The sequence below is a fragment of the Tripterygium wilfordii genome, chromosome 16, assembly GCF_013401445.1.
Source record: "Tripterygium wilfordii isolate XIE 37 chromosome 16, ASM1340144v1, whole genome shotgun sequence".
Taxonomy (NCBI): Eukaryota; Viridiplantae; Streptophyta; class Magnoliopsida; order Celastrales; family Celastraceae; genus Tripterygium; species Tripterygium wilfordii.
This window is the reverse complement of record NC_052247.1, coordinates 3,967,387-4,093,280: the sequence shown is the minus strand read 5'-3', so window position 1 is coordinate 4,093,280 and position 125,894 is coordinate 3,967,387. Positions and strand designations below refer to the sequence as shown.

At 36.6% G+C, this 125,894-nt stretch overlaps 17 protein-coding genes, 1 long non-coding RNA gene and 1 pseudogene across 26 annotated transcripts; 10 read left to right on the top strand and 9 right to left on the bottom strand.

Moving 5' to 3' along the window:
• Nucleotides 1-1,563: 1,563 nt before the first annotated feature.
• LOC119980900 (tetraspanin-11-like) lies at nt 1,564-3,689 on the top strand. Its single transcript, XM_038823736.1, has 2 exons — nt 1,564-2,218; nt 3,268-3,689. Exons 1-2 carry the CDS (start codon nt 1,703-1,705, stop codon nt 3,577-3,579), a joined length of 828 nt encoding a protein of 275 aa, XP_038679664.1. The 5' UTR covers nt 1,564-1,702; the 3' UTR covers nt 3,580-3,689.
• Nucleotides 3,690-4,562: 873 nt separating this feature from the next.
• Nucleotides 4,563-11,583, bottom strand: LOC119980899 (probable acyl-activating enzyme 17, peroxisomal). Of its 3 annotated transcripts, XM_038823733.1 has the most exons (14): nt 11,268-11,583; nt 10,893-11,022; nt 10,511-10,779; nt 10,188-10,392; nt 9,443-9,483; nt 9,241-9,360; nt 8,504-8,577; nt 7,489-7,709; nt 6,842-6,936; nt 6,477-6,693; nt 5,701-5,826; nt 5,522-5,620; nt 4,913-5,125; nt 4,563-4,814 (listed from the first exon to the last, which is right to left on the bottom strand). In XM_038823733.1, exons 1-14 carry the CDS (start codon nt 11,510-11,512, stop codon nt 4,704-4,706), a joined length of 2,166 nt encoding a protein of 721 aa, XP_038679661.1. In that variant the 5' UTR covers nt 11,513-11,583; the 3' UTR covers nt 4,563-4,703. The 3 variants fall into 3 exon arrangements, with proteins under 3 accessions (XP_038679661.1, XP_038679662.1, XP_038679663.1); XM_038823734.1 differs by lacking the exon at nt 10,893-11,022 and having other exon boundaries at nt 10,511-10,733; nt 11,268-11,464; XM_038823735.1 differs by lacking the exon at nt 11,268-11,583 and having other exon boundaries at nt 10,511-10,733.
• Nucleotides 11,584-15,347: 3,764 nt separating this feature from the next.
• LOC119980902 (ethylene-responsive transcription factor ERN2-like) lies at nt 15,348-16,150 on the top strand. The gene has a single exon (XM_038823737.1). It carries the CDS (start codon nt 15,402-15,404, stop codon nt 16,005-16,007), a length of 606 nt encoding a protein of 201 aa, XP_038679665.1. The 5' UTR covers nt 15,348-15,401; the 3' UTR covers nt 16,008-16,150.
• Nucleotides 16,151-24,679: 8,529 nt separating this feature from the next.
• Nucleotides 24,680-25,100, top strand: LOC119980692. The gene has a single exon (XM_038823487.1). The coding sequence runs from the start codon at nt 24,708-24,710 to the stop codon at nt 25,098-25,100; it is 393 nt and encodes a 130-aa protein (XP_038679415.1). The 5' UTR covers nt 24,680-24,707.
• A 1,103-nt stretch (nt 25,101-26,203) lies between these two features.
• Nucleotides 26,204-26,879, top strand: LOC119980903 (probable calcium-binding protein CML15). The gene has a single exon (XM_038823738.1). The coding sequence runs from the start codon at nt 26,299-26,301 to the stop codon at nt 26,794-26,796; it is 498 nt and encodes a 165-aa protein (XP_038679666.1). The 5' UTR covers nt 26,204-26,298; the 3' UTR covers nt 26,797-26,879.
• A 238-nt stretch (nt 26,880-27,117) lies between these two features.
• Nucleotides 27,118-37,880, bottom strand: LOC119980691 (annotated as a pseudogene).
• On the top strand, nt 37,619-43,796 carry LOC119980509 (protein Dr1 homolog). Of its 4 annotated transcripts, none has more exons than XM_038823227.1 (6): nt 37,619-37,843; nt 38,269-38,330; nt 40,600-40,689; nt 42,055-42,149; nt 43,159-43,227; nt 43,501-43,796. In XM_038823227.1, the coding sequence occupies exons 2-6, from the start codon at nt 38,276-38,278 to the stop codon at nt 43,663-43,665; spliced, it is 474 nt and encodes a 157-aa protein (XP_038679155.1). In that variant the 5' UTR covers nt 37,619-37,843; nt 38,269-38,275; the 3' UTR covers nt 43,666-43,796. The 4 variants fall into 4 exon arrangements, with proteins under 4 accessions (XP_038679155.1, XP_038679157.1, XP_038679154.1 ...); XM_038823229.1 differs by having other exon boundaries at nt 38,266-38,330; nt 43,504-43,796; XM_038823226.1 differs by having other exon boundaries at nt 38,266-38,330.
• A 919-nt stretch (nt 43,797-44,715) lies between these two features.
• On the top strand, nt 44,716-46,173 carry LOC119981401 (protein MIZU-KUSSEI 1-like). The gene has a single exon (XM_038824493.1). It carries the CDS (start codon nt 45,182-45,184, stop codon nt 45,929-45,931), a length of 750 nt encoding a protein of 249 aa, XP_038680421.1. The 5' UTR covers nt 44,716-45,181; the 3' UTR covers nt 45,932-46,173.
• A 5,110-nt stretch (nt 46,174-51,283) lies between these two features.
• Nucleotides 51,284-55,671, bottom strand: LOC119981372 (kinesin-like protein KIN-8A). Its single transcript, XM_038824464.1, has 6 exons — nt 54,688-55,671; nt 53,201-53,474; nt 53,017-53,070; nt 52,829-52,921; nt 52,378-52,743; nt 51,284-52,209 (listed from the first exon to the last, which is right to left on the bottom strand). Exons 1-6 carry the CDS (start codon nt 55,485-55,487, stop codon nt 51,520-51,522), a joined length of 2,277 nt encoding a protein of 758 aa, XP_038680392.1. The 5' UTR covers nt 55,488-55,671; the 3' UTR covers nt 51,284-51,519.
• Nucleotides 55,672-59,175: 3,504 nt separating this feature from the next.
• On the top strand, nt 59,176-59,920 carry LOC119980690 (early nodulin-like protein 1). Its single transcript, XM_038823486.1, has 2 exons — nt 59,176-59,353; nt 59,577-59,920. Exons 1-2 carry the CDS (start codon nt 59,176-59,178, stop codon nt 59,918-59,920), a joined length of 522 nt encoding a protein of 173 aa, XP_038679414.1.
• Nucleotides 59,921-62,796: 2,876 nt separating this feature from the next.
• On the bottom strand, nt 62,797-63,811 carry LOC119980689 (pollen-specific leucine-rich repeat extensin-like protein 3; the record flags this gene model as incomplete). Its single annotated transcript, XM_038823485.1, has 2 exons — nt 62,797-63,477; nt 63,574-63,811. Coding segments are annotated over 2 exons (669 nt in total), but the record flags the coding sequence as incomplete, so codon positions are not given.
• A 3,528-nt stretch (nt 63,812-67,339) lies between these two features.
• Nucleotides 67,340-69,909, top strand: LOC119980593 (single-stranded DNA-binding protein, mitochondrial-like). Its single transcript, XM_038823360.1, has 4 exons — nt 67,340-67,715; nt 67,935-68,161; nt 69,199-69,299; nt 69,590-69,909. The coding sequence occupies exons 1-4, from the start codon at nt 67,443-67,445 to the stop codon at nt 69,670-69,672; spliced, it is 684 nt and encodes a 227-aa protein (XP_038679288.1). The 5' UTR covers nt 67,340-67,442; the 3' UTR covers nt 69,673-69,909.
• Nucleotides 69,910-71,249: 1,340 nt separating this feature from the next.
• Nucleotides 71,250-77,299, top strand: LOC119981145 (zinc finger BED domain-containing protein DAYSLEEPER-like). Of its 2 annotated transcripts, none has more exons than XM_038824185.1 (7): nt 71,250-71,467; nt 71,569-71,656; nt 72,451-72,523; nt 73,449-73,670; nt 74,151-75,028; nt 75,894-76,996; nt 77,077-77,299. In XM_038824185.1, the coding sequence occupies exons 2-6, from the start codon at nt 71,645-71,647 to the stop codon at nt 76,803-76,805; spliced, it is 2,097 nt and encodes a 698-aa protein (XP_038680113.1). In that variant the 5' UTR covers nt 71,250-71,467; nt 71,569-71,644; the 3' UTR covers nt 76,806-76,996; nt 77,077-77,299. The 2 variants fall into 2 exon arrangements, with proteins under 2 accessions (XP_038680113.1, XP_038680112.1); XM_038824184.1 differs by having other exon boundaries at nt 71,250-71,472.
• A 1,157-nt stretch (nt 77,300-78,456) lies between these two features.
• On the bottom strand, nt 78,457-83,675 carry LOC119980990 (probable translation initiation factor eIF-2B subunit delta). Its single transcript, XM_038823914.1, has 7 exons — nt 82,977-83,675; nt 82,276-82,410; nt 81,280-81,638; nt 79,748-80,492; nt 79,557-79,653; nt 79,431-79,485; nt 78,457-78,606 (listed from the first exon to the last, which is right to left on the bottom strand). The coding sequence occupies exons 1-7, from the start codon at nt 83,485-83,487 to the stop codon at nt 78,544-78,546; spliced, it is 1,965 nt and encodes a 654-aa protein (XP_038679842.1). The 5' UTR covers nt 83,488-83,675; the 3' UTR covers nt 78,457-78,543.
• A 1,057-nt stretch (nt 83,676-84,732) lies between these two features.
• On the bottom strand, nt 84,733-88,279 carry LOC119980991. Of its 2 annotated transcripts, none has more exons than XM_038823915.1 (2): nt 87,779-88,279; nt 84,733-84,867 (listed from the first exon to the last, which is right to left on the bottom strand). In XM_038823915.1, exon 1 carries the CDS (start codon nt 88,141-88,143, stop codon nt 87,799-87,801), a length of 345 nt encoding a protein of 114 aa, XP_038679843.1. In that variant the 5' UTR covers nt 88,144-88,279; the 3' UTR covers nt 84,733-84,867; nt 87,779-87,798. The 2 variants fall into 2 exon arrangements, with proteins under 2 accessions (XP_038679843.1, XP_038679844.1); XM_038823916.1 differs by lacking the exon at nt 84,733-84,867 and adding an exon at nt 84,962-84,980.
• Nucleotides 88,280-89,969: 1,690 nt separating this feature from the next.
• Nucleotides 89,970-99,807, bottom strand: LOC119981393. Its single transcript, XM_038824484.1, has 14 exons — nt 99,443-99,807; nt 96,557-96,647; nt 96,291-96,375; nt 95,908-95,992; nt 94,546-94,615; nt 94,352-94,421; nt 94,069-94,114; nt 93,688-93,940; nt 93,406-93,611; nt 93,245-93,319; nt 92,666-92,735; nt 92,384-92,464; nt 91,237-91,316; nt 89,970-90,299 (listed from the first exon to the last, which is right to left on the bottom strand). The coding sequence occupies exons 1-14, from the start codon at nt 99,559-99,561 to the stop codon at nt 90,221-90,223; spliced, it is 1,410 nt and encodes a 469-aa protein (XP_038680412.1). The 5' UTR covers nt 99,562-99,807; the 3' UTR covers nt 89,970-90,220.
• Nucleotides 99,808-101,655: 1,848 nt separating this feature from the next.
• Nucleotides 101,656-108,593, bottom strand: LOC119980271 (DNA mismatch repair protein MSH2). Its single transcript, XM_038822905.1, has 13 exons — nt 108,398-108,593; nt 108,217-108,266; nt 107,847-107,879; nt 106,688-107,761; nt 105,608-106,162; nt 105,428-105,538; nt 105,228-105,317; nt 105,062-105,133; nt 104,722-104,832; nt 103,775-103,901; nt 103,263-103,465; nt 102,721-102,873; nt 101,656-102,062 (listed from the first exon to the last, which is right to left on the bottom strand). The coding sequence occupies exons 1-13, from the start codon at nt 108,441-108,443 to the stop codon at nt 101,862-101,864; spliced, it is 2,826 nt and encodes a 941-aa protein (XP_038678833.1). The 5' UTR covers nt 108,444-108,593; the 3' UTR covers nt 101,656-101,861.
• Nucleotides 108,594-116,078: 7,485 nt separating this feature from the next.
• On the bottom strand, nt 116,079-125,646 carry LOC119980477. The gene is made up of 3 exons (XR_005463889.1): nt 123,248-125,646; nt 122,543-122,544; nt 116,079-116,292 (listed from the first exon to the last, which is right to left on the bottom strand). It is a non-coding gene; the product is annotated as an uncharacterized LOC119980477 (long non-coding RNA).
• Nucleotides 117,565-122,255, top strand: LOC119980475 (transcription factor TCP12-like). Of its 2 annotated transcripts, none has more exons than XM_038823181.1 (2): nt 117,565-121,054; nt 121,207-122,255. In XM_038823181.1, the coding sequence occupies exons 1-2, from the start codon at nt 119,864-119,866 to the stop codon at nt 121,252-121,254; spliced, it is 1,239 nt and encodes a 412-aa protein (XP_038679109.1). In that variant the 5' UTR covers nt 117,565-119,863; the 3' UTR covers nt 121,255-122,255. The 2 variants fall into 2 exon arrangements, with proteins under 2 accessions (XP_038679109.1, XP_038679108.1); XM_038823180.1 differs by having other exon boundaries at nt 117,571-121,054; nt 121,186-121,416.
• Nucleotides 125,647-125,894: the final 248 nt, after the last annotated feature.

Sequence of the window (125,894 nt, the reverse complement as noted above, 5' to 3'; positions counted from 1 at the left end):
GTGTGGTTCTTTAGAAACAAAGTTGTTCATGAACATTGTCCTCTTTTTTTTTTTTTTTGAAACAGAGATTTGGGGAGGGGGTAAGTTTCAAACCCACGACTTAATGGGTGGGTGTTCCCTTTCATGCAATGTGATTGTTGTTCAACCAACGGCTCGTTTGCTGTACATTTTCCTCTTTGTTATGGAGGAAGACAGGAAGTGTTGAATTATATTTTTGATAATTTGATATTGAGAACTTTCTATATCATATGCAATCAAAATCCATAAGAACTCACATAAAAAAAAAAAGAAGAAGAAGAAAATGTCATGGTGGAGTAACCAACTATTTACCATAATTTTTAAACTCGTATTATACTAGAGGTTCAACCGTTGAACTTGAACCGTGAAGTCCCGCGCTATGTACATTCAAAATACCACTTATGTATAGTGGATATATATTGCTATATTATATAATAAATTAATGGATATTAGTTATAAGTATATATTATATAGTACTATTGCTATATTATATATAGCAATAGTACTATATAATATACACTTATAACTAATATCCATTAATTTATTATCTTTATAAACCGATGGTTTAACTTTTATTTTATTCATTGAACCTCAAAAATTTTAAACCTTTATCATATATAGACGGTCCGTTTTTGAAAACTATGCAATTTACACACTTATATGAAGTACAATATTCGATTTTTTTAATTTTTTTTCTTTCTTTCTATAAATCTTATGCATATGCCAAGCCTATGATTGTATCCTTATATATCTAATAACTTTTTTTTAATCAATAAATAAATCATGTAAAAATAAAAGAGATATTTTTCTATTAATTTTGATGGATAAATACATTAATGGTTACCCCAAAATACTAAAAATGTTACAACTACATAATAAAGGCAATTCAAATGCTACATCAATGAATTCATTAATCCTCAATTTCCCTAAAAAAATAAGGAAAAAAAACAAAAATTTAACCTTTCGTGGTAGTCAAACAAAAATAATTAATAGTCCTATCTTAATTCCTATTGCTCCGTTACGTGGCATACGGCCCCACGTACTGCACTATCCGCGTTATTTACCAACCGTTTTAAGGGTATTCTAGTACTTTCATTTCTCACGATCACTTCAATCTCCTCCCAGTCACTGACACCTGTCATATATGCATGGATCCGCACCTCAATCCACCCCGAACCCGTTTCCCACTAGGCACTTTGAATCGGATAACAACACGTGTTTATGAAATGTTTACATATCCAAAATACTAATCCATATTGGAATTTAAACGTACGTAATTGATCAAATCCGAATTGATTTAAATCCGAACAAGTAAATAGAAAAAGATTTTTGTGTGAATTTCGGATATATAACTTATGTTTAAACTTAGTTTAATCTGGGTCAGACAAATTCGATCATTTGAACCGGAGCTAGCCCCAACCCTCGTCAATGGCATTTATGTAATAAAACCCGTAATCCGTGGTCAAAGTAATGATTTTAAAACCGCAAAAACAAACCGTTATCCAGAAGAGCGAATTCCCTTTCTTCGCTGTTTGTTCCGTTTCTCGCTCTTTCTCATTCTAACCAAACAGAGAAACAAATCCACAACATTACACGATTTCACACTCTCTTTCTCTCTGTCTCTCTAAACAAATATCTATAAGAATCAATACAGAGAGAGACTCGATTTGATTAAAAAAAAAAAATGGCTCGGATCAGCAACACTGTGGTCGCAATCGTGAACGGCATAACACTCCTGATCGGCCTCGGGATCGCCGGATTGGGCGTGTACCTACTCGCTACTGGTTCCTCCAATTGCCACAAAGCGATCCAAACTCCGTTGATGGTAACGGGATTGGTACTCTTCGTGGTGTCTTTACTAGGGTTTTTGGGATCATGTTGCAGGAACAATTTTGCGATGGTGGTTTATTTGGCGTTGATGTTTTTGCTGATTGTTGGTCTGATTGTGTTCACGGTGTTCGTGTTTTTGGTGACGAATCAAGGCGCCGGGGAGGTGGTGTCGGAGAAGGGGTTTAAGGAGTATAAGACTGCGGATTTGAAGAATTGGTTGGGGAATTATTTTGTCAGGGATGGGAAGAAGTGGGAGGGGATTAAGAGTTGTTTGACTGAAGGGAAGGTTTGTGGGAGTTTAGGGAGCGGTGGTGGTGGTGTTGATGAAACGGCGTCGGAGTTCTATAAGAAGAATTTATCTCCAATACAGGTATGTATCTATTGATTTGACCATCTTTCAAGTGATTCTTTTTATATAGTGGAAATCTCTCTAAGGCCGGCCATTTTGACCCACCCCGTGAAGTAAATCCCTATCTATGCACAACTTCCTACACGGGATTAGGGTAAGTTATTGGCATTTTACTGAGAGGTGTAGACCCAAAATGTTTACCAGTGATTTCGAACCTAGGACCCATACGTACGTTTACATGTAATATTAGGAACCAACTCTTCCATCCTCTAGGATTCTTTTGAAGTGATTGTTTTTGCATATAAAGTTGAATTGGTGAAATTGGTTAAAATAGTGATGTGAACCTCTCTAAGGCAGGCCCTTTTGACCCACCACTCTAGTGGAGTAAACCCCGATCGATGCACAGTTTCTTACACGGGAGTTGGGATTAGGATAAGTCGTGGCATTTCATCAGGAGATGCGGATCCAAAGTGTTTACGAGAGGTTTCGAACCTAAGACCCATTTACATGTAATACTAGGAATCAACTCTTCCAACCCCTGAGATTCCTTTGAAGTGATTGTTTTTGCATATAAAGTTGGATTGGTGAAAATGGTGATGTGAACCTCTCTAAGGCAAACCCTTTTGACCCACCCAGTGGAGTAAACCCAGACCGGTGCGCAGTGTCTCACATGGGATTAGGATAAACCGTAGATTTACATGTAATACTAGGAACCAACTCTTCCAACCCCTGGGATCCTTTTCATGAAGTGATTGTTTTGGCATGTAAAGTTGAATTGGTGAAAATGGTGATGTGAACCTCTCTAAGGCATATGCCCTTTCGACCCATTCCGGTGAAGCAAACCTCGACCCGGCACAGTTTCTTACATGGGATTAGGGTAAATAGCGAGCATTTTAAAGAAGATGTGGTCCCAAAGTGTTTAGGAGAGGTCTCGAACCAAGAACCATAGGTTTACATGTGATATCCTAGGATTACTTTGAAGTGATTGTTTTTGCATGCAACGTTGAATTGGTGAAAATGTGATGTGAATAGTATAATAATGAATTCTCTTTTGTGATTTTGTCGTGCAGTCGGGTTGCTGCAAGCCACCATCAGACTGTGGATTCGAATTCAAGAACGCAACGTACTGGATACGACCGAAAACCGGGCCTGCGGTGAAGGACAGTGACTGCAAAACATGGAGTAATGAGCAGCAGACGCTATGCTACAACTGCAATTCTTGCAAGGGTGGAGTTCTTACCAACATAAGGAAGGAGTGGAGGCAGTTGCTGATATTCAATGGCATTGCTATTGTGGTCACCATCATCGTATATACAGTTGGTTGCTGTGCTAGAAATAACAACAGGATCCCTAAAAAGTATGGCTACAGAGCTTATCCTTGATTGAGGTAACTAGATGTTTGTTAGAATAGATGTTCCAGTCAGCTGTTTATTGATTTGTTGACATTGGGATTCTTTGGAACAGTGAATGAATGCTCGATATTTATTGTTTTTCTTGTAGAAATTGATTTTATGATTGCATGGGTTATGGGTGCTTGGTTTGTTTGCGTGATTATAGGCCCAGTGGCCAGCCCGTCAGGCTACGTGAATGTGAGGGTTTTGCATGGATCAAGAATTTGGCCCATGTTTTTATTACATGTTTTGTCTACTAGCGGTCAAGATTTTCATTGACCACCGATACATAACACTTGGTAGTTAGAACTATGTTTTAATACTTTTTTGTCAGAACTCAAAATCACTGAAATACAAAAGGTCGGTGGCTCATCGAAGTTTTGGGATTTGGAGGCTACGCAATTCTTTAAAATCTACAATTCAGATTTAATGACAGAGAAAAAGTCGATCAATTTTTAAAAATAGAAAAATAAAAATGTGGTATGATGTACCAATGTAGACGCCTCCTAAACCATTGTATTCAAATTGTAGACTTTATAATTTTAAACGAATTTTGAAGTTCCCATATCCATAAATTTGATCCTGTAGTCAACTTCAACCTGATCACGCAGAAGAGAGACCACACTTAACCCACACAAACAGGCCACTCGAGGACATCTCAAATCTGGAGTAGACGAACAGAATTTCATATGATTCATGTGAGACACATATGGTCCACAATTTCACATCTAACATTTGAGATAATTAGGACAAACACTAAAATCCTTGACGTTTTCGTTTTCATATGAATCTTAACATCTCTAGGTCAATAACTACCTAGTATTTAATACACTCAAATTGAAGTTTGAAGTAATCTGGGATGAGACTGAACTTTCAGTTTTCAGTTTAGTCCATAGTTGTAGCGCTACACAAATATGAACCACATGAGACACAAAACTAAAATTGTGATACATCCCTATTCTCTAGTGAAAATAGAGATTTGGACACCTGCTATTTTATTTCACCTGCAACTGCAAATCACAATGGGGGCATTTTAGTTTTAAGCTACATTTTTCTCTTGAATGTTTTTCACTTCATTCCACACATTAACAGTTTTAAGTACAAAAGTATCTCTTTCATAGTTTGGCATTTTGGTCAAGCTGAGCAAATTTCTGCCTCAAAACCCTTCTCATAACCTTATTTGTTGCCGTTCTCGGAAGAGAGGGAAGGGTCACAATATGAGACACCTGAACATTTAAGCATTATGGTTTTATGTCAAGATCGCGTGCTTAACCTCTAAACAGTACTATTATATCTTTCGCAAACTATAAAGGGGAAAAAGTACCTTGAATAAAGGATTTATTTTCTTCTGCACTGCTGAATTGAAAGATATCCTCAATTGATTCATGTCTGGAGTTGGTTTATCTGAATCCTTGAATACAACGGCAATTACCAATTGCTCAGGTCCACCTTCAGGAGGTGGGACACCAATGGCTGCTGTCTCGAGAACGCTATTATCAACTGTGTTACATACACGTTCAATCTCAATAGAACTAACCTGCCAAACCAGAATTAAGTTAAGAGCATATAAAGCATTCTTTCACATCCTAGGTCGATGATACTTACAGTTACAGTACTATGCTCAACAAAAATGCTACAGAGCTTCCACGCATCTCGGATGCATTCACCAACCAGTGAAATAAAGAAAAGGGTTTAAAGAAGTAAATTTCTATAGATATTGATAACAATAAGAATGACGAAGGAACGAGTTGTTGAACAAGCTGTAAACCCAGCCATTCCTCACAAATCAATCAGTGCTTTAGCAAATTGAGTTGGGGAAAATCACATATACACTTGGTCATTTCATTTTTCTTTCAGGACCAGTTCAGGAATTGACCCCCCTCGGACCTGAGTGGCTATTTAAAGATCTTATTCCAGAAGGAAAATTGAATACCTTGATGCCTCCAAGATTCATGGTATCATCTGCACGGCCATGCGCACGATAGTATCCTCTAGAAGTACGCTCAAAAAGATCCCCATGCCTCCGCAGAATCTGCAAGAATATATTCAAGTGCAAGTGTTAAAAGAGAAATCAACATCCATGTACTGTGAACTGGACAGAAAGTAGACTACCTTTCCATTCCAAAATGGCATTCCCTTGAAGTACACATCATAGTGACTAGCATTTAGCAGGGTACTTGAAGCTCCAAACATTACGGGACCTAGCGCCAATTCACCGATCCCCGGTAAATTGTGTGGCTACGGATAAAAAAGTGAAACCATGGATCATATTGGCGACTAAACGGAAAAAAAATAGAAACTTAACAGAGTAAGGCACTCGCATATAATTGATTTTGTCCATCGAAATTTCTCATGATGCATTGCTTGCGCAGGCATATCTTAATGAAGAGCTTTATTAAGACATGTAACTGGAGATAAGTGGCCACCAAAGTAAAGCTACAGGACCAGGGGTTTTGTGTAGGAATCAGTGAACTTTACATCAGCTAAAACATCAAGCTACCGATGTGTGATTGCATATATTTAGCAAGAAAGTGATCTTACATTTCATGAATTTCAAAATTATAGGATGAATGAAAAATGCATTTAAAACTTGGCTTCGGAAAAATCATTATTTAAACACCAGTGTTTAGTAGATATTATTCTTTTACATTTATATATTAATATAACATTGCTTGGTACCACCTATAGCATTTATTTTACTTACTCTTGATATAATTGTAATCAACTTCTAACATTACAGAATGTTAAATTGAGGTCGAAAGGACTTTTCCCCACTCCACCCAACCTCTCAATCTCTCAATCTCTACCAAACAAGATAAAGAAATAAATGGTCTAAATAGAATGTTGACCACCCAACCATACTTGTATGTAAAGTCGTTGATGCTTACAATGGGATGACCATCTTCTCCAAGAATAAACAAGCTGCATCCCATGACTGGTGTGCTAAAAGCTGCCAATGACTGAATCTGCAGTAATGACCCTGAAACAAATGCTCCACCAATCTCTGTGCCACCACAGTATTCGATTATGGGTTTGTAACAAGCTCTCCCCATCAGCCATAGATATTCGTCTACACTAGATGCTTCACCAGTGGAGCTAAAGCAACTGCGTAGTTTCTACATCGTCAAATACATAAATACATTGACATGGATATGGGCACACAAGTGCGCATGCACAACTCATAGGCACACAGGAACATAGCTTAATGTAGTAAAAAGTAAACTTGAAAGTAACATTTAGAACATATACTTACCGAATGGCAGACCAATCATAGCCAGCTATGCAATCTGTACCTTTCCACGCACGTACAATACTTGGTATTACACCAAGCATTGTTACTTTAGCATCCTGCAGACGTTGCAGGGTCGTATTAACTTTAACGCTATATTTAGCAGGAAGGATGGAAAATTATATGGGTGGAAGATCAAAGGGTGGAGAGATGCCACTTATTTTTTTCAATAGATAAGATAAAATAGAAAAGGGGAATGGATTTTTCATTGATAATACCACCCTTACCAATTTACCAGTGGTTCAAAAAAATTTATGGAATTTTGGGACGTCAGCAAGTCAAAATAATAGGTACACGTAAAGTTATAACTTATATTCTTATTTCACTCACGTTTTCTATCCAGTTTCATTCTGAATCAAAAGGGTAAAAAACAAATGGACAGTGACGGATAACTCCATTCATAAACTTTTCCTATTGAACAGAATACTGCCTCCTGACCAGTGCTTCTTTCCATCCTATGACTTTCTTCCCCCAATAAACAGTGTAGGAAAAAAATTATGCTAGAAGTACCCTACATAAGACGACTTTTAAGAACATAGTAAAAGTTTTTTTGCAAACTATTGGACAAAACAATAAAAAGCACCAAAAATCATAAAGAAAAATTCATATACCTGGACAAACTTGGCAAAGCCAGAACCCAGAGGGCTTCCATTATATAATGCAATTGAAGCCCCATTTAACAATGAAGCATAAACCAGCCAAGGACCCATCATCCACCCGAGGTTAGTGGGCCAAGCAACCACATCACCTTTGCGGATATCCATATGGCACCAAGCATCGGCAGCAGCTTTGAGTGGAGTTATATGCGTCCATGGAATTGCTTTTGGCTCCCCTGCACCAGAAAAGAAGCCCAATCAAACTAATGATCAGACACTTTGCAGGCTTTGAAAAGCGCTTTAGCCTTTAGGTAATACCATTATGTGCTTGTGACATTAAGGAAATGATTGTTCTTAACTATGTTTTGATATTTTGGACTTTGCTTCTTAATCTCTTTTCACATTATGTGAATCATAATTGTCCAGCATAATATATCAGCCTGTCTATTACAGATCCGCTAATAGTCAATATACCCACTCTTTAAAACTTTAAAAAAAGTATTATTGTTTAATTTACAGCATAACACTTGCATATAGAGGTTCAATTGCATTGAAAGCTATAATCCATAAACTGTGAGTTCTTTAAGCCAGACGCAAAGAGGATAGGGCGTTTTGGTACAGATTGCTACTCTTAACAGGCAGGGTTGAGATTGAAAATGTGTGTCCCAACCCTTTGCCAAGGAAAATAGAATTAAGAAACCACCATGTGACACTTGACATGCAGGACCAATTAATCCAACATCTAATGGGCTCAGAACTTAGCCTAAACCTAGGGTGGCAGTGATACAGGTTGATTTTTTTGATGAATAGGTTGAATGTTAACAGCCTTCACAAGTAGTGGCACCATATAATAGTATATAATATCTCTCTAGCTTCCTGTTGGGCAAAGCAGTTTACCCCAACATTATGGATAGGTAACATTTTGCAGTTTGAACATTGTGGAACCAAAAACTGCAATACAGCAACTTCACACTACTCCATGACAAACAGTGAGAAATTGAGGAGAAAACATTGTTGGGTTGATGATTACCTGTAGTTCCCGATGAAAAAAGGATGTTCGTAAATGATTCTACTGGTCGATCTACAGCAACAAATTCAATATCCCTGCAGGAGTAACATGAGACGGGATTGGGAATAGGAATGAAAATAAAATGTCATTTTGATCGAAGCAGGAATGTGAATGGGAATGGAATGGAATGGGAACAGTACTACAAATACCAAAATATTCTCCATTAGATACATGTTTAATTATCATGAGTATTCTAGTCATTTGGCTAGAGTTGACCATTCCAACCAGAATGGGGCCTCCCATTCCTCTCATTAAATCATGATTTTTACATGGGATTGACCCTCATTCCACAGAATGGGCATTCCTTTCCAGGGTCAAAGGTGTAAACAAACATGCCATGCCATGAGAGCTTCACTTATTTTAGAAGAAAAAAAAAATTCGAACTTCGAGAAATTATTAATCATAAAACTTTGAGATAGAATAACCAATTTCAGAATCTTAAAACCCAATGCCTTTAGTTCCTCCAAATCTTCAATCAATTCAAAGATTCCATGCAGCTTTTCAAAGGGAAAAAATAATTACATGTGCCTTATCCAAACCCTTGATGTAAAATAACCTCAAAGACAACAGCTTATGACTGCACAAAACAAGGTGTATAACCTTCACATTCAAAAAGGACAAGAAAGGAAAAAAAGAAATAAGTGGGTAAGCCATTTGGATTAATTATACAGCACATATATGAAACATACAATTGATACCTGAAGTTTTTGACTTTTTCAAGAAAATCATGCCAAAGAATGTCACCATCCCGTAATTTAATGTTGAATCCTTGGGCAGGGATAACGATCGTCATCGGAGCCCCAGCATCCACAATTCTACTGCATAACCAAATTTAAATTGTGAGGCGCACTTACACAGAAAAATAAACAAAGCAAAGAAATGAGAGTATGTGGATATTGCCTATATAAGGGTAGAGATTTGTCACCACGAATAATAACATCCTGATACAAAAGTTAAAAAGAATAAGTTAATAGAGCAACAAAACTAAATGAGAACAGGAATTTAACAGTGGAACAAGGTTAAGCATGTAATTCTCGCTATTTCAACACAGAGAATAACTAACTCAAAGGAACTAAGCAGCATTGAGATATCTTATGAAACAATAACTTTACGAATTGGTCATGCTAGATGGTCAATGGAGGTCCTATGCTAGAAATCTCCATGGATGGTATCCCAAGTGAAGAAATGCTTCATACCTTTTATCATTATTTGGTGAAAGCTAGGAAGCGGAATTTGCTAAATTTTATGTGTTTTTCATCCTTTCATTTCCCTTTTTTCTTTTACCTCTAGAAAACCTAAATCATATACCTATGAGTCAATTTCACTGATGATACTTCTTCAATAGATGGTTGGAGTTGGAGAGTGAGGAAATGAACTTAATTAAACGGGATTCCTTTTTAGGTAGCTCGAATATGTGTTACTTACAATGACAGAAGTAAAAAAAAAAAAAGCACAATAAACGAAAAGACTACGAAAGTGATCTTAATGTTGAGTCCACTATCAAGGACATGCAAGAAACAAAAGAGAGATTCATCAAAAAGAAAAACAACTCCCAAAATGGGCATTAATAATCAAAATATTTTGATAAAAAGCTGAACATCTGATGACATTGTCACAATCCTCCAAGAGGGAATATGATAATAACCTGTGTAAATATAGCTTTTGAATCTGATATTTTAATCCTTGTAGATATTTCAGGTGCAGCAAAACTATCAGCAATAGATACAACTACATGGCCCGAAAGAACGATAGCTAGGTAGATAACCACAGATTTGACATTCATTGGCATATCAATTGCAATTGCAGATCCTCTGTCCAAATCCAGTGCACTGAGTGCATGTGCAACTAACCTACAAATTATAATGCAAACTCAATAAGACAGTGTATACAATAAACTCTGAGGAAGTATGTGATATGTCACATAAAGAACAACCAATTCCTGACATTGTTAATAAGATGAAAACATACCAAACCTCCTTACGCAATCCCTCAAGAGTCATGGTGCTTACAGGTGCATCACCATCACCTTCATCGCGCCATCTTATCACTATATCATTCAAGGCTCTCTTGAAATTCTCACTCAAGCAATGTTTTGCAGGATTCACAGATGCTCCAGGAAGCCATTGACCACCTGGGTTTGACAAGTGGCTTTCCCCAGAAGGATTCTCTCGTAAAATACACTGGGGAGGTGCTGAAAATGATATATTCATTTCATCAAACAAAGTTCTCCAATAGAGCTGAAACAAAAAAATGAAATGAAAACACACATATGTTATACCCTGCAGTTCAATTACACCTAATGTATAAATAGATAAACCAATAAAAACAATTGCACTAGTAAAACTACAACCTCAGGGTTTGAGACTGAAAATTTCTGAAAATCAGAGAAACTTGAAATGGGATCCTTGTAACTCGAACCCAAAAATTCTTTTCCTCTCCTCTCTAACAGCTGGCCAACATTGGTTAAAACTGCAGTTTCCCTAACCACACAATAATTGACATGCTTCAGGAGAATATAAATCTAAAACTGCAGGAGCTACACTTTACACATACTCTCAGAAAATTCACATATAACACTGAGAAATTCAATACATAATGCAAATAATCAACTTTTAATCAAAGGAACCACATAATCAAACTGAAGAGGACACAATTTGGGCTTCTTCATGCACTATCTTAGTGAACAGAGAACGACTGCTAGTGCCAAGAAAAGATAAAACCATACGGGTCGGGTATCCAAGCGGGCGGGTCAGGGCCGAAATCCTTGTAACAGCCATAGTACATCATCTGGTGAAAAGCGAAGGGAAGGTTGGGAATAAGGAGGGTTTTAGAGATTCGATTCCACGCCTCCGGAGTGTCATAACCGTAATTACTGACGATTTGACAGAGATTTTCGTAAATTTCGTAGGATGAAATCCCCAGAGCTTCGATGTCGGATTTGGCTATGGCGTCTAGGCCTTTGCGAGCCATATGCGAGCGAGTAGAGCTGAGCTTAGATTGATCGAGAGAGAGTAGTTAGAATGATTGAGAGACGAGAGTTGCAGAGTAAAATAGTGTTTTTTTTTTTTTAATTGTTGAAAAAGCTAGTGGGCCCAAGACTCTTGGATTTAAGCTATCGTGAATTGCCATACTATATCTATTTGACAATTGACATCATGTTCTCATGTTTCTGGTAAAACTCGGTTGAATCTGGATGATCGAATTTGTTCGACTCGGATTAAATCGAGTTTGAAGACAAATTATATGTTCGAAATTTAGATTAAAATAAAACAAATTTGTTCAGTTTAAAACCGAGTTAAGATCCAAATACACTGGTTTATTTGTCCAGACCATGACCTAGATTAGTTTATTGTCCGGATTTAAATCAATCTGGATTTGATCAATTAGGTACATTCGAAATCCAATTCAGATTGGGGATCCGAACATGTAAATATTTTATAAACACATGACGTTGTCTGACCTGAAACTGATTTTTTTTGCCACCCCAACTTCTGTGATTAGCAGAGGGGTCTCGGGTTTGTGCATACCAATATTCTGCCTTGTGGGTGGCTCTAGTGACTTGTCCAAGTGGCACACATGACACAGTGGCCCAATGAGAATTGTTCTTCTATTTTGGCTCAAAAGTTCCTCATTTTCAATCCATTTATTTCTCATTACACTAACTGCCCAGGAAGCCAAGGCCGTTAGCCTTGCAAAAGACCAAATTACTGTTACTTTGCTTCTTCAAATTCACGGCCCAAGACTTGGCGATCATGTCATCGACATAGACCTCTATTTCCCTTGTCTTTCATATCATGAAAGAGCGCAATCGTGGCTCACTGGTACGTCGTCCCAGCATTCTTTAGACCAAAGGCGCATTCTTTAGATCAAAGGCATCACCTTGTAACAGAATGTGCCCTCGATTATGCAGGTTGGCTAAATATGTTCTGATTTTGCTATTCTCCCTGCTCAAACACTTGATCTGTTATCAACCAAGAATCACCTTATGGTTGATAGTCAACCAGAGATAGAAAAGAGCAAGGCCGGTGTTCCTCGCCTTCCCTCCAATGTGAAAATCAAGATGATTGCTATTCGATCCATAAGTAATTCTCTTCCCTTGTTTCACTCTTTTGGCTATGAAGGACTACTGTATGAGTATGCTTCTGTTGTGCGAAACTAGAAGATTACATGTCTTGCCCGGTCCGCTCCGCCGCGGACTCCATAGGTCATCCTTGCTGACTGCTTGATGATGTTTGTTAAGAATGCATATATAGCAAAGTCACTGGAATCAAGTGTTTGGGACACATTTTTTGTTCTGCTTCTTCCTTTTTTTTTTTATTGTCATCTCTTTAGTTTTGGATACGTGTTATTCAAAGCAGCAGAAAAGATTTTGAGATGAAATTGAGTTCTAGTCGTCTTGCTTTTGACGGAGGGAAATATGCCTGATTCCACCAATGCTTATCCTGGTTATCTTTTCCCATTTAAAGAAAAAGAAAGAGAATCCAACAAAAAGTCGAATCCACTCCAAATGAAAATACTAATGAACCGAATAAAGATAGATATGATTGATTGAGTTCACAGAATTGAAGAAAACAAAGAATCTACCCTAACCCAAGCCAATCGGAGCAAGAATACACAAAAAGCCGAATAAATCTAGTACAAAACATACATAATGGTTCTACTCTAACCCAAGCAAATCGAAGAAAATAATGTTCGATAGACCGATTCCAACAAGATAAACCCTAGGCAAAATGACGAGCTCCCTTTCTACTACTACTTTCTTCAAACCCTAAAACTACATTTACTACTTTCTGGATACCCTAAAACTACATTTTTTGTAGTAACTTAAATTAAACAAATTACATTAAAACTTTTCCCTAAAATTAAGCGACTCTTTGACTAATCTAGATAAAAGGAATGAATGTCCCTAACTAGTTATACATATCATTGAGTTGGGCTGTTGCATTCATGGGCATGCAAGGTTCCTGGATTATATCAAAATTTGGCCGATCTTTGTTTGAATTCCTCAAAGGCCACCTTTTCTATGAACAGAAAAAGATTTAAGAGAGCATTTATAGATTGTTTCTCTAATAAAAGAATGTGGAGTTGCTTGTCTTAAAATTGTACCAAAAGTTGTTTTGGTACAATTTTTGTTCCCTCCAATTCCTCACAACTTGTGAACCATTCATGGGTACGTAGCTAAATTAGTTGGGACGAATTCTTCAAACATGAAATCCGAATTGGACTAATTTCCACATTAACACCTTGCGACTTACTAAACTACTTGCAGAATGCGGGACAATCCAAATAACCGAAGATTTGCGCAGAACGGAAGTCATGCGTTGCAAATGCCACACACTAAAAACTATTGGGTTTGTTTGGTATGATTTTGTTTCTATGTATTTTCTATTTTCATTTTTCAAAAAATAAAAAACAACACCAAAAACATGTTTAGTTGTCCATTTTAGAAAATACGGAAAACAAAAAATAACTAAAATCACATGAAAACAGAAAACGAAAAAAATAGACGTCTGGAAAATACAAAACAATACAGAAAAACAAACCAAATGTACTCTAGCTATATTTCTCACAGAAAGCCAAAAGTAACTGAAACTGCTAATTAACTAAGGGATCCTTGCCTGCTTCAGTCAGAAGAATCCAACAAAAAAAAAAAAGAAAACAGTAACATTAAAAAGAAGAGAATCATGAGCTTAAAGCAAAGAAGCATCAGTGAGTAGAACATGAAGAAACCAACAAGTAATCTAAAAAGGCACTTCTGATGATTACAGTGCACAAGAACATGTAATTTAGCCTTTTGATTCAAATTTGAAGTCAGGCCAAGACCTAGATAAGTCATTAACAAGCAAACTAGCAAAGACAGACATTATGTGACAAAAATCCAACCACTAATTTATAGAAAATATGAAGGGGGTGTGTGTGAGAGAGTGTGTGTCATAAGTTAGACAGAAACATGGGAGGTTTTGTTTGATTTGGCAGTATTGAGGTGTGTGTTTTTGTTTGGAGGCTGTTGGATTTATACAATCAATGGTATTAATTATCAGGCTAATCGGTAGATTTAATATTTGCATTATTCACAACAAATTAGAAAAGCTTATGTCAGCCCATTTCTTGGAGTTTTCTGCAAGTAGCTAGGTATAACTGATTAATTAAAACTCCACCTCATTATGTCATTTAATTACTGATCGATGTGCCCATACTAGTACAAGTACTTTTGTTCAATTTGAACCAGTGTGTTGTTTGTTGTAGAGTTGGTGTAAGTATGGATTTTCTCCATTAGGTTGTTGATAAGCTGTTTTTACTAAAATTATATATAGGTTATATCTGTTATTGTTTTAGGATTCAGTGTTTAGAGAAAGCAATGTTTGATATCGTATGAGATTTTAACCAAACGCCAATTAGTTCTGCCTACAAAATCATTTCTACCTTTTCATTGTTTTCTTTTTGAACCACTTGAATGATAACCTAGTCATCCTAGTCATGAATCTATCTAGAGTCAAACCGTCTAGAGTCAGAAGGTCATGAGTTTGACTCCCACTAGGAGCAATACCCTTGTTTCCACGAGCTGGGTTTTGGCCCAACTTACTTCGTCATCAGGTAAGAAACTTCTATGTGTGTGGACCTGAATGCTCGAGTTTAAATTCATATCGGATGTCCAAATGGTAAGCTTGTCAAAAAAGATAGTGTTTTCTTTTTGAAAAGAATATTAATTTTTGCACAAATGAGACGATCAATATTTCGATTCCCATATCATTCTTATAGCTCAGCCATCATCATTGCATACTATAATAATACAAACATTCTTTTCTTTGCCAACCAAACCAACCTCTCTAGCTCTCTTTGCTCTCTTTCTCCTACTCCCATGGAATCCCACCTGGAGAGCTTAAAAACTCCATCTCCAGATCCTTGTGTAAACAAAACCCTAATCATCCCTAATAATGAAAAAGAAAACAACCTCCATGGAATTGTTGGTGGAAAGAAAAGAAGCAGAAGGTTTCTTGGGGTGAGACAAAGACCATCAGGAAGATGGGTTGCTGAAATCAAAGACTCAAATCAGAAACTGAGGCTTTGGTTAGGAACCTTTGATAGAGCAGAAGAAGCTGCTCTGGCTTATGACAATGCTGCGAGGCTTCTCCGAGGTCGAAACGCGAAAACTAACTTTCCATGTCAATCACAAAACATAAACAAAAACATACATGAAGAGAATTGCAGGACATTGGAGAAGAATCCAAGGTTGTATCAGCTTCTTCATTGCGCCCTCGCGAAGACTCTCGCGAGATCATCTGCATCTCCAATGGTGATCAATAATCAAGATGTGGGGGATAAAGTTCATGATTTTGACAGTAGTACTGTTGAAGAAACTATACTTTGTTCTTCTACAGCCTCAGATGGGCTTTATTCATATGGTAGCAGCTCAAAGGTTTATTCTTCTGTTGTTGTTGCTCCTTCTTTTAGTGCTTCTTTTTAATTGTCTAGGACCAAAGACTAAAATAGTTATCAAGATAACTCTAGAAAACCTACTCTCTTTTTCCCTTTTTTGAGTGAGTTTTTCAGTCTGTAAATTATGTTTTCCATTCCGCGTAACTTGTAGTTCTGGTTCTTGAGATAATCTTCGAATCTTAGATTAACTTAGACTGGCATTTTTTTTCCCTTCAAATGTCAAGTGATTTACAGCTAGAGTGGCATGATCTTGATGAAAAAAAAATGGTGCAAACCCCCCTTTCAGACAACACTATTTTTTAAGGCATGTGTGGCCTAGCTAGTTTATTAGGCAATCAACAGTCATACGAATATGAGTATTTTTTATCTCGACTATCATAAATACTGATATGTATGCACACGATTTCATATGGATCATGCGAGGGAAAAAAAAAAAAAAAAACAGGGACGCACTTCCGTTGGGCAATGGGTTGTAGACAAAAAGGGGATGCATTTTCATTAGGCAATGGGTTCTAGTGGTCCATTGTAAAGTACAAATACAATGTGCCATCACGTCCAAGAAGCTCTTAGAGAAAGTGTGAATAAAACTTTTGGCCTTAGTGAAGGCATTTTAAATCCTCGTGGAACACAAGGAAAAGGAAGTAAAAAAGACGAAGATTCTAATGCGAGCTAAGAACAGAGAAGAATCAACCACTTTTTACCTACCAAGCAAGACCAACTTGCCTGCAACACCATTTTTTCTTTTTCTTTTGGAACATTTTTCACATTCTAACTCGACATCTTCGTTGTAGAGTATTAATGTTGAAAGTCCAACTTGATCTCTGAACTAAAAGGATTCATCCCCAACCAACTCATTCAAACTCGGATGACACATGACTACATAAGGTTGTTAAGTTGCTGCCATTGAAGTTGTAGTCATTTATGGGTTTTACCATCTAGTAGAAATCATTTTTAATGGGTTTGGAGATGATTGGGCTGAATTGGAACTGATTTGACAAACATTGTCTGAATTCGATGAAATTTGACTGGTTGAAGCGAAACGACGTTTGGAATCGAACTAAGCACCTTTGGCCCTTAGGACCACCCTTGTTTAGCCAAATTCAATCGTTTCGAGCCTCAAACGAGCCTTCTTTTTATTTTTAAGGGTATTTTTATAATTTTGTATCTTTCATTTTAGCTCCTATTAGGGTCGTAATCGACCCTAGTGGTCATTATCTATCATTTTATCAAATTCCAATTTGTTTCTCTTTCACCAAACATTGAACATTAGTTTGATTTATTATTGTTTTCCTTTGTTGACCTGCCTGCGTTATCAGAATACAACCATCTAAGGGATTCCAACAAAAGTTGAGTACATGAGAAAGACAAATTTTATACAATTCTAATTTATGGTCCCTCTTTGTTGTCACACATTACAACCATAACCAAGCTGATATCATAGCTTTGATATCATCCATCTACTTAGCTTTCACTACTTGCAGAATTATTGCCCCAAATAAACTGAACACTCTGAATATGACATGGAATAGACCTTTGCAACCAGATAATCATGTGCCTCTGACTCCACTCAAAAATTTCAATTTTCAGACTAAGCTTGTTCTGTCGTTCCCGTGGAGTGAAACTCGAATGCGGTAGGATTTATGCATCAATGGTTAAACTTAACCAACAAAAATGGATATGCATATGCTCCAGCGATTCAGAATTGCATCCATGTCAATATATACCTTGCATGCAACCAAAATCCTGAATTTTGGTGAAATCTCCCACTTGTAATATGGAAACAGCCATTTTCTTTGTTACTCTGCATACAAGCAAGAACCACAGGAAAGATGCATCTTCTTTAATGGAAGGGCCTGAAACTAACACTTCAAAGTTTCCTGTAGAGATCATCATGTCAATTGGATCAGTGAGTACAAAAGGGAAACTCAAAACCAGCAGAACAGAGATTCCAAATCAAAATTCAAATCAACAAGTTCAAAACCATGCAGATTGAGGTAAAAATCTCCATCCATTGATGGAACCAATACAAAAAATTCAAAAACAGGAATATCCCCATCTACTCTAAAAATTTCCAAGATTCCTTCCCTTCCTTTTTTCAGTTGGTACTCAGATTCTAGTGCCATGATTCCACCATCTTAACGGTTCACAGGGTAGAGGATGGAATTCTTTAACTGAGATTTCATTTCAATTCTTGTTTGGTAAAAGGAATTTGATTCAAGATTCCAGGACTACGTATGGAGTATCAAACCTAGCAGATGCTCCAACAAGTTGACAACCCATAAGTATGGTAATTTTATTGCCCATCACTTTCATGCAGCAATCCTGATAGTATGTTTCCCACTTGGAAACTTCTTTCCAAGATACCTTTTTTGAACCTCACTAAATAATCATTCATACCAAGAAAATAATGTAAATGGCCGCGAACTAAATTCATGACTAAAACTGCTGAATATTCCCTCAACAAATTGATGAGTATGATCAATCACAATGCGTCACTTTAAACTAAAGTGTTATTAGGAGTAACTAAACAGATGATTATGCAAACTACTTTTTCTAATGACCACACAAATCACTCTTTTCTTCAACTTACAATGTGCTAGAAGCATAAAGCAGTAAAGGTTTGTGGATCACAAAAGGCTTATGAAAAAAAAATCACTCCTGCAATTACAATTGGGACCACTAGTCAAATCCCCTCAATCAAGAAAATACTTTTAAGAAAAGTAGAGAGAAGAAAAGAGTAGACATGCGAACATGTGACCCAATGATAGAGTTGCAAAGACGCAACCTAGAGGTCATAAGTTCAATTCATGAAAACAATTATATAGCAATTATATAGTTTCGAAGACAGCAAGTTATTTATTAGGAAACAACTTCACACGAGAAACCCTAAAGAACAAATGAGTAAAATTAACTCGTAGAAATGGTGAAAGAAAAAAAAAAAAGAGCTTGAAAAGAGAGAAATATATCATCAAAGTGGAAATTACATAGAAATGATAAGAAAGCACAAAAAATAATCATGTAATATTATGTGTGTGTGTGTGTGTATATGTATGTTTATATGAAAGTATGTAAGTAACAGAAGAGTCGGTTTGTTCATACTATTTGCTCTAAACACAGCCGCATAATAATATAGCTACTCAAACTAAACATAGCGAACAATTTACAGTTTTGCTGATTTAGAAAGAAAAAGTGTTCAACACTTCAACACAAGACAATTGGGCGAGAAGAGCAAAAATATTTCATCGAATTCCATGAGCCATCCAGTTCACTTGACCATTCAATCATATTTGAAAACCAACAACAAATATCAAGACAATCCCTAATTTACTTTATCTAGAAAATATCATATATATTTTTTTGAATGAAGAAAATATCATCTATAGAACAAAGCCTTTGACAAAGTGTCTTTATTTTCACATCATACCCACCTCCTGCCCCCATGATCGTCACCACACTATTAGTTAAGTGCAAATAAAAAAACCAGCTACAATGGAAGGGCATGGTTGCACTTTGACACACCCACACCTGCATAATCTTTTTGAACAAAAATTAACGAAACACACAATTACCCAAGAATTTGCAAAATGAAAAGTTGGTTTCCCAAACAAAAAGATCAGTTTTACAGCAAGCTAAGTGCAGCTCACAAAAAACCAGCGCTTAAGTAGCCTCAAAATGAGAAGAGAGAAATTCAGCAAGAATGAAAAGATCTAAATACTCTTTTCCTGACTACTTCAAGCACTTCTCATATCTTCAAGCAAAGGAGAATTATCAATTATCTTCCCCATGTATTAAAAGTTAAGCCCAATAGAATTAGGAAAGAAGTTAGTTATCTTATATGGCTTTCAAATGGAAATCTTTTATTTCCAGAAGCTTCATAAAACAAAACACACAGGAACTACAATTCGTTTTCAAATCTTGTTAACAAAATTCGCAGAGTTGAAGAGATTTACAAATAAGTTTTCAATTTCACCAATCAAACACACTGTCATGTCCCAAAAATTGAATAAATGAAAACTTTCCCGCATGCATGGAACAAACAAGGCCTAGACTGCCCTTATTTTTCTGAGCAACCAAACAGCCACACATGCTTATACATAAGAGGAAGGAAGAACGGAAGGGGTAAGCGCTGGATGCAGAGGTTTATCGATCGATTCATGTCTTTTCGCGATTTTTCACCAGAAAAATTACCAGGAAGAGATCGATGAACCGCTGCCTCCAGTGACTCCACCCACCCAAATCAAACCAAACCAAACCAAAATCAAAAAAAGAAGAAAAACCCAATTCCATTTCACATCACACAATCCACCAACGCAGAGATCTGAACATGTTCGCTCACAAACCACACAAATCTTATGACACAGATCTGAACACTCACTACGCGATAAAACAAAACAGACGCACCAAAATAACAACAAACGCAGAAGCATAGGCGTACATTCACGTAGGCTGGAGCGCTATGAACATATATATAGACAGAAAGAGAGAGGAGAGATGCAGAGAGAGAAGTGAAACCAGGAATCTTGAATGAGAGGATGAGCCACGAGTCACGACTGTACGTTTCTCTTTCTGGACCTGGATGAGTCGCCCACAAAAATTTTCTTGATATGAATTAAAATATTATTTATTCACAAATTTATAAAATAAAAAAATATCTACCTATAAAACTAACTCATAAAAGAAAAAGATAACTTTACAAAAATAAACCACCTAAATTAAAAAATGAAATAAATAAGAAATATAAATTAAAGAAAATTATCTATTAAAGCAAACTAAACTACAAAAATATAAAAGTAGTAATTGCTAAGAAATTAAAATTACCTCGAATGATCGAAAATAAATGTCTTTTGCGGTTGTGGATGCTTTTATAAAGAGTTGTTGTTTTCCTATAATTCGTTAATACTTAAACAGTTAAATTATGTATTAATTACCGACATGAGTTTCTTTGGATAACAATCGACTGGGTTAGACATATGTGTGCTCAAGATTCAATTCAAATCGCAAGCGTAATTCTTCATAGTATTTTTTTAAACAAAAATTGTATTACAATTAGATTACTTTTGATTTTTAATAATTACATTATTTTAATTTAAAATAATTTAAAAAACAACATTTTAGTATTCAATAATAAAGGGTCACTTGGCGGTGGCGCAGCCACATTACTCAATACGACGTGGTTAATCCGTGCGAATGGACAAGATGATATTAAATATTTTAGTGATCAAATATTCTTGAATAAATATAATATTTTTGCTACTTAAATTTAAATGTTAAGGTTTTTTTTTTTCTAAAAAAAATTCTATTCAATTCGTATACTAAAATAAAATTGAATTTCGAAATTAGACATTACATGAATTCAAAAATGTTAGGGATCCCAATCATCCCAATAATTCATCTTATCTGATTGATGTAACTGTACGAGCCCATCATGTTTTGATGGTGATTGAACCAAAGAGTAACATGTCAAACACTGGGATAACTGTGATTCTATTTATTGAGATCTCTATCACTTCTGATGTGAATTTATTAGGTCATATTTTATCCATCAAAAAAATTGTATTTCGAAATTAGACATTATGGTGAGAATTTCATCCATTACTTTTCGAGTGTGCATTGGATAAACTCATCGGATATGTACAAATGTAATTAATATATGAGTATGTGGCAGTTTAAGGACTACATACGATCAAAGGCGATGTGAAATATGAGTTTAATGGTTAGATATGATTTAGAGTCAGAGAATAGAATGGTCCATGATAGATAAGGTTAATCGGATATTTATGTGGAAAGCAAAAGGATAGTTTAATTTAGGCTTGTGGGTTGGGCCTTGGCAAAATAATGGGCCCATTGTGAATTATGGGACACAAATGTCTTATTATGTGTGATCCCTGGTATCTCGTATTTAATATGAGCCTAAATTCACAACATCATATCCGTGTGCGTCGAAGTTTCCCACCTGACATGGTAAAATAGGTCAAAATCAGGAACGAAGTTACAGAGAACCCAATGCTCCCAAGCTTTTCAAAATATTTTTACTATATATACATATAAGTCTGCAGTTGTTATTCGTTGATTTGATGGTAAGTTGTTTGGGCATGGATAATGCATAGAGATTTGTGTTTTACTGATATGATTGTATTGGGAGCTGCGTACTCTCAGTCTCTGGCTCAATGCTCTCACCGGACAGCTTCCTTCGGATCTCGCTTCGTGTATTGGGCTTCGGAATTTGTATCTCCACGACAACCTCTTTTCCAGCGAAATCTCGGAGTTTTTGTTCGGAATGAAGGATCTCGTGCACATCAATCTTGCTAATAACAATTTTACAGGTGAAATCTCTATAGGATTTGTAAGTTTCCGAGATTGAAGACGCTTTACCTTGAGAACAATCGTTTGTCAGGGTCGATTCCATCTTTGAAAGTCCCAAAAGTGATTCAATTTAATGTTTCAAATAATATGTGAAATGGGTCGATACTGGAGAGGTTTCAGAGGCTCGATTCCATCTCCTTTTTGGGTAATTCATTATGTGGTGAACCACTTGAGGGTTGTATTGGTGTTAAGTTCACACTTTTAATTCACATAAGAGAATTTATATATGTATGTGTGTGTACACACACATACACACGTTGACGAAGGCTTGGTTCGTATACGATTTTGGTAGTTGGGTGGGCCTCAATTGGAATAAGTGGGCAAACAATGAGACATTGATACATCTATTCTTGGAAGATTAGCCCAACAATTTTGGGACAAGAAAACATCACCTTCACCATTGTAACCCATTTTTTTGCTTGACCCAAGAAGAAAGACATTAAATCACACTTTTGGGTTAGTAAAGAAGTCTCATTGTGATTGCTCTAACGGGACATTTGGTTGATATTTTGAGGAAGGAATGAGGCTAGCCGATGGTGAGAATCACTTATTTTCTCGTTTGGTTGAGTTTAAGAGGGTGGAATCCCAAACTCATCCCACCCTCATTCCCTCCTCATGGAGATTAGCCAAGCTTCCTAAAATGATGAAATTTGCTAATCTCCACAAGGGATAATGAGTTTGATAATAAAAAGACTATTATATCCCTTATTAAGAAGTAATCACAACCATTAAATTAATCTATTCTTATTTTTTATGTTCAAAAAATTGGGTAGTATGAAAATTATACAATTAAAATTTTAACACTCATGCTCACTCTTCATTTCATATCAAACATGGTGATATTCATCTCACACTCATCTCATACTCACCTCACACTCGCTTCAAGTTCGCCCTACACTCACACTCACACTCACACTCACACTCATTGAATTAAGAACGAAATGCTCTTTACTATTCTCATGCCCAAGTTTGAAACTTTTGACACTGCAATTTGTGTTTTTTTATAATTATTTTATCTATTTTAAAAAATAAATTTGTGACATCGTAAAACGTGCGATAAAAGGGCTTACAATGTCTTGTTCCTTGTACCTTAGAGTTCTCAATAGCAATTCCCAAAAAAAAAGACGTTCCATTTTTATAAAAATCAAATTCAGCCTTTACGATTGTGGCTTTTTTTTTAAAAAAATATTTTGTGTCGTTTTTACGGTGTCGTTTCAATCTCTATGATTGTGGTTCTTTCCACTCTAAAATTTTAGTTGTTTGCACAATCATTTCAGGGTACAAGATTTTCGTTATTTTAAGTCTAGACCTGGGATGTTTTTCTATTATATATTTGAAGTTCGAGGGTTCTATTTCTAATAATTGTCTATTTATAATATCTTATCGTTAATGGATGACTGAATTAATATTACAATAGCAGGTTCAGCGTCGGCACTTCGTAAAAACTACACAAAACGTTCATAAATAGTATTTTTCGTTGCTTTACGAAATGTTGTACAAGTTATAATTCAATTTAAATGGCTCTAGTCTTGCAAAATCAAGTTATATTTACTAGGCTAGATATTAACAAAAGACATATAAATAGTCCAACAAAAATTTTGGGGCACAAGGTGTCCCAAATCCCAGTGCGTGGCCACAACGGTGCTGCTCCTATAAAAGTGAGACTTTTCAAGTTCATACGTTTTGGTCTCAGAGATTCATCATTAGATTGTCATCCAAATTGTTTAATTAAGCCTCATCTTTATAACTACAAGAGTAATGCTATAAACTCTCAAAATTATGACCCACATTTTACCTCTAAAACTATGTGACATGTTCACGGTCATTGATTATAAACAAACATATATGACTCACTTAACATTAAATATGACTCATTAATTGAGGGTAAAATGAGATCATATTTGGGGGTATTGAGCATTATTCTAACCACAAACTCACTACTTGGAAATTAGAATTTGAAAATACATGATTGTCTTCCAAAAGAAAGAAAAAAAAGCCGTGGTTGGATGGTGTGGAAAGAAGGTAGACAAGAAAAAAGATCAAACTCACATCACAATCACATGATGATGACTCACTTTCATGACACATATGGAATCTCTCTTTCTCCTTTTCAAGTAATATACATGCATCAAGAAACTTCCCCTTCTTTTCTTTACGATCATGTAAAGCTAAAGCATTCATACATACATGCAAACTCTTACCCTTCTAAGTAAAATCAATCAAAACACCCTAAAAGCTTCTTTAGCCCTTTCCACGTTGTGTTCCACCACCCAGACACTGATATATTGACAGACTACATGTAACTATTTGTATATATAATAGGATGAAGAGCTTGTTTTGCTTCTGATTACACAAACAAGCAAAAATGGCAACACCAACATCATTATTGTTGCCAGACCAGCAGCAACAACAGGCAGGAGAAATAGGGAGTAATTCGGAAGCCGTACTACCGGGAAGTTCTTCGGGTTCTTCAGGGTCAATTGGATCGTTCTTTGCAGTTATGTCGGTGTTAGTGGTTCTTGCAATAGTTTCATGTGTTGTTGGAAGAATGTGTAGAGAAGGTAAAATAGAGTATTCCATGTCTCGATTGGATAGTATAAGATATAGAGGGTGTTTTGGGTGGGTGAGGAGGAAATGGAGAAGGTGTGTGGATGGTCATGGTCATGATGTTGAAGTTGGAGCAAAAGTGGTGGATTTTGGTGGAAAAGGGAAGAATGTTCAGGCTAAAGATGATGAGGTTGAGTTTCCTAGAGATTGACATTGCAGCCTGTGCTGTGTGTGTATTTGTGTCAATTAATTTGTGCTCAATTATATATCTATTTGCATCATGTAAATTCTATGATATTTGGATTGTTTTAATTAGTATTCTCCCCAAACTTCTAATTATCTAATTTACATAGTGTCGAAACAAAAAGTTGAATATGAGTCTCCCTGTTAAAAGCATTTGTTCTTAACCAACTCATCGAAATGGTAACGGCCTCCAACTTAGTTGGTAATGCATTCCCACATCTAAATATTAGGTTTGGGGTTCGATCCCCCTCCCCGTCCAATGTATAAAAAGAAAAACCAACTCATCCAAATTCTTTGGTGACTGTTAAGATAAAATGTCGCACACATTGGAAAGTTGAGAGAAAACAAAATTCTTTGTGAATTAAGATCCAACACCTCTCAATTGTAAAACACTCTTTTAAGGACAAAACAACGCGATAATCACTTGGCGGTAGCCTAGTTGGTCATCTCTGGACTTAGGGCCTACGGTGCTCAAGGTCGAGAGTTCGAACCAACCACTTGGGATATTTCCTTGTGGAATCCTGGTTCCATGGGTTACTCTCACTTCTGAACCCTTACCTGCATGACCTTCGGCCCAATCTTACCTGTCGCCAATGTGGTGCGGGTTGTTCTGGCGACCCAAAGTCCGAAGCACATGTCAGGCTTGATAATCGCTTGATTATCAAAAAAAAAGTTAAGAAGACGACAAAACCATGATGCCTAAGCCTAAAGAATGTCGGTGCCACCGGAATTAATCATCTCTATTTGCTCTACTGCCACCATTTATGAGCTGTGACAAATGACTAGTTCACAATGTCCACCAATACAATCATGTCCTCTCTCCATCTGGTTTTTTTGTTTCTTATTCCTATCACATTTCCTTGATCCTTCCATATCTGCTGATATGGCATAGTCCTGAGGTTCCTAGAAACCTACACACACCAAACAAATTGTACCTATTTTTAGGAACCCCAAAATCCAACCACACATTCATAACAAACAAACAAACAAGAAAAAGAGGGAAAAAAAAAACACTCAAATCTTTCCTCATCTTCACCGCCACCACCACCTCCTAATCCCATCACCCACATTCTCTTCATTATCAATCTATCAACACAATCAAGCTTAATTTCCTGTTTTTCCCATCTGGGTTTTGTACAAATATCTTGTTAATCAATTGCAGATCGATGCCGAGCATGAGTATGGAAACATTAGAGGTTGATCAAGTCAATCAATTAAGAGAAGTTTTTGCCCGATTCGACATGGATTCCGACGGGAGCCTGACAATTCTTGAGCTTGCAGCACTGTTAAGATCACTAGGACTAAAGCCATCAGGAGACCAAATCCATGTCTTGTTAGCAAACATGGACTCCAATGGCAATGGAACAGTAGAATTTGATGAATTGGTTAGTCTCATATTGCCTGACATGAAGGCCGACATATTGATGAATCAAGAACAACTCCTGGAGGTATTTCGATCGTTCGATCGAGACGGGAATGGGTACATTAGTGCGGCAGAGCTGGCAGGGTCTATGGCCAAGATGGGTCAGCCATTGACATATAGAGAGCTAAGAGAGATGATCAAAGAGGCTGATACTGATGGGGATGGTGCCATTAGCTTCAATGAATTTGCTTCTGTAATGGCTAAGTCGGCCTCAGAGTTTCTAGGGCTGGCTTTGTGCTGACAAATTGGTATGTAAAAAAGTAAGCTTTACATTGTTAATATGACGAAACTAAAATGCCAAAGATCTCAATGTTTTTACTCCAATTATCCCAAATGCTGAGATGGATACATATGATTTATGAAAAATTGTGGACCCTATGTGATTCATATTAAAATCGTATACATCCATCTTAGCATCGGAGATAGGTGAGACAAAAAAACATGGGATTCGTAAGACTGCTAACCAAATGTGTTGTTCTGGGAGATGACTTGTTTTCAGAAACCTAATTTGTAAAATACAGGGTACTTATCTACCATATATATATGTATGCATGTAAGTATATATACATTCGATGATTCTAGAGTTTTTTCATAGAATATCCCGTACTACAATCCAGCCAAACAGATCAAATATTACTCATCAATTTTGTAAGGATTACTAAAGGTCAAAAAACAAATGGAAAGAAAGAAAGAGAACACCACCACTTATCATGGATTCTTCCATCCATTCATTCAACTGATTAACTCCCGCAGCGTTGTCCAAGAAGAGTTGCTCAAGTTTATACACTCCCATCTCACATAACTGGCGATAGATAAATGCCTAAAGCATGCTCGGCTATAATCAAGAACTCCCACAAGCTAACTCAGATCATCAACACTCCAAACAGCGCCAAATATGATGGGACAACCAACTTAACAGTAATTCTAATATGATGTCATCCTAAGATTTTTAGACACGGTTTTAATTGCAGGGAAAGAAATCAGTTTCAGTTACTGCTTCTCTGTTTCTCTCTTTCCTTCTGCATGTTCTTTCTCCGTGCCATGATGAGAGGGTCTGCTTGGAGAGTCCCCACTTCCATGTTTACGATGTTTCGAGTGTTTTCTGCTGTTTCCTGCTCTTTTCTCGGGAGGATCCTTTCTCCCCTTTTTGATCTAGACTGGTACCGACCTCGATGGTCGCTGGATGAAGAATCACTATAAGTATCCCTGCTTCTAAGCCATTGCCTCCTTGAGTGTTTTCTGCTCCTGTCATCTTCAGAGGACGAGCAGCTAACAAGATCTTGTTGGGGAGAAGAGGGCGACTTACGTCTTCGCCTATCCTCTCGCAATGCGATTTCCATATCAACTTGTTTACTAGATTTTTTTTCAGAAAAAATCACTCTTCGCATATTGCTCTCACTCATAGGAAAATTATCATCAATATGCTTAATTCTCTGGGTTTCAACCTCTTCCGAAACCTCCAAGTCATGCAATGCCTGTTGATTTGCAGGAGTTCTGCCAGGAGCACTGTGATTGGAAGATGACATAAGTTTAGAAGGCACTGTATTAGCACTTCCTCCATTGCCCTTGTTAAGTTCTTTATGAGGACCAGGAGTAGTGTCTTTATTTGTTGATTGAAGTGGATCTGGGGGAACCTCTAGGCCAAGTTCTTTGCCCAGTGATTCCAAAAAGTCACCAGCTATCAAACGGCTTAATGTGTTACTAGCTGCTTCAATCTTCTTCTCTGGATCCTCTGCCTTGTTGACAATGAAGGTTTCTACTTCATCATCAGAATCATCAGAGAATATGGCCCGCAAATAAATGGCGGTCATTACCCATGATGGACCGACTGCAAGGAATCTGTTATATGGACAGAGTGCATCCACAATGCAAACTGATAAATTAGATAGAAAAACTAAAGGCTCTCATGAAGGGAATAGCATATTTTCAATATCTTTTGATCCAAACAGCAAACTAATATGGAGGCAGGTAATGACTAGCAACAATGATGTCATTCTGGTTTTCTTTTTCAACTTGGAATTAACAATCTTTTGAATGGGAACTTGGAAGTTGGAATTAACAATTAAAAGTTGATGCTTTACAATGGACAAACTTAGCAAAGTTACGCTAGTATGAAGATACTCTCAAGAAAGTAGAAATAACAAGTTATTTAGATATGCAAAATCAGAAAACGGTAAAACAGAACTGCAAAAGTAACCCAAGAATAAATATTTCTATTATCTACATTGAGTTGATCTATCATCTGCATTCAATTGACCCATAAAGGGTTAGAGTTTAAGGATTTCAAATGTTATCTGATAAAAATGAAGAAATTAGATTAGCAAATAGAATATCAAGTAGTTGAGAGATTCTAAAGATGGTCATGGCATAGGTTATATGAAATGAGGACTAACTGAAGGAACCCAATAAAGCAGAAAAGCAAAGTTCATGAGGATTTAAGAATAGTAAATGCAGAAGAAAATGTTGATTGGATGGGATGATTGTGTGCAGTGATGACAAAAACCTCAAGAAAGAACCATTAAGGACAAAGAAAGGTGCTCGAAAAGACAAGAATTTTGTATGCACAAATTCTAATGATCAATAATGGTGATCATAAAAGCATTGCATTGTCCCTGAGATATTCAAGGCTTGATTTAGTAGTTACATGTAAAGCTACAAAAAGAAATTTTTAAAAAAGGTGGTCAGGGGGAAGGAAGGAAAAAAGAAAGGGAAATTTGCATTATATCAACTGCTGGGCTAGCAATGAAACAGAAAGAAAGCAGGAGCAATGATACTATAGATGACTGCCATATGTTCATCAACCCTGGGCAGAGCCAGCTTGCAATTATTAAAATTAACAAATATGATTTTATATCACAAAATTACCTTGTAGAGGTCAACTGGCCTCTCTAACATTTTTGGCTTCTACCTCCAGTTCAATTCCCTGTTCAGCAACTTCTTTGCTTTGTTCTTGAGCTTCAGATATAGCCACAGGAAATTGGTCTCTATTTATAACAGTTTCTTCCACTTTTGTGGCTTTCAGAGAATCTGATGTAAATATTAAAGAATCCATCTTGCTTCTTATCCGTGGAGTTGGCGGTCGCTGAAAATGGTATTAAATAAGTCTTAAGTTGTACTGTTAGGAGACGTAACACACAGACACAGTATGGCAGCTTCAGTCATGAACCTACTACGTGATAAGAACAGGAAAATTCACTGGAACAAAGGATAAAACATCATGAATATGATCGAAGCCTTGGTCCCAAACAGTTTAGGGCCGATTACTTGAATCAACAAGAAAAATTAATTTGAACCAACTACATGAATTCTCTTCTACCATTCCTTCTTATCTACAGCCAAACTCTCCACTGATCCTATCGAGCCTGTGTCCTTTCTAATTACTTCCACCCATGTCTTTTTTGGTCACTGTCTTCTCTTTGTACTATCTACCTTACATGAATTTTCACAATTCTCCTCATAGCTGCAACTACTGTTTCTAAGTTTTGCATGCTCATACCATCTAAAACAACTTTCTGAAATCATATCTATAGTCGGTGCTACACCTACCCTTCATTCTTTGGGCATGTCATCTCTTAATCAGCCAACATTCCACCATTCATCATTGCAGGGCATATAATAGATCTACAGGATTTACCATGTAACTTCAACTTCAAGGGAATTCTTCAATTAAACAAGTCCCCAATGCACTATTTCATTTCATCCATCCAGATTAAAATCCCATTAGCTACATCCTTCATTAGTCTCTCCCTCCCTCACTCCGTGTAGAAAACAAGATACGTTATTACTTTTTTCCCAGTTTTTCATTTTCCCCTCCTCCTTTCTGTTTGTCAAAAAGTGAGGGATTCAAGTGAACTATTTAAATGTCAGACCCCCTACAGAGGATTCAATAATAAATTTCAAAAGAATTTCAATTCTAAATGAGGGGGTAGAAAAAATCACAGCAGCTTACTTGCTCTGACAAATAAATTTCTGTGATGATTATTCACTAATAAACAAGTTATAGGCAAAATGTAATCAAAACGTTTGTGACCAGCAGTCAACTAAGAAAGCAAAACATGTACCTTGCCCATATAAGGATCAATGAGATCAAAGCGCTTGCACAGAATAGGTGAAGGGCGCCATTGAAACTCTTCCCTTTTTGGGTACATTTTCTTTGCCATTAAATCCTCAGCTTCAGCATCCTTAAATTTCTGTCGACAAAAAACTAGTAAGAATTTTTGTCTACATATAATACCGTCTACACATAAAAATATATATCTAACACAAACAATAGAATTATCACACCTAAAATATACCTCCAGTCCACCAGAAGTGAACTGCATCCCTCCAGCAGCCGCAAACTCCATGAGCTGCACTGAAGATAGATTGCTTTCTTTGTCCAATTTTGCCTTCTGTAATGCCTCAGCAGCAGCCTCAAAGTCCAATCTCTCACGAGCACGAACTGCTTCTGGCATATTGTTAACACCACCAGAATAGATGGTGCGAAGACCTCCTTTGTACTTCTCTTTGAGAAATAGCTCAAATCTTTCCTGCTTTGCGGGATCATCTTTGAAAGGCTTTGCAAGTTCAAGTAACTCACCCTGTATGATAGAAAATAAAATAACAAATGAAAAATGAGAATGAATCAACTTTACATTTCTGTAGAAGGTAAAACCAAAAGAAGCCTAACTTAGAATATAGAGGAAAGCCCCTAAACATAAAATATTTAACAAACAAAAGAGAGAACAAGGAAAGAAGTAAGCCACTTACAAACGAAGCAGCTTCAGTAAATGTATCTGAAAGATTGAATTGGAGATTCCCAGTATCCACTGGAGTAACTGAGGTACTAGAATCTCTTGGGCTTCTCTCCAAAGGCCTCTCCCCCAAAATTTTGCCACAGCTCTCTGCAGTCATCTTTTGCACAACGGGAATCGATTTCCCATCCAATGCCAACTTTGAATGATTACTATGTTTCTGTTGCTCCTCCCACAATTTCATTGCATAATAGTCATGTCCATTACCATCACTCAGAAAACTAAATAACAGATTCGACTGATTCTTCTCTTTGCAGATATCCTCATATAATTTACCACAACGAGCAACTAAAGTTGCAACTCCATCAATGAGAACCTTAAGACTATTATCCTCGGGAGGGTTAACCTCTTGGGGAGGAGGAGCAGCATACTTTTCATCAGTGACAAGAGGACCAGGAAATACATGGCGAGGCACAAAATCCTTTGGTATTACTGGAGGATTAAACCTAGAGAATAGTTACCAACAAATAAGAACTAATGTAGACTGAAAACAATAAAAGGAAAGTAAAAGCACATAATGCATATGCACTTTGTACACCCACATAGACGATATTTTTTAGAATGTCCCGTCTCACACACCACATAAACCTGCATACTAATACAGATATATAATTTTCACCCATCTCACATTTACACCGACACATACAGGCATGTATTTCTCAAAACTACGCATATTAGAATAATTCTTGGGAAAGAAAAAAGATTGCAGTCAGTTTAATAAGAATCAAGTACATTGTTTCTTTGACTCGAATCAAATCACCCACAATAGTCTATTATATTGGTAATTTTAAGGAATATGCAACTAATGCACAGCATTGAAGATAACATACATGTGCAGCTTCTGATTACCTCTCCAGCTGGTAATCAGAACTTGAAGCAACTCTAAATCCAGGAAGAACACCTGCCTCCTTCCAAACTAATTTCAGTTTATCATCTGTGCTTGGTGAGAGTTCTTCAGGTTTTTAAACATAAACATCATTGAGATCCTCTGACCATAATTAGCATGAAACAAACCCTTTAGATTAGTTATAATAGATATATCAGCAACAAAGCCTTACTTGAAAAATGAATGACAGAAGTATGCGTCACAGGGAGACAGATAATAGTAATTTGCAAATCACACTTTATAATCTAAAGTAATGAGTGAACAGCTGAGTAGTAAATTTTAATGACAATTAAGATCAATCAGAGATAATAGCCAGTTCTGGAAAACCAAACAGAGCTTTTGTTTAGCATAATCATGTAAATACATAAACATGACAACCTAAAGGTTTTATTTAAAAACTACACAAAGATGAATACACAAAAAAAAAAAGCCCGCATGACAATTGAAGGGGGAATCATATAACACGAAGCTGTTTTAGTAAGGCAACAAATATTTTTCAAATAAGAAATGCACTCAGCAACTGACATAATCCATCTTATTTCGAGTTTGGTTATTCCTTGCAGGATCCAACACTACGGTTGGCCATATAGAAATAGAACTTGCCCCCCCTTTTAACCACCAGGACAAGTTAGATTTTTCTAGAGCATGATCACAACCAGATTCATTGAAGGCAAAGTGCAAAAATACAAACCAGCGGCATAGATATCCTCATCCTCGGCATCATATTCTTCAAGGGCTCCTATGCCAAAACCAGAAGCAAGCTTTCCTGCTGATAAATCCTAGCTAATTAGTTTAATAGAAGTATAAAACTAAAAATAAAGTAAATTGTTCATAACTAACATAAATAAATGAAAAAAGAAGGCAATAATGCAACAAAGAAGCATGAAAAGCACGGACTTTCCAGATTATAGATATTACATTTAAAACCAAAGAGACTTTCCCTTATCGACAGGGCTTTTTTATTCTCAGGTTCGCAGTTACCAGATACGAGTGATCTTTTCTTTCCTATAAGAAAGAAAACTGAAAAGTTATTTTTAAAATGATAGCAACCAATGAGTTAGTAAAACCAGGTTCACTTCAAGAAAAAGCATACCCCTGAACTCGGGAGCATTCTTAAATGGATCATATCCTAAACCATGTGAATCGTGCTTTGGATTGAGCACAAAAAGCTGTAGGGAGAAAATGAGTCATACAAACTAGAAATCGATTCCCGTCTCCTATTTTGATAAGGATTAGGATCATTATTGTCTTGAGAGGCACACCTTTGGGGCCCTTCAATAAAGTTTTTTTCCATTCAAAAAAGTTATTCAAAAATTAAAATATATTGAAATGTCTCTTATCTCTCCCCCACTCTCTGCGTGTGTCTATAGTCAGTGATAATTTCTGAAACCTTTGATAAACAGAGTTTCAGTCATGACATAAAGGGCACATTTCCTCATAGTCATACCAAAGCCACAAATATAATCAACAAGAAGAAAACTCCTTACCGCTGTGCTTTGAGAAGCGGCCACATCGTCATTACCAGTATGCTTCATGCAACTTTCTAAATCACCTTCAGCTAGTTCGGAGTCGGCAAGCTGGGCTTTTGCATCATCAGAAGACAATGCCAGAAAAGCTTTTCTGGCTTCTCTGCGAACATCCGTAAGAAAGTTGTTAGAATAACAGAGTGGCTGTTTAAAAAAAATAAAATTCCAAGCAACTACCAAAGCAGAAGAGCCATATCTAGCCAAAGACTCTAAATAAATATGACATGCTATCATTACATGCTGATTCGCTGACAACACAAAAGTGAAAGAAAAGAAGTAATCCAAAAAAATAGCACCAGAAACCAGCATATTTTTTTGGGTGGGGGTGTTACTGGTTATCTAATATTATAGTGTTATTCCATAAATCCAATCTTCGATAAAATCTAAGATTCTCACCGAAACCTCAAGGATGGTGGGAAAGGGAATCATACAAGTGGTGCTATTGTGGTCACCAAGGAAATCAACCCAAATCTAATCATTTACATGGAATGAGAGCTATTCCATCAGGAATAGTATTACCATATACTCGCTTGCTATACTATTATACTGTATCAAAAATAAAGAAAGATAACCATTTATCATTCAAAATATCAAAATGAGATTACAAGCCCGGAAAAGCCCTGTTGTTTCTCTCTTTCCAATTTTCTTTTGAATGAAGAGGGATGGCATAACTACTTACCCCCCTCAGTTAGCTCCCTTGCTGCCTTACGTTCCTCAACTGGACCAGCAACTGCCCAACTCATGCCCATGAGTTGCAAAGCCAATTTTACCAAGGTACTGACCCGATCACAATATAAAGTTATAGGTATTAACAGTAAGCGGTATTGTTGAACACCTTCTCATGAATGATTTTCAGTATCAGATTAATGTCGGAGACCCTTCTTCCAAGTAAATTCAAGTTGCCAACTAACAGCTAACACAATCAAGTAAACATCAAAACAAGAAGTACGAAACCAGATGAAATGCAGAAGTATAAGGTGGACATACTATATAGTGAATTTGCATGTGAATCCTTGATTGAACGACGGCGGCGCCATCCCATCTTCAGCAGCAATTTCTCACCTAATAACCACGAGGTGGAAGTTAGAGTCATAAAATTTGCACCAGTACACATCTAGAAAATAGACTAGTATAAATTAACAGGAACACACCGATAGACTCTGTAACTGGAATAACTAGTTCATCAGGAACGGGTCCAGGAATAGCTGATGGCCTGCAACAACAAAAAAAAAACATCAACAAGCTCAGGAAATGAATATGTAAAATGTAAATGAGTGTTGTGTGTGATAGTGGGTGTTATAACGTGACCATAATTTTTCAAAAAAAAAAAAACATTTTCCTGAAATACTAAACATGCCAAAAAGGAAAAGGCAAACTAATAAAAAAGACCTCTTCTGTTGTTCCTTCACAGCTTCTTTCCGAGCACATTCAGCAGCTGTAAACCCGAATGTTTCAAACCGAGAAGATGTACCCACCTGACCTTTCAGTTCCTAATATGCAGAAGGCAAGAGGAATTATAAAAGTTGAATCAGGCTTTGAAACTTTAATATTTCAGGCAATCATTAAGAATATAGCTTTTTTCCATAGAAAGACTAATATGATACAACAGGATATATGACAAGATCATGAAACATGAACTTCTTTTTTCATGTTTTGGATATGTCAGCAAAACGCTGGAAGCAATCACTTTTTAACAGTCAGGATCTTTATTAGACATATTTTTCAATACCTTAGAGCTATTTTGGAACATAACCCAAAGTCCAAACGTTGAAAAAGTTTCAATTATTAACAAGCTCAACCAAAGCAATTCAATATATTTCCCATATTTGGTCAATGTTGAATCATTTACAACATAAATTTGGCATCAAAATATGGTAAAATTGTGGGATAACATACAGCTCTTTCATCCTCATCCAGAAAATTAAGAATGCTTTGCTGTTTGACTTCAGCTCTGTTTTTCCGAAGACGATGTAAATGACTGAGGAGTCCATCCTGTAAATTTTCTTCAAGGAGTCAATCTATAAGCTGTATCAAAATTAAAAAACATGTGAAATAGTTTTATTGTAATGTAATTAAAGATATACCCTCTTTTGAACCCACTGTATTGGAATAACCAGCAGAGAATCCTCCTGTAAATGCTCCATGAAACCTTCTTCGTCCTTCTTCATCTCTAACCTGAAGGAATACAAATTCCCATCCCCAAAATAAAAACAAAAAGAGAAGAAAACTGAATCGGGGTTGGATCACTGAAGGTATATATCATCATTAAATCCCAATGAAACCAAAGAAAATGTATTGAAAGGCATTAAATCTTCAACTTATGCAAAGTGATATCTCCAAACAGTACGCAACCCTATATATTGGGATCATTTTCCATTACAAATAGAAAATGCATAATTTCATTTGAAATTGCGGCTCAGCCTAAGAAATACGCATGTCCGCATTACTCTAAGCTACTGTTTCTAAATTGGTAACTTCTTCCAAAATCTCCTAATAACAACCTTATTTGTTTGGTTGCTGAGAAAACGCGACTAGGGAAGTTTGTATAGTAAATTCAATCATCCCTTTATCTTACTGTTACTTACTAATCAAACAACCAGAGTAAAAGCTGCTCACAGATTCATAACCAGGAAAAAAAAACACAAAAGAGAGATCAAAACAAAAATTAGGGTAAAGAAACAGAGTGAATGTCATTCAGGGTAAATAAATACCTCTTGCTTCCACGAAGGTAGGGTTCGCAGTTGACCAGAGGCCTCGGCGAGGGCTTCTTCTTGCGGCTGGTGTTCTCATCATCGCGCTCTATCGGTGTACCCACGAAAACGAAATCCTCCTCGTCGGAATCTATTTTAACGTTTCTAGGGGTGAAATACAAGCTACAATGCCGAAATTAGTGGAGAATTGCAGCGACATAATAATAAGAACACTAAATTGCTTCAAGCAACGGAGGCTCTCCTGGTAAAGGCACGGTAGCAGACTCGAGACGGAGAAGAGTCGAAGTTATTGAGATGGGCTTTCGGTTCCCATATCCATCTACATAATTGAGCCCATAGATATTGTTTTGGGCCCAGGCCTTATTACATTTAATAACCTTTTTTTTTAAAAGATCATGACACCGAAATATATTCATTACTCCATATTGAGAAAGAGAAATTGAAAACTTAAGACATTAAATTACCATAAAAATATATTACAATCAAAAAAATTAAAAAAAAAACACACACAAATATAAAATCAGTCGTCCCTGAATGACATTGTATTCCATCGAATATCATCGAAAACTGAACGATATCGTATTACACCGAGACTCTATTAATACTTATTTTTTCTTTACACTGATTAATTTTTAAATATATATAAAAGAAACCATGAATATTTGAGAAATGTAAAGCCCAGGTACTTCTCTACCTATGCAGTACTCATTAAGGTTCCCCTTGTTTCCATCTACAAAAAAGATTTTGCTTGTTCCATGAAACTTTCAAAAAATTCACCAATTTTCGAAGCAAAATTAATTAGTATTTCAACACATGTTTTATGAAAATATATAAGAAAATAGTTAATGAAAACCGAATAGTTAATAGTTAACCGATTGAATAATTGAAATAACCGCAATTAATCTACCAATCGCCAATTAATTTTTTGTCAAAAAAGGGGAAAAAAATGACCAAAACCCACTGTTTACACCCCTAAAAACAAATACTAAAAAATCAAAAATTTCCTTAAACCTAATTTTCCTTAAAATAAAAGGAGCATATATATATATATATATTTTTGTAAAAGGTAATAAAGTTAATTTTTAGATGTATGTCAAATAAAAATATTTTATTACATATATTAGTCTTTATTCGGCCCCTCATTCACGCTTTTGATTCGTCTTCGTCCGACCATATACTCTGTCTCCTCTCTCTCTTTCTTCACCTCCACCCCTGGCTATAAATTCATCGGCAACGATCACCGCCAACGACAGTTCCCTAGCCCCTAATTCTGTTCCCTCTCGTGTTTCTTTGGATCTCGCCTTTAGCTCACCCTCGATCTCCCTGCCAGCCCCGGAGTCGGGTTGTCTCTACCTGTTTCGTTCCCTATCAGGTATTTTTCTGTTTTTACGCTTAAAATGTTCGTGCATGATTATGAGTTGGTTGTTTTTGTGATGGTTTTGTGTCTGCTGGTTGAGGTTGATTGGCTTATTTGTGGGTTCTCTCGTCTCTGGTTTGTGTGTGCGGTGGTTTGGCCAGTGATTCTTGTTTCTGTACTTCCAACTTTGTCAGCAGCTTTGCTCTCTCGCAATTATTTTGAATTTTAAATTCAAGTAATTCTCTTGTGTTATATTTGTTGCTCGGATTAATATACCGGCTCGATCCGCAATCTCTTATTAACAGAAGATAGAAATTTTCTGATAAAATTTTGAAAGAAGCAAATGAAATCGGCTTGCAGATAACTGAGATTGTATAATTTGGTGATCGTTTCTACTTATATGATAAAAGTCTCTTTTTCCCTTGGCTGTCTGATAGAAGGGTGAAGATGGAACCCGTGGATATTGTTGGCAAGTCAAAAGAGGACGCTTCACTTCCTAAAGGTCAGTTTCTTTTCTTTTGCTGTGAGGTTAATTTGAGGAGGTATTTTTTTAAGTATGTTTAGTCTGTCAATTTAAGCAAAAAGGGAAGTAAGATAAAGCCTGCTTGGTTTACTTTTCTTTCAATGTATGTAGGATCGGGAATAGTGATGTCATACCCGAATAAGAAAACATGCTCTAGCCCAATGGAGAATGAAGGGAACTTTGAGTCCCGCTATACAAACAGAGTTTTGAGTTCAAATCCCACCTAATGCGCCATGGGGTTAATTGATACCAGTAGTATGTGGGTGATTGCTTGTATCTCCAACGTGGCTTTGCCTTTGAGGGGTTCCGTGTTTCTAAAACAAGAATATGTATTCTGATTACATGCGCTTGAATGAAATTTCCTCTCAAAAGAAATCTTATCCTCTCAGTAAATCTCCCAATCTACTACAACTGACACACGTTTCATCACCATCCTTGCATCTTACCCTGAACTCTTTCTAATCATGATAATTATGACTACAGTTATGATCTTTCATATTTGTTGATATTATCATGGTTGCACTAGAATATCACTCGTGCTTTGAATCTGCCAGTCACGAATCTGCTTAGTCTATGACAGATCTAGCTGGATTCTTGATCTGTGCCTCCCTTGCATTTATTCCGTACAAATATTTGTGTGTGTGTGAATTGTTCGATGGGGATGAGGATTTGAGCCTTCGCCCTCAAGCACCGCGGGAAGAACTTGACCACTTAACTAGCATGCTCTTCACTCCAGCTTTATAGCTAAAAATTGGTTTTGTGGTTGGGCACACCTCGATGCCCTTAGGTAAAGGTTTATATACCATTATTAAAATATTCTTAAAAGGGGGACATTATATACGTCCGCTGTATATGATACAGAAAGGATGTAAGGCTATGAGGAGACAACAACATGCCTGATGAATGAATAAGAAATTTACTAATGAAAATAAGATTTTTGTTTCAGGGTTTGAGATAACAACATGCCTGATGAATGAATAAGAATTTTATTATTGAAAATAAGATTTTTGTTTCAGGGTTTGCGTCCCCAATACTCATTCATGATATTTTGCACTCACTTGTGGTTGGATTGTCGAAACTGAAAATAAAAGTGGACTTTATGTTCTTTGTTTCTAATGTTTTTAATATTCATATATTGTAGAATTAAATGAAATGATATTTAATTAGTTACCTAGTAAGGGATGAAACATGAATTAAATCCAAGGTGTACAAAGTGAGATTCGAAAGCAAGACCTTAGAGTTTATGACTTGCCTCTGAGATTCATTCCAATTTCCAACCACGCCCACTGCCCTCCTGTCTCCTAAACTCAAAACTTGTAGTTGTTGATTTTTTGTTGTTTTGTGCCTATTAAAAAGAAATTGATACCTTTTTAGCTTAATGGGATATCATGAATTACCTTTATTAGCCTTGAAGCATATAGCTTCTACAATGGATTACTTGTAAGTAATTCTATAGATCATTCCTCGATTTTATACTAATCAGAAAGCAATCAAAAATGTGCTATGTTCAATTTTAAAGCCCTGTAAGTCTGTAACTGTAGTTTTGCTCACTGTTATGTGGAATGGTTTCTGTAAACTTCAATCTATGGGTGCATTTTCAGATAGTATTAGTTATCACTTTTTTATTGTCTTTTTTGGTACTTTGGGATGTTCATGTAATAACTGTCCAGACTTTCCAATTTTCAACAATATCCATAGATATTTGGGTGAACATAAATTTGGACAGGACCAACCTCTCTCCCATTATCTTTCATCTTTTTCTTCAATTGTTCCTCCCTGTTCTCCTATCATTCTCTCTAACTTCCATCGCTTGGACTCTCTTTCATCTGGAAAGAAAGAAATCATAGCACTTTTGACTTCAAGGAGACCCTGTGCGTTAAATATTTATTTTTCCTTTCATTGTATCAATCTGCTTGAGGCAATTATCCCTGGTTCCTTGTAATTCCTTGGGTTGCACTCTCTTCAGTGGTTTGATAGAATTTTAGCCATTCCCAAAAAAAGGATACTAGAGAAGTTCCGTGGGCAACAGCTTGTGGTGGAGACTTTTTATCCTTGCAGTAAATTATGATCTTGTAACAGGATAGGTTTGTCTCTCTGTGTTTGACAAATTTCATTGATTCTATGGAATTGATTTTTAGCGTTTCTATCTGTCTGACTGTATAACCTTTCTCGTGGGTTGCTTCTTCTTTTGTTGCTTTTTTTTTTTTTGCCTTTTGGCTCTGATGTGTTTGTGAATCGTATGTTGCAGCAACTATGACCAAAATTATTAAAGAGATGTTACCCCCAGACGTTCGTGTTGCAAGAGATGCTCAAGACCTTTTGATTGAGTGTTGTGTAGGTAAGATAATCATGGAATTTTATAGCTGTTATTTAAGCTAATCTTTCTTCTATGACCAGCTTAATGATTTTTTACCCCATTTGGATTCCTTGTTCATGGCTTTTTAAAGTAGTTTTGGATGGGTTGCTCAAATTGCCCCTATAGGTGATTATATGCTTGATTGTTTTTCTTTTAGTTAGCATACAGTTAGATATTCTGTTTGCAATCTGTAAAAAACATTTCATTTATGAGAAAGCTTACTGTTTTTTCCCTTTTTTTCCTGTTCTTTTTTTTAGTGTAACAATGCAAAATAGTATGGAGAAAGGCTCAGTCTTTGGTTTTGTTATGCTTGAACAGTTGAACTTATTGTTTCTTTGCTATATTCGTCTAACATATTAGCTTTGAAGGAGGAAGTGTTGTCTTTTCGAGCCATATGTTCATCCAAATGGTTGCAAATAAGAAAAAGTGATAAATTGTTGTTGGGGTTTACTGCATCATTGAAGATAATCATTTGCAGGCTGAAAATAATGCAGGCCTGACAATTTATGAAGATTTATCGATCCCTTAAAAAATTGTCATCTGAAGACTTCTTTTAAGAGTTTGAGTACTTTCCAATAGAAATTTTAAATTTATAATTACTTGTAACTAAGCTAATTAGGACTTAAATAGGATTGTAGGACATATAAAGGCCTAGACATCCCCTAAGATCATAAACTCGACTAGATTACTGGGGTACTCTTGATGGGGAATATTGCTTTTATTTGTTTTTTTATATGTAATTGTTTAAGTGTCTGAGTGCGTATGTCCGTGTTCTTTTAATAATATTTGGGGGTGAACGGAATTTAACCTTGCACCTGGTGCAAGGTGCAAGGTATGATGAGCAGGCCACAATGCTCTGAACAGGCAAATGTTGCTAGGACTGAGAATCTGAGATAGCATATTAGTCATATCAATTTCATGGTAAAAGGGCCGTTGATTTCCAGATTTTGTGGCTGCATCTAAGCTATTCTCTATTCTCGGAAGCTTAGAATGCAAAAGATATGGTAAAAACTCCTATTACTGCTACTTGGTTCTATCTTAATTTCTTATCGAGCTTATGGATTCATAGTCCTTTTATGAAGAATCTGTTTAAAACAACACTATAATATCTTGGAACAATTCTTGGCTTTGGAATTTGGATTAATGCCTCTTTTTTTCCTGGCCTAAAAATACTTAATTGTCTGGTAATCTATTGCCATTTCTAGTAGAAACAGTTGCAGCATAGTTTTGTTTTTGTTTTTGTTGGATATTCTACCAAAATGGTTCTTTTGAAATTCGTAGCTATATTATGCAATTTATGTTTATTGATAACGATTGAAATTGTACTTTTTTAAATGACCCTAACAGAGTTCATAAATCTTGTATCGTCGGAGTCCAACGAAGTTTGTAGCAGAGAGGACAAAAGGACAATCGCACCTGAGCATGTGCTTAAGGCCTTAGAGGTCTGGCCATAACCTTCTTACTTTTTAAATCTCATCAGGGCATTTGTCTATACTTGTGAGCGTCCTCTGATGTGAGATTTGCTCTGCTTAATTATGGTACTCATTCTTGCTGTTGTATGTGCTTCTTCTTCTTTCTCTCCCTGGTATTGTCAGATTGTGTCCATACCTTTCCTCTGAGTAGTCGGAAGAATCACAGGTTCATGCATAACATTTCCATTGTGTGTTTGGAGCGTCCTCTGATGTGAGATTTGCTATGCTTAATTATGATACTCATTCTTGCTATGTGCTTCTTCTTCTTTCTCTCCCTGGTATTGTCAGATTGTGTCCATACCTTTCCTCTGAGGAGTAGGAAGAAACAGATTCATGCATAGCTTTTCTTTTCTGTGTTTGACCAGTGTAGGATGGTTTTGGAGTATGTAACTTTCTTGCCCTAGATGGTTTCATAGTAGTGATCTGAATGGTATTCAGTTGAATCGGTAATGAATTTTCTGTGGGGATGTAAATTCAGACACATCAGGGGATTAAGACTTGCCGCAGTGGCAGGCCCCCCCACCTCTCTCCAACAGGAGAGTGGTTTGAAGCCTCTTCCCCACCCCCATACAACAGATTACATGTCAGAAATTTAGACACATGATATACATATACTTCTTGAATGAAGATGAGATTATTGGTTAATATACCTCATTAGATAAGTGTTGGTAGAGGCATTTTAAGCCTTTAGCACTTGCAGATATGGGAATCTAAGCCACTATACAATTGTGAGGATTATTACTTCCCTAGCAATGGGGCCAAGTGTTCTGCTGCTTTTTCTGATTTGTAATATTACAAGTTTGTGGCTTGCGGCGGTTTGAGATGTTTGTTGCAAAGAAGAGGAAGCCTACTCATACTTTTTTTTTTAAAAGCCAACTTATGCATTTATTAGTCTATGTGGCTGAGAGTTACTAATTCATGGTTCAGTTTTTCTGTACATTACATAAATCTGTTTCAGTCTTTTTCTGATCTCTGTTAGGTTCTCGGGTTTGGCGAGTACATTGAGGAAGTTTATGCTGCTTACGAGCAACACAAGCTTGAGATAATGGTAATTGAGCATTTATTCATCCTTCCATCTACCTTAGATTTAAGGGCAACTTTTTGGTCCGAGTGATTCAATGTTGGCATTAACATTATAATTGAAAGGTTTAATGAAGCATTTTTCTCCCCTTTTCTTTGTTTTACTTTTTGGCTGTTTTACTAGGGTGGTTGAATTGGGATGAAAATCAAGAATCATGGACCTTCCATGCACCATGATTAAACTGAGAAACCTTGCATCTACACTGTTAATCCTGATAGTCTCTTTGGGAATGTCTTCCAGCAGGATTCATTAAGGGGTGGCGGCAAGTGGAGCAATGGAAACGAAATGACGGAGGAAGAAGCCGCGGCTGAGCAGCAAAGGATGTTTGCTGAGGCACGTGCCCGAATGAATGGTGGAGCCACCACTCCCAAGCAACCGGAAACTGACCCAAGTTTAGAGAGCTAAGTTTAGGACCTTTAAGTTCCTTGAACTTTGTGGTCCAGTTGTAGAGGTATATATAACCTAAAGGCCACATGTTCAATTCTTGTAAAAAACATCTCCACATATTATGTGGAATAAGGTCTGCGTACATTTTATTTGTCCCCGACCCCGGTCATTGCAAGAGCTTTATGCACCGGGAGTTGTTTACCTAGTTCCTTACACCATAGGCAAGCATTCCTTGACTATACAAATGCTTCTAACCTTCTGTATCATGTAGAAGTCATTGGGAAGGGCACTGGCCTATGTGGATATGCTCGTTCCTTTGTACTCTATATATGACTCATATTTATACTTAACATAACTAGTGACAGTTTCGCCATTAAAATCTTTTTTCTTTTGATACAATGAATGGGGAGAGGATCGAACTCTAAACCTAATATCTATGTGTGCGAATGTTTTACTAGTTAAGCTGGAGGTCGTTTCCTTTCGCTTTAAAGATCTTAATATATGTAGTTAAGGTTATTATCATCTGCATTCCATCTGATTTCTGGTCAAATTTGTTATTAGGGTTTGTGCTACTAAAGTCTAAAGATGCTCTTCTGATGTGGTGTGTCATCTATCCAGGTGGACCAGGTTTGTGATTGTATGATGTCATCATTTTATGTCGTGGGACCACCACTGAAGGTGGTGTGACCACTGTTCCAGTGATTTGTCAATGTAAACAAAATGGATGGTGCGGTCCCATAGACAATAAGTTGTCAATTCGCAGGTTGGTGTGCCCCCAGTGGGGATGAGAATTTTGAAGCTCGTTTTGGTTCACCATCACATTACCTTATACCCATGATTTTTTTTATAATCGAGAATTCTCTATTTTAAATTCTTTTTGGATAACCGAGCATTCTCTATTTCGATATGTCTATCAGACAATTGAGTCAACTCAAAACTCGGACCGTCAATCCTGTCTGCTCTACGTTGACGACAGAAAATATTGGGCTGAAGTCTCTACAAGAAATAATGTGGAAATTGCTGAAGTGAGAATTAAACTTGCAACCTTCTGCATTTTCAAGGAGTTACACAGTCAACTTTATCGTACGCTCCGAGACATATTACATGTAGACAGATACTGAACAATGTGCCCTGAGCATGTCTTGGTGTGAATGGTGATGGCTTGTTTGGTTGTCCATTCTCATACTGTTTATGGATTCAGGCCAAAAGCATTCGTCAAGCAAATCTCTCTGCCTCCCTTGTCCCACAAGAAAGTGAAATTACACACTTGGTTGTTCCCTTAGATTCCTTTCTTTTCTACCTCTTTCAGCTTGCTAAATCAGTTTGTGGGGCACCCAATGTTTCTTTTGTCAGGATTCTCTTGCACTACAAATAACAAAGGACTACAAACAAGAACTAAAATTGAAGCCCTACTACAATTAAATAGAGTGGAAGAGACCAGAATCTCTCCTCTCTCAAGTCTCAACCAACCCACCATCTATAAGGAGTTGCCTTCCTAGCTACTTCCTAGTGATTTTTGCTTTCAAAGCTTGTCATGGCTACATCCTCTCAGTACTCTTCTTCTTCCTCTAAGAGACACTTCCACTGGACCAACAAGGTTGGCTCTGATGATGAGGTTCCAACCTTCAAGTCCGAGGAGAAAAAGGAGGAGCATCCCAAGAGCAATCTTTCAATGCAAACTCCAAAGAAGAGACTGCCTGCTCTTGCAGTTTCTCGGCTCCGGCTGGCTCTTGCTGCGCTTGGTAGGAATCGGTCACAGTCACTCAGTCTCGGATCTAGAGTCGTTGGTACCCTATTCGGGAACCGCCGCGGCCATGTTCACTTTGCCTTTCAGAAGGAACCCAATTCACCACCAGCTTTTCTTATTGAGCTAGCAACACCAATCAGTGGCTTGGTTAAGGAAATGGCATCAGGGTTAGTGAGAATTGCATTGGAGTGTGACAAAGCAGAGATCAAGGAAGAAGAAAAGAACAACAAGGCAGCAGTGAGATTGCTAGAAGAGCCAATGTGGAGGACTTACTGCAATGGCAAGAAATCTGGGTTTGCTACAAGGAGGGAATGTGGACCAAAGGAGTTGAAGATTTTGAAAGCTGTGGAGCCAATTTCAATGGGAGCAGGTGTTTTGCCTGCCGCTGGGGATCATGAAGCTGATGATGGTGAGGTTATGTACATGAGAGCTAAGTTTGAAAGAATTGTTGGGTCTAGAGATTCTGAAGCTTTTTACATGATGAATCCTGATAGCAATGGAACTCCTGAACTTAGTATCTACTTGCTTAGAGTTTGATCAACCAGGATTTTATGGGTTATATAGATCTTATAGCTAGAAAGTTTAGATCTTGAACTTTGATGTTTTCTTTCTTTTTCTTTCTCACTCTCCTGTTGAGAAAATGGGAGGTGGGTCTTGATAGTAGTAGGTGGAGGGGGCAATACATTACAAAGTGATATGAAACATGAATGGGAGGTGGGGTTATCAAGGAGTACATGTACAGTTTTTTTCCTCAATCTTTTTGTTTTAAATGATGAGAAATGGAGGCAAATGCAATCATCATGCTCATTGAATTTTGGTTTATCTCCATTGATATTTCTTTGATTCTTAATCATAAATTCCTTTACCTTTTATCAAGAAAATAATGACAAAATCACAGTGATTATTTTTTATCCTTAATCGTACATTCTTAATCGCAGTGAATTGATCATTATGTTATGCTAAAACTTAAACAAAAAGAAGAAGGAAAAGGTGGTCTTTCTTGCTATGTTATTATGCTATCATGTCATTCCCCTTGTATTAGAGTAGAGGAAGACACAATAACATAACGGCATCATAACCATCTCCATGTTCTCATTTGCTTTCATTTGTGGCTTTTGTTCTTTTATCTCTCTTTTTAAAGGAAATTGAGTTGTTTTTTGCGACCAAGGAACCATCGGTCCAGCATGCCCTGCGAACAGTTGAGTGGGCATAAATATCGGGCCACTAGAATAGTCCGCACCACGCTGACGACAAATAAGACTGTGCTAAAACCCATGTGGGTGAAATGAAACTCCTAACCCCTCTCTAAAAGTGGGCAGATCCACGAAACCAAGAAAATTCCAAAAAAAAAAATACTCTTAGTTGGTTCGAACTTCTAATCTTGAGCTCATCCATCGGGCCACTAGAATAGTCCGCACCACGCTGACGACAAATAAGACTGTGCTAAAACCCATGTGGGTGAAATGAAACTCCTAACCCCTCTCTGAAAGTGGGCAGATCCACGAAACCAAGAAAACTCTAAAAAAAAATATTCTTAGTTGGTTCGAACTTCTAATCTTGACCTCATCCATTAGAAAAGCTGAGTTGATGAATATGATAATGTATGTTTCTTTTCATTTCACTCCTATTACCTTTTCTTTTTAATTTCCTGTTTAGCTAGGATGCCTTGCTAAATATGTTCTGCAGAAGAAATTTGGTCTAAAAGTGTGAAATGTTCCAATTATTGCTTTTGGTGCTTCAATTTCCTATTTAGCTAGGGATGCTTTGTTATTTATGTTCTACACAATAAATTTGGTCTAAAAACTTAAAAGTATGAGATGTTCCAATTATTGTTTTTGGTGCATAAATCTGTGTGGAGTGATCCCAAGAAATATTTATTGAAGCCCTAATCATAGAAGTCATCAAAGGCAAAAATTATATATTACACATGTGACAGCTGAATTGGGGCTTTCCCAATTCTTTTGACTGCTTTTTTCACGTTTGCTATTTTGATTATTTACTTAAATTTGAACCTCCTAAGTCCTAATATCATGTTATCATGTTCTGCTAATATGACATATCTACTCACAATAGTAACATACAACTACCATTCTCTACATGGGTATTTTGGTCATTTCGTAAGTGTCCTATTTCAAGGCTTTTTATATATACTTTGAAAGAAAAAAAAAAGAAATAAAAGAGGAAAGCTGGTGGCTTGTGGGTTATACCTAGGGGGTGTTATGATTAGGTTTTGGCACAAAACTCGAGGAGGCATTTTTATCATCTATTCATGATCGAGCGGTCGATTTTTTCGGTTCAATTCAATTTTTAATAGAGAAATGTGTAGACTTTTTTAAAAAAAAAATCGACCTATCGGCTTCGATTTTGACGATTTTTTTTAAACATTCCTATTTAACATGAATGTCAAAGGCCAAAGAATTTACTCAAATGACAATCATAACTGATGTCATAATTATTATCTTAACACCAAATAAGAATTCGACCCAATACTTTATTTTTGTATTAGTTAATCCTGATTTCAGTAGGGATATGGACAAACAACCCCTTTTTTGTTGGAAACATTCCTCACAAACATTCCCTGCTCCAAATTATTGCCAAGAAAGAAGCTCAATTTGGGACTAAATTAATTCACAAAGATTTTAATTTTCATAATTGAGGTGTCTTAGTTTGTGGGGAATGGTGGTGTTAGATATCATTTTGTAGTGTTATTGATGATTTTCTTTGTTTTGTCATCCAATTTAGGAACAAGATTCCTATTTTTTATGAACTATAAAGGTTCCATCAACAAAAAGACATCTGAGAATTGAAAACTAGCTAGGGAATCCCTTTCATGTGTTGGTGCAACATTGGAAGTCCAATGTGATATTTAATCCCCACTTAACCACCATACATTTTCCATTCAATTGATGCATATGTTCTTGCTGAACCAAATGGAGTCCAAACAACTAATTTTGGAGATAATGCAATCATTGAAAAAGGTTTATGATTTCTAGTTTTCAGGACCATCAAATGATTGTCAAAATACCACGGTGCATCGTTCAACGTATGTACCAGTGACATCTCGTTGGAAAAGATGAATTCAAATAGATTTGTACCCCCATATTCACTATTTTGAGCGCTTCCCCTTGCCCCCATGCTTACCGTAGCAAGAGACCCACGACTGTTTTGTTTGCAATCCGATGGGAAAGGAGTTTCTCGATGAGATTACACCAACCTGCGTGGAGATTTTCTACAATTTTGGAATAATACAATAAAATGGTCTCTTCCTCAACCGTTGTTAGAGCAAAATTTTTCATAGAATGTAGGATGGAATCCATAATTCTTCCACAGAGGAAGAGCGGCGCTCTCAATATCGGGAGACGAAAACCCTAACAAGCAGCGACTCGTATACGGATGAAAAGAGCTACAAAATTTTGAACTATATTTTTTAAGACCGTTGATTTTTAATTGAAATACAATATAACAATTACATTTAGGGCATGCATGTAGACCACACGTTATGATTAGGTACCATAATTTGGTGGATTTGTTTGATAATGTCATAATCTTAATGATTTTTGTGATTAGGAGACCAAGAGCCAGATTGCAAAGTAGACACTATTGCTGTTTTAATTAAGAAGCATATTATCATAAGTGATATTGCCAAAGGGATTTATATGTACATGTTGCCTAAACAAGGCAATCTTGTTGTCATCGTTAGCTATAATGTAAAGTTGGGTTAGTTATCTTAATAAGTAATATTTATTTCTACATGTCTCATAAAGTAATAATATAAATTCCTCTACAACCCTATATAACAATATTTGTGCGCTCGTTAAAACTCGCGGGCTATTTTAAGAGAATCACCTATGGTTAAGTAAACCGCGGGTACAAGATTTTGGACTTGTGTTCAAACGAAAGTGCAGGTATAGTTTCGCAAGTAGAAGCCCGATTTCTTGTAGTGGCTTTTCCGTTATGATATCTATATATATAAACAATTATAGCCCTAAAAGCTTGGATTTGGCAAGTACCGGAAAGAATGCATTCTTACTATTAACAATCCAAGCTTACAAGAACAACACAATCTCTCTTGCGGGACTTGGTTTCTGCATCCCAAATGGAAAAAACAAATACATGTGGTGGATTTTCGGTGATGTTCTCATAGACTCATGTAACCGACCCCAAACTTTTGGGATAAAGGCTCGATTGATGATGATGATGCAAGTAATGAAAAAACGAATACCTACCAAGTAATGATTTTTTTCTTTGAATTTGAGCAGAAGTAATATTATCTCAGGAAGAAATCTGGGTAGATAACATAATGGAATTGTCTCCTTGCCTTTTACCCTGATCCTCCTCCTCCTAATCTTGCTACTTTAAAGGATCAACACCTTTGACGAGCAAAAACTAATACCGATGGAAATATTTATGATAAAAAATTTATTTTGGTATTTTAATAAGTTTATTGTTTGTGAACTAATGAGCATTATTTTTTAGTAGTTAAGTATTTTTTTTATTAGGAGTAATTTTATTTATTAACTTTTTTAAGTATTTGTTTTCCGTTAAAATTGTGTAGGGTTTGATTAGGGTTTCGTTCCATTTACTGTTGTAACCTCATTGAGGGATTTCAGCTTTGATTTTATAAAAATTAAGAGACGACAATTTTTTTTCAATTCTTTGGTATTCATTCGAATCAACAAAATATTAAAGCCTTAAATCTGGTATTCATGTGTCGAATCAACAAATTTAAGTAGACTTGTTCTTGATATTCGTGTGTCGAATCAATGTTCTTTCCATTACATTGCGCTGCATCAGTTAATATTGGAGCTATGCGCATTCCTAGACATGCTGCCAGAAAGCAAGCAACTTTGGAGAAGGTGTATGCAAGGGAGGATGCATATCTAGATCAACGCTTCGAACAAATGGAACTTAGAAGGTCGCTTTATGAGACAGTTGGAGTTGTTTGCGCAATGGCTAGAGGCCGAGCTGCATCTCCACCAACAAAACCACCACCGAATCTGCAAGAGGCAAATGAGGCCGAGTCTGACGAAGTCTTCACAACCCTTTTTGGGACAAGGGAAAGGAGACAAGTTAGAAATCCTAATCCAAGGCAGTGGGAGGCAGAGTTACCAGTCTATGACAGTTATTTGGAGATTGAGAAAGGATTGGATCCAAGGAAGTGATAGGTTTAACCAAACGCTTCTTGGAGTTTGCGGATAAACAAGGTGAGCCAATTTTTTATATTTATCTAGATGAATAAGATTTTTTGGTACAAGAAGAGCTTAAAGAAAAATTAATGGACGATAAATGTAACATCATTCATGTACCAAATCCCGATGATCATTTGGTGTCTGTTGAATTCGTTGATTTTGTTATTCCAGAAATACTTGAAGAACCACATGGAGAGAACTTTTTGTTAATATTATTTCTAAACTTATTCAAGAATGCAAGGTGGTTTTGTATGTTGGGTACACGGGTGGTGATCAAGAAGTCAAGAGGTTTTCTAAACTCGAGGTCGAGTTTTCTCCAACAAGGGGAGAATGATACATATGTAAATATTTCTGATAAATATTTTATTTTGGTACTTTAGGAAGTCTATTGTTTGTGAACTAACTAGCATTATTTTTTAAATAGTCAAGTATCTTTTTTTAATTAGGAGTAATTTTATTTATTAACTTTTTTAAGTATTTGTTTCCCGTTAAAATTGTGTAGGGTTTGATTACGATTTGTTCCATTTACTGTTGTAACCTGATTTCTATTTTGATTTTATAAAAATTAAGAGACGAGTCTTTTCCCAATTCTTTGAAATTTACTCAAATCAAGTATTGAAGCTTTAAATATGATGTCCAAGTAGGTGTTATTTCCACCACATCGCGCTGCATCAAAACCCCGGCTGAGTGATGTAATATGTAACGTGGGGTCCAAACATGAACATAAACCAGAAACATGGATATGCAAGCTGCATCAGTTGCAGAAGAAAACAAGCTCATATGTAAACAATATAGTAAAAGAGACAAAGAGAGGCCTATGAGTACCCAAGAGGGAAGAGAGATGGGAATCATTAGGAGCTCTTCAGGGCATCTCTTTTATGAGGGACTATACAGGAACCAGCCTTTTCTTTGCTCTGGAACAACGAGTAAATAAAATCACAATACCTGAAGCATGGAGGCAGCTGCAGCAGGTTCTGGATTAACATGACTTCTGGTTTTTCTCCCCTTTAATGTACTAACTGATGGGCTATTGGCAGTTGTTATGTCCCAAAAGCTTCGTTTCTTTGCAGTTGGGTCTGGTGATCGAAACCGGTAACTAGGGCTCTTCAGTTCTCCAGTATCTACTTCCTTCGGGCGCAAGCTAGCCCTTGTTACTATCCCTTTTGCCCCTTCCAATCCACATCCTACTGATGGTTTGTTGCTCTTTCGTGAGAGCTCACGAATAAGTTCATCCTTCTTCTTTAGCTGCAACGCGTGATGTTTCTTCATTCTCGCAATCTCTCCCTCCAATGCTTTCACATTCTGCCTAAGTTCTCTAACTGCTTCCTCCGCTCCCTTTTTCATGGATTCTGGCGTGAAACAGTTAGCAGTTAAGAAAGATGGTCTAGCTCTTCGTTTTTCATTAGGTTGGGCAGTGGGCGGAGGAGTTAAGACAGATGTGACTGAAGAATGGGTTGGAGAGGAATTTGCAGCCAAGCATTGTGCTTGGACAGTCCGCAGCTTTTGTTGTTGGCGTGCCAATAATGCGCGCAATTCGCGATTCTGTTTTTGCAATTCCAGTAAGAGTTTGGCCTGATCAGTTTCAAATTCAGGTAGTCTTTGTATCTCCTCATTTGCCTCACTTGCCTGCAGTTGTGTACAAAAGAAGTCAGAAATGTTCAAAAATGGAACATTTGGAAGTGTAAAGATATATGACAGTAGTGAAGGCACCATGGCAAATTTTTTTGAATCAAACTTGACAAGACAACACAAGTATATTAGAATTTGTGGTAATGAGAAGTTGAGAGACGGAACCTTGGTCCGGATCTCCTTGGCACGATTGGCCCAGTGCAATGTGTTTTGAGTTTCTCCAAATGAGAGATTACTTGGACTGATATTAGCAATCATAACAGTGTTGCAAGCTCCCCCCAATGAGTCCTTGAGAAGTTGAGTAAGCTTTGAGTTTCTGTAGGGTATATGTTTCTTCCCTTCAACAAGAGCATTGATGCAGCTACTTAACGCAAGGAGTGACCGATTTATGCTTGCTCCCTCAAGTGATCTAAGAGTTCTCTGATCAGTGGCCAGCGCTCTTTCTGAACCAGCAAGATCAATCAGTGAAAGCTTTCCCACTCTATTGACAATGTTCATGGACGCGTCCTTGACTCGGTATTCAAGTACCACCTAATTGAACGATATCAAGAATGGAGAAGAAAGTAAACAACAGGAAGAATTTTTATGGGAAGAAAAAGAAAAAACATATAACTACCTGCAGAATAGCATGGGAACGTGAGGATGTCTCGTTGACACGAGTTGGTTCAGTGGTTCGGTTTTGGTTTCCTTGTTGAAGCAGCGCCATTGCCTGCCATTAACAGAACAGAAGTATAATTTCCCCTAAGATTCATTCAAACAACCATGTAGCCTTCCAAATAGTGAATAGAGAAAAAGGAACATTACCTCATCTGTTGAATATGCTCTATACTTTGTAAGACCTGCTGCTGCCATGATCCCCTGTCATACGTATGAACACCATAGAATTACTTATCATTCGTTCAAGATGTCACAATTCCAACATAAAAAATAAATAAAACTAATACAAACTATCAAATCATTCTCCATGGCATTTGAATTTTCAAAAGACCTGTTTATCTTCTCTGAGGAGTAGGGGCCTTCCAGGAGAGAGCAAATCTCTGATAGTTTCATTATAAACCTCAAGATAGGAGAGATGAACGACATGGTTTCCATCGCAACTCCTCTGCCTAATTTTGGTGAAGAGATCCTTCATTGCCAAAACCATGACACCTGGATTCTCAACGGTACCCAACATTGTATAAGTTTTTCCAGCTCCTGTGGCACCGTAGCAGAACACCGACCCATTCCTACCATGCAGAACTGCTTCAACAAGCTCCGCAGTCCTAAATTAAGATGATGAGATATAGTTGCTGTTAGTTCTTCTCTTATTGACTGCTTTCTATTAAATTACAAAACTAAGTGCAGATTTTTGTATTGGAATTTGGAACTCATTAAAAGTAAAACCGAATCGCATAGAATCAGTATTTTCTGTTCTTGGCGAATGTTTGCCAAGAAGCGTCCGAACATTAACATACCAACAAAAAAAAGGCAGAACATATGGGACCAGGAATCTTCAAAGACTCCAATATGTAACTTCTATATTTCAAGCAACATTAACCGCTGCCTATTCTAAGTAAATTTACTGACCCTTTCACTGTCCAAAGAAAGAAACTTCTTCTCAGTTACTAGATTATATCACTATAATTGGATCATTGATATTGATTGTCATTTACTTTCAAGGACTGAACTTTAAGATTTGCGAGAACCGTACTTTTTTAAAAATTTCATTCTCTCATTTTCTCAGTCACTATCATCATCATCATCCGAATCTTTATCCCAAAAGTTTAGAATCGGGTCTATGAGAAAATAAACGGGAACAGACTACGTGTATTCATTTCCGTCATTCATTTTTATCTATGATTATAATTTCATCAACTCCTATTGAATCCATATCCTTTCTTACTACTTCAAGTCATATCTTTTTAGGTTTTCCTAATCGTTGCCTACTTTCTCCTATACAAATTTTCTCGATTCTCCTCACCGTTATCTCTACGTTGTACATACACATACCATCTTAAAAGGTTTTCTCCCAACTTATCTTCAATTCGTGTTACCCCTACCTTACATCTAATAATATGATTTCTTATCTTATATTTCCTCGTATTGCCACACATCCAACGGAGCATTCACGTTTCTGTTACATGCAGTTTTTCAACAAATGCAGCCCTAAAAGGAGTAATTTTCAAGGAAAAAATGCAGTGCACTGAAATAAGAAGAGACCCGAGATTATTTTCAATGTCTACACGCACTCAAGCACATAATATTGGTTTATTTTCGAAACACAAAGCAAGATACATAAAAGTTAACAATAGAGCAGCAAATTTTATAAACTTGTGTTGCAAGGCACATTAAAATTTGAGAAAATCAGTCTTTCTACATATTATATGGGATAAAGTCTGCCGGAGCCTTGTGCATGAGAGTTATTTACCATTTTTAACCATTCAATTACAGTATCTCAACAAAATAGCAAACTGAGGCTTAAGTTCAGACACTCACGTTTTGGAATAAACTTCATGTTGAGGAGTGGAATCTGGAAAGGACGCATCAAATGTGAAGTGCCGCCCACGGAGCCTCTTTAGCCTAAGATAGTCATTCTCATTGGCAAATTCTGTCAAATAAACGTCTCTCCCTTTCACAATCCTGACACAACACCTCGAACCTGCTTCCTTCTCCTTCTTGTCCATTGGCCTAAGCCTCACAAACACAAGAATCCGGCTCTCCCCGGTCCCATTTTTGTTCGAAACAGCCTCTAATTTCTCTGTTTCTTGCACAATCTTAGACCCATTTTGATTGATTCCTCTTGGTTCCGCCTGGTTCCCCAAACCTTCCATTGGTAGCTTTCTTGCCAATGTACTTGAAACATCTGCCCTTTTTGTGCAAGATGGAAAGCCAATAATCCGATCTGAACCCACCACCACGTTCTCCTTAGCATCATCAATAGGAGGCAGAGGCAACACAAAGGTTCTTTTTACTGTAGAATTAGCCATTGAAGGATTTGTGGGCATGTTGTTTTCTTTCAGGGCATATGATTTTGAGTCTTTTAAATCTTTTTCTTCTCTTTTGCAAGAACTGAGTAGATCCACGCTTGGATGTGTTGAGAATCTCTTGTCTTCAGGCTTCGGGGACGGATTCTTGAGACCTGAAGAAGCTTTCTTTTGCTGCTCAGACAGTGAAGACAAAGCTTTCATCTTCTCTTTCAAGCCATGGTGTGGATTTCTCAAGTGAAGACTCCCATGGTCTGCTCTTGGGCCATTTTGTTCATGATTGATAGCTTGAGACCTAGTTGACACTGGCATTCTAAAGTTTTCTCAGCAACCAAACATGCCCATATAGGTTTCCTCTCGAACCCGGATGGGAAAAACGGCTCAGAACGCAAGAAAGATTAAATTTTTCCTGGAAAGTTGAGATTTTTTATTAAGATGAGCACTAAAGACCGGTCGAAGGGCGGGTATGCGAAAGAATTGGAAAGAGAGGGAAGATCGGATTTAGACGAGTTGGGGAGATAATTTGGGAGAGAATGATGCCATTGATATAGAACTGATCTGACGGTTAGTAATGAGTAATCGGAGGAGGTCTTAGAAGCACTTTTTCGAAATGGGGATTTAAAAAATGATTGTTTGTAACGGTCAAAACAGTAATAATCCTAAGTCCACTCAAAATATGATCTAAAAAAAAAATCTTTATATCAATGGTGTATAAAATTGTCATTTTATTTTTTACAGACAGTATAACATAATCATTGATTATAAACATAGATGTATGACTCACTTAATATATAACGCTCCACATTAATTGAACGTCTCTTGGAGGTCACAAGCTATCAGTTAATGAGAAGCTGTAGGGTCCACCTAGAAATCTCACACTGCATTTGCAAGGGAAAAATCCCCTTTTTTAATAATTACATAATCAAATATTTGTTCTTTCTTTTTTCAAAATAAGAAAAGGCTAAAATATAAAAATTTGTCTCTCTTTTTTCATTTGAAAATTGCTTGAGACCCTGTTTATCTAGGGGTGACAAAATTGTGTCCTGTTCGAATAATTGAATTTATCAAACTCAGATTAAATCAAGTTTAACATAAGTGATATGTCCGAAATTCGAGTCAAAATACACAATTTTTGTCCGGTTCAAAAAGGGGTTTGGGGCCAAACATAGAAATCTTGTCTACTTTATTTGTTCGGACCCTAATCTGGATTAGATTATTGTCTGGATTTAAACCGATCCGGATTTTGTCAATTAAGTACGTTCGAAATCCAATCCAGGTTAAGGTCCAGACATGTAAATATTTTGTAAACACGTACTGTTGTCCGACCCGAAACCTACTTGCAATCGATTTTTTGCCACCCACCCCAAAATTCATATGAAGCGTTGGGTGTTAACGGGCCCTACAAGTATGTTTATAATCAATGAATATCTCTTATGTCACATGGATTAGGGGTAAAATGAGAATCATAAATTAAGAATTTGTAGCATTATAGTTTCATTTTTATTCTTTTCAGGTCAAAATTGAAATGGTAGCATACCGACCGAATCCGGGAGAGGCATTCCCCTGATCCCGTCGACCACGGTGCGTTATTCTCTTGTCTCACACGTACTAAGCAATTATATAATATTTGGTACATGCCTTCCTGAGGGTGGCGCCAAAAATTATGACCAATACCAAATCAAGCCTATATAATAACTTTGTGATCCAACTGAAATCATAATTCATTTACTAGGCAATAATATAAGTTCAATAGCCAAACTAAATCTATTATTAGCCCAATCATGATAGACATCAATGTATCCATTAACGTTAAGCATGAATTACCTCTTATGTGGGCCAACCATATTCCAAAATAGTTTTCAAATGCAAATAACAAATAAAAAAAATTAACATTTTTTTTACTTGTCAATTAATTTAATTGAGAGAGGGATCAAATAATCAAACTTTAGAGTTGAGTAAGATATAATTATATGAATTGGTCATAATTACTTAAGTAGGTTCTTATAGACAATTCCTTCTAAGTAATGGAAATAAAAAAGGAACCAAATTATGAAAATTTATTATGCATGATTTTTGTGGTGGAAGATGCTATGATTATGTGGCCTCTTTTTTTTTCCTTGTCTTCAGTTTTACTTTTGTTTTATTTGAAAGGTTGAAAGACCTAATTGCATTGCATTAGTAAAACCTAATACAAAGTACCACATCATGTGGTAATTTTCGCCACCCAATGGGTAGACGAAACTTATCAAGACAATACCCAATAACAAACAAAAAAAACTAAACACCTACCGGTACCAACAAACATCGGAGATACTACACCAAGTATAATATCCGACTCTAAAGAGAAAAAATAAAAATATACAAAATAAATAGAGGACTCTTGTTATTGCACTAAGATTGGATTGAAACAACAACCTTGTATCTAGAAACGAAAGCAGATCCGGGTGTAGATCGAAAGAAATCGACAATCAACATAATTTTATTCAATGTCGCACTGATGTTGTCAATCGACAAAATCACAAGTAGAACAAGAAGAGATATTTGGCAAGCATACTAATACTGTTCCACGACAAAGAAGGAAAACAAAGGGGAGGAGGTGGATTAACGTAAACAATAATTAACGTAATCTTATGCCTAGGTCAAATATACTAAAGTTAAGGCTACGCCCGCCTTAAAATTAAAGCCAACAAGAAAGGCCAGAACCCGAAAAACGTTTTGGGCTTAGAATTATGTTCAGACCCAATCTATGGGCAATAGAATTTTCAAGGCCTGGAAAAAGCAAGCTGGGCTACTAGGCTCTTTTGGACCTATTGGCCCATAATCAGTCACAGAAAATCACGGGCTGGACTTTCTAAGTTTGTGGGCCTAATATATTTGTGTGTCCACCTACGTGGCTACGTCCTTCGAGACCTTAGACCGATAATTTTTTGGACCGTCGGGGTAGATTTGGACCTAATACAAATTTGGTCCATATAATAGTAAAATATTAAAATGTTTTTTTTTTTCTTTTTACCTTCCTAATTTAGAGATAATCTAGCACCAATTTTGGAGCAGCTTTGTGATAGTAGAAGCAACTAACAAAAGGCATTAGCATGCAAAGACCAATGCACCAATTGCGGTACAATAGAGTTGTTATTCACTAGTTATTTCAGATCAGAAGTGATAGGAACCTCAGTCATCCTAGTAATCAATTATGTCCCTTGATTGATGTGCATCATATTTTGTGAGCCCCTACACTTACATCAATCAATGATCAAAATTGATTACTGGGATAATTTAGATCTCATTTACTGAGATCCTTAACTTTTTTTATTATCGATACTCTTCAAATTTAGAAAGAAGAAAAAAAAAAAAACCAAGTGTTGTTTGTGTTCCTCGAAACCCCCGTCCATATCGCCGTCCAATATATTTATGGGCTCACTATTGGCCAAACCACTTTGGATCTGGAACCTACATGCCGATGCTCACGATTTCGATAGCCATACCTTAGATTTCGAGGAGATCTCTCGAAAAATATGAAGTACTCACTTTGGTCAACTCTCCATCCCCTTTCTTTGGTTGAGCGACATGTATTTCACTGTGCTCGTTTTTCCAAATGAACTGTGTATTTTGTATCATGGACTACCCTAACAATTACTCCCTAAAGTCATTGAAAATTGGACAAAATTAATATAATGTTCAATCTCAAAACCAATGCAGTCCTTTTGACATATATATATATATATATGTGTGTGTGTCTGTGTGTGTATATATATATAAAAGCAGTCATTTTTTGAAAAAGGAAAATAAAATTTTGAAAACACCAAGTCAAAGAGGAATAACTTACTTCCCAAAACTCCACTACCTCCTGATTCTTCTCCATTTTTATCTCAACCACATCAACGTTCACTTCAAAACCCTCACTTCCCCTTCCAAGCCAAACTAAGTGGACTCATTTTTGTCCACTAATTCTCACATTGCAAAGCAAACAACTATAAGCTATAGAGCTCCCTCTCTAAAAATGGCTTCTCTGTTCAAATTAGGGTTTTTGATGCTGGTCCTCCATTTTTGTGCTGCAACTGCCACTGAATTCTTAGTTGGTGGAGTTAATGGCACCTGGGGTATTCCCAAATCAAGGAATGAACAAGAGTACAATCAATGGGCATCCAAAAACAGATTCAAAGTCGACGACACTGTCCGTAAGTATACTTATGACCCGATTGGTTACCTTTGTATTGTAATGGTGCATGATTGTATTCACATCACATGACAATACCAGTCAAAACTTGGTATTCCGATCACGCGTAATAGGATTCCTATCACAATATTTGCACTACATTGAAACCAAATGGGTTAGTTAATTCATTGTATACCAAATTGAGTGTCATCGTATAATTCATTGTTTTGGATTATGAATGTTAGATTTCAAATACAAGAAGGATTCAGTACTGGTTGTGACTGAGGAGGAGTATGAAAAGTGTCGATCGTCTCATCCATTGTTCTTCTCCAACAATGATGATACAGTCTTCACATTGGACAGGCCAGGATTGTTCTATTTCATTAGCGGGGTTGATGGGCATTGTGAGAGAGGGCAGAAGATGATCATCAAGGTTTTGCAGATAGAGAGCCCTCCGCCTCAACCGGGGAACGATACTGGCTCTCTCACAACGACTAGCAGTGTTGCTGCATTGGCTGCTATTTCTGTTCCAACTGTGACTGCCATTGCCATTCTTACTGCAGCTCTGTTTGTTCTGATTTTTGCATGATATTTGATTTTATGATGCTTGATGTTTTAGTCCTATTTTCTTCATTTTTGTTAAGTAGGAGACTAGGAAGGATCATAAGAGAACGTTAGGAGATTAATTCTGCTGTCTTTCAGTTATATTTTGTTGTTGTTTTTTTTTTCTTTTTTTTTTTGATGGGTATTTGATTATTATATCATAGAAGAGAGTATCTTTTGGGTTATGATAAAGAATAAGTTTATTTCTTTTGAACATACCCTTTGTTTTCTTTTTTTCCCTTTTAAAATTACTAAATTGCTTAATTCAGAGAAAGCAATATTTTTAAGTGTGGAAATGGGCGACTGAGTATAGCCAACTCTCTCTGGGCGTGACCATGAGAGTACCTATCCATTGCAAAATCTCATGTTTGAGGCATATATAGCTATTGCTTTTAGGGTGAACCCATCACCATAACCCCAACAAAGCATACATACAGTTTGAAAAGATCATTGACACAGTGGCATCTGGTTCACAATGTTCTGCCTCTCATATAAGCAACTATTGAAAATTTCATTTTAATAGTGTGTTTGGATTGAGAGATTTGGAGGGAAGAGAAGAAAAGGGAAAGAGAGTTAATTTCCTTCTAATTCTCTTGTTTTGATAGTTTATAAAAAAATAAAGGAGGGGATTTGAATTTGGGAGGAATATTTCATTAAATTTTTGTCAAAATTATTCTTCTCCAAAATTGAGTCATTTGGAGGGAAGAAATGACTAATTAAGTTGTTTATAATTTAAAAACCCATAATACATAGTACTTTTAAACATAAATGGTAAGGATAAAATAGTAAATTAAATCATTTTACTTTCCTTTCTTTTTTTATCTATCCAAACATGAGAGTGAGAAATGTATTAATCATTCATTTACCTTCCCTCTAAATCTCTCAATCCAAATACACCCTAAAACCTGTATGGATTTGTGAAACTTTGTTTTTTTTGGGTAAAGCCCCGAGTGTTTTGTTGCATTTTAGAATATTAAGTGATGACTGGTAACAAAAAATTGTTAGAGTGTGTCTGGATTGAGGGATTTGGGGGGAAGGGAAAAGAAGGAAAATATAGTTTCCTTCCAATTCATTTGTTTGAATAGTTTATAAAAAAATCAAGGGGAGTGATTTGAAGGGAATTGGAGGGAAGATGTCATTAAATTTTTTTCAAAATTATTCCTCTCCAAAATAGAGTCATTTGGAGGGAATGATGACAAATTAAGTTATTTATATGTTAAAAACTTATTTTACCTTTGTACATAACACTTTTAACATAAAAATAAGGATAAATTAATAAATTAAACTAAATTTCTTTCTTTTCTTTTTTATCTATCCAACCATGAAAAAAGATTATTCATTCCCTTCTCTCCCCTTCTCTTCCCTTCCCCCCAAATCCCTCAATCCAAGCACACTATAAGAGTGTGTTTGGATTGAGGGATTTGGGGGAAGGAAGAGAAGGGAAGAGAATGGAAGGGAGAATACATTTCCCTCTTTCATGCCTGGATCATAGTTTTTAAACCTAACCCGCGCATCGAACCGTCAAGATTGAACAGTCAAGGGTTTTGAGGTTCAACCGTTATAATAGAGGTTGAGCAAGGGGTTTTTAATAAATAATAAAATAATAAATATTTAGTTATATATTATATAATATATAAGTATAGTATATATATAGTTATATTTTCAAGCTATATTTTTTATAATGCATTTCGTTTAACATTTCTACATATATAATACACATTATATAATATATAGTATATTATATGATTATATGATATAGTATATAATTATATAGTTAGTGGAGTCTTCTAGAGGCTCCATTGTCCAATATATAATTATATATTATAATGGAGATGTCCTATTGAGTACATGATATATTATAAAATATCTTAAATATTACAATGGAGTCTTCTAGACTCTAGATAGTAGAGAATCAAAGACCGAGAGACGAGTCAATCTTTCAGATCAAGTTGAAAGACAAAAATCAACAACTAGATCAATGGGAGAGTGTTTCAAATCCTCTCTACTAATTGAGTTAGTGCCCGGATCTATGGCTTCTCTATTGCTTTCAATAGAAGAGGGTCCATTACTCTTCTTCTTCTCCACCTTTCTACATGCCCGGATCTGTGGCTTCTCCATTGCCGATCTAGGGCTTCGGTTCGCCTCGCCTACCCACACGCTTATGCTTGCTCACCATCACTGAGCTGCATCCACCTCCACCTTCGCCTACGCAGGTCGTTGCCTTGCAGGTTAGTGGTTGCCGCTGTGAGAAGTGGAGAGAGATCGTGAGAGGCACTGAGACGGCTTAGGACAAATTTGGGGTTGGAATTGAAGATAAAATTACACATGGGGGCTTATAATTTCTTAACAAAAATAAAACGTCTTGTGTTTTTAAGTAATTTTACTGTCAAGCGGTTTTCATTAAAATCGTCGGGTCACAGATTACACAGTTTCACGGGTTAATTTATGGTTCATCATGGGTCAATGCAAAAACTGTCCTTTTCATACAAAAAAAACCGTTAAGGCAGTCGGTTCACAGGTTTCACGGTGGAACCGGTGGGTTGGTCCGGATTTAAAAACTATGGTTTGGATAGATAAAAAAAGAAAAGAAAAAAAATGATTTAATTTACTAATTTATCCTTACTTTTAATGTTTAAGTATTACGTACAAGGGTAAAATAAGTTTTTAACTTTTAAATAACTTAATTAGTATCACTTCCTTCCAAATGACTCCATTTTGAAAGGAAAGAATTTGAAAAAAAATTTAAAGAAATTTTCCTCTCAAATCCCTTACTTCAATTTTTTTTATAAACTATTCAAACAAAGAAATTAGAAGGAAACCTCATTTTTCTTCCCCAAATCTCTCAATCCAAATACACTTAAGTGACGTCGTAACAAGTCATATATTACGAGAAAGGACAAGACTCACAAGAGTAGTACACATCACATTTTATTATTGCATTGGGACAATACTTGCACGAGTAGTACACATCACATAGTAGAAATGATAATTATTAAGGAATGTTTACAATAGCTAGCTAGACACCAACAAACACTCCTAATGAACAATTGGACAAGGTCTTGATCCTACAAAAAATAGCAGGATCAAGCAAACTCTCTGAGCGATTCCTTGTTTATGCAGGGCATTGGAAGCCAGAGGGAAGACTCTTTCCACAGTCATTGAGAACCAAGCTCAAATCAATGGGGACATTAAGGTGGATTAAACCGAGATCAACTTTAATGGCTGTGCAAAGGCAAAGAGCAGCTTCAAGATCAACTAAACCCTCAATGAGGCTGCAACAAGGTTCAACTGGTGGTGTTCCAATCACAATCCCTAGCAACCCTTTCAAAACATTAGCACATGCACCCAACTTTAGGGTATCTGTTGGGCATGTTGCCTTTGGTGGTGGTGGTGGGCTGCTGTAGTGAGGTGGTGGTGGTGGGCTGTGTGGTGGAGGTGGTGGTGGGCTGCTGTAGTGAGGTGGAGGTGGAGGTGGGCTGCTGTAGTGAGGTGGAGGTGGTGGTGGTGGGCTGTGTGGTGGAGGTGGTGGTGGGCTGCTGTAGTGAGGTGAAGGTGGTGGTGGGCTGCTGTAGTGAGGTGGAGGTGGTGGTGGGCTGTGTGGTGGAGGTGGTGGTGGGCTGTGTGGTGGAGGTGGTGGGCTATGTGGTGGAGGAGGTGGTGGGCTGCTGTAGTGAGGTGGTGGTGGTGGGCTGTGTGGTGGAGGTGGTGGTGGGCTGCTGTAGTGAGGTGGAGGTGGTGGTGGGCTGTGTGGTGGAGGAGGTGGTGGGCTGCTGTAGTGAGGTGGAGGTGGTGGTGGGCTGTGTGGTGGAGGTGGTGGGCTGTGTGGTGGAGGAGGTGGTGGGCTGCTGTAGTGAGGTGGAGGTGGTGGTGGGCTGTGTGGTGGAGGTGGTGGGCTGTGTGGTGGAGGAGGTGGTGGGCTGCTGTAGTGAGGTGGTGGTGGTGGTGGGCTGCTGTAGTGAGGTGGTGGTGGTGGGCTGCTGTAGTGTGGTGGAGGTGGTGGTGGGCTGCTGTAGTGAGGTGGTGGACTGCTGTAGTGTTTTGGAGGCGGTGGTGGGCTTTTGTGGTGTTTCTTTGGCGGTGGTGGACTTTTGTGGTGTTTTTTTGGCGGTGGTGGGCTTTTCTCGTATTTGTTTGATGGTTGTGGAGGTGGACAATCAGTGGAGTTGGCAAAAGTGAAGAAAAATAGGTTAAGGAAGAGGAGAAGAGCGGTTGAGGCTACAGCCTTTGAAGCCATTTCTCAAAGATCACACACTCACACTCAATTCTTGTATGGTGTTTATTGTGTGTGTGTGAGTGATGTAAATGAACAAGTTTGGTTAGGGTTTTAATTTATAGAAGGAGATCGAGTACCACTTGGTTTTTTCTATAACTTTAGAAGAAGAAGATCACATGAGCTTATTGGATCTACACAACTTGGCTTGTATTTTATTTGTATATCAAAGTCAAAGAATGCTAGAGAATCGAAAAAAAAATAAAAATAGTAATCACCTGCTAGGGTGTATCTAGTTGGGGTGAAGCTATATTCTTGCTAGTGGGGGTGATTTAAGTGCACCACATAAGACCCACGTGCTTTAAAATTTACATAAGAGTGAAAAATACACGATTATCTTGTTGAAGAGAAGAAAAAAAAGTTAGTAAACAAGAATTTGGGAGTTACGCAATTCATCTAAAAGTTGCATATTTGTCTCAAGTATGCATACTTCGAGCATGTGAAATATACAATCGAGGTTTTTATTAGAAAGACATTTAGATCAAGTCGGTTTGGTTACAATTTTTTTTTTGGATATTCAAGGGAACCCCTTTGCTCAGGGGCCACTTTGTGACAACTTTGGCAATAGGTATGAGTGGGCTTACCCCCTGTTATCGTGGTAGTCCAACGAAAATATATCGCTGAGGAAGTTTTTGATGGGGAGTAGATTTGTGACCTTTACCTTTAATAGAGTTACACACCTTGTCAATCAACCAACCAAGCTATAACTCTCTAGTTACATTCTTATTGCAATGGAAATGAGATTCCCATTCCTATCAAGGTTTGTTACGCTAATAGAGCCTTGGTGTTATGGTAATCTAATTTTTTTTTTGGTGTTATAGTAATCTAATTACGCATACTAGAATACTACTAAGAAACTTGATAATATAATCAAAATACTTGTTTAAAGTACGTATTACGATTACAAAACTTAAAATATTCCAAAGGGACAAAAAATACCGACAACACCCTCTCACAACATCGAGCTAATTATCTCCTCTACGATTACTTATTTCTTAATCCATACAAATTTGTCATCCAAACAAAATGCATACGATTACTTAATTTGTAATCGTAATACCATAAAATGATTTAATTAGTAATTAGATTCCCATTACCATTTGCATAACAATGTGATGTGGACCATTTGCACCACAAAGTTAACTAAATACACTCCAAAATCACAAAAAAAACCTCAATCTAATAACACCCGAGCTGACTCTACCACATATCATTTCCCTCCATCCCTTCTTTCTCCTTCTTCCCTTCACTCTCCATCTTCCCTTACAATGCCATACCCTCACTCTCCACAACGTCTTCGACGGAGCCTTCGCCGGAATAATGATGAGATCCAGAAAGTCCTCTCTAAATATGAAGATATGAAGAAGTCATCAACTCATGAGCCAGAACCCGCCATGATTCCCGTCTCTATTGAGCCTGATGAGTCACCTCGTCATGTAAAAGAAGATGCACTGATTAGAAACCCTAGGAGCAAGCAATGATGACATGATGAAGGTGGAGGGGAATTTGTCGGCTCGAAAGTTGGGGAATGGAGTGTGGGGCCGGCTTTGGAAGGTGAAGGTGGAGAGGAAGGTGAAGGTGGAGAAGATGGGTTGCAAGGTAACTAATAAATACACTAAACGATCATCACAGATGTTTGATCGATCTATTTATCAAATTAAAAAAAAATGCGGATACTAATAAATAAGACTAAATGGTTATCACAGATGTTCGATCGATCTGTGATAACCATTTAGTCTTATTTATTAGTATCCACATAATTTTTTGAATTTGATAAACAGGTCGATCGAACATCTGTAATGATCGTTTAGTGTATTTATTAGAATGAGATGTGCTTAGTTAAGTAGAGGGTGCAAATAATCCTCATCAACCAATCGGTTAGTTTTATTAATGTGGAATTTTTTATGAGTACATTAAAATATTAGGATTTAATGTAAATATAATGAAGGAGATCTCATCTCATGTGAAACCCCCTAGTCCTAGCTTGAAAGTCAAGTGATGGAAGCTATAACCTAATTGCTTAATTTTTCCTGAATTGTTGGGAGTCAAGAAATAAGTAATTTAGTGTGCGGTGCAGGCTACTTAGCCGGAACAGCACATGATGATGGATCAAGATTCTACTCAGATATGGTTTGCTGTACACTAAATTAAATAAAACATATTTATATTTAGTAAAGTCAATTACTTAATTTTCCCTCAAACATGAACATGCCTAGCTATATATTTATACCATATCTATATTTGTATAGCTATTAACGAGCTAGGCCATAATGGGTCACTTCATGGGCTATTGGGCTCCAAACTTCCAGCCCATAATGGAGTAAGGCAAATAAATTTTAAAAAAATTTATCAGGTAAGGCAAAGTTAATTACAATTAGGCACCTTATACAGATATAATTACAATCGCTTTTAGTCCTGGGGACACCTTCATGGGTCAAAGTTGTGTTTGTGAGATTAGAGAATCAAATTTAATGAAACACTTAGGTTGATACCCTAATTGTAAGTTGTTAAATCTTTTTCGGGCTACAATCTATGGATTCGGGAGGTATCAAGTTTGATTGCCATTGGAGGCAATATTCTTGTAATCATGCATTAATTTTTGGCCCAATTTATCATTGGAGTAGGTCTAGTGTTCAAAAACAGTAGACCCAAAATTTTAAAAAATCATAAATGTGTAGTATTTAGCATGACGAATCTAATGGTATATTTTTTGTTCGAAACAAAAATTAAAAATCAACATGAAAAATACATGACAATTCTAAATCGTCGGATATAAACTCAAAACATTCAATATTCGATCGTGATGAATTTGATTTTTGTTTGAAACAAAAAAATTTACCGTTGGTTTCGTCATGCTAAATACTACACATTTATGATTTTTCTAAAAAAATATAAAATTTTTTGGTACATCGGATGGGTCCAGTGTTTTCAACACTCGATCGACCCCCAATCCTTTATCCTAATGGCTCGAGTCTAAACTCATATTGTATGTACAAATGGTAAACCCGTGTGTTGTTCTTGGTTTAAAAAATCAATTTTAATATGGTATTGTTATTAAAAAAATAAAAAAGAGTATTTTGTTAATTAAGCAATAATTTTAGTATTTTAAGAAGGCAAACACAAAACCTGTTCAAAAAAACATCGTCCCATTTCCTTTTAGCCAGCCACTAGGGTTTAAGGCTCTAAAACCCTAAATCACCAGAGTCACAGAGAACCAAATCATTCATTTTTCAAAACAATGGCAGGTTTGGTTGGTACCCGACTCTGTCGCTATCTTTTCTCCACAAGCCCTAAAATTTCTCAGATTTCTATGCCTTTCTCCACCAGCCTTTCGTCTCACGAGGACTCCGACCATGACAAGCCGGGCTTGGACTTGGACAACGACGCAGTTCCTGACGCATCCCAACAGCCACCACCATCATCGTCAGCATCATCACCTGAGGGATCGGGTGGAAAACGGGAGATTTATGATCGACCACTTGAGAACGGTCTTGACGTGGGTATTTACAAGGTGCATTCACTCACTCCATTGTCAACTTTTTTGGGGTTTTCCTGGTTCTTCACTTGCTTTATTGGGGTTTTGCTGATGTTGAATATTCGCCGTGCTGTCTGTTAATCTTCGTCATTGAACTTTACCCGAACCTTAATTTTGCTATGAATTGGTTATTAACTTATTATTGATGATTTTGATGGGCTTTGGTTGATCAGTTTATTTTCCGTGCGGTTTTAGGCGATTATTGTGGGGCAAGTGGGGCAGAGTCCGATAAAGAAGAAGCTGCGCAGTGGGAGGTCAGTCGCTCTGTTTTCAGTTGGAACTGGTGGAATTCGCAATAATCGCAGGCCATTGGAGAACGAGGATCCGAGGGATTATGCAAATCGATGTGCTGTTCAGTGGCATAGGGTTTCAGTATATCCAGAAAGGCTGGGGGATATTGCCGTGAAGCATGCTCTACCTGGGTGAGGTTTTACTGTGAGAGCCCCTTTTTCTGTTATTAGCAGTAAACTTCATGAAAATTTATCATACGTAACACAGTATTTATAATCATGGGATCAATTACGAGTGTTGAAGCAGATCTAAGTGAATATTTTCTTGCTTTTCGACCTATCTATAATGTTGTTTCTTAGATTTTTATAGTGTGAAAAGTGTAATTTATGACTGTATACTTGGACATTTCAATTTTACATGTCTGTTTGGTTTGGAAGGATGGCTCAGAGCTCATGGCTCCACATTGTAACTGATGTGAGGGTTTAAGCATTAAAAGTTGTGGAGTTTTATGTCTGTTACCACTTGCTATTTTTTTAAAATATTCTCTTATTTTAATTTTTTGAACGGAATATCCTTCTGTTTCAGCATTCTTAGTCCTTGTCTAGCTCAATCCTTTTACATTCTTAGGGATCATGATTTGTGAAATATAAAACTTGGACTTGAGAGTATATAGCGAAGGGCCAAGAGGTATTTAATGTCAGGTTAAGATTTGTGCTAGATATGAGGGAGGCTAGTGGTTGTTGTAGTATTCAAGATTAGTTCAGATTGCTTGTATATGTTTTGTTAATTTTCTCATGTCGAATGTTCAATGAGAGGATACTTACTCAACTAGACAAGTTTCTCCTTTGTTACCATGAAACTTTTTCAATCTTCATCCAATCTTGCTTAGTTATTGGTGTATTTATCTCTCTTTCTGTCGTTGTAAATTATTTGTAGCATAATTAGAAATGTCACAAACAAATATGTGCCTGTCTGATTTACTTAACTTTTACAACTTGAGTTGTCTGTGTGACTCATAGTTTCTTCTTGGTAGTTTCATTTTCCTCCTTGTATTTTCAACCTTCTTGTTGTGGCATACCTCAATGATTTTCTTGTTGCCATAAAAGTATGATTTTCACTGCCACTTTTGATTATTATAGTCTGGAAAGGATTGCTGTGCTTGACTCTATGTCCCCTGTAACTTGCATTTGTGAAATCTCTTAATGTCTTCTATTTTGGTTTGTTGCAGTTCAATTATATATTTGGAGGGAAACCTGGAGACCAAAATCTTCACCGATCCAATTACTGGTCTTGTTCGACGGATAAGAGAGATTGCAATACGTCAAAATGGTACATTTGACAAGCTTCAATCCATCTAATTAATTTTGCAAGTTAGAAAATCTCCTTGATTGGCCGTGGGCATATGGAATCTCTTCCTCTCTCTATTTACTTATCTGAAAAAAAAAAAATTGTGCATGTGAGTGAGAGAGAGGGAGTCTACTGTTGTGGAAGGACAGACAGCGAAAATTATGCCGCTGTCCCTTTTGATGTAGGCATGCTATTGATATAGAATTATGTATATGCATATTTTGATTATGGTCACTGCCATCTTTAGATTTAATGTCTCAAAATTTATGTAGGTCGTCTTGTGTTTCTCGGCAAAGGTGCTGAGGATGACAATCAATCACGTTCATCAGAATTTAAGGGCGTTGGCTATTACTAGATCAGATGGAAGGATGAATTTCTCAGGGTTTACTCGACATTCAAAAAGAACTTTATTCTCAAATTTGTAATTATTTTGAATCTTTCCAAGTCTGCATTTTGTTTCTGTATTTGATGTAGCATTGATGTTATGGAAGCAGGAAATGCTGGGGAATTACACTGACATTTGTTTGACCAATAAACCAATGGAAATTACTGATTAGTTGCCTATTAGGAGTATCTTTGAACTGTTTCTGCAGCAGTGGTTTTCAATACAACACTGGCCCCTCCTGTTGGTCATCTTGCAGCTTGTTTGTTTTTGTTTGTTTTTCCAGCCTAACATGGTTTGTTTTGTTTGACTGGATGACACAGTAACTGCAGTGATGTCTATATTAGAAGGGCAATTAGCTGCTTCTACACATGTTTGTGGTAATTGGAGTAACAACTCAACATTTCATTTCATGATAGCAAATGTTCAACTTAGCCCCATAAAATAGTCGTGGAATTTATAAACACCGGACGACATTAGATCACACAAGGAAATTACAAACATCGGATTAAACCAAACTATACCATGATATACCTGAGCATATTAAGCAAACAAAAAAAGAAAAGGCAAAAAACAATAGTTAGTTCTGTAATAAGAATATTTGCTCCCCCTTTTCATCATGTCTAAGAACCCCATCACTATGCACCAAATATTTGTTGTCGGAACACATAAGAAATAACTAATAATCAAGAAGTCTTGACATATGTATGAGATCTAGTTTTGTGAAAAAGACCTGAATCAAAACCTTATTCAACACAAATACAAAGATATTATAGTAGATTTGCTATTACTAAGGAGGAGGAATTAAGGCAAGAAAGGCTCGACACCTTCCTCCTCGCCTTCCCCTGAGATTTTTTTTTATGTGCGAGATAAAAGAGAGAGAGAGGCAGCTAAGTTTTTTTTGAGAGAGAATTGTCTTTGAATTTGTCTCGCATTCACTATCTCGATTTGTGTATTATATAATTTTATTATGCTTCCACAATAATCTATTAGATTATTTTTGTCATGCAAATTTATGAAAACCCGTGTGTATGATTTTTTAAAATTTTTTTTAGAAAAAAGATAGGTATTAAAAAATTAAAATATCTCAAACTTCGTTTTTCTTGGATTGTCGATTTGAAGTTTGAACTCAACAAATTGAAATATTTTAAACAACGGTATGTAAGTTGAAACACTAATTAATTATCTTTCGGTGTAGAAAAGTGATATTAACTCCTATAAACTAATTTGAATGTTTTTAGCTGGCTGCGTCCGACTCTTGCGGGCTTATAAAAACACCTTACGGCTTATATGGGTTTTTTTACTCATTAATACTAAAAACTATAAAAAAAAAGAAGAGACAAAAAGACAGCTTGGCTTGGTACTCCGATACGAAACCGAGTTGCCCAACCCAGCCGAGCCACTGACTCGCATACACAGATCTTTTTAGACGCGAAAAAGTAAGCCGCCGCCGTTACGTCATCTTTCACTAACTAACCGGCGTAGCTGCACAAAGAGAAGTCGACAACTTTTTATTTATTATTTTTTAAAAAAATCTTAAATGGTAGTATTTGTGTGTCTTTGTTTCTCTGTCTTCTGGTCACGGCTCAGATCCGGCTTAGATCCATAGCCAATCTTTCCATTTTAAGCCCTCTCTCTGCATCTGGCTTCCATCTCTCCCTCCAGTCTTTCTCGCGCGCTTTCATTTTCTTTCAGTCTCTTTGCTTCTTCAGTGTTCTCTTCCCTTTGTTGATGTTCAAGACTCCAATCATCGCCGATCAAACCTATGTTGAGGTTACTGATTATCACTAGCTCTCCTTTCTCTCTCTGTGACTCTCTCCTTTTCCGTCTCAAAATTTGTAATTTACTTGCATTTTTGTTGTTGTCCAGGTTATAGTTCGAAATTGAAACTAAATTGACAAGGATCAGTGATTCGGTGCTCGCGCCTCTGCTTCTTTCATTTCTCATGAACTTTGGGGTAACAAATTACAGCTTCGAATTTTGTTTGACGAGTTAAATCTATGACGTTATTAGTTGAATTGTTAATTTTAGGTGTTTAGCTCCCGGACTCGGATTACTTTATTTATTCTTTCTATAATCATGTTTGTAAATTGTAATATGGTGTTTTTATCCTTCAAAAGTTTGTTTTAAGCTTGATTCTGGTTAATACTGGATTCAGGGATCTGGCAAGAATAGGATAAATAGTTCGATGGGCTTTTGTTAGAAACATTAAGAGTGTTTGGATTGAGGGATTTGGAGGGGAGGGAAGAGAAAGGGAAGGGAGTTTCTTTTGAATTCCTTTGTTTGGATAGTTTATGAAAAATTAAGGAGAGGGATTTGAAGAGAATTGGGAAATATTTCATTAAATTTTTGTCAAAATTCCTCCCAAAAATGGGGTCATTTGTTGGGAAGGGATGGCTAATTAAGTTATTTATAAGTTAAAAGCCTATTTTATCATTGTATATAATACTTTAACATACAAATAAGGATAAATTAGTAAATTGAACCAATTTTCTTTCTTTTCTTTTTCATCTATAACATGAGAGGGAAAAATATTATACCTTTCCTTCTCTCCCGTTCCCTTTTCTTCCCTTCCTTTCCCCCCAAATCCCTCAATCCAGAAACACTCTAAATATTTGTTTCGCATGAAAACTTGATGAACTCATCTAATAATCTATTTTTTTTTTTAAAATTATTTTTTCCTTCTCCCTATGTTGAATACTTGCTGTCTGAGGTGATGTGGTTTCTAACTATTTGTGTGGAACTTTTCAGACAGTTACAGTTACTGAGAAAACTGAGAACGAAATGGACTGGAATGTGAACACCACTTATAAAACTTACAAAGGTACATATACCATATGCATGCGCTTTTGCTTTAATCATCATTTATGTTTGATGTTATACGTGGATGTTGACAAGGCAAGTGCTGAGTTCAAAATTCAAATAATTGAACATATTTAAAGTGTAGTCAGCCAGCTTCATGACTTTGCTTAGGTTGTACTTATGAATTTTTTCTTTTCTCCTGGTTACATGCACTGAGTTGTTTGCCTTTCTTTAGATGAATAGGGCTGTGTTGTTTCACCTTTACCTCTGCATTGTTTGCACCATAGTGGATGGTTATGTTTCTTTTGGTTGTTTTCTGATGTGAAATTCATAATTTCAAACATGTGTGTGTCTTCTTTGTTGCTATATCCATATAATAGGAGCAGAGGTCAAATATGATGGTGTTGGATTGTATAAGAAAAGTAAGGTGAAAAATATTTCTGACTCTTACTGCTAAGCTTGCATTGTGGCGATGTCTTCATGCGGGATTTTCTATCTCTTTTAGTTGCAAAAGAATAGTGCCCTTTAGGCCTTCGTCACAACTACTACCATAACATTATCTTTTTGCAAACAGTTGTCACTGGTGTTACACTACAACAGCTCGCTGGAACATATTTGAAGGGTCTGATTGAAAAAAAGATCTTGTATGAGAAGTATGGATTGTTGATGTTGCTGGTTTTGTCTTACATTTTGATCATTGGTGTTTAAAAATTTTCAAATCAGTAGTCTCAGCTCCAGTGAGTTTGTGTTGAAATGCATTTTTTGTATAGTATTCTTTATGGCTTTTCATTACATGCTTGCATTGAAGGATTCAAGTTTCGTTTACCAAACTGTTTCTGGAACATTGTAGCTATATACTTCCATTTAAGTGTGGAACAAAGGTTTACAATTTGAGGGGTTGTATGCCATAAAACTCTATTCTTCTCTAATTGTGCTTCTTTGTGTAGATATGGAAACAAAATCCATGATGGATATGGCGCTCATTCCAAACATTGATCCCATTGATATTGGACTTGGTTCCTCGGAAAAGGGGAATGTTACTCCTTCAGTCAAAACAAGAAAGAAAACTATGACATCTGTCTATCTCAAGTTTTTTGAGACAGCTCCTGATGGGAAAAGTAGGAGATGCAAGTTTTGTGGACAGAGTTATTCAATTGCTACTGCTACAGGTAATAATCTGCTTCTGGTCTTTGTTTCCCCTCCCTTTTGAAATCTTTGTTGTACTATGGGACAAACCTGCTGCCATACACATTATGAGTTTTGTGAGAGTTTGAGTTTTATTTTCTCCCTCCCTCCCTCCCTCTCTCTGTATCTATCTATCTCTCTCTCTCTCTCTTCCCACACTGGCTCTGACTCAAGCTTAGACCTTGGAGGGGTAAACTGCAAACGAAACCATGTGCTCTTGAGGGGGCTTTGAAAGAGTGGTACGAGGTTCACTCAACTCCACATACACTTGACATTTATGTCTAAAAGGCTATATTCCAGAGTAGATCATGCAAATTAGCTTTTTTCCTTTCTAACCATTTCATTTTCATCTGTATAAACTTTGACGATTCACAAGATTAGAGTGGACAGGAGCTTAATACCTCGGCTACCAATGTCTTTAAAGCCCGTATATCTATAACAATGATTTCCCTATGTTGTGGAAGGTAATTTGGGGAGGCACCTAAGTAACAGGCATCAAGGATATGATAAGTCAGGAGATGTTGTCCCCAGTAGCTCAGCACCACAATCCACCCCTGTTGTAATCAAGAAATCTCAACCACAAGGGAAAGGACCTCAGGTTGATTATGATCATCTGAATTGGCTGCTCATTAAATGGCTTATTTTAGCTTCTCTTCCTCCTTCAACCTTGGAAGAAAAATGGCTGGTGAACTCGTTTAAGTTTCTCAATCCTGCAATCCACCTTTGGCCAGGTGAGAAGTACAAAGCAGTCTTATGTGAAGTTTTCAGGTGCATGCAGGACGATGTGAGGGCGTGTTTGGAACAGGTTTGTTCTATGGTTTCAATAACCCTTGACTTTTGGACTTCATATGAACAAATTTGTTTCATGAGTGTCACATGCCAATGGATTGATGAAAACTGGGCATTCCAAAAGGTTCTTCTTGATGTATGTCGCATATCATACCCTTCTGGTGGTAATGAGATATACCACTGCCTGATAAAGGTTCTCAAGATGTATAACATTGAGAATAGAGTCCTTTCTTGTACCCATGACAACAGCCAAAGTGCTATTCATGCTTGCCATACTCTAAAAGAGGCTTTGGATGCTCAGAAAGTGGCCCCATTCTGTTATATCCCTTGTGCTGCACATACGCTGAACATGATTATTGATGATGGATTAAGAACAACCAAACCAGTCATATCCAAGATCAGGGAGTTTGCTTTAGAATTAAATGCATCTGGGGAGATCTCAGAGGATTTTATTCAGTTTGCAACAGCTTATCAAGAAGGTAGTTGGGAATTTCCTCTTGACACTTCGGCACGCTGGAGCGGCAATTACATGATGCTTGACATTGCACGCAAGGTATGTTTTCTTATATGCTCTTCTTAGGATATGAAAAAAGTACTCTCTTGACACTTCGCTCTATCTTTTCTTATGTGCTCTTCTTGCATCAAGTTGCATGCCCGAGTTTTTAGCGACAGTCACTCTTGTTGTAGTAAAGAAAGTTTGCAGCACCCCTTGCTATCTTCTCGTCGGGCGCATCAAAAATTGAGGTGGCATTTTGCTCAAAGCATCATCAAATGTCTGTTCCTGGTGGCTTAGATTGAGTGGTGCGTGTGTTGTTCTTAAGCAAACAAATGGTTGTCGCAGTGAATATCCTAGAAAAAAATTGATTGGTGAAGGCTAGAAAGGCTAATATCTACCAGTTATTTTTGATTTCTTAGACTGATACGTACTCTTCCAATTCTTACTGCCATAAATTTGGGCAATTTTTGTCGTGATTCATAAGTTAATACAGATTGTGGAAAGATATTAATTGGAAGTTCAGTATGACATCAACTGTAGATGAATTCCATGACAAACAGAGGAGAGGAGTTAATATGATTCTAAAAACATATCGAAATCATTTCATGTTTTGTTTATTTTTATTAGAAAGTGAGTAAATTGATTTCCCTAAGCATACAATGCCTGTATATGTGAGCATGTATATCTGTATTTGTGTGTGCGGTGTGCGCTTGTCTGTTTCTGTGGTGGTTGTGTGTTTGCACCTACTATGTATAGCGCATGAGTCACTAGATCTTATTCATGCATTCCCCTGCCCCCCCTCCCTCAACCCTCCATCCCCCTCTCATTCAGATTGAGTCGAAGCTTCACCCACCAATTTTCGCATTCATTCTCATGCATGGCCACTGAAAGTAAAAATTGAGTAAATTAATTTGTGATGCAGGCAGAAAAGTCAATGGATGCAGTTATCAGGAAGTACAAGGAAACACTAGGCAGTAGGCTACTGCTAAACTCTGCGGAGAAAAATGCAGTTATGATCATACAAGGATACTTAGAGCCCTTCTACAAAACCACAAACAACATCTGCACAAATAAGGTGCCCACAATTGGGCTGGTTCTCTTTTTTATGGATCACATTTCTGAAACAATCACTATCTGCAGAGAGTCCCGTCATAGTCCAGACTGGCTAAAAAATGCTGCTGAAGACATGGCTAAGAAGGCCAGGAATTATGGCAACCAGGTTTCTAACATATTCACATACATGACAGCAATTCTCGATCCCAGAATCAAAAGTGAGCTTATCCCTGAGAGTCTCAACAAAGAAAATCATCTTGAGGAAGCAAGGACCCACTTCATGAGAAATTACTCTACCAGCCACTTCTCAAATGTGACAGTTTATGGTGCTCAAGAGATTGGAGATGGAGGGAGTGTTTCTTTTGCAGAGGAAATTGCTCGAAAGAAGCGAAGGCCAAGCATGAACAATGCCACCGACGAGCTCACTCAGTATCTATCAGAACCTCTTGCTCCTATACCAACAGATGTTCTGGAGTGGTGGAAAATCAACAGTACACGCTACCCTCGGCTCTCTGTAATGGCTCGGGATTTTCTGGCTGTGCAGCCTATTTCAGTAGCACCGGAAGGACTTTTCTGTGGTAAAGGTGATGAAATAGATAAGCAACGGTTATGTATTCCACATGATAGCACACAAGCCATCCTTTGTATTAGATCGTGGACACAAGTTGGCTTCAAATTGAAGTATAAATCAACTGAGATAGACTACGAGAGGTTGATGGAACTGGCGGCGGCTGCAGCAGCAGATAATATTGCCACTGGTTTTGATAAGAAACACAAATGATGATAGAAATATGTTGCAGAATGAGTCGAGGAAACTGTAATTTAGTCATTGGAAGCTTAGGGCTTTTCCTTCTCATTGTTGTATGTAGGAAGCAGGAGAAAATATTTATTGATGTACAGTTCAGAACTGTGAGAATGCTAACCGGAGAGGTTTATGACCAAGCATATCAGCTCTCAACTAAATACGGGAAGGTTCGTTGAATTCCCTACCTTCAATTTTTATTTTTGGTCTAGGCTATCATTTGATTTTCCTGACCTCGTCTACCCATCAGGTGCTGCAATGAAGTGGAGATGCCATGACTAAAATTTCATGGTTGGTACATTTGGCTTGTAGAGAACTGTCCATGGATAGAGAGTTTCCTCCCCTTGCTTTGTTCATCATATATGCATTTAGTGGAGCTTGATTTTCATCATTGTATTGCCAACTTTTCTCGATGTTCTAACTTTCAATATACAGTATGACTAATAAGCTATTGAGACAGATGATGGCAGGCATGAGGTTGGAGATTGGCCATTACCAAGTAGCCAAAACAATTTGATTGGTATGCCGGCGCTTGGAGGGATCGTCAGCTATTATTCCTTTTGAGATAATATCCCTCTTATCCAGACGCGGATGCTATAAAGCTAACCATGGTATATTCCGGCAAAAGAACGAGTAAGCATGTTTGTTATACTCTATTGCAAGTGGGATGAGAGGGGCTTCAATTCATGGCTCCAATTTCAGTTCTAATTCTCCCCGAAAGTCATGTTACATCATGATTTTTGTTTTTGAAAATGACATAATATTAGAGTTTAGGAGTTAGAAATTAATGTTTAGGGTTTATAATTTAGGATTTAGGGTTTAGAACTTAATTTTAATATTTGGGGTTTAGAAATTAAGGTTTAAGGTTTAGAATTTAGTATTTAGAATTTTTTTTCCCGAAATCAACTACTCTTATAGTATAACATTATGAACATCAAAATACTTAATCACACATTTTAATTCATGATTTAACATGATTTTGAGGATAATTAGAACCGAAATTGGAGTCCGGAATTGAAGTCCCTTATCCCATTGCGACTTCTGGTTTTCCACAAAAAAAGTCTTTTCGTTGAATGATGTTGGTCAATTCTTGCTAATACCATAAAGCCGTTAAGTTGTGCTCTGGATTCTTCTTGGAATGATCAGGTAATTATAAAGACTCTGTAACCCTATACTCCGCCATACAGAGGCCAAAAAAAAAAAAAAAAACCCTATATTTCTCGAGCAGCGAAACAATTTCTCCCCTCCCCCTTCAGTTTATTGGATCCAGACAAGCCAATGTGTTGGCCTGCACGGAACCAATCTCCAATAAGCTCCCATGCAATAGCCAGATAACGCATTTAGAAGACAACACAATAGAATGGATAAATCTGATCAACATTTTATTAGAAGATAAAATAAAATTCTAGTTAATATTCCAATAAGAAGCTTGAAGCAGCTTGCACACCAGAAAATCCAAGTATATACAAGGAATAAATTATGCAATTATAGAAATTCTATGAAATCAACTGCAAAATCGTATACAGTAAGAACTGCTAGGTGAGTCAAAAAAATTGTAGGTAAAAAAGCTATAGCAGCCAAAAATGATCAACCAGTTCTGAGTAAAAAAAAAAACTATAATGCTTTATAGTTTATTCTCCCATGAGCCCAAACCTTCCTGGCATGTAAGCTTGGATTTCACAAGAACAAAAGGATGCAGAGGAAAATTGTTAGATTTCTACATCCACAGGTGCTCCCTGTTATATTCACGGACAATGACAGGCACGCTTGTAGGTGGGATCTACAAAAAAAAAATCATAAAAGTTGAATAAGGAAGCTTATGAAAGAAAACAGGCCAGCTATAACAATCAATGCCAGACATCATTAATCAGCTACTGAATAACATAGGAAGCCATAGTTCCATCATAAAAAAAATACGAATAGAATTAGATTTTACAGGTTAATACCACAAAATCTATGGACGATTTTGCAGCATTAGCAAATGCTCATCAGCTTACCCATAGCTGACAAGTTCAACTAGCAGTCACTTTCAAGAACTTAAAAAACCGGCAATTCAATAACAAATAAGAAAACGTGAACGGAGTTGAAGTTTCTACCAAAATTTTATACATACAGCATAGAACCAAGCTTCAAAATTGTATTCCAAACTTGTTTGAAGATGTCCCAATGCAAAATAGAACCTATGCTCGGGCCCCCCAATTGTATTTATAACTTCTTTCCCATTGCAAAATAGAACCATGCCTCTCAATTGTATTCAGAACTTATTTGAAGATGTTCAATTACAAAGTAGACCATCTCAAGGTTAGAATTTTGTTATGCTGTATGAACCCGATCAAGTATCTTATGTCCCTCAGGCTAACACAAATGCATGAGTAATGCCACTCTATTGGAATCACAGTCAGGGTAGCACAATATAATTGGTATCCCTCATGTAGGTTTATCAATTTAGGAAATGCTTACACTATCAAAAACAATTTCTTGGCAAATATTAATGGAGAGAGAATCTGCAACGCAATATACAAAGTATAATCAACAAACCCTAGCGGCTACCATGCTTACATGCACAAGACAAGGAATTCTCAAGGTTTTCACATAATGACCTACCATGCCATAATCCGTGATGATAAGAGAGATATAATCTGAAGGACTGGCATCATACCTGAAAAGTTAATCATTAAGAAATTATACCACTTTCATTTACCTTTCAATCATAAATTATCTGAAACTTACAATAAATTAAGAAGTTGAAGATTCTCCGTATTGGACAAATCATCAAGGTAATTCACATCAGTTCTCCCATGTATCTTTGCAATTGCATCTGGGTCACCTACCAGACAATTTGATGGGTGGTCAAACAAAAGCTTGTGGATTCAGAATGAAAATCGACATCTGTTTACATAGAGGTTAAAAAAGAGGCATACCTAGCTCATTTGAACATATAGAATCAAGCAGTACCCTTTCGTGAAATTTATATGCTTCACAGCAAATCAAGACCGGAACATGGAATGCATGAGCGACCATGGCAACACATGAAGTTCCGATCCTTGAATATACAGTACCATTAGACAAAACAGAGGATGCACCTAGAAAAACACGGGTCACCTCATGCATAATGTAAGAAACAGCATTAATGTGAGTATAGGTACAACTCAGGCCCTTTGAAATCAACCTACGAAGCAACGCTTGGCCTTCAAGCTTTGGATGTGAGTCTACTACAACAACATGGAACTGTTTCCCAAGTTCATGGGCATATAATAGAATCATTTCCACGACACAAGATGATCCATAGGTCAGGAGCACATCCCCATCCCTTATTTTTGTAACGGCGTGTCTAACTATGACCTTGTCAGCAAGTACCATCTTCTCGTTGATGAAGTGATCAATCTCAGAACAAAGGGCTGCTTTTGCTTCTGATTCAGCAAGGTCTAAAGGTAGCTTGGCAATTCGGCTCTTTAGAAACCTGATTGCATTTCCCATGCTCATAGAAAGCGGCCGGCATTCAATCAAAAATGAAACATAACTACTGATTTTTGCAGTTAAATCTCTAATAAGAGTCTTTTCAGTTGGGGTAGAGTAGTCCCTAAGGGCTTCTTGAAATGCCTGAAGCATTGCAATACAACGGGCATTACCCCCAGATATATCTCCAGCCAAAAATTGTAATCCAACCTGAAAAGTTTGTAAAACATCAGTAAAAAGGAAATAAATTAAATTCCCATTTAGCTCATAGGAAGGATTGAAAGATAATGCGATAATCTTCTTTTGTTTCACTTTAATAGCTAGAGCCCAGATAACATATGTTTGGCATGCAAAATGAGAATGCATGGTGAAATGAAACAAGAATATTCTTCAGATGACTATAGTACCCCCTCATTTTCAGACTTCAGAGCAATCGGAATTGGTCGTTAAAAGGTACGACTCCCCCTTGCTTATACAACAAATTACAATGCATTAAAAAAATTTAAAAATATATAATTATTCATTTTAGTAATTTTTTACCATACTTTTCAATATAATATTTTTTATCACGTATGCCTCCCATTAATTGTGTAGTATTATTTATTGGCAGTCTAAGAAAAAAGGAATGCCTAGAAACGTTTTAACCAAATCAGAGAACAAGGCACATCGTTCATGTTGTTTTTGTTAAACCAGTTTAACCAATTTTTTAAAAAAACTAAAACTGTAATCTGCTAAAAAATCTATTATTGGAATAGAGTTTTTGTCCCCTTAAACGAAGGTTGAAAGAGTCAATTAACAAATGCATAAGCATTGTACCCTCAAAATGGTCATTCAAATGTGAAAAATACTAGGTTGATTCCACCCAACCACATTACATAAGCCTATTGAATAGGGCGCAGGTGAACGCTCATGTTTCAAAACATAACTCTAATGGCATCAAGTTAAATGTGTCAGAATGATCAATATTCAATACAATAAATTAGCTAAATGAAACTACCTTGTAAACAGCTGGATGCATTGGGTAAAGCTGGAAAAATTTGGACTCAAGATCAGGAAGTTGTGTTCCCCATTCATATTGCGGCAAATGCCGGAACAATTCAACTCGGTTCCTCGCCTCCGTTTGATTCACCACTGCACGCCTTTTAGCCTTCTCCACTCTATTCTTATCATCAAATTGCATCCGTGGGGGAGGCACATCTTTCTTTCTTTCCCTCTCAGGTTGACGATCAACTCCTTTCTTCTCAGAAGCTGCAACTGATGATGCAGCTGGAGGACCCTCTTTCCTCTGGGGTGGCTGTTTCACAGCTTTACCAGAAGGAGCTGCCTTAGATACAGCAGCAGATTTGTTTCCCTCGACTACAAAATTACCATTGATGAGGAACAGAAGCAGATGATAATGCATCATCCATATTTACACATTCAAAATGTGCCATCGATAACAAATAAAATGCATCATACGTATTTACATATGATTCTTTCAGTAAGTTAACATCATGCTTAATGTAAATTGGCCTTAAAAATAACGGTGGCCCAGCTTAGAAAAATAAAGGTGTCCCTGCTTTTTTGAGGTAAGAAGTGGTAGGGAGCAAAAAATTTTCACCAATCAATATATAATATCAGTGAACCACAAAACCAAATTATAAAGACAGACAATGATTTTTTTCAGAATGCATGACGTAGATGATGATGAATCAACTGTGTACCATAATGTGTTTAGAAAAGTTACACGCTTGCAAAGTCCTAAAACCACAACTGTAGGCCCTAGAACACAAAATAAAAGCCTGGTAAACCACAACTCATTTTTAAAAATGATGCAAGCAGCTTCTCTAAAGAAAGAAATTTTCGTGGAAGACAATTAGACCATATCATAAACATCTGTGCACCAGAGGTAGGGGCGGTATTTCAAATTTTAGCAGACTGATCAAACAATATTCATATAATACTTGAGGTTGTTTTTAAGCAGTCAGAAAGAATAAATATCATCCACTCAAACCTTTTCCTGTAGCTTTTGCAGCTCGTTGCGACTCCTGCAAAGCACGCCTCTCAGCTCTTGTCGTTTTAGCTTTCACTGGCTTTGAACTTGATGTCAGCACATCCTGCACTCCAGCAACAGCCCCTCCACTTTTTTCTGCAAGTAAGATTTTTTTCTCTCCAATTATGCAAGCAAAATATCACAGAGAAACATAGGCCCTAAAAGATGACTATGAATGATCAATAATCCATAGCACAATGATTAGCTTGTCAAAGACGAACATAATGGAAAAGGAAACAGCTACTAGGCAACCACAATAATAACCAGTCAAAAGCCAAACCCAGTAAAACACCTAATCATTCAAGATGTCATGCTCCTTAGAGGCAGAAATATGAAATTGCTCACTAATCCTAAGCCTCCAACATCCCGAATCTCCATTGATTACAAGGAAGTTGAATTCTCCAACTAATACTAGAAGCACACTGGATTGAGGATAACAGTTCTTCAAACCACTTCTCTGAGAAAGCGAAGCGCAGACTTCCAGTCAAATTCAGAATTGCTCTAACAGCTGATTAAAAAAAACAAAAGTTTCTCTAACTAACATTGTGGCTATAGTGCTCGCACAGAGCCTTTACTTGAACCGACGCAAGTTCAACTCCACCAATTGCCGCATTATATGAAAAAAGAGTATAAACATGCACAAAACATCAACAAACATGTACCTGGCGCTGCAGGAGGCTTCTTCAATTCAACAGGTGTAGCTGTAGCTGTAGCTGTAGCTGCCAATGCCTCCGACGATGATTGCAGCGACGTCAAATCAAAGCCGCCGCCAGGGAAACTCGAAGCTAATTTTGTGGAATCACTCCTGCTAAACCACCCAAGCCCTTGAGTCGAGGCAGCATCCTCTGATAACTCTTCGTCGCGCAGCAGCGACTCCGAGGTGTTGAAGCTTCCCACGGGGATATTATCTCCTGCGTTTGGTCGTCGGTATGCCGAGTCCGGCACTGGAACAGCGGCTGTGACGCGAGAAGTAAGGTTGTCAGAGAGGTGACGCGGCGGCGGAATCATGACTGGTGACAGAGAGTTGCTGGCGGGAGAATCCGACAGCGGAGGTGAGCCAGACCCCGTCGGCCCGGACTGAGTCCGAATCGGTTGCACCGGCGGATCGTTGGGTGCGAAGAACCCCACCTGCCTCACCTTGGGAACAGTACGGGGAACGCGACGGGCGTCCATGGAAGTTTTGTCGCAAATTCGCAATCGCTAGGGCTGTGTGGCTCTAATTAATCTGATAGATGACCTTGATAGAATTGTGGCTTCGGAGTCCATGAAGAGAATTTAGGGCTTCATCATTCGAGGTTTAATGCTGATTTAATGGAAATAGATTGCGTAAAGGTTGCCATAATACGAATTGCATCCGCAGAGAATATAATGGTGCGATTTATTGTCATAAATAATATTATCTTTTATTTAAAATAGAATAAAAGAATAACACATACCAGCCATTTAAAATTTCTTCTTTTACAAAGCCCTTGCAATATTCTGCAATTTTGGTGGGGGGTGGGGGTGGCCGAGGTCGGAGGGCCAGGCCCTGAACCGGGCGGAAATAGATTAAACATTGATTGGTGATGAGAATATTTTTTATCAACTAAGAAAGACATATTATAACTTACCTCAGCAGTTTTACACATTGCCTCGCACCTATTTAGATCGTCAAAAAACACCACACTCTCAAACGGATCTACTAGTAAAAAACACAAACATGTCTATTTCGGTGACCGGAGTTGCTATAACCAATCAGTAACACATCTTCATGATTTTCAGGGCAAATCTTTTGGAGTGAGTCGAATTGGTTAAATTTCTCCCCTAAAGATGTTAAATCATGTACATATTCGGATTTAGGAGTTACAATTTAATATTTAATATCTAGAATTTTTTCCTTCAAAATTTACTATATTCTAACATTATGATCTCCCAAAATACTCAATAGCACAAACACATCATGACTTTGAAGAAAATTGTAGTCAATTCTAGCTAAAAGAATTGTAGCACCTCCCACTCTCTCGATAAAAGCTTATGTTGCAGCTCTAGCAGTTCCTCATAATAAAGCTAACAGTGCCACGAAGCCCAACTTTTACAGTGAAAACTCAGGTATTTGTCAGAACCCAGAATTGTGATCATAGCTTAGTTTTTCATTATTCAACGGATTCTGATCAAGGAGCATTCTCCACTGTTCAGAAAAGAAAAAAAAATGACTCAAGCTTCAAACAGATTGAAGGAGAGGAAGAAGAGAAGTTCACAGATCAATTATTGGTAATCTCTTTCCTTCACTCATTTCTTTTTTCCCATCAATCATTATCAGAAGAAAACCAAGCAAAACTCAAACGGGTGCAAGGATGACAAAATGCAGGAGAATCGACTTTAAAGCGAGCAGAAGTATAATGAAGCAATATACCAGACCAAACTCACCATGCAAAAGCATTTGTAGAAAAAACATTCATGATATAAGATAAGAAGTTGAGTTACATTAATGACATTGAACTGCTGCATGATTTTAGAAAGGAACTGGAGCAGAAGTAAGAGGCCCTTCAAGAAAAACTGCTCCTGCTACACAGCCTAAAGAACAAAGTTTGTACATAGCTCAGTTGGAAAGTCATTTATAGGACAAGATGGTAGAGACAGAAATGCATAGTATCACTTTCAATTCACATCAAGCTGAGGTGAAGGATCTGAATGAACAAATTAAGCAGAAATATATTAGTAGAAAAGCAGCTAGTAATGGCGGCCAAGGTGATTAAGGAAATGGAGAAGTAATTAAATGTAAATGCAAGCCAAATGAATAGGAAGTTGATGATGCTTGAAGAACAAGTCTATGCCTTTCAAAGCATAGAAGACTCTGCTAGAGATGTAGCGAGTGAAGCAAACCTTGCAGCAGCAGCCAAAACTTTTGAGCTACAAGTCATAAAGATTTAGTGGAAAAACAAAGAACTCGAGTTAGAGAAGAGTGATTTGGCTATCAAGTTAGCTGCTGCTCATAGCAGAGGTAGTGAAGATAATGCAATGTTCATTGAACACGGCAACCTAGATTTTTCATGCAATTTGCTTCAAAATACACACTTCATGAGTGCATTTCACTCTCTCTACTTCAAATCTTTCATGGAGTTATTTCTCATGAAATTATTGAGGTTTGCTTTAAAAATCTCAAATTCTACAAAAGAACTCAAAGCCTAATTTTGTGCTGCTACTGCAGAATCCAGCCCTATCCAAAACCAACGACAAGGTAATAAATTTGCAATGTCTCGAGCAAGACCTTTCAGAACAATTTGAAAGAATGCAAAAGAGCACATTTGAGATGGCAACCAACTGGTCTACCAACGTTGGCTCAATGCATGTCTCATGTTTGAAATATAAAATTACTTAACAACATCAATGAAGGCCACCTCAAGACGCAAGCTCAACGAAAAATAAAGTACAAGATTCTCATGAGAAAGCTAAACAACTAATCACATATTCCAGTCTAGGAAGCATTTCTTCTCACAACTGAAGTTAGTAACATTGACAGAACTACCATTGAAAGTTCTTCAAGTAGTCAAAGAACTGTTACTAAGAAATGCAGTTTAATTCACAAAATAAAGAATTGGGGAAGAAGCAGACATCATTGAAGAGTTGCATCATCAAAAGTATAAGGAGACATCAGGTTTGCCACGTTCATGAAGAGTTTTTTTCAATGACTCGCTTCAGCTAGTCATACCAACATTTCAAGAGACCCCAAGATCACTTGAAGGAATGTTGGACGACAAAAAGGCAATAAATGCAGATACTTTCAACCACAGGTCAACAACAAATTCATGCCTTGAGTTCAAATCTAAAATGGTGATTGATAAGCAAGACGCATCATCAGAAATTGGTCAAAGCGAAAAGAACAATAAACAAAGAAGATGCCAGAGCCAGGCTAGTCAACAAGATCGAAAATTCTAATGCAGAAGAATCGCATTCTAATGTTTTTAATGTTCTTATCAATGAAGTGAAGGATGAAACACACATAGTTTGCCTTCTAGTTCCCTCTTTCTTTTTTTGTTCTTGTTTGTCTTCTGCTTACCGAGGGCTTTACAAAGCTCACATATCTGGAATGTCTGCTATAGCCTATATGGCTCGCAATAACATTTTTAATACTACTCCATCAAATTAATGTTTCAAATTTGCATTTGATTTCAGTTGAAGATTGGTATAAGAAAGAGTTTTAAACAAATTATCTCTACTTAAAATTCAAAAGACTGTCAATACATTTTAGTCATTCATCGGAGTTTTGAAGAGAGATGCACTGAAATACGGACGACAATTTTTTTTCCTTATAATAAATGGCTTCCGTTTTCGGTTTTCCTTTTATTACCTAAGCCATCAAGAAGGTGTTATTGCAAGGACAACAGTGGTCTGGCCAGAGAACCTAGCTAAGCTGTTGCAAAATTATGTTCATAAAACCATAAATATAGTTAGTTCAGACAAGATTTGAGCAATGGCAACCTATCATGATATTCCCAGTCCCACATCAGTACCTGGTGAATGACATGGTACTAGGTATGGAGGATTCATAGTTTTGGACTTAACTTTGCACAGAGCTTTTTGAGGACAACACCATCATACCAATATTCCCTTAATGTAAGGTGGATTTTTTATTTTCACAAACCCATATAAGAGGCATTGTCTCTCTTGGATGAAACAAGGAGCCCCCATTCTCTCTTTGACTATCGAAGTTTTGCTACAAACCCAAATGATTTTGAACTGAAGAGTGAAAGAATTGAACGTCAAAAGAAAGAGAAGCGGAGATTAAGAGAGAACACATAGCTTGTCCTTCCCCATAACAGCCTCTGAACTAGTTAGAAAGAGAGGAGACTGAAAGTTGTCGACAAGGAGAGAAAAGAGGTGAGGAAGAAGTTTGGTTGGAGGGAGAGAGCGACCTATCTTCTGCTCAGAGAAGTTTTGAAATGGACTTGCTTAAACAAGTACAGACAGTTTGTAGAAATCAGTGCACTTGGTTGTTCCGGCATCAATGGATTTTTTTTTCTCTAGATTTGAGTACCATTTAATTATGATCCCTCTTTCTCAACACTACTGCATCTCGTCTCTCAAATCATGATTTTGAGCAGTTCTGGAATATATAAAAAGCTAGATATGAAAATTGGTTACTTCACTAATTCACAGACAGAAAACAGAAACACAATGAAACAAAGCCAGTCCTGTTCTAGGAGTTGATTGTAGACAAACTATTTGTCATGATTATTCGTAGAATGCCCTCATAAAATTACCTAATTAATGTAATTACAAACAATATGGAATCTACAGAACTAAAAAGTAAAGCCACTGAACCCCATTATTCTAGAGTCGATTCAAGAAAACTATATCAAGAACCATAATTCAGTACATCAAGATTCCTCAATAGCACAGAAATTCTGAGGTTTCACGCAAGTAGATGCGTAATTGAACATCACAGACCAAGACAGTCAATTACATTAGAAAAGAAATCAAAGACCTGGATGGATTAGCGTCTGATTATTTACAGTAGCGATCGGCCTTCTTCTTGACACGGTCATCAAGAGCCTCCTCGACGGACTTGGACTTAGCTTTAGGGTCGTAACCGAACTTCTTTGCCTCGACGGGAAAGAGGTCATCGTACTTCCTGCGCTTGGCGGCATCGATAGTGTATATTTCTTCGGTCCCGCCGTCACCGTCCACCTCCTGCTGCTGCATCAGCTCTGCACCCTCTTCAATCACAGTGTCCTCGTTGGCCTTCTTTTTCTTCTTCTTCTTTTTGTCAATGGCTTTGCTGCGAGAGGCCAAGCCTCCGCCTTTGAAGCTCAGTCTGCCGCCTTTCGCTTTTTCGTACGGATCCGACATGCTATGGATACCCAAGTTTCGTATGACAAACTCGCTACTAATCTTCTTGTGTTCGTGGATTTCTGGTTTGGGTTTTTAGGGTTTCAAATGAACACCGGTTTGTTTCAAATCAGAATGTGTTTTGGTCACATAATTACTTTACTTTAATTTAATTCAATTTAATTTAGAATGATTACGACTAATTAGGATTTAGGACGGTATTTCTCACTCGGTCCGCCCCAACCCAAAGGCCTACGCTGAATTTTCCCGATCTAACTTTGGGACGGATAAACAAACTCAACTTGTACGGGATGGGGTGGCCCGTGGCCATAATCCACACCCTATCTATCTCGTTGTCATCCATTTAATCAGACTAACATAAAATTAAGGTAAGTATTAGGGAAATCCATAAATTATAAAAAATATAAATAAAAAATGCCACCTGAACCCCTAATTTTTAGAAAAGGATTTGTTAAAATTATTTCAACAATTCCATATTATCTACATCATTGAATATATTGGGTGTGATGTTGTCACATACAGTAAGTGATTGCATTGGATGGTAGAGATATGATGGAATTGACTGGACTAATTTTAGCCTCTATCCCCTAATTTTATTTTATTTTCATACTAAACCAGCCCGTGAGCTGCTCATACAAAAATTGCTGCTTTCCTGGATTTCCGAGCTAGTTAACTTTCCAGCTTAAGCTCATATTGCTTCTTCTCAGTTTTGTTTTGGTTCTGTTTTCATCTTGCCATTAGCTCACTCCATGAAGAAATGCCAGAGATAATCCAGAGCTGTAGACAGAAAGTGAGATGACACAATTCAGTTATGCATTGGAGGAAATGACAAAGATCATCTAAGCTCTGTTCTGTGATTGATGTAGCACCCAGTAGGCAGCTACCATTGGCATGCAGAAAGATCGTATTGAAAATCTACTCTCAGTTTGATCGTGTCATTTTGGACTTGCCCTGGATGGCTGAAAATATATAGCCAGAGAGAATTGGTTAAACAAAGGAGCATATAGTATCTGCTTGAAGAAGTGGGCGTTGAGAGAAAACTGGTAAACCAGTTTCCAGCTAAAAATTGACTTTGGGGAACCTGACTTGGGAAGGAGATTTCAATTGTTAAAATTGTTTGTTCCACCTTTTTTTTTGTTATTTTGTCCATAAACAATGTACTAAATCAGTGACTGAGCAATAAACTGCCCCTTGAAATTAAATCAGGACTGTCATTTTGAAAGATGTAGCATACCTAAACCCTAAACCTTTGAGGATAAGAGGGTTCTGTTTCAACTTGTTTTCATAAGAGAGAAGGATAGTAAGGAAGTATTGAGTCCATGAATTTAAGCCAAGGATTGCCAAAAAACCCTAACCTCGTATGATTTTGTGAACAAAAGAAAGCAAATCACTCCCTTTGAAATGAGAAATTTATATCTAGATTAGATAGAATGATGCCTCTTTAAGATGAGTGCCATAACACAACATTGATCCAACTCTTTTAACTTTTTCTAACTACCAAACGGTTGCAAACAATTGTAGCTTCAAATTTTGGCATACATTTCATATGATTCTGTGAACAAAAGAAAGCAACATTTGTGATTAATCAAGACATAAGTAAAATCTGTACTTTAAACTTCAAATTTCTAGCTTTCAAATGGAGAAAATGTAAAAACTTTGAGCAAGGAAAGATCTATTGGCCTCAGGCAAGATATTATATAAAGTTCAGTATATTTTCACCAAGCCAGCCAAAAGGGGGGGGGGGGGGACGAAGCAAAAAAATGAAAACCGGGTACTTAAAAAAGACAACTGATTTACAGATCTCAAATTGACCACCAAAAGTGGCGGAGCGCAAACACATAGAGCAATGCATATGGCATATAAAATGTTACCAAAGATTACATCATTTTCTGTACCAAGAAGCAAAATATATTACAATTTAACCAGCAGAGAAAGGTTGATCCCCTCTAGTTGTACAACCGTGTACCGTCTCCTAAAGTTTGCTTGGGTTAATATGAACAAGCAGCACTCTCTAGAACAAGAAATTCAGTTGAAACCAGTCGAAACATGGTTTTACTAAACTGAATTAGTTAAAAAGTTAAACATCATAAACAGGTAATCGCTCCTCAATGGCGACTCGGCAAATTGGGCACCTTTTACACTTCTCACAGCAGATGCTGCAACCATGGAGTAGGAGGGGGGAGAAGAAAAGGGGGGAAAGCATGAGACCAGTATTTTAGATAAAGAAATGTATTAATTTGATCTAAGAGTAGAATCAACAAACTGGTGTAGGTGTGCACGGTATGCAGCCAATCCTCTTCAAAAAATAAAAGCTCACACTCAGAAAGGAAAATAAACCAAAAATGGATTGATTTTCACACAATAATTAAATGAATGTAACAAAAACACTTCAATTGAGCAAGCACTTTTGGTGCCCAGGTGTGAAGCCAATCCTCTTAGAAAATAAAAGTTCACTAAAAAGGGGAAAAAAAAAAGGTAAACTAATAATGAAGAATTGAAGATACATAAATCCACCACGACCTCAAATTTTTTCTTAGAAACTAAGCTTTTTTGACTACTCTAGTCCATTCCAGAACATACTTAAAACATAATAACGTTGAAACTCAATCCTAGTTTGAGAATTCAAAAGATACTAATAAAGTCATATTTGACAGAGGTACGTTCATTTTATGAACAATTTGAAGGAGAAAAAAAAAAAACTCACAATTTGCAGATTTACTGCTGGAAAGTGCCTTTGACTCGGTCAGTAAGATAATTTAATGTGAGTGCTTATGTTGAGCAATAAGAAATTAAATAAATGGAAACTTCTGAACCAACTCAATTTATTTGAAGCAAAAGCTCTAACTAGACAACCATGTAGATTGTGGAATGCATCAAACATTCTTCATGTGTACTTGCATTCACTACTTAGTTTATGAGTAAAAGTACCGCTCTCTTGAAAATTCCCGCTGCGCCTTATAAACCAATTGGTGACAACTCTTTACAGAAGAATTTGTTTCTCAAACAACTCTTTTATTGTTTGAAATGGATTGGCATTGCAATGTGCATATGTTAACCGCACACAAGAGAGTACATTGAGGTTGATGACCATACCTACAAAGGATGCGATGCCTACATGGAAGCAGGACCATGCTGATTTCTCCTTCGAAGCAAACCCTACACAACACCTTTTCCTGGCCAGTACATCAAGACAGCAACATTAAGGCATTCAGGTGGCATGAAAAAATCTTGGACAAATTCAAATGGCCATAATTATATACTACAACATGAGCAGCAGCAATAGAAAGTCAAGACATAAGTTTCCAATTTAACTGAGTAACAGGATAATCAATGATTAAAAAAGAAGATGTTCCGCAGCTTTCTCATTCAGCAATATAATAATGTAAAACTAGCTCAAGCTTGACGGCACTAGCTGGGGAAAAGATGGATATCGTTGCAGGGAATATATTATCTAGTTTTACGCAAACCTCGTTTGTCAAAAACAAAAAATAAACTGCTGCCAGTCCCTGAAACCTTAACCGACTTCTTCTCACATGATAAAAATACCTTTGAGCTTATCTGCTGCTATATAAGCAATATCTTCAGTGAGTCTTATGAAGTCATCATTGTCGCCAATACACTTCTAACCTACACCAAGTGTACATATTATTTTAAGCAAATCTCTTGATTGTTCTTCACCACTACCCTTGGTACATTTTCATGGATGTACTAATCCCATATTCTGTCCACATTTCAATTAGTATGCACTAACTGTACAGTGGTGAGTTAACTATACTCCTGCTAAATTGATATTCTAACTAAGTGAGATTTTTTGTAACCCAATGCTTAGTTCCATGAAGTATAGTCAATCTGGTGGTGATATCATGAACTATTCCTCCCAATTTTGTAGTCATTTTAAAATCACAATACTGATAATATGTAGTTCATGTGAAATGTCGTAACCCAATTAGTTCACTTATTGGGTTGAATAGCAAAGTAACTAAGATTAACTAAACATATCTAGTTCATCAGAAATTTAAATATTTCCAAAAAAAGGATTGATGAAAATGCTATTTATTATGTTAAAACAGAACTTCACACACATCTGGGTCAAACTGAATCCACATATCTAGGCTGATTAACGGACATAAAAATTCACAATTACGCAAGCAAGAATCCAAACGGTCAATGAAAGCAACAGTTGTTCACACCACATTCCCATGATGTTATTGAAACCCAGGCAGAGAGAAGAGAGTATTACATTTTGAAGTCTTTCAAACTCCTGCTGGCTATACTTGGTTATTTCTGTCTGCTCACCAAGGGCTGCTTGAAGTCTCCAGATCTGAGACGAAGGATATCACAAATGAAGCAATCCTTAAAAAGTTGCCTCTGACCAGAAAACCCAATAAGAAAATCACCTAAAAGTTTACAAGGCATGCATGACTGTACACATGCAAGTTTCTTTTCTTTTTTTTTTTTGAGTGGGTGAGGAGGGTATGCACAAAACCACCTAAACAAAAGAGAATAGTTGAACTATCGTCACCTCCTCGGCAAGATCCTTCTTAGGCATTTTCTTCACCATCTCAGGTGGATAACCACAGAAAGTGTTATACCTGCAAATTGGAATGAGATCACAAAAATTAAGAGAAGCTAAAAAGTGAAATACCATAGAATTTGAGGGCTTTAAAAATATAAATCAACAGTGAAAATACAAACAGCAAGCAGGAAAAAAGAAAAATAAACCAATATAGAAAACTCAGAAACATAAAATTAAGGATTCTTGCGAACTGGAAATTAAAAGAAAAAGGTGTATTCATTGGGCCATGAACAGGATTCCGTAACTGAAATTCCTAACATTCTTGTCCTTAAAAATTCCTTTTTCCCAGCAGATGCTTCAAACATTTAAAGAAAGAACAATCAATGCCTCTAGCATTCTACATTTAAGTCCCCAACCACTAGAAGTTAACTAAATATTTTTCAACTTCAATGTTTTTTCTTCAAATGTCCCATCCTAGATGTTTCTCCATTCTATGATGGATATTCCATTGCACTAATCATGCATGCACAAAGAGAAAAATGAATTGTACAATAGCAAAGCTGAGGTTAAAATAAAAGGACAAACCCAGAAGCCCCTTCTTGAAAAAGTCTGGCCCGTTCCTCATGACTTCCTTCATCAATAGACCACCAACCCAAAAACCTATACTTCACAGATGAACAGCATTACTAATTCTGTGATCCCATGCATCGGACACTTGCACTGATTAGACAAGCCTGCCGCCTTACCTGGAACCATGACGCAAGAAACTCAAGTAGTCATAAGCTCTTGAAGAGAACGTAAAATATCTTCCCGAGCCAGCTCCATTTTGCAGTAAAAGCAAAAGTTTCTCCACCAACTTAGAAGCAGCAAATAGGACACCAGCTACTTGAAGTACGAAAAGAGGAGAGAAAATAAGAGGTAGAGATATATTTCTAGCACCAGTAGGTGTTCCCTGAAATTTTAATCAGTGCATCAGTTATAAGTCATCCTACCAAGAAGCCATGTCCAGAAACAAGAAGCATGTGTACCTCTAAGCGCATACAAAGGAGCACTTGGAAACCAATTACTGGAATTTTCATAATATGGCCACCAATGTCTTGCAGGCCGCACATTCTATCTGTATGCTGATCCTCCTCGGAAGAAGAAACTACTAAACCACTATTCCAGTCAAGATATCTGATAGTTGTGGAAGATGAAGTAGCTTCTCTTGTGTGAGAATTTCTGTGAATCACCGGATTAGACCACTTTGTACAAACAAGAAAGGCAAAGCACTCCGCGATGCTGCAGAAAAGATATTGCAAATACATCACTATTTTGCATCTTTAAATAAAATATTCCTTTTCCATCCGCTCAAGGCAACACCCAGTAAAGTAAACAAAAGTTTCAAGGCAATATGGGACAAGAATTACCCAAAATTTATAAATAAGTCCCACCAGCCAAGGGCACCTACATCACCTGCAATAATGCATTAGAGAATCAGAAACCAGCCACAGTTAACCCATAGAAAACAGCACCTATAGATAGCTAACGACTAAACTAAGATACAGTAGAACAGCAAATCATACAAAGATAGTTGGCAGTTACATCAAGATGCGCGTGAGAAGGGGAGCTGATAAAAGGGTGAGTGAACCAAAATAATTGGAGAGAGAGAGGGAGAGTGCGAGAGAGAGAGAGAGAGCTTAAGAAATTTACCACATAGCTTTAGGAGGGTGAAAACTGTAGCAGCCACAAAGAAAACCATTGAAATTGCCACCCAGAAGTGCTACAGACAATAGATTGATACATGTTAACGGTCAATTTTACATAGGTATAAAAAATCTTCAAAGCCATTGGTAAGAATTTAGGCTCCAGTAAACTTGGGTATAATATACAACTAGATAACTTACAGGTAGGGTCTCCCATATTGCTTCATCGCTCATGCTTTCCTCATCTCCCGGCATCAGTGCCCTACACATTCTGTATAACAAACGACATCAATTGCCAAGTTGAAGAGTAATTTACTTCTCAAACTAATTAGTTAACATGCAAATATTAGCTTGCTTGAGGAAACAGACAGAATGTGCAAATGTTAAATACATCAACTTTGGAAACCTAAAAAGGGGCACGTGGTTGTATGTGATTGTATTCATCTATTGCTAAATCCAGATTTGCTTCTAGGAGTATCACATAATGAGACAGTAATATAAGAACAGCAGTTCCTTAAAAAATACGCATATCACACTAGTAATTCATGCACGTATCTCGGTAAATGAAATTACTACCACAAGGCTGAAAAGAACTGGACCACCATTAGCACCCTAGCCACCAAATTTCCTATCAAATAAGTTCCTTCATGTAATCAGTTTAAGAGAGAAAAAAAATGGAGAAAGGAGAGAGAGAAAGTAGCAGACAAAAGAAAAAATGGCAGACATGCGTTTTGTCAAGGTTTGAGAGAAGGCTTATCCTCCCACTCCATTCTTTTTTCATTTTAGCAATGGAAGTTTTGAGTATAACAATGATTATAACAGTGGAAAATGGGTGGCTGGACAGCCTCAAGGTGAACAGGGGCAAGGAAAATATTACGATTTCAAATATACCATTTAATTTTATTGCCCTCTATTGAAATAATTGTTACTGGAGTAGGTCACGAATGAGTGTAAAAAGAGGTATAAACGTATAATTTTAGCTTTACAATCCTTCACTACACCCTCCAGGGTGCATTGTCTCAAATTGTGGGACAAGTGTTAAACCTGGATGAACACATTACCCTAGGGAGAAAACTGCCCCTAATTGTTACACTCTGAACAAACATGCCCCTAGAATGATTCTCGCATGAGCCTTGGTCTTCAAACTCCAAAAAGGACATTAAGGAGTCCATGTTTAAATCCATAAGTACCACTACCAGTAAGTTGTATACCTTTCTCCGCACTTTTGCTAACCTATTAACACCTCCCCATACATTTACTTTTCATCTAGAGGAACCAGGTTTCATAGAGGATTAGATCGCTCTCAATCTGCACTGTTGCCAAGATCACTCACAAAAGAATAAGCCCGAAATATTTTTCTCAGCAGGAGCAGAAAACATCCTGCCAACCTTTTATAAAACCAGCACAAAAGTGAAAAAGAAATGATGGTGATATATCTCAGTAAAATGGGCGAAATTGCTTAAAGTAATTCAGAAAAATATGTTTGGCAGGAAATTGAATTAAAACCACCTTGGCAACAGGTACTCATATAAGATTTTCAAGAGAGATGAATGCTGAGGATACCTGAAATTGTCAACTAAAACAATGATTTCAAATAGCAGTAAGGGAAGAAAGACGATCTTCAAGTTTACTGCTGCAGAACCAATAACTGTGAAAGATAACAGAACATTAGTAAGCTTGAAAATGTAAAGACACTGAGATATACAAGAACTAAAAGAACTCTTCATTCCGTGCTATACTATTTTATTCAGCCACACAATGGTACACACATCATATACAGATAATTATAAAACGAAATTTTTATGTAGTACCATAAGGAGCTAATATTTCCAATCAATTCTACATTTGCTAGAAGAACTCCCTCACATTGGATGGGGAAAAAACAACACAACCATTAGTTGTCAATATTCAGTATACAGAATGATTTTAGGGTGTTGATTATGTACCATAAACACTCTCCAGATGTATGCAAAGGAGCAGCTCAAATGCAATAAGCAATGGTGTTGCGACAATTGCATGGCAAGGTGCCCACTGTTCAAGAAAGAAAAAACTTAATAGTATAAATAATGCAGTCGATATGATCTTTAAAATCCCACATTTTCATGCCAAGAAAAGGGTGTGGGGTGGGGTGGGGGGGAAGGAGGGGGGAATATTTGTATCTTACTAAATGAGAATCAGTTTTATGGATAGTTATTAAAAAATATTGACATACATGGCGATTATGAGGGACTGAAGGAGCAGGTAACGAAAATCTTCCTCGGGCAACAACTGCATGAAATATCCAAAGTGGGAAAAAAACTACCCTGCATATCAAAGTAAATAAACAGATAAATTACACCCACAAACATTACATACAAAAACAATTTCTAAATAGCAAAACTTTCGGCTGCCCAGTTGCACCGGAATAGCAGAGAATGATATTCCAGAAATCTTTTCAAAACAAATAGACACCTCAGAAAGTGCAGCCAAAGTTATTGATGGATTTTCATTCTACATCATCTTTGAATTTTGATAATTGATAACATATAGCAAAAGACACCAAACAGGTGGCACCCTATAGAAACCTTGATTTTGACTCAACTTAGAACAGGGCCATATACCCTTACATTTTGATTTTTTTATTATAGCTAAAAAAAGAACTAACCCCACCCCACAAAAAAATTATGACTACAACGATATACTTGCTAACATGATCTAACTCTCCAATATAAGCAGCACTGCAGCAATGTAAAAACACTCACACTTATGCACAAATTTCGAGTTAATCCACTAACCTCTTGCCACCCAACTCAAATGAACACAACCTCCACTAACGTTCTTACACAAATCCCTCTTCCACAACATTCCACTCAAAGTTCAAAACTCCACTTTCATAAATTAAACCAACTTTCCACCACTTCAAAATGCTATATTGTCAGCCTCCATTTTCCATTTTTATCTCAGAACCATATTTCCCATTTCCGGAAAAACTTCTCTTGCTAAGTTCCGTTTACTAATTAATGTTCGTGATCACTAAAGGAAAACCCCAAAAGCTTGGATTTACAGCCTGTATTATGCATAACTTGATTATCATGTCTTTACAAATTGTACGTGTCATATGATTCCAACTTTCTCTTTTCACTACACAGTCTTCATGCGAAAAATAGCAACTAGTCAAGTACTATTTTGTCATTCTTTTGCCATAATGATTTTTCCATTCAAAAGAAAATAACTATTTTTGTCACTTTTTATGATTTTAAATTGATAAGAATAACTGTTCAGGCATTCCAGTAACTAGTCTCTTCTTAAATTTTCCCCATTAAGCTATTATCTTCTATGGCCTTATGCCCTTATCCCTAGTTCAACATTCAACTTCAAACACTAATAACTTCCTCTTTAACCCAAACAACGATACAGGGTTAAATACTCGTTATAAGGCCCTCCAGATAAGTTATTATATATAGACTTCCAAATCTGTTCATTGTCAATGAGGAAATAGCGGATTCTTTTTCCAAAGAACAATTCTGCAGTTTGCTTGCCTGAGCATCAATCCATAGTTACATCAGGGTAGATGTCCTTCCAATTTAGCGAGGAATCAATTTATGCAACAGACAACAAGATTGCACTGCTTATCTAACCAAAGCAATATGCAGTCCTTAGCTCAAAATCAAGATTGCATAGTAAGCTCACATCTACCAATGTCTCTCACATGTTATTGAGTTGTGCTGAGCTTAGGCTCAACGTCATTCACATTTCCCACTTATATTTATCAATTCATCAATGGATCAGCATCTAAGCACTCGTACTAACGCCGTTAGAGCTTAATCTTTACTTCCAACTCCAGAATCATTCATTAGGGGCACATCAAAGACGAGGCACTACGTTGTCACCTATTCCCTGATCATGAGATTCATAGAAGAAGTAACAGACACGTAAAACTGTCATAACTGCATTGGCAAGGATAGAAGAAGACGTATTTCTATGATTTCATTTGTCACCTGTGGGAAATTTGGTTGGAAACAAATATAAGGGTCTTTGAAGGCATTAAGACTATCACGGGGAAATGCTTTAGATTGGTGAAGGAACACTAGATTTTGGTTCTATTGTGATCTTGAATTAAATGTCTGCTTCAGTCTATTGTGTATGGAAGGAAAAACAAACTTTGAATTAGGATCCCATCTCATTTTCATGGCTTTCAGTTTATTCAGTAATTGTAGCTCTCAATAGGGCTTTGCAAAACCTTCAAAAGTCCAACAAGCATATCAATGATTCCCACACCCACTATTTATCACTAAAAAGGCCATGTGCATAAACGGAGAACTACGGACTCAGAAGTCAAATCGAAAAATTTTCGTATACTGAACAGGAAGCCCTACCGCTTTCCACCTTAAATACGGCCAGCACAATTCACACAAGAGAGAATTTGTTTCGTACACTTTAGATTAACTGGAGTGTGTTCAGACTTCATATGGAAGCAAATCGCACCAGCCACTCTCAGACTCCATGGAGCCATTTGTGCCATCTGCCCCACTAGACTGCCTAAGTTCTAAAAATTTTCAAATCCTACGCTAACAATAATCATAATCCAAATACTACATGCAACGAAAAAAATTAAACTCAGAAGTTAATTCCTTAGGATGATTGGAGCTTCATTTCGTCATATAAGTGGCAAAAATTCTCAGGAAAAAAAAGAACAAAAAAAGACACAAATTACAAAGTAGGTCCCATCAACCACTATTCTCTTCCATCGAATCCCCAACTTTGACTCGCGGGCTCAAGCAAAGAACAGTTTTTATAATTCTTACCAAAAAAGAAAACGAATTTATATCAGAGGTAAGACAAAACCCTCAATTAACCTTTACCAAAACCAGCAATAATCAAAACAGAGACCAAAAATTCCACCCGTGAAACCAACGAATTCAATCAATCAAATCCAGTCTGCAATCGGATGAAAATATCCAAACATACCCAAAATTCAAGGCTAAAAAAACACGCACTAACCAAAGTCGGATAAAAACGCCCAAAAATCATCAAAATTGAAAGCGCGACAAACGCACTCAATTGCAAGTAAAATACAGGAAATACATAGAAATTCGATGCCGAAGAGAAAATAACATACCACCAAGAGTTAGGGACGATATGGTCGAGCTTGAGGACGAGGAGGACGGTGAAACAAAGGAGGAGGCTATGAGCCGCCAGTGCCTGTAAGGACTTCAACACTCTACGCCAGCTCGACATTTTTTCCTTCGATTGCTTCTGTACCCAATATCACTACCCCTTATAGCATAACTATATCTATATAACCCTAAATAAAATTACTTAAAAAGCGAGAAAGAAACCCTAAAGAAACAGTAACATTAGTTTCCGTGTCTCTGGAAGTACAAAAAAGGTTTGCAAATCTGGAATTTTGACTGAGAATCCGATTATGAGGCTCCTTCAGTTTCAGTGGGCGCCATTGAAGATACCAATGGCTAATAACTCAACCTCTCTCTTTCTACAAAGGAATTTTTATTTTATTTAATTAATGAATATAAAAACAAATCGCATTTTCTCTCTCTCTATCTCGGTCTCTGTCTCTTTGCTTTCACTTCAAAGTCACGCTTCAGTGCATCTCGTGATACGCACGCTCCACCACAAGCATTCCTTGGAAAATATTTTTTAAAATTTTTCATTGAATATGGAAATTCCTAATTTGGCCCTCTTATCTTCTATTAAAGCCAAATTTTTTAATTTGAATATTTTTTTTTTAAATAACACTAAGAAATATATTTCTCATTGAAATCGAATATTACGCACACATATGCGTAACCAAAACCAATTGCTAAGCAAGCCACGTTTCGCTGGTAGAAAATATTCATTCCTAAGCCAATTGGATTTGTTGATTTATTACTTATTTAGAAGCTTTAATTATTTATAAATTATTAATGATATTGTCAATGCAAATATGAGTATTTGAATTTGGTGCATGATGAGATCATTCTTTGATAAATCAAATCTTTTTATACCAATTGCATGCTATCATCAAAGTGTTTACTTTTTTGTGATTAGTTAATTAGTTTCACCATTTGTTTATAAATTTGATATTGATACTCTACTATTTTACTATTTAGGTTTTGTTTGTTTTAAGAAAAATAATATTATGAGAGAATTCATGATTTTGTATTATTTGTTAGAAGAAAAAAACATCCATGTTATAAAAAAAATTAAGATTAAATTGGAAAAAAAGAAAGAAAGAAAGTAAAATAGTAGTCTAACCCATTACAAACAAATTGATTTATCCGTTTGTATTCATACACTTGATGATTAATAATATGTTTGACAGAAAGCAACATGCACCTACCGCATACTTGCTTCTTCATTTTGGTATAATATTTGAATTACACACGATGAGTAATTAATTTGGCGTCACGGAATGTCATTATTGTTGAAATTCTCAGCTCAAATACACCAATAATATAGTCACTTCAGTTCATTGTGGATACATCGATTTATCCCTAAAGTTTTGTTTTTCATGGGTCTCGCCAATGATACATAGGCTTAAAAAACGTGTTGATAATGTGAGAAGGTCTAACTTTGTTTATAAATCATTCTACAGAGTTATGATAAATCGATGTGAGGTTATAATATTTCATAATTATTTTATGTGATAAATTCATGTACATATATACTGACCTTTTGTATTTATTTATTATTATTGCAGAGGAATCTAATTATATTTACCAAAAATTCAGACATAATCACAAAGTGTGTTAAGTGGGTGGACCATTTTTTTTTGGAACTCATGCCGATGTGGGTCCCATTTAGCCATGGACAGGATAAACATATATTACATATAGTTGGATTGTGACTTTCCAACTTTCAATTTTGTTTGTGGTGTTGTTTCACTGATATTCCCAAAACCTCCATACACCCACAAAAAAAAAACCTCTCCAAGCCTTACTTTAATTCACAAAAACTTCAGAGAGGGCTCCACTCAACTGGATCCAAAAATAGAGAAAACAAAAATCAATGATGAAATTCTACTACTTTGATCATAAAGAAGTATTACTTCAAAAATAATCAATGATGAAACCCTACTGTTTTGATCATAAAAGGAGTATTACTTTAATCATTTGTCTGTCTAACCTCAACCGTCCAAAAATTTAGTTCTACCCAGAAAGATATTTTTTTTTTATCAGGGAAGGGGATGGGGCTCGAACTCAGGGTTCGAGATTACATAAGACCCAACTCGCCAAATGAGTTACTTGGGGTTCATACCCAGAAAGGTATATTCAAAGCATGATGTTCATATGGATGATAATAAGGTGGAAGAACACTGAGACTCCCAAGCTAAAATAATTTAAGCAAAATTTTTTGATTTGCCAGGAGAAATATACAACTTGGAAACTTGGTTGTCTCATTTTAGTCCAAGAAACTTAGTACAAAATTTAATCCCTCTCTGTATTGACAAAAATGGAGGGGAAGAGGAGCGTAAACTTGCACTGGAAACTTAAAAGAGAACCTGCCAGTTAGCATCTAGTTTCTCCATTGAAAGGCCTTTAGAAGAATTGCTGAAGCCAGCTACAGTTTCCTGCATCCTTCTTTAACTCATCCTTCAACTTGCTTATTTGTTCCAGAGCCTGCTTCAAATCCATCGTCTCCAATGGCATATCAGAGAATTCTTTCAAGAACTTGTGAGCCTGTGCAGCACCTCTAGACATATCATCATCATTGCATTCTCTCTTTCGTTTTGTTCCGACCTGTAAAAGAGAGTTGCAAAATGAAGCAACAACAAAATCCTCATGAGTGAAGGTGCTTCAATGCATAATGTGAACAAAGAATCAAATAATCTCCAATAAACCTTTTTGAAAGCAATTGATGTTATGAGTTATGACCAAGATGCTCCGGCGAGCTTAGAGTATAAAAGCTTTTTAAGTGCAAGAAAGAAGCAACTGCCCTATTCTTGATGCAGAGGTCCAACTCCATATATATTGACATGTAACTCAGAATTGTGATCAGAAATAAGGGACACGGAAGCACCCAAAAGCGCGTTTTAGCATTGTATAAAACTAGAAGACGCAGTGCACAATAAACTGAAGTCAAGTAGAAATGCCCCAATCAGTTTGAGCACCAGACTTTCCTCTTTTGTCACAGTAAAGACCATTCATCAGTCCACTAAACTAGATGACAGCCTCATGGTACAACTACAGCTGAAAGACCCAAAAAGAGCAACACTCAAAATATTTCTCACTTCCAGTTTTGGTTTCTTGTGTCATTTAGTGTGGCATATATACTACAGATAACTAAAGGCATTCAACACTTATCAGATTAAAGGAGTTTTATTTTAGAAGCCAATTATGAAGCAATAAAAGTTGACTTCATAGCCGGTTCATACAGTAAGGTCACTTGAAACCACACCTCTTCTTTATCATCATTGGAGACAACTGCAGTAGCTGAGAAATCTTCCAATTCAGCAGCCTTCTCGCGGGCAAGGGCAACAACAGATTCAGGAAAGTTGGCGAATTCTGCAACATGAATACCAAAACTTTGATCACAAGCCCCTGGCTCAACCTGGGAAAAAAAAAAGTCGCATCAATCTTATAAGAAAATAAAATAGTATACAAGAATATCTGTTTGCTATCACCTACTCAGTTCTGAAAACGGAAGGAGCGTTGAGTAGGGGAAAAAAGGTGAAATTAATCAAAGCCCATTGCACGGTAATTTGATACCATTACTTTCAGTACAACTAATACCACAATTTAGATGTGTAAATAGAGTGTATTTTTCCACTGCTATCGGTCGGTAAGGCTTCGTCATTTGAGAACAATCTGAATGAGCCAAAGGCCTTGGTTTTTCAATGCAATAGTCATAAGAACAAATAGCAAAGAAATACAATAAGACTTTCTTTGATGTCACATTGGGAAAGAAGAAATAAGTCATGGCGTGCACCATGCACCTACCTTGTAAAGCATAGTCAGCTTTCGATTCGATGTATCAATGTGTGCGCTAACATGATAGTTTGCAACACCTATAATTTGCTTCATATCGAGCTCATGAACAGAATTTTCAGGTGCTAATGCTGTCAATTCATGAAAGTGGGTGGCAAATAAAGTAGGTGCTTTGATAACTTCAACAATATGTTCACAAATTGCCCAAGCTAAACCTGAGAACCAGAACAAACCATGATAAAATAACATGAAAGTAAACTGAACTTCACCATGCACTAAAAAAAATAAAATTGAAACAGCAGAGGAAGATTACTATTTTACAATGAAAAGAAAAATCGAGTTCATCAAGAGCTACTGTATTTGTTCATGAAAAACATATACACTTAGAAAATTGAAGAAAAAAAACAAAAAAAGACAAGCACACACTCAGAGAGATAGAGATAGAGAGAGTTTGTTATGTGCGGGATAACTGCAAACAACTTCAAATGAAATAGATGTTAAACTGTTAAAGAGAGAAAACCAACCAAACCCATCATAAGTCGACGTCCCACGTCCCAGTTCATCAATAATTATCAATGATTTATCAGTAGCTCCTTTCAATATTGATGCAGTTTCAAGCATTTCTTGCATAAAGGTAGAAACTCCATGTAGCTGTGCAGAAAAAGAAACAGTATATTAGTCTTCTACAACATGGAAATACATGTTTATCCTTCTTTCTATGGCAATGAAGACATGTATTCTAGTAGTATTGAGCAGCAATACAAACACTTCATAGGTAGACTACATCTGTACTTAAAAGCTCCATAGGTACTTTGTAAGTTGTAACCAATGATAACCTAAGAGGCTAAGACCAACATGCAGTCATCCACATAAGTCATTCAATTTTGGGCTCTACAGATACAAGTAGGACATTTATACAACAGAAATGCACAATAAGATACTTACCACGGGCTTTTTCTAGGACAAATTTTGAATCAAATAGTTAGAGCTACACAATAGAATTCAAACAGCAAGGCCTTCCTAGCCCCTTGGACCCATCTAAACAAAATGAAAATATCACTTCACAACAGCTGTCCCAGCCACAAGTTCAACACGTGGCTGCTGTTCAAAATAGCTTGCACAACCAACTAGTCACCAAATTTATCCGATGATCCATACTACTAATTGGGGTAGTTTGCGTTAGGTTCCCAAACTTAACACGTCAAAATTTTATAAATCGAAACTTCCCAACCTTTTTTCTTTTTCTGAAAGGAGGGAAGCCTGGGGCTTCGCATTGGTAAACCCTAGACTCTAGAAACGTCCCTGACCCCAAGCATCAGAAAAATTAGGTTTTTTTTGTTCATATGGAGAATCAAACCAGGGTCTCCTAACTAGAAACAGTTGTACCCACCCTGAGGTGTATGGATATAGCATGGCTCAAAACAGTTTTCACAAAAAATTGAATCTTCAAAAGAATAAACATGGTACTCACTTGACAGTCACCAGCACCCACACGAGCAAAAATGCAATCACGAACAGAAATGCTAGCTCTGTCACAAGGAACAAAGGAACCGACTTGTGCCATAAGAATGTTCACACCAACCTGCAAGCACAATAACATAGAGAGATGTAACAACCCAGCAGAGTCTTCCTTATAAAAAGACGGTTACTTACGAGCCAAAAACAGGCAAAAAAAATGTTCAAGAATTAAGAGCAGAGTGTTCAAAGTGTTAAGAGTAATCATAAGTTTGACGGACGGGATATGGGAGTGACGGAGCGTGTATCTTTTCATGCAGCATTTCATAGAAGAAACCACATAATTGTAAAATCACCTGCCGAATAAATGTAGATTTTCCACCCATATTAGGCCCCGTAATTATTTGGAACCAACTTTTTCCTCGGACCTGATTCGTCAGAAAACCAAGAAGTGAGCAGTGAATAAATTGTGTGAGAAAAATGCCATAAGGGAATTGTAATCAGAGAGACCAGAATACTCACAAGTTTGCAGTCATTAGGTATAAAATTCACCCAGTCTTGTGCTTCTACACAAGGATGTCTACTCCCTTCTAATATAATATCCCCCACATCCTATTACAGAATATACATAATTAACGTACATAGAAAGAACAATTCCTAAAACAACGAATGTATCAGTTTTGTAAGAAAAAAAAAGTGGAAAATAAGAGTATAATACTTACCGATGCAGTGATGTCTGGTCTTGTATACGGCGTAGGACAACAAGAAGCCAAATCAGCAAAACTAAGCAAGACATCCAACTCAGAGATTAACCCAGCTAAAGAGTCAAAGACCTGCAGGTGAGACTTTAGTATCGTCAGCAAGCCAAAATAAAGCAATGATGTGTGATCTATAATCGATACCTGAGAAAAAGTTAATGCAGTTTGAACAACTCTATTGACCAGCTCTTTCTGACAGGTCTTGTACTCCTCAAGTATCTTCTGGTACTGGTCTCCTAATTTTTTAAGTTTTGTGTTGGTAAACTTCACTCCATCTTTTCGAGTTTCAAGGACAATGAAGTGGGTGGTAAGCTTCTTCCTTATTTTAGGTTCTTCCTTCTTGGTAATTCTGAAGACATGTCCAAATTGTGTGCCCTTGTCTAACTTCAGTGATTTATCCATTGGCAGATCAAGATCATTTGCAGTTTGTTTGTGCAAATTGTGTATTTGGCATTCCAGTGACTCTTGCTTCTCTTTAAGTGTAGCTAGTGCGGGGTCATAGCTTGATGAAATCATGTATTCCCCAGTTTCAAGTTGATCAAGGTCAACAGAAGCTTCTACAAGAGCAATAAACCTATTTAAGTGATCATCATCAGTCAATTCTTCAAGTGGATCCAAATACCTTTCTCTGATCAATGATGAAAACTGTCCTTCATACTTTTCCAGGGCACTCTTAATGTATGGTAGTCTTATGCTTGACTGCAGGAAGAATATATCACGTCATCAGCAGAACATTAAACTGAAAGGTTAAAAGAGACATTGCTGGAGACAGATTGTGACACATGAACAGATGACGGAAATATGTGACTCAATAGTCAATACCACTGCAAATAAATAATGTAGTATGATAAGGTATAATATAAAAAATAGAAAGCAGTTCATAAATCGATGCTACTTGAAAAAGGAAGCATGTAGACAACACCAAAAAGCACTCTTCTGAAAATCAATCAACAAAATTTTCCGTTGAATGCAAGCCACCATAAGAGTTCCTTAATCAAAATATAAGAAACTAAGGAAGAAGGAAAAGATCTTAAGTCAATTTCACGTATGATATATTACATAAGGATCAATCTCAACCAAAAAAAAATATATACGTAAGACAAACATGAGAAACAAAGTTTTCCAGTCCTTGCTGGATAGCCACACTAATAATGCAACCTTACAGTTATACCAATAATTAAAGACCCAGAAAGAAGAAAAAGAAAAGGAAAACTGAAGACCTACCTGATAGAGCTTCACAATATGGTGTAAACCACCTCTTTTCTTCTCAAGATTGTGTACCAGACGCTCGATATCTGAGATTCTTCTGAAATGTTGCCTCACATCTTGGCGAAGCTCAGTATCCTCCACAAATGCTTGTACCAAATCCAGCCTAGAGTTGATTTCATTCACATCCAATAAAGGCTGTTTTAGCCACATATGCAACAACCGTTTTCCCATCCCAGCAGTACAGGTTCTATTCATGAGACCAAATAAACTGAAATTCTTGTTTGCATCAGCTTTGCTCTCAAGGACATTCAGTGCCCTCATAGCAGCAGAGTCTAACCTCATATATCTGTCAAGATTGTACCTAAGTACAGTATAATTCCCATAATTGCTCTCATCTGCAAGTAATTCTGCATAGGACAGTAATGCACTTAAAGCACCAGCTGCAAACTCAAATCCAGAAACTAAATCACGAATTGGCTCAATAGAACCTTTGCAAAGCCTACCAAGATCCTGCACTAAATCTCTTGTTTTGAACTCGGTCCTTTTTCTTTCAGTCAACATCACACCACATCTGGTGAAAACATCATGCAATGTTCTATATTCATTAGACTTTCCGCTCTCCATCGGCAAAAGACATTCCTTGCATCCAAGAGCAACAAGTGATGACTCCACATTTGTAAAGTGGCTACCATCAATAAATTCGGCTAAACCAAGCACTCTCTTAGTTAAGTCAACATAACCGAAACCAATAGTGCACCCATTTTCTCGGAAACTCGGATATAATGCCACAACAACAGGGGTATCCTGCATTTCATTGTTGGCAAATAGCACATCTTCAAAACTGCCTATATTTCCAGGAGTTCCACTTTTCACAAGTCGCCAATTGGAGCCACTACCCTCATAGAGCTCAAGAGTATGATCTGTTCTATCTAAAAGAATATTACGAGCAATAGTTTCAAACATGTTCTTGCTAACACTTACACTCGAAAGACCATCAGATCCACTACCTAACTGTCGCAAAGCAGTAGTAGTATGGTAGTATGTTTTTGCTATGAATGTTGCGCCTTCACCATGAGCAGTATAATAGTCCTGTCAATGAAAACAAGATATTATTTAGTAATTCCACATATTGATGGAAAAAAGAATGAAATCCCAGTGAATTTGGAATACTTACACGGCGATCAAAGAGTCGAACAGCCCTTGGGTCCTGCAAACCAAAACAAGTTGCACGGAATTAGGGTTTGAACATTTCATAACCATTTAGGCGAAAAGAGAAAATAATATTTCATTTTCAAGGTCCTATAAAATATAAAATCTTCTCTTTGACAGACCCCTACACACCCACCTAATTCGAATATGTATTAAATGTTTCCATATCAGTAAACAAAACAATGAAGCAAAATAGAAAGAGAACCCATAAAACCAAAAACTTGTTTCATTTCATCCACAGATAATTAGGGCTTTTTTTAACAGTATCAAGAGTATGAACTTAGCAGTGATACAAACCCAATGAACGAGGTCATAGGAGAGTAAAATAGGCTTACCTGGGGTAGGGTTTTGAAGAATGATAGAAACCCCTGGGCTTGCTTAGCATCTGACGCAAACCAAAAGTAAAATTGAAATCAGTTCATTAATTCGGCAAACAAGAAAACACAAAAATGCAGTTCGATCGAATAATAACAGATCCAGTAATAAATTAATAATAGTATTAGGGTTTCATTTTACCTAGCTTGAGCTCAGGGAGCTTGTTCTGTTCTTCAAAATTTTCCATGGAGAAGTCGTAGAGGTATGTTCTCGGTAGAAGAATAAAAGAGCTTTTGGAGTCTTCGATTTGAGTGTATATGTATCGAATACTTACATATAATCATATATACAGCTTTGTTAATGGCGGGAAAGGAAGAGAATGGCGGGGAGATATACCGGAACTGGAAGTCTGGAAGGGGCACGTTGGGCCGAGCCAATCGAATCCTACGCTCCTATTTAGGAGCCCACTGGCCCTACTCTGTACAACATATGGGCCGGATAAGCCCAGAAAGAGCTGCGTATTTTGCAGGCTCGATCCCCGATCATAGCCCAAATATATTCTATTGTGCCCTTAGGCCCTACTGTCAGAAAAGAATGGTCCGCTAGATATACCAAGGGAAAAATTTATTTATACAGCCCAAAAACACTATCTACACCACTTTTTAATTTTTTTTTATAGTTTATATAAATATCCTTGTATACAATGACATATTAACCTTTAAACTAAAATTTTAAAATAAATAATTTTACATCTTTAATTAGAGACTACAAAGTTTACATCAGAATTTTATAACAAAAAAAAAAAAACAGGATGTCGTTTTTATTCCAGAAAACAACGGACATATCGATTTCTGGAGAGAAAATCAGACATGGTTTGTTGATTTTCATTTCAACAGTTTTTAACACAAAATCAGCACGTGGAGTACAATTATACATACCCACTAATGCTATGTAACAATTATTTTACTAATCTTGTTCGATTTGAGAGATTTTCATAAGTAATCTACATATTAGAGAGATTTACAAATCAAGGGTTTTTCCTCTACTCAATCTCCGAATGTTTAACCATGATATTGGGTGTCTTTTTGGTCGAAATTGTAAGTCGACGCTTCTTGGTCGAAAATGAAATTTGAATCGGTGGCAGCAATCGTCTGGGCAAATTGATCTTTTCACTATAATTTTGTGTGTGGACTTATAATTTTTTGGTGTAAACTTAATAACTTATCATGTTCAAAAAGTGGTGTAAAGATAGTGTTTTTGTAGTGTGTAAATAAAATTTCCTTATACCAAGACAAACAGGTGGGGCACGTTAGGCCAAGCGAACCGGACCCTACCCTACATTCCTCTATACGGAGCCCACTGGCCGAGGAAGAACTGTTTGATTCATAGATCCACCTAAAATTCTTTCCTTCACATAAGTACCTGTTTTTCACATAAATTCTTCTTTTCAACATTTAATAATTTCAAAATTTCCCTTACTCGAGATTAGCTTAGACCTTATATTGTTTTTTTTTTCCTCTTCTTCTTTTTCTTCTCCTTCGTTTTCTTCTGCTTCTGCTTCTTCTTCTTTTTTCCTTCTTCCTCTTCTTATTCATCTTAGATCTGAGTTCATTTTTTCTTCCTCTTCCTCTTCTTTTTTGTTTTTTTCCTCCTTCGTTTTTATCTGCTTCTTCTCCTTTTTTTCCTTCTTCTTCTTTTTCTTCTTCTTCTTCAAATATTTTTTCAAATTATTGTTCATGCTCTTTACTAACAGTAGTGGTAGAGGTTTTCCTTGATAAGTTTAGATATAAGATTGTATTCTTTCCCTTCTTAGCTCTCAGCATCTGCAAATTGAGTTATGCAAGATTTAGCGATGGCAAGATCATGTTGTATCTCTGTCATCTTTCTTTACAACAACACCAAGGCACCAAAACAACCATAAAAATGGTCTTTGAGCTTTGCATAAGCCTCAAAAGCAAGCGTATTCAACCTATCTTTTGATAGAAGTCGAACTTGATATTGATGTTTTTTTTTTGCAATAGCATAGTTACAATGTTACTGTTTTGAAATAATAACATGATACAATCAAATATTTTGATTTATTTTCTTTAAATTTTGTTGTTATTTAATTTCCCTATGTTAACCTTTGTCACACTCAATAAAAAATATTAACATTATATGATGTAGGACTAGTGGCATGATATTTATAAGAAAACCAACTAGTAGGATAAAAAAATATCACGTTGTCATAATCATGCGAAATTTGACAGGGTGACTCGTTTCGACGTGATAATCAAGACTAGTGTAAGCTACTAGCCCCACCCTATTTTTCCAAATTTCACCGTTTAGGACCTCTGATGGTTCTTTTAATGTTAATGTTGATGTTTTGAAATAGTAATATGAGAATAACATTTGTCAAACAATGTCTATAAAAAAATATTAGCATTATACCCAGACACAATGATACAGTTATTATGTTAGTTTTTGAAACAGTAACGTAAACAAATATGAATGATTTGGGTAGAACTTTGAGCATATTATTTTTAGATCCAGGTGCTCATAAGACTTCAAGAGCTTCCTGAACGAAAAACTTGTACCCAACATCTATACCTGAACGAAAGCAAGGGAGAAGAGAAAGAATAGATCTAAAGCTTTTTAAGCTTTAATAGATCTAGATAGAATAAAATAAATCACTTCCCAGAACTTGAGCATTATTACCAGATCCAACACTCATAAGACTTCAAGTGCTTCTGAACAAAAATCGAACATTCCAAGATATACACCTGAACGAAAGAACCGATCTAGAGATAGAGAGAAAAGAAGAACGAAAGAAAGAAACAAAGAGAAGAAATATAAGATAATAAAGAGACGAAGAAGAAAGATATTCATGAGAAAAAGAATGATAGGGGTAAAAAGCTAATTGAGCATTCTATAGGTACTTTTATGTCCATGAACTTTTTTTGGGCCCAGATGTCCAAAAGTTCCAAAATGGGTACCCGCCTAGAATTTTCCCTATATTCAATTGTCCCTTATGCCCTACTGTCAAACAGTGAGATTTTTACATGGGCAAATTCCTGGCTGGTACCCATATTAGGACTTTTGGACATCTAGGTCTAATAAAAAAAACTCATGGACATGAAAGTACCCATAGAATGCCCAATTATATTTCTACCTCCTATTCTTTTTTCTCCAACGAATCTCTTTCTTATTCGTGACCAATCCAACAAATAAGCAAACAATAACGCTATAACTGTATCATCATGTGTAGGTATAATGAAGATATTTTTTATTTTTATTTGATTTTATTTGATAAATGTCAGTTTGACAATGTGACATTTCAATCCTACTAGTCGATTTTCTTGCAAATATCATGTTACTAATCCTACATAATATAAAGCTAATATTTTTTATTTTTATTGAGAGTGTTATCATAGGAGAATTAAAGAACAAAATTTTAAGAAAATAAGTCAAAATATTTTGATTGTATAATATTATTGCTTCAAAACAATAACTTTGCAACAGTAATATCATAACTGTGACATTGAAAAAGGGCCATCAATCTCAAGTTCGACAAGTACTTTCATCAAAAAACATGTTGAATACGCTTGCTCTTGAGACTGATGCAAGGCTCAGAGACCCTTTTTAGTGAGAGTGGATGTAAGTCGAGTGTTGAATTACTATAAAATTAATTGTTGTGTTGTTTACTATTCTATTGTCTTCCCCATCCAATCTTGAATTTCTTCATGATATTGGAGCAACTCGATCCTACTTATAAGTGGGTTATAAGGGCATATCATTATTGATGTCGATTGAAAGCTGTCAACCGCTACTATCATCCACCACCACGAGTTACCACCTTTGAGAACCTAATCATGACAAATACAACGACACCTCTAAGAACAAGTTCTACTTGTCAAGTGTACCACTGATGCGTATTAGTACTATTTTGCCCAAATGCAAGAGGAACACGTCATTCAAAGGGTCAAATCTAAATTGGAAATTTTCCAACTTAGATTTGAGGTGGAATATTAGAGAATATATTGTAAATAATATTGATTGATATAATCAATCATAATATTTGTAATATCAACCAAATACCCTAAAATCAATTAGGGATTTGATTGATTGATTTGCACACCCACACAACCCTATAAATGGAAACCTCATGTATATCGAAATCAAACGATAACAATATGTAGTCATAGAGGGTTTTAGAGAGTGGATTTAAGCGGATTATCGAATCATTATAAAATTATTTTTGTTTATTATTCTATTGTCTTCTCCATCCAATCATGAATTTCTTTACACCTGACGACAGAAAAGTTAGACACATAAGTTTTTTACCTGACGACATAGTAAATTAGGTTAAAACTCAGTTTGTGGTCACAAGGGTATTGTTTTCATTGAGAATCGAACTAAGAATCTTCTGATTCCATACAATTTACACCCATAGTGATTCCATACAATTTAGATTCCATAGATATTTACCACTTTATTATTGTCCAAGTGGTTATTATCTCAGACAAAAAAAAGTCGTTATTATCTCTTTAATTACTAACTCTTTTTTTTTCTTTGTGTCGTGGAGCACTCTTTGTTCAAATGACAACAGTATTTTCTCTCTTTATTTTTTTGGTTGATAATCAATATTTTATTTCATTAAGAAAAATTACAAGCAAAGAAGACAGTAGTGTAGTACTACAACGGATACATCATCTGACCACAACAGAAGAGAACAAAAGAAAAGACAAACTTCAAGGAAAATGTAAGAATTGCTTTCTTTGAGTGGGCATGCATGCAACCATAAATGTACACATGGATGAAGGCAGGGTCTGTTGTGTAAAGCAACTCTTTCTTTAATCTCTATTTCTCCCTCTTATTCCTAGAATAATTTTCCTATGTGAATCAAAGTTTGAACCAACTTTGTGAACTTCAAATCTAATGGTTGTAATAAAATAAAACAAAAATGGGGATCATAAATTTTTTATGCGACCCATCACATCTATGGTTGAAAAATAGGTTCACAAAGTTGGTTCACATTTTTTATTCACATAGGAGAATTATTCCTTATTCCTATTCACGATATATATATATATATATATAGTTGTGTATATATATATATAGTTGTAGACTTTTAGTCCATTATTTGCATTATCTTCACATAGCATTCATGATTCATGTCATGCTTTTGCAGAAAATTAGTACAGGTACTGTACTATATTATGTGACCTATATGTGAAGTTCAATAATGGTCCCAATTTTGGGTTGGAAAAAAAGTGTATATATATATATAGTAATGATCGCATATGCACGCCCATAACCTTATCAAGTGGGCATGCGTTTTTGTGTCTTGGTGTGGGGCCCAAACCAACAAGACACAAATATCAATACCGTGACGTAGTTAAAAAACTGGACGCCCGTAATAGCCGTGTCCGTAGTCCGTAGATGAGTATTTTGATATATATATATATACACATATATAGTTATCCGACTCCATTTATTTTAAGCAAAATCAAACTCTTGGAAAATTAAGAGAAAATAGTATTCTTTTTCAACATATATTTTTATGAAATATGTAAAGGAAAACTCTTTAAAACAAACACCGAAAATTTATGAATTTTCACTCGACTTTAATATTACTATATATTATCAACATTTCAACGCACATGCTAAAAAAACCAAATTATAATCAATTAAAAGTAGATTTGGCTTAGCCATCCATTTAGAACCATTTAGAAGTTAAATGATAATATATATATATATATATTTTTTATGGAATTGATATTATATTGTCTGATGAATGATTATGGAGCATCAAATCATGATGGGTCCTCTCATGTTAGCGTGATCAACAACAAGAGTTAAAATGATTACAATGCTATCAAAAACTTTATGGACAATCGAATCAATCTATCCTAACAAAAGATAAAAGATATATAGAGCAATTATAGTACCTTCGATCAACTTATGAACAAATCTTATTTGTTTTCATTGAGACAACAACAAACACATGGCATCAAAAAATTCAAACAAGAGCACATGAACCAAATAGCTAAAAACTAACACATATTTTCAAATGTTAACCACCTAGCTAGCTATTTATTTGGATGTATAGGAATAGACTTACACCAAATTAACGGGTAACTACCCTTGATTCACATCTCCTTTTGAAAAACATCTACGTATCAATTATTGATATTGATGACATGCAAGAAATGAACTAGTTTACCAATTACTCGGTAAGCAATTGTTAGGGATTTGCAGTCAGTCGCCTCAGTTGATCATATTAGGAATTGTTGAGTGGCTTATCTTCTCTGCATAGGTAACGAATGTGAACTATGGGGTCCCTAAGGTGTGTCTCAAGAGGGATTCTCCGATACTCAAGTTAGTTTTGTAGCAAAGAAGGCTAATGAGATAGCTCGGTATTGAGTGCTCTCTCTCTTAATTAGCTAATAGTTGAAAAGGTGAGAAAGTCTGAGAATTTTTACTTGAGTGGATATCCTCTTTTATATAAAAGTCATGAACTTCCTGTAATTGTGGGAGAGATTTATGGTGATAAATCCCCTGAAAATCCACTTAAGATAGTTATAGGGTCTTTTTCTTTTACCGAGCTATTTGAGGTAGTCTTCACATTGCCCGACGAACACCCAATATATTATCGAGGTGTTCCCTAGTTTAATCTCTTTGGTGGTGACACTTGACAGTGTCATATAATTGGAGGAGTATTTTGGTATTATCACATATATGTGTACATAGGTATAAACAATACAAATACATCCAACTCCAAATTCATTCTCTGTCGTGAACCCTAACCGCCTCCTCTCTCTATCTCTCTCAACCAAAGTTTATCTCGTAGTATAGATCTAAAGAGGAGGAGGAGGAGACCATCATCTCCTCATACTCCATACACCTTTTATAGTATGTCCTTCTAATTTTACTTATTTATTGTTGGTTCGTAGATCTAGTCTACAATTTTTGTTATGTTTAATAAAGAATATGCAAGGTTTCTTCACCATACCGTCTCCTATGAAGATGAAATCTGGTTCTTTCATCCAGCTATTGTGGATTCTTCAAAACATCGATTCTGCTGGTGTGTTCTTGCGACGCATAGTTGGTGCATGGTGATGAGACCCCAAGATTTGGTGGAGATGGTCTTTCTTGATGAAGAAGAAATCAAGAATCTTGATCCAATCCATGTGTGTTGTTTTGCTTTATGTTTTTGTTTAATCAATCCAGGTTTAGCTCGAGACAGTGTTATTCAGGCACATCTTGGTATTGATCAGTGTTAGTCCGATGTTTATTATTAGGTTCTATAATTTCTCTGCTAGTGTTTGTAAATTCTAATGCTGCTAACAAGGAGCTTTAACTCTTTATAAAAAAAAAAAATTCAACTCCGATCTTCTCTCTTATGTCTCCCTCTTGGATTGTTGTTTGACCCAAATGATGTGAATCGGGGATGATGAGATATCTGTCTTGCCTAGGTTATATCAACGGTTACCATAGTTAACAGTTGGTGGAGGTCAAAGCTATTTAGTCTGGTCAACTTCGTCAAAATGCCACGTTTTGGGTTTCAATTTAGAATCAGTAGTGCTAGGTAGCTCATATAGTGATAGTCCATGAAAGTCTAAGTCTTTTAAATCAAATTTTAAAACATTTTAACTCTCAAAATACATGTTAGATTTAAAAAAGAATTACATATTCAGAATCAATGCATAAAGCTCTTTCTAACAAGATTCATTGTCGATGAGTTTTATCGATAAAATCTTAAAACAATGAATTCTAGACTGTGCTTTAAAAAATAATGAAATCTATATTAAAACAATAAGTTTTGGACAATGAAGTTTGTGATAAAAGAGTAGAATAAAACTATTTTATTGAATCAATAGAATAAATTTGTTGGGCTTCTATGGACTACTAAATTGATAGGCTACATGTCATTTTCGACTTAGAATTCCAATGAAATCATTGTAATCTTTTTTTTTTCTTTTTGGCTGGTCACATCATGTCGACCGTTTTAAATCTTGTTTATTTGCCCGTTTGGATCTACAATTTGAATATTCAATACGTTGTCTTCTCTAATCTCTTCTCTTCTTCTTCGTCTTATACTTCTTCTTCTCTCTCTGTTGCGAAACATATCGTCCGCAAAAAATCATATATAATAGAACAATATAAAGAATCAATCGAAAAAGTAAGAGAGAAGAGAAGAACGTATAGGATTTACATGGTTCGACAATTTGTCTACGTTCACGGGGTCTACGACTGTTTTTAATATAGAAATTTCAGTAGCACATTCGATTAGAGTTTTAGCCCTTATATACCAGCTACCCAGACACCTGAAATTATAACTATGCTACCATATAAAAATAATCAACCCTCATCAGTGATGCCATACCATATCGAGGGACGGACCCCCAACCTATACTGACAGTAACGAACAACTAGTGTACACTCCCATTTGGCACAACTTCCCCTTTCCTAAAGCTTTTAAATATTAAGTAATACTTCTAATATGAACCATTATTTAACACTTTCTTTTATCTGTGTGTATTGCTGCAACTTCATGATATGCAAAGTCAACAATTGAATAAAAAAAATACAAACTTCTTCTAACTTCTAACTTATATTATATATATTTGGAGAGAAAAATGTATTGATGCAATCAGAAAATTTCTTGCAATTATTGCCTTTGATCCCAAAGTAAATTCTTTTGTAGAATAAAAAAAATGGAAGCACTATTTGTCCATAATTTAGACATTCATAATGTGTTCATAACTAGGTGGTATGGGAAAAATGTGGAGACCATAAATAGGTGGCATGGGGAAAAGTGTGGGGACCATTTAAAATTAACATGCCACCTAGATTATGGACACTAAAATTATGAACACATATCATTTTGGTAAAAAAAAAACTACATACAAAAGAGTTCATGTTTCATATGGAAAATTGTTGTTCCCCAATGGGACTTTACGTTGGAAAGAAATTTAAATGTAAAAGGCATCAAGAATTCAAGATTCCACAAGAAGTTGAAATATATATATAACTAAAATATTTCACATAATATTCTTTTAGTTCACTATCTATTATTATACATACACCATTTATATTTCTATAAATTTCAGTATATTATAATTTATAACATGAGTGTTTAATCTATATAGATTTTTCATGTGCTCATTTAGTTTACTGTGGACACATTATGTTAACCCTACATCTAATCATGATCTTCGTTAATCAACTTGTAAGTGACCCTATATTTCAAGCGTCTATCATAATCTTATAATTATGGACAAGCTTATTTACTCGCATCTATCCATAAACTGTAGAACTTTTACCTATCTCTCACTTCATCTAGGCGCCGATCTTGCGGTTGACGCCCTAGCATGCCCTCACTCATTTATCACTATATCGAGGTTCAATGCAGAACGTTGCTATTGAGGTACACATGTGCCAACCCTCACTTATTTATAGTGACCCTCGCTCATTTATAGTTGCCCTCGGGTTTCAATAGTCACACGTAGAGAACACTCCAACAAATTTCTCATTTTGACTTTTGTTCGTAGATTGTGTAAAATTTTACGCTGACTCTGACCTATCATAACTCTCCTCCTTTATCTAGATTTGGGATCGACTACAAACGCAGGTGAAGTTAACCAATGAAGGTACATGTATCTACATTTAAAGAAGGCTATAAGTTAATTTATTGACGATGATGACCACAAAATGGCTGTGGGGTTTTGTTTGAGGACAAACTACAAACAACATCAGGAAAAATGAAAGAAAGCACTTATTATTGTTAGGGCACTCTCATAGGATCACTCTCCATTACTTTTCCACACGACTTTTTTTTCTTTCTTTTAGGGTTTGAAAAGCACTCTCCCTTTGGGATTCATAGTTATCCATCTGTATATCCTTGAAAGCAACATTAGAACAACCTAGCTATATTAGATACCCCTCTCTCTCTCTCTCTCCCTCTCCCTCTCTCTTCATTTCATGTGGTCCTGCTAATTATGCCAGTCTATTGAGGTCAGGCTCATCAGCTATAGAGAGAGAAAGAGTGTGTGTGTGTGTGAGAGAGAGAGAGAGAGAGAGAGAGATTGTTGTTGAGTGAGTGAGTGGAATAGACGGCATGTATAAATGGAAAAAAAGAAAGCTACCACAAGGAGTAGGGAAGAATAGTACGTAGTGTTCACAATGCCTTTCAATTGTGGAATGGACTAGTAATAGTACTGTCTTTTCTAAATAAACAGACAAGACATAGATAGATATACAGAGCTAAATATGTGTATATATATAGGTTAATGGTTTAGGGTTAATTTGTGGGTAATTCTTGTTGTACAGGGCATGTGACCCGTACAGGCACCCACCAACTCCTTTGTTGACAATGTCCTTGACCTTATACATATATGTTTGTGTGTGCATTGTATGTATATGTATGTGATAGAGAGAGTTTTTAGGTTCCTAAGAAAAAGCTAAAAAAACAGATAAGCACGCATGGGAGGGAACCCAACAACATTCTCACACAAAAAGACTAATAAGACTTGATAGAAAGACAAGCCAGTGAGTGAGAGAGAGAGAGATGAATAGCTATGGCTCTCTTTTGAGTGAAGTGACATGCAGTGAGAGTGAGAGATTCAACAACACAGTCAAACTAATTAAAGAGAGTTAGAGCATCTCCAATGACAATGTTATTTAAACACTCTAAAATACATTGTAATTTGTGCACTATCAAATTATCAAGAGTTTACTCTACAATTTCCTTCCTTTTTTTCTATCATACTCTCTCTCGGCTAAATTTATAAGTGTCAATTGTTGATTGGTTGTGTTTTAAGTGTTATTTTTCTTCCATTGTAGTCATGTAATACTTGAAATTGATGTTTCGTATACTTGAAAATGGTTTTAAATCTCCCATTGGCGATGCTCTGAGCTAGGTGATAAATTGATAGGATTAATTAATTGTTGTCAAATACAAAAAGTTCTAGATTCAACTCACACGTCAAATAAATTTTGTTGGAGTTATCCCTATGAGTTAAAGGTTCCTTTAATTTTCTGACGCGTGTCGGGATGCGAGATTAATTCACATACCCAAAATTTACTATGTGGAGCGAGTCCAATGTATCCGTATTTTGGATGAGTTTCTCTTTAAAAGGGAAAAAAATGAAAGCTATTGACAATATATACATACATGTGCACACTTTGAGTCAAATAATTGTACTCTTTGTATCAACTCTAAGTATCTTTTAGAGCTTTCTTTTTCATGCTCTAACCCACAAAAACAACCTACTTTTTTTTCTTGAGAGAAAATGATGATGACCCTCTAGTCTTGTGTGTGTGTGTCCCCAATAAATCCTTCCTTGTTTGGGTTCTTTTGACTCCTCAACCTCCATTGCTATTTGTAGTAGCTACCACTTAAACTTCCAGCTAGCCTGGGCTGAGTTCCTCAAACTCTCTATCAACATCTAGTACTCTTATTGCTACATTGAGGGAGGTATAGAGATGCTACCCCTCCCCCCCCCCCCTCTCTTCAAATATCCCACAAAGGACACACACACACACCCACAAAATTAGGGTAAATTTCCTTTCTATATATGTTGTTTTAATTTGGTTTTATGTCTTTCTCATGGCTGTCACAATTGCAGGAAGAGTTCAAATTATGTACAAGATGAGATTTGTGGAACTAGTCCCTTCCAATCCATGTCATTCTCAAGTGATCTTTTAGGGTTTCCCAACCATTGCAATCAAGATCCTCAAATGCTTCCTTCAAGCACTTACAATGGAAATGGTCTTATCTCTTATAGTGACAACCCGCCCATCTCCCACACACCCTTCTATAATTACACCAATAACCCAGATAGTTCAAAACACTTAGATGAACAACACCCTCCTAATTTCTTACACTTGCCCTCTCCCTTCCTTCACTATGGATTAGAAGTACTAGAAGAAGATCACCATGATGTTTTTGATTTCTACAACCCACAACAATCTATGAAAGGCACCGATGACTACTCAGTATCCGATTTTCGTGGTGATGAGCATACTACGATTGAGAAAAGCAAGAAGGGTACCAAGATGAAGCAAGTCTCATCAACAACAGCAGCAGCAGCAGCAGCAGGAGGAGGAGGGAAGAAATCAGGGAAGAAAGATAGGCATAGCAAGATCAACACGGCTCAAGGATTGCGAGATCGGAGAATGAGATTGTCTCTCAAAGTTGCAAGAGAATTCTTTGATCTACAAGACAAGCTAGGCTATGATAAGGCAAGTAAAACGGTTGATTGGTTACTAACACAAGCGAAAGTCGAGATCAACAACATCAACTTCATGAGCTGCAGTCTCAGTAATGCTGCTGAAAAGAGTGCATCTTCAGCTACATATTCCGAGTGTGAAGTAGTCTCTCAAATCGATAATACTGAGCCTAAAGAGAGTTCAATTTGTGTCAAGAACAAAGAAAGAAAGGTCAGGCAGCAGTCGCAGAAGAATGCAATATTTCGCGGTGGCCCGCTCGCAAAGGAGTCAAGGGAGAAGGCGAGAGCAAGGGCAAGAGAAAGGACCAGAATGAAACTATGTGATCATCCTCATCATCATCATCAAGAAGCAACACCAAGTACTAATTATGATCAATTGAGTCAATTAAGCTCATGGAGTCTCTTTGAGGCGGCGGATTCTTCTTCCGGTCACCATAATCATCCTTCAATGGAGGTAGAGAAGCCTTGCTTTCATGACCACCAAGTCGTCACCACCACTACTACAACTACTCATGAAGACATGGTTGATAATAATTCTTCAGTGATTATAATGGACAAGTTCTGGAACACAACTACTGGTCCTCCTAATTTTGGTTACCTGCCTAATACTAGTACTATTACTACTGGTATTCTTCCTCAACAGGTAAGCACCTACAACAAGCTAATTTCTACCTATGGTACTAGCTATGAAACATACTGCATATATATATCCATCAACTTACATATAATTGTATCTATATATATAATAGTTGTTTTGTATTATTGATGTGGCAGAATCAATCCACTGATTTTCAGTTCTTCAGCAAGCCATGGGAGTCCTACAACAATCTCAATCTATACTGAAGGAGATGAACAATTATTAATCTTGTGTGTAAGTATGGCCTGTAATTACTTTCTGTTTATATATTATGTAATATCTGTTCTTGATTTTCTTAATATGATTGCTGCTGTTAATTTCCAACAATTATTAACTAGCAGAGATCGGAGATTTAATTGATGCAATAAGGAAACTTGCATCTTTGTTGGGATCTGTTATCATAATATGTTCTTCTTGATTATCTTACTATGAATGGACATTGTAAGCCCACACAAAATTAAAGTGGATAATTATCTCCTATTTATGATTTGATTAATTCCTTAAAAAGAAATGTGTGTTTGTTATTAAATCTCTGTAGCTTTTGATTCCTTTGTGAAATCCAATGTATGTATTCACATAAAAACTTTTAGGAAGTGATTGAAGAGACATTCAGTGATGCACTATCCACTGTGAAGAGATTTTTTTTTCCAAAATCCAAAAGACTCCCACCTATTGCTAGTGTGATACATATTTTTCAACACATCAATAATCTTATTATCTGTATGTGATACATATTATCATGCTAATTATGATGGCACAAAGTGACTGAACAACATAAGAGGGAATAATCATAATATCCCTTAATATCATCATCATCATCATCATTATCATCTGAGTTTTTTCCCAAAAATTTTGGATTGGTTAAATTGAGTGTATAAGAAAATCAACGGAATTCTACTACATGTAGTCGTTTTTGCCATTCATTTCTATTTAAAATCTTACCGTCATCAACCTCTACTAAATTATTCAAGCCATATCTTTTTAAGTTTTTCTCCTCAATGCTTACTCTCCTATAAAAATTCTTTCGATTTTCTTCACTGCCGCACCTCTAGTTGTATACATTGTATCATGTATATACCGATATCATCTACCACCTTAATTCTCTAACAATAGACTTCAAAATTTTCTAGTGTAATGAAATGTTCAGCTAGTAAAATACTTGGTAGATGTTGATATAAATGGCTATTGTGCTTCATAGTTGTTGTGCACCTGTAAGAATAGGAAATTTTCATATCTAATTAGAATACTCAATGCCCTAGCTAATTAGAACTTGGGATATTTAGTAACTGTGAATAGAGTTAATGCATGTCTTACTTGAAGCATATACTTCTTCTAATGTATACAGTGTATTTAGTCACTATTTGGGGTTCACAACATGAGCTGCTAATCATGTAATCAAAGGAGTACAACTGAACCTTATGAGTCCCTCGAAGTAATATTCTTGAACATGGAGAATCATCAAAGTGAATTCTTCAATGGCTACCAAAATTTCACTTCTATATCTTATTCATGACTGCTTTTGAGTGATTTGAGTTCCTAGATCTTCCTATAATTAAGTTTTCTTTATCTTTTTTTATGTTTGTGATATCCTAAGAGATTGATTGGAATTTTAGGGGGGGGGGGGGGTAATGCGTTAAGAGTTGGCATTGATATAAGCAATTTTCTAGTCCTACTTTTCTTTCTTGGGGGGCCTTTAGTCCTAGTTGATTATTTCATAATAATAAAACTTGCTTTATTTATCTAAAATAAATAAATTAAAACTTGCTTTAATTTGTTGCATAAATTAAGTTATGAGATTCTTTAATTAATTTGTATAGGGAATTAGGTAGTTTTGCATAGTTAGTTAGCTCGCTAGCTACCAAGGAAAATTTAACATCAATTTTTTTTTCATTTTGCACATATAATAAATAATTAAAGAGACATGAGAGGATAAGCCATTTTTCTCTTCTATTAAAATGCAAAAGTTTTAATAAATATCAGCTAATCACTATTTTTCTTTCACTGACCTTCCAAAAGAACCAGTAAGTTTCAATTTATACATCAGTCACTCTCTCTCTTTTCCCCTCAAGTATATACATTTATGGCTAATTCAAAAAGAGATAAATCTAGAGATGTAAAAGAATAAAAGGTGTAAGGAGCTGAATTCAATTCAAGGGGATAAATATACACACGGGAAAGGGAAAATTAAAAGGAACTGACCTGTGTTCATGGTATATTCCAAACATCATGGGGTGTGACTGTCATCTTCTCCAATCATATGTTGGGGAGCCCCACCATCTTCAAATGCTAGCTTGAGGTAATTGACCTGTCTGTTGTACCAATAGTCTTCTACTTCCTCACTAGTTAATTGAAGAGAGCCATACACACAACTTCTGATCTCAAATGCCACAGCCACTCAACCAAAAACAAAGAAAGAAAGAGAAAGAACGAAAGAAAGAGAAAGAAAGAAAGAAAAATAGTACAATTTGTAATTCTTGTTTTGCAAGCAACAGTTGGATGCAATTTTTGGCTGCCATATATATATAGCATCTTCTTTTTTCTTTTTTAAAAAAATTGTGTAATTTTTTTAAAAGGAAACATACCTCTCAAGAAGACCACTTAAAAGCATTATCTATAAGTGACGAGCCAGTGTATTTAAATAGGTTCTTTCTAAGTCAATTTTGAACCTTTGATATTTAATGATAAGAACATAAAAGGGCAAAAAAGAACTGATGTAAACGCAAGGGGAGACACGTATTTGTAGTTCCAGCCACAAAAGAGTCTTCTGGACTCTTCAGGATAATATCGTACTAGCTAGCTAGCTAGCAAGTCTTGACCGAGTCTTTTGTAATCTCTCTTTCTTAGTAATTCATTATAAGTGTTTGTCACACCTGTTTATAGTGTATTGGGTGGGTTGTATTTATTCCAAAAGGTAAGTTTTGAGTACACCCCTTTTCGTTAAGGATAAGTTTGAATGGGAATAATTTTCTTTTTTGGCCAGAAATGCAATTGCATTGCACCCACAACTCACAAAAAAATAGTATTATACAATAAGGATTTTGGAATTGAAAGGCAAGAGTATGATGATGGCGGATTGGTTCCATGAAGATTAAGGTCTTTTGACTGGCTGGCTGATTGAAATTTGCAGATCTCATTGTCAAATGCTCTTGTTGGATTTCTATCTTTTGGTTCTTGGGCTGGATACTGGGAGCTTAGGGTAGTAGTGTGTTGATTATGGTTAGGACTGCCGCGGCCCTCGGCTCCCTTGTTCGATGGGGGCGTTGTTTTCGAGTTGTTTCCCTTTCTTTGTAATTTTCTTTCTCACTAATAAACAGTAATCAGATTTATTAAAAAAAACAAAACAAACACAGCAATTGGCTTATTTTGAAACTTAATTAACACTTCCTTTCTCTCTAATATACAGTACTACTACTTGAAAACTTGTCACAAATGCTATGGATACATTGTGTACAAACTCTGAATTATCAATCAATTGGATAAACTTCTTTACAAAATAATAATAATAATAATAATAAAGAAAAGATAATTCTCAGATTTATCCACACACAAAAAAAAAAAGAAGGTAAAGTAATAAATGGAGAACTCCATGCCATTACTGAATGGTCAAACACAAATTAAACTAGCTAGCTAGCAATGGAATCTCAAGAAGGATTTTCACAACATGGAAATCTCAAAGAGTAAATGCAACACTAGTTAGGGTTAGGGTATGCAAATTGGTACCATCCCCTATTAGAGGCCATTTAGGGTCAGTTCTTCAACCTCTTTATCCAGGCCCTACTAGAAGAGAAGATGAAGGTGGTCTTCCAAAATAAATAAATACAATTGGACGAAGAAAAGCCCTAAAAACAACACGAATCAGACTTTGAATTGAATTCAGAGACATCTCAAATGAAACGAGCTAATTTGTGCTAATTTGTGTGTTGTATGTGAGAGAGAGAGAGAGAGGGAGGGAGAGGGAGGAGAATGAACCCAGTCATCAGTGAACCCCAAAGTTATGACTACAAGCGGCTTCAGTGTACAGAGTATAAACAATCCATGGAGAAGAAAAAGGGGGTAGAGGATCAAAAGACACGTTCGTTTGGATCCAGAGAAATCCTGAGAGAGAGAGAGAGAGCCAGATCTGGATCTTGTGGGTACTCTTAACATTCGTAGCCAGCAGAGAAACCCTAGGAGAAACAGATCGTTCGATTGATACAGAGAGAGTGAGAGAAGAGCCAAGTCACCTGTGCATGATATTGTTGTATAAACCAGCAGTTTTTCCGAACAAGAAAATAAAAAGTTTTCGTCTAAAACCATCAGTTCTAAGAAAGAAGGAGATCAGATGCATCAGAAAATTCCCTCGACTCCAGTTGGTTCATCGACCGCGGATTTCTATGGTAAAAAAACATTCAAAAGTTTGGGCTACGGCAGAGATATTGGATTAATATGAATTGTTTGTTTCATTGATTGCAGAAATGTTTGATCCACCCAATGACACAGAGAGAGAGAGCGAGGTGTCTCTCCTCTTAGACTCTTGGTGGATAATGGAGATAAGAACAAAGGAGTGTGAGTGATTAGGGCACTAGTCCAAGATATTAAGAAAATACAACCTACAGAGACTAAGAAAGTTGTCCCACTCAGATTATTGGATAAATGATATAAAAATGTTTTGAAGTACTAAAAATATATGTATTTTAAGTTAAAAATTAGATGAACGAGTGTTTTATCACAAACGACATGTTTGTGAGATGCTATGATGAATTCGTAATCATTGTCCTTAGGTCACTCGTTATTAAAACTCTTAGTTAAAATAATTTACTATGGGGCTAAAATTTCTTCCTAATCTTGGGATTTTTTTTTTTCTTTT

Coding starts and splice junctions, on each gene's coding strand:
- LOC119980900 (XM_038823736.1), top strand. CDS start 1,703: ATGGCTCGGATCAGCAACACTGTGGTCGCAATCGTGAACGGCATAACA. Junction 2,219..3,267: donor AGAATTTATCTCCAATACAG/GTATGTATCTAT, acceptor TTTGTCGTGCAG/TCGGGTTGCTGCAAGCCACC.
- LOC119980899 (XM_038823733.1), bottom strand. CDS start 11,512: ATGGCTCGCAAAGGCCTAGACGCCATAGCCAAATCCGACATCGAAGCT. Junction 6,694..6,841: donor TATGATTGGTCTGCCATTCG/GTAAGTATATGT, acceptor GAAACTACGCAG/TTGCTTTAGCTCCACTGGTG. Junction 4,815..4,912: donor AAATAAATCCTTTATTCAAG/GTACTTTTTCCC, acceptor TTAAATGTTCAG/GTGTCTCATATTGTGACCCT.
- LOC119980902 (XM_038823737.1), top strand. CDS start 15,402: ATGGAATCCCACCTGGAGAGCTTAAAAACTCCATCTCCAGATCCTTGT.
- LOC119980692 (XM_038823487.1), top strand. CDS start 24,708: ATGGCAACACCAACATCATTATTGTTGCCAGACCAGCAGCAACAACAG.
- LOC119980903 (XM_038823738.1), top strand. CDS start 26,299: ATGCCGAGCATGAGTATGGAAACATTAGAGGTTGATCAAGTCAATCAA.
- LOC119980509 (XM_038823227.1), top strand. CDS start 38,276: ATGGAACCCGTGGATATTGTTGGCAAGTCAAAAGAGGACGCTTCACTT. Junction 38,331..40,599: donor GGACGCTTCACTTCCTAAAG/GTCAGTTTCTTT, acceptor CGTATGTTGCAG/CAACTATGACCAAAATTATT. Junction 42,150..43,158: donor ATGTGCTTAAGGCCTTAGAG/GTCTGGCCATAA, acceptor GATCTCTGTTAG/GTTCTCGGGTTTGGCGAGTA.
- LOC119981401 (XM_038824493.1), top strand. CDS start 45,182: ATGGCTACATCCTCTCAGTACTCTTCTTCTTCCTCTAAGAGACACTTC.
- LOC119981372 (XM_038824464.1), bottom strand. CDS start 55,487: ATGCCAGTGTCAACTAGGTCTCAAGCTATCAATCATGAACAAAATGGC. Junction 53,475..54,687: donor CATGAAGTTTATTCCAAAAC/GTGAGTGTCTGA, acceptor ATCTTAATTTAG/GACTGCGGAGCTTGTTGAAG. Junction 52,922..53,016: donor GAGCATATTCAACAGATGAG/GTAATGTTCCTT, acceptor TGTTAATGGCAG/GCAATGGCGCTGCTTCAACA.
- LOC119980690 (XM_038823486.1), top strand. CDS start 59,176: ATGGCTTCTCTGTTCAAATTAGGGTTTTTGATGCTGGTCCTCCATTTT. Junction 59,354..59,576: donor CAAAGTCGACGACACTGTCC/GTAAGTATACTT, acceptor TATGAATGTTAG/ATTTCAAATACAAGAAGGAT.
- LOC119980593 (XM_038823360.1), top strand. CDS start 67,443: ATGGCAGGTTTGGTTGGTACCCGACTCTGTCGCTATCTTTTCTCCACA. Junction 67,716..67,934: donor TTGACGTGGGTATTTACAAG/GTGCATTCACTC, acceptor GTGCGGTTTTAG/GCGATTATTGTGGGGCAAGT. Junction 69,300..69,589: donor GATTGCAATACGTCAAAATG/GTACATTTGACA, acceptor AAATTTATGTAG/GTCGTCTTGTGTTTCTCGGC.
- LOC119981145 (XM_038824185.1), top strand. Junction 72,524..73,448: donor CACTTATAAAACTTACAAAG/GTACATATACCA, acceptor TTCTTTGTGTAG/ATATGGAAACAAAATCCATG. Junction 73,671..74,150: donor TTCAATTGCTACTGCTACAG/GTAATAATCTGC, acceptor ATGTTGTGGAAG/GTAATTTGGGGAGGCACCTA.
- LOC119980990 (XM_038823914.1), bottom strand. CDS start 83,487: ATGGACGCCCGTCGCGTTCCCCGTACTGTTCCCAAGGTGAGGCAGGTG. Junction 79,654..79,747: donor TATATGTTCAAATGAGCTAG/GTATGCCTCTTT, acceptor ATTGTCTGGTAG/GTGACCCAGATGCAATTGCA. Junction 78,607..79,430: donor TCATCACGGATTATGGCATG/GTAGGTCATTAT, acceptor TTTTTTTTGTAG/ATCCCACCTACAAGCGTGCC.
- LOC119980991 (XM_038823915.1), bottom strand. CDS start 88,143: ATGTCGGATCCGTACGAAAAAGCGAAAGGCGGCAGACTGAGCTTCAAA.
- LOC119981393 (XM_038824484.1), bottom strand. CDS start 99,561: ATGTCGAGCTGGCGTAGAGTGTTGAAGTCCTTACAGGCACTGGCGGCT. Junction 94,616..95,907: donor GTTTTAGTTGACAATTTCAG/GTATCCTCAGCA, acceptor TTTGTTATACAG/AATGTGTAGGGCACTGATGC. Junction 94,422..94,545: donor CAATATGGGAGACCCTACCT/GTAAGTTATCTA, acceptor TATTGTCTGTAG/CACTTCTGGGTGGCAATTTC.
- LOC119980271 (XM_038822905.1), bottom strand. CDS start 108,443: ATGGAAAATTTTGAAGAACAGAACAAGCTCCCTGAGCTCAAGCTAG. Junction 105,318..105,427: donor GACCAGACATCACTGCATCG/GTAAGTATTATA, acceptor ATTCTGTAATAG/GATGTGGGGGATATTATATT. Junction 105,134..105,227: donor TACCTAATGACTGCAAACTT/GTGAGTATTCTG, acceptor CTGACGAATCAG/GTCCGAGGAAAAAGTTGGTT.
- LOC119980475 (XM_038823180.1), top strand. CDS start 119,864: ATGTCATTCTCAAGTGATCTTTTAGGGTTTCCCAACCATTGCAATCAA. Junction 121,055..121,185: donor CTGGTATTCTTCCTCAACAG/GTAAGCACCTAC, acceptor TTGATGTGGCAG/AATCAATCCACTGATTTTCA.